This window comes from Mytilus galloprovincialis, chromosome 8, assembly GCF_965363235.1.
Source record: "Mytilus galloprovincialis chromosome 8, xbMytGall1.hap1.1, whole genome shotgun sequence".
NCBI lineage: Eukaryota > Metazoa > Mollusca > Bivalvia > Mytilida > Mytilidae > Mytilus > Mytilus galloprovincialis.
In genome coordinates this window covers 39,654,371-39,786,139 of record NC_134845.1, presented here as the reverse complement: position 1 = coordinate 39,786,139, position 131,769 = coordinate 39,654,371, and the positions used below count along the sequence as shown (strand labels likewise).

Genomic DNA, 131,769 nt, shown 5'->3' with positions numbered 1-131,769 from the left:
ATGTTTTGTTTACAAAGAAGAATGATAATGGTTTGTGGTTAGGTTTATTGTTTACGTAAACATCTTCATCAGGACGATTCACCACAGCTTGTTTGTTATATCTCTAATATGACACTGACGATGACAAATGTGGGTAGACTATCCGAATAAGGGTCACCAACGTCTATTTCTCGTCGTTTGAAATCACGTACAATGAAAAATTGATACTCAAAAATCTGAATAAGGGTGAAAAAAATCATTTATTTCTTGTCGTTTTGAAATCTCGTACGGTATGTACAATGAAAATATGATACACAAAAAAAGTCCGAATAAGGGTCACCATTATCTATATTCTCTTCGTTTTAAATCATGATATGAAAAATGTATTTTGTTTATACTAAGTGAAAGATGCATTTAATTTGGGGTCGTCGTTCGTGAAATGACAAAAATGCGAGTGATGGTCACCATCGTCTACTTCTCTTCGTTTGAAATTATTTACGGTATATATATAACATAAACGAGTCTAAATTGAAAACTACGTTCAAACCTATGATTGCGTTGGATAAAAACCGCAATTTTTATACGTGTGCATGTAAAACAAATTTCGTTGTAGAAGGGTCTAAAAACAGCACAAACAACATTTTCCAAAAGACCAAAAAAGTGAAAAAGTATATTTAAACAAAACGCATTTGACTAACAGGTCGAAAGTGCTTAGAAAATCAACCAAACGATGTTAGAGTAGATTTGATTCGTAGCTTCCTCCCCGGCGCCGGGGCTGACACAAAATGACGCTGCTCAGTCTCTAGTTGTTATTGTTGGTTTTTGTTGAGGTTTTTTGGTGTGGTTTTTGTTTTTTTTTGTTTTGTAGATTTTTGTTTCGGGTTCCTTCGCATATCTTCCTCCTTTTTCTTTACACACTACCTCCCAAGTGTCCATGCAATATATTTAATATTTAGATATAAGATCTTCTCTTCTTTAAGAAAAAAAAACGCTTTTTAAGAAAAAAAAAAATTCCATTCTATTCCAGGGATCAAATGATTGGTCGCTATATTATCGTTGATTATTAACGAGGGGTGGGCGAGATCCACGAATCCTACTTCCCTCTCCCTTACTCCCAGTCTAAGATCGGTCAAATAAACTTGTCCATCCTATCCCTATGTAGTACTCCGCCCTTCCCACGCTTCTCCTCTTCCCCTGGTTTCCGGTTATTATTCCTGCAGATTTCCTTATCCCTATTCATCATCTCATTAACAGTCATATCGCATCATCTTTTTATACTACTTTGACATAATGCCGACAACTATTTCATCATGTCGTAAATTGGTAGAAATATAATAAGTATAAAAGAGGATTTGACTACTTGACCTAGGTATTGTACTAATATACTACCATAAGGCGGTCAGAGGAAGTAGGTACTTTTCTATGTCGTCAAACTTCTGTGACGCGGGCTTTCTGTGTCAACTTGTGAGAATGGAATGCATTATTGATTGGTGTACTCGTCACCCGATTTTCTGTAAAGTACTAATGATTTAAAATTCTGATATTTATTTTCTCAAGAGCACACTGGTTTTTTTTTTTTTTTTCTTGCATAAATTGTGAATTGGTCAATGACTATACGAATATGCTAACTTTTATCAAGTTTAAAAATTTCATTATAATTTTTGCATATTTCCGTGTCTAACTAATTTGTCGACTCAAAAGTCATAAAACACAGTGGTTATAATTTATTGCTTTAAATGCCGATAAAATACGAGAGGTAACAATGCAATTTATAACTTAATGAATATTCCGTTTAAGTGGACTGTTCTACATAATGCATATAATCGTCAATAATGTAGGTTACATGTAGAATCAGTTTCGAGAATTTGTTGATATTGGGTGTAATTCGGAAGGAAAAGGAAGCACAGAATCAGTTTAGAAAATTTGACGATATTGAGTTAAGTTCGAATAATAAACCTCGTAAAAGTTTGATCACGCCAAATGACAAAACGATCAAAAGCTGCTTCTTTTAGCTATGTGCTTTAAAATTAAACACACAAATAAAATGAAACACAAATAAAAAAAAAACATTTTCGACGAAGGTCAAATCCACAATCTCCACAGCTAATGAAAGCATTTTAAGTTCAAGTATTTTACAATCACACGTGGAAACCATTATCCATTAGCATTCTATCAACCACAGTACTTCCAAGTAGATTTTATATATAAATATAAAAAAATGCAGAAAACACGATGTTGCACAATGATGAAATAGAGTATTTATTTAACAATCGGATGGAATTAATAAGATCTCATTACAGTTAATACTGAATCAATTATTGTAAATTACAAATTATGTAATCAAAAGACAAATCACTCGGTTGCTTGACTCAGACAGGGACCCAGTCATGATACTCGCTAGTTGCTGTTACTGTCTTTTTTCATTTTGTCTATTTGGTGTCATTTTCATTTTGTAAGTCATACCTCTTAGTTTTAATCACGATTTATCAAGGACATATTGGCTCTAATATAAGAACAACAATATAACTTGATTAAAAAGAAGTGTACATCGGAGTGACATTGGATGTGATGGTCTGTTGTTCCATTTCTGGAGGGTCGTTGTCTTGTAGCTTTATTATCGATGCTTCCATTATTCCGAGATTGCTTTTTTTAAATAGGTGCTGACCTGAATTTGTTCGAATTGCGCGGGTGTTACCTATACGTTCTATGACAGAACGAATCATTTCATTTAAGAAACTCTAGCTGGATCAGCAACTTGTACTTTTATAGTCAGCTCCATGCTAGTCACTTGAACTTTCTATATCTTCTTTAAAATGTGTTCAAACCATGGTATATTATGATTCATAATTTTGAAACTGTTATCAAATGATGAATGGGTTATTAAACTTACTTGTACCGTATTAAAGTTACGATTATTCTTAATTTTAGGTTCACACCGGAACTTGACATGCACTTCTTAGAGATTAAGCTATGCGCAGTAGACGTTTGGAACTTGACATGTACTCTTAGAGATTAAGTTATTTGGAGTAGACTGCTGAGTTTTACATTGAAGCATCGTTAATAGATAACACAGTCGGAGAATTCTAGTTATAGTTGGTGTCTACCTCAAGTATTTGATAACTTAAGGAGGGAACAGTTTAAGTACCAAGTTTTGTTCGTATTTTGCCGCACGTTCTGATAAGGAATCGATTTTCGAGGTTTTCTAGCCGCTTAGAGTAGAGATGTTCCGAACTGTGTATAAAAGACACAAATAAATGGTTGATTGATTGGTAAATTAGTTGTAAGTATGTCATGCACCCACTTCATAAGTTACGCTCACGACCAAATTGTTTGGAATTGCTAAAACTACTACTGCATGAAAACGAACAGGGTCTACTAATTAACAGCCGAAAAATGCCTTAGATCAAGTTTGGCTGAGGAAGGTGCAACATAAATTTATAGAATAGAAATTTTTAACTGAAAAATAAACCTCAAAATGTATTGATGAAATCATGTTGGTGATATTCTCCAAGACTGATAGTCCATTCGCATCGACATCGTTACAGTTGTAGTCTAAAACATATTATACTGACTTCTGGAATATGCATTATTGGTTACACTGCAAACGAAAAATACGTACATAAAACAATCCAACCGTCTATATACTTTTCCCGAGGAAGTAACTATCTTTTTGTTGACAATGAATTTTCTTTCCTACAAAAAAAAACTTGATCAAAACATGTTGATAAAAGTGTGACCACCTCTATTTTACATTTGATGACTTGTTAGATATGATTGAATAATTCATGAACTGAAAATTTACAAAGTTTAAAAATGTCGTTTAAATTATATTATTACGAAAGCATTTGCCACAGAGCGAATGTTACCCTTGAGGAAAATTATTTTAACTATAATTAATTGTCAATCGAAAATTATACAACAAGCTATGAACCATCAAATGAACTATTAAATTATAAAACCTTTCTTATTTAAAATGCAAATAAGACATAGTCGCATGCCTTCCAACAGTTTATATCGGATGTCCGCATTTTCAATGGTATTTACAATATACTATTTATATCTTGCTTGGATCTTCATATGAAATATACGATATAATAAATATCATTATGACAATAGTAATACAACTATCTCGAGACTTTGCTGACAAATTAAAACAAATTAATGTGAGAACATGCTATTTGCTTTACCCCTGAACAAGGCATTATAATTATATGAATTATCCGACATTTTTTTTTAATTATGCACCCATTCCGTAAATATTCTTGAACATATTTCATACGGACTCACAAGTTCTTCAATTACGTTGATAATATAATAAATCTATATTGAATTGTGTGATAACATCTTGCCAGAAACTGCAGCTGAACTACACCACTTTTTTAACTATGCCGAGATAACATTCCTTCAGAAAATAAAGATAATTGATAAGGAATGCCAAAAAACACAACTTTTCATTTACATAATCCAGTTGCCTTGGCAATCATTCGTTAAATGAAATACATGAAAATTTTTGTTCAGATTTTAAAATTTTCTCTAATTTTTATATCGTTCAGATCCAAAAAGCTTTGAAATTCACCCAAATTCTATCAGTTTGTTTATCAGATTCCATTCACAGTTTGCTATGCCTTAATGTACAATAATGCTAGAAAAATTTATGACATTTATCAATCGAGTTGGCCCTATAGTTGCCGGAAATGCATCGAATTGTTGAAGTGGCACATGACATGTACCCTTGGAAATACGTAATATTAGTTGTCTCTTTATATTAACCCTGTGATAGATCATTGCATATCTACATTTCTCTTGTATAACAAACTGTAAGGGTCGTCTCAAAGAAGTATATACTTTCTTTCTGATTTCCAAAAATGTTTATTCTATGCCACCTTTACATTCATCGTAATGCAGTTTTGATATATTTTTTTACCATGTATGATGTATTGTGATTTTTTCAAGATAGCAAGGAGAGTATTGCGACAGGAATATTCATTGTTGACATGTTGCTAGTATGGTTTATTCATATACGCTGTATAAGAGTACTCATTTGTATATCAACATACAGTACACAGTAAGAGGACTTATTTATATAACCGTAGACGTTATAAGACACCTCAATGAGGGGGAATATGACCTTTATTGGGACTCCGGGATCGGGTGTTTTTAAGCCCGGGATTTCGGGATTGACCCTTTCGGGATTTGCGTATTAATATACGTTGTAAGAGCATACTTATTTGTATAACCATACATATATATACACTGAACACGCGTTGTATTTAGTGTATTTATTAGTATAACCGTATAGGATTGTTAAGTTCACATTCTGGAGGTAGATTTTTTGCACTTGTGAACTCATTTTTTTTCTTGGTATGTTTTTAATAACCAGGCAATTTAAATTTGAGAAATAAAACCCCAAAGTAAAAATCGTTTTACCTACTGCTGTTTTTAACATTGTACTTTTTAACCCTGACATGTAAATGATATTTTATGTGTATTTTTTTTATTAACACTACAATATTAAATAATAAGAAAATTCAAATGAAATAAAATTAAATATTTATTAGATCAAATATTTGCATAATATTGAATTGCTTTTTAATATTCATTAGCAATGTAATGTTATATATATTGTTTTAAAATATTTTAAAGTACAATGTACTTTTGATGGAAGCACTGGAAGTTCCATACTATTTTCGCTAAGATCGCTCAGTCGGAAACCCGGTTGAAATAGAACAAAAGAATCGAAGCTCTTTGTTAGAGAAGGCGATAAATGTGTACTGTATTGTTTACTATAGTGACAAAAATTTTAAAAGTTAATAGAAACAAAGAAAATTGCAATTTTCTTCTCAATTACGAGGTGTTTTATTTTAAAAACACCATTTGCATAAGTTTTCAATTTATCTGGTACATAGTCAAGCAGAACAATTAGATTTCAAGTCGACGACATGGGTATCTTTCAAGTTGGATGAAGAAAATACATAACCTCCGATTTTTTTGAAAAAATTACCACGGACCTATAACATATCAATCTATTAGTTCAAAAATTTTCGTGTCTGCCCTTCCATTATGTTACTCAAGAAAAAATTCCTAAAAATGGGTAACAATTGTATCGAAAAGAGAAAATCGAGTGCACCTTTTTATGTTACGGCGTGTTTGAGTTGAATATTTTGTCTTGATATCGTACAAAGTAAGATTATTTCATACATCGTCTCGCTTCAGATTCTATTATTTTTATATATCAAAGCTACAGATTGACTTTATAACACAAAAAAATAACAGTACTAAAAGATGAAATATATGGGTCAAGTGAAATACCTATCTAATGAGTCACAAAAACAGAGAAGGTGTGTTCGAATAGCTATTTTTTAATGAAAGTACTTGACGACAGTCTTTCAAGTTGGATGATGAAAATGCATATCTTTGAAAAAATATAATTTTTTGTGTGTGAAAACTAGGGTTTATAGTCTTTATACACTAAAAAAATCTAGTCTGCCCTTCCACGAAATTTTTAATTAGAATTTTTTTTAAATGTTTATGAATTTTCGAAAATTCCACCTGACAACCGATCAGACAATAGTTTTAAGTTGAATCAATGCAGACAAGATCATTAACTGATGCTCATTAGCTAGTTGATACATTTGTCTTTTAAAATACAACTGATATATAAGGATCGTAATGGTGCAATGTGGATAAATTTATCGGTTTCCATGAGCAAAATTGGTAGCGCGTCATCCCTACAATGGCTTCCATTTCTACGATTGTAAAAAATAAACTGGCGTAATGGGGAGATAATTCTGACGAAGTAGGATCCTGACTGCGCTAACCTGACTCAATGATCGATAAAATTAAGTCTTTATTATTGATTCCTGCAACAGTGCGATCATGGGACAGAATTTGTATCAATTATTTCATACAGAGTGAGACTTTATACTTATGAAATCTTAAGAACTTTTTTTAAACATGGTCACTGAATTTTAAGCCAAAATATCAATCAATATTTTTATGGTAAAATGGTTTTGTTTCTCGGTTATTACAAAATTTAAAATAACATTATAAAAGAGCGCATGAAACATGTTTAAATTTAAAACTAATGTCAGTCTATTCCTTTTGTGTTTCTAGTACTAATTTATTTTCAATTTGCATTCCTGTCCTTGTGTAATTGATAATATTTGAATGTTTATTTGATCATTGAATTATTTAACTAGTGTGAGATTTGCCCTACCTAATATTTTGACATCTCCGGTCGCGACTTGTAGACAAAAAGTAGATGGAAGTTAGAAATGATATTGTGTTGTATAAAACTCACGAACAATACTTGTCAAACCCCTCCTACACCATGTTTTACATCACGGGTTATTATTCCGAATGTCATGGCAGTACAAAAACACCGATAATGTCTTATCTGATGACATCTGCCAACTCGGGAAGATCAGAATATGATTTGGCGGGATTTCGAAGAATTAATAAGTAGCTGTGTCATATTATATGCAAATAAATTATTAATATACATTTTTTTTTTATTTAAATGTCCCCAGCTTAACCTTTAGTACCTGATAAACTATATGTAACTCTACTTAGGATAACAAGAAACTTGAGACATCAGTAGTTTTATTATATGCATCAGGAAAAGTTTTATGTTTTGAAATTGATGTTTAGTTATGGGTTGATATGTTCTATACACTGAGGAGTGATAATATTCATTGATTGGTTGTTGGTCTTTAACGACACATTTTTCCTATTTCATGGCTGTCGGTTTTTATTGTTGAAGGAAACCAGCAAATTATTTGGTCAATTCTAATCGGAATCGAATACACCTTACCAAAAGGTTCGCATTGAACTCCCAACCTTAGTGTCGACAGCAGATTACTACTCAGACACCTCGACAAACGATCCACCATGATCATCGGTCCACATGCATGGTGATATCAGAATGATACCAATGACGATTCTGATTACTAGCGCGTCATCGATAATAGTAATAACAACAACAGTCATCGATAATAATAATACTAACAACAGTCATCGATAATAATAATAACAACAGTCATCGATAATAATAATAATAACAACAAAAGTTGTTGGCATGTATGACAAGTTTGATTGAAACATGTTTTGACATGAGGAAAGATAGTTATTTATCACTATTACTTATAATAGATACTTATGCTTTTATCTATCTGTCAATTAGATAAGTAACACATTGTCTTCTAATACATTTACTTGTCGTTAATCTTGTATATTTGTCTATTTTTACTTTTTATTTGATTGTATTATATGCCTTGAACCAAATACAGCATGTAATGTGAAAATGAAAGAGAGGAAAAAGATACCAAAAGAAGATGCAAACTTATAAGTCGAAAATAAACTGACAATGAACAGAAACAAAAAGAAAAAGACCCATAGGCGGATCTAGGGCCCCCCCCCCCTTTTCGTGGGAAAAATTTGGTTGATTATATAGGGAATCATTGAAGCATGACTGGAGCCCCCCCCTTTTAGGTCAGTCAGTCCTCCCCCCCCCCCTTTTAGGAAAAGTTCTGGGTCCGCCACTGAGACCACTGTGACAGACAGTACACACTTTGAAAACACAACATAGAAAACTAGAGACTGAGCAATACGAACCCCACCACAAATTGGGGGTAATTTCAGGTGCTCTGGAAAAGTAAGCAGATTCTGGTTCACATGTGGCACCCGTCGTGTTGACCATGTTAGAAAAAATTCGACAGGGGTAAAATGATTCAGCCAATCTTATTTATATAAAAAAACAAATATTTATTTATTTATCATATTCAATACAACTTAAAACATATCCATTGATTCACGTACTAACAAATACATACAACGTTTATCTTTTTTGTTCATCTATTATTAAAAGGTTTCTGAGAGGGAATATATTACTAACACAAGAAAACTCCAAAAGACGTCTGTCTAATCGGAGACCAATATGTTAAAATTAGATATAAAAAATCGACGCACTTCGTCAAAGAAAAGTGCACGTGTATCAGAAATTTGAGCTTTTTCTAATTACCGTTTCAACAAAAGAGAAGTATAAAATGAACGTGTCTCACTTCCACCTATATCATATATCAAAAGATAATTCCACAGGTGTGATACGGATCTCAACAGACGACAAGGTAATAAAAAAATCTCTGATGCAAATATATAGGTCAGGTTATACTCCCATGTTTGTTTACAAATAAACAATGCTTTTGCTGAAGTGATGAAGCAATTCTTTTGTGAGTGCATTTTGTGGTCTAAAATAAAAGAAGGAGGGAAAATGACGAGTGATTTTATCTAAATCGCATTCTTCAGAACTAACCGAGCAGGGAGTTCATTTTACTGTGTTGGATACAATTCACACCCTTGTGTACTTTAAATTTCTTCTAATAGTTGTTCTCTTCAATAAGTTTCTGTTATGCAATATTTTAGGTATTACATATGTTTATTTCCGATTGATTATTTTAAGTAGAAACAGTTGACTTCGATCTTTTATGTCGATATTGATATTAAACTTGCCACTTATCAAATCAATTTTAATACCTCCAATGACGCTGCAATTTTCCTGTAGGCTTAGGGATGACATCAAAAGTTCAATGTAGGATAAAAAAAACTTAATTCACATAGTTTTTACACTGACCTCCCCCCCCCCACCCCCCCCCCCCCCCTCTCTTAACTTAATTTGGGATTGATTTACCAATAGGGATATATGTAAAAATCGATTTTAGATATACAAAACTTGCAGAATTTTAACCCCCCCCCCCCATCCCCAAACTATTTGATTTAAGTTTTTTTTTTATCCTACATCGATCTTTTGATGTCGTCCCTTACTGGTATCAACTTTCGCGTTTGTTCTACTTAAATTGAACTACCTGACATTTGATCATCGACTGTATTTCGATACTATTTGGCAGAATTTAGTCAGTAGTCTTTCATACTTGTTGCATTTCAGGATAAACTGACTTCTGAATTGCTTGATTTAGTATAGCCTTATTTTAAGACGTCTTAAAGATATTAATGCCATAGACAAGTAGATATTTTTTATAAGATGGTTGTTCAGATTTATCTTTACTTAAACAATATATGGTTTGGCAATATTGGATTTTTTTAAATGAAGAGTTTTAGTAAATGCTGTAATCAAATAGCCAGGGGTTCAAATTAACATTTGGTACTGGAAGGTCCAGGACCTTTGACACTCAAAACTGAAAGGTCCACAACCTAAATTGCAGGTCCTACTTTTACTTGAAATATTTTATAACACAGTAAGATACAAAATTATTGTGCCTTTGGTGTTAGGTTATCTTGTTACATTGTCAGTGTCACTGTTGTATAATATGTTCAATAAACTAATAAATATAATTGTCTTGTATATTATGAATTCATATTATCTTTATTTTTTTTTTTATTTGTTAGGGTGTCACTGTTGGTAGGTGTGTTGTAACAAAGATTAGTAATTAATTACTAATTATATCATTACCTCAGGGCTCACACTACTTCAACTCGATTTTAAAAGTCCACTAGAGCTTGTTACTTTGTTACATTGTATCATATCTAGTTGCACTATTTTTGATAATAAAGTACGAAACTTCCAGCTATTTACAGGCCCCTAAAAATTGAGGAGAAATTACCGCTTGGAATTGCAGTAATTTGTTTACACTTTAAAAACATCTGCATGTCATATCCACATGTATTAATGATAAAAGAAAAATGCTGTCACATTGTATTGGATGTTGATATGGAAATTTGTGAACTAAAAAACTTATTAAGTAATTTTGAGTTTCAACCTAAAATATTTTCTGGTCTTTCTTTCTTTTCCATATATCTTTTGGTTTTCAATTCTAGTGATTATATTTCATAATCTTAAATGTATTTTGTCACAACTTCAAGCCTGACATTATTTTTTTTATTGTATTTGATCGGCAAACCCGGAATTACCCTTATCCGTCCCGGAAACTGATCCGGTATTGTAATTATCTTCATTTCCGGTTTATATATGGCATCCATTGTTTTTCAATGTTGATGTTGTCAGTCAGATACGACTTCACTTGGATTTACAAATTACTTGTTTGCGATTTTCGGTATAAAATTAGCGGTTGGACAAAATGAATATTGCTGTCATGAATAATAAAGATGAGAATTTATTTTGAGATCGCTTATTTGGAAATTTTGATAAAAAGGTCTGCGAAGTTATTTTTTATTTTCTTTCAAATCGAAGGTCCGTCGGGCGTAGCTAGTAACCAAAACGAAGGTCCGCTTGCAAAAGTAGAAGGTCGCGGACCTCGGACCACCGCTAATTTGAACCCCTGAATAGCACTCCGTTAAGTTCCTGTACATGCTCGTTGCAATCTATTCTTTATTCCATAATGAACACTTGACGCCTGAAGGATATTTATTTTGAGTAACTCTGTTATCTGTATTTTGGTGGAACTATATGTTCGCCTATATAATTGACACGATACATTCTTGTATCTCCTTTTTGCACATGCTTTAATCATAAAAAACAGCAAACTTTGACATACTTTCTGGTGTAATTTGTTTTCCTTCTATTACCACATTGCATCACATGGCTTCCACAACGATAACGTGACAAAACAGCAACAAACACTGTGAAAATTTATGATGTGAGAAATTATTTAAGTTTTAGTATTATATATGGAGGACGACACGCTTTTGTAATGTGTGTCAGGGATATAGGGGGTAAATAAGGTGGGGATGTGATATATATTGAGTGATACAAATGTGATCTTGGGAAGAAAACGTAAAAAGTGGGAATTAAGTGGAAAATGTGACGAAAAAAAGCTTGCAAGTAATGTGGGAATGAGCAACCCGGTGTCGACCCCCCCCCCCCCCCGACTCCTTCAAACCTTAATATATCATCGGGGTATGTGTAATAGTCTTCTTTTCCCTTTTGAACCTTCACGAGGAATGATCATCACCAAACATACATAGATGTGTTAAAATACTAAATGTATTTGTTCGAATCGACATTGATGATCTTAAATTGATGTCTACCATCCTGTTCTACCTATTTGTTTCTTATAATGATATAAATTACTACATACATATACTTTGTGATCATTTAAAATGTTTTCTTCCTACTGAAATCAAAGCCCGCATCATATTTAACTGCAAAATTATGGTTTGTCGACTTCCGTATTGAATTAATTTAGTAACTTGGAGATAATAGTGCAGCCCTTATTCGAACTGACATAGAGTTGTCATTTATCAACAAAAGATTGCAACGTTCATATGATGTGACTAGCTGCAGCCAAAATATATATGATATATATATTTAATAGAATAAACGGAAGATTTCTTTTCAAAACAATTGACCAGGACACTTTGAAAATAGAACAAATAACTATAAATAGAGGCAATATGTGTTCTCCCTCTCACTGACTTGACCTCGGATAAGACAAGAGAACCAATGTATACATCACTCATTTATTTCCTTGAACTTATTCCCAGACAGTTTTTTTGTTTTGGTTTGTTCTTTTGAAAATTTGCAAGTATTTACATTTATCTACTATTCAAAAAAATCTGGCTTCAATGCTTCGCATCGCATTAGAAAGATGATTCAGTAATCCTTGACATACAACATATGGTTTGAGTTAGGCTGAGATGGAATATTTGTGTGGGAATACTTGTCGTGCTTGTTTTTATTTGTAGAAACTATTGATCAACATACTTAGAAATATAGACTGGGATGTTATATGTGAAAATTCACCCTTTGTTTACGGTTTATGCATTTATCCTACAAGTATATTTGAATATATTATCATGTTTGAATAAACAACGTGTTGAAATATTTCCGTATATTTCCATTCATTATGCATATATCGTGAAATATGTTGCCTCGTGGTAGCAAAATAGAAATAGGGTGTAAATAAAACCATTAAGAAGTATAATTATTATATTTGATGGAATAAGATAACATATATAGTAGTTCATTCTATTAAGAATCCAGTCCTTAGCTAGGGAGAAGAGTAAAGTGGTACAGTGTGCATTATTCTTTATGTTTTAATTTGATTCAAATTTATCTGACTTTATTATATTTTATCATTATATAATGTTTGTTGTATGGCGTCCACATGTAGTGCCCGAAGTACGACAACCTTACTAGTATACATCCGATTTTTGTATATCAGTGCCACAAGCTTAACTTTATTTTCACACAAAATAAAGAAAATAATATATATATTTTTTAAATTGCATATCACTGTTCTGTGTCTAGCCGTTTAGTCTACAGACGTACTTTGGGTATATATATATATATCATCGATAAGTTTTATTAGAAAACTATCTTAAAGCCATTTAGATAGTGAAAGATCTATATAACCACGAACTATATCATTGGTTATAGAACTTGTTCAAATGTCTTAGAATCTAACTTGTAGTATTGGAAAAAAGTAAGAAGGAGTCGTCTGCATGTTAAACAACCACCAAAAAAATAGCGGGAAATGATCCGAAAAAGAAGAATGATTTAGTGTTCCAATTACGGGACCTAGATGGGCAGCATTGCACTGTATATATAAAATAGGGAGACAAATATACACCAAATGAGGAAGATGCAATCAACTTTTTTTTTTACTGTAGATCGTACTACCTTCAACAATGAGTATAACCCATACCGTATATATATATAAGTCTATAAAAAAGACCAACCAGCAAATTTACTATGTACCGGATCGTCTAGAATAGGCGATACTATGCAGATAAGGAAAAAATTATATCAGTCTAAAGATTTGCACAACGGTACTGATATATGATGTTATAATACGAAAATGTTGTTATTAAATCGTGTTGACAAATATTTCGACTCAACAAATGGCCTTCTTCAAGTGTATATATATATATATACATATATATATATAAAGTCAATCATAACAGGCCCAAAATGACAAAATGTTAAACATTTCAAACGAGAAAACCCATCAACCTGATTATGGCAAAACAATTCGCGAAAAACAAATGTTGCCTCGTGGCATGTAAAACCAAGCTAAAACCGCTGAACATTGATGTGGGACAGGTACATTAACGAATGTTGTAGGGTTAAACATTTTTGTGAGGGCTCAATCTTCTCCCTAATTTTGGGACGGACAGAGGTGTAACAACATAAGAACAAACAAAAAATCGGTCGAAAATTAATTGGCTCCAAGGGTTTACACGAAACACAAAACGACATATAACATGAAAACATGCAAAAGACACAAAATGCCTGTCTAAGGGTACTTGCAGTTACTGAAAGCTAACTAAAAGCTTATTACAACTTATAAATCGAACAAGCATATGTTTCTCCAGACTAAAGTATCAATCAGTACACATCCAACGGATTTAATGAAAGATGTTTAATGTCATTAACTATAAGTTGAAAAAAAGTCTAACGTTTAACTATTATTTTCATCCAATGGAGAACATAGATTATTCGACGTATTCTAAACGGGTCTCAATGTATTTTTTTTATTTAGCACTGTATTAATCATTTCTGGTATTCTATCTGCTGTTTTTATGTACCTGACTTTGGTGATATTTCTGCTATCAACGTCTCAGTGCTCAGCATGAAATATAGAACTGCCATTTTTCAGTAAGAACTTTAGTAGCAAACAATTTGTAAAATTAGGTTATCAGATATAACTGGGGGAAAAACTCGATCATCTATCTATATTTATTAAATTTAAATTCTGATATATAAACGAAAAGTACCAGCGGAAATTTTACATAATAATACTTAAAGATGTAAATATTTTATTCCCAGTAACATAACTCTGACCGAAGGCGGGATGGTTGTCATACAGACAAACTACTACTCGATCAACAGATATCAACTTATCAAAAACAGATAAACAAGACAAACAAATCATCGCAAGTTCCTACGTTAAACTGATAGCACCCGGACAACCCGTCTTCTAAGTCAACATTTGTCATTCTCTCGCAAGTCATTATTTCAGCACGTTTACGGACTACATGCCTAGTTTGTCTATTGTGTCCCCTGACATCCCCACAGAAACGTATGCCTTATTTGTTTGAAAAATAGATTTGTGTAAAAATGTGTGTTTCCCGTTTCCCAAACGAAGAGAATCATCCATGACATCATAAATTGACTAAAACTTACATGTATACATGGAGGAACTTGCCTAATACTAACCAGTGATTCAAGGTTTGACCACAAGGTGATTGCAATGCCTCGCAATTCAAAATCGAGGGTTTATTATCTAGAATAAATATGATTAGTCGGAGGTGTTATGTATGCATGCATCAATGAAACAGCAATCCCCAATACAACAAATAATAAATAGAAGAAATCAAAGACAATATTACACATGTCAGCCTTGAAATAGAAGTGAATAAATTCAATATATTATCACTGAGAATTAATAAGTCCATCATGAATAAAAAAATAAAAATTTCAAATTACGAATAATTGCAGATCCCTAACTTATTGTAGAAGTTGAGAAGTATACTTGAACAAATTCGTACCAAGGTCGAATATTAGACTCAAATATAGACCTGATAGTATCCTACTTTTGAATGAAAAGTTAATTCAACAATTATTCTAATCCTGGAGTCATTGCCTTTTTTCTAGGTACACTCTATAATCCTATTATAGTAAGTCCTAACTTAGCTGTTCTTTAGCCCATATATTACTCATGCAGCTCTGCTGTGTACACGAAGGTTTTTCTTTTTTCCTTTTCATCAGTAAAATTAGATTAGTCGAGTAAACAGCTAGGGTGGATCAAGGAGGGAGGATAAAGGGGCCATAAAAAAAAATCAGAAAATTAGTGAGGTTTTTCCAAGACTTCTTTAATTTTATTATGTGTAAACTCATTATTTTTCATTGAGCCTTCCGTTTTCACCTTTTTGAAAATTTTAGATCTGAAAATAGTGAATACCATAGTTGAATATTCCCTTGTTATGTTCTTGAGAGGCCTGAATCGTAACTGATGTGAAAGACCTTAAATTAGTTGTTTGTTTAGTCCCTCCCTCCTTTTACTTTACATTTCCTTTTTTATATCATGTGCGGGTATTAGAAATAAATCATGGCTCATATTGGCTGCACGTGTTCAATTCATACAGCACACCAACTATCTCGTAAATAGTAATGAACTTTTTGTGAAACGGAAACTTGATATTAAACAGCTGTTTTCACTCAAGTTTCTTTAAATTTTGGAATAACAAGAAACCTGTTTTAGATTCTTTAGTATTTAGAAAAACACTTGTACATTTTGATTTTTTTCATCTTCAACAGGTCTCTGTTTAAAGTACTGAGAGAGAATCTATATGTGTATTAGTGTTTGTGTGTGTGTGTGTTTGTATGTATTCAGCTTTTTCATCGCTATTCTGTAAATTATAATGTATTCATTTCTGTAGGGTTTGTGTGTATATGTAACATTTAGTCTATCTTTCCCCATTTCTCCTCTGCGCTGTCAATGAATGTATTCATTCATATTTAATAAGTTCAATATTTTTCTAGCTGTCATATTAGGATATTTGACCTTGTTTGATCAAATTAATAATGACAAACGTTAGACGCCTACACATTTCACCTGGTGAATTATAAAATCAATGTATGTGATCAATAATACTTTGGAGCGGCTCTAGTTATAATTACTTCTCGTCTGGAAATGTATAATTTATGTACTTTATTGCATGGAGTCTGGATTTTCTGCAGAAAAAAAGATAATTGTCATTCTTTTGATATTTGTACAAGAAGTATGCATTCAACGACATGCTACATATAGTTACACGAGTCGAATGTTTCAAAATGAACGAACCAGAAAAGCGTTGTGAGAACTGAAAAGAGCTGGTCTTATTTCATTCTTTCAATGGCGGTTCCAGAAATTTTTTATAAGTAGGGACCCACTGACTGCCTAATATGGGACCCGCGCCAGTCATCCTTAAATAATTCCCTAATACTAGTAACCAACCAAATTTTTTCCACAAAAAGGGGGCGGGCCTCTGTTTTATCAGCCCATACCAGAATGAGTAATTAAACAAAAGTAAAACAAACACAATACGACACAACACAACACAACATTACAAAGCACGACACAACACAACACAACACATCACATAACAACATGTACATGCAGCACAACTGTACACGCAGCTGCTTAACCAACTTTATTCTAGGAGAGCAACATTTATCTTTTAGTTTATTATGCATGGTCTTTGGAATTGAGTACTTTTTGCCTTTTGTCGTGTTGTTAGTTGTCTTTTGTCTTTTTGTTTTTGTGTTTCGTGTCAATTGCACGAGTCCGGTCATTTTAAATTGTTTTTTCAGTTTCTTCTTAATATTAGGAATGTTCAAGAAGTCACAACCATGTTTTAACCCAGCCACATCTATGTGTGGTTGTCCAAACTCAGGAGACTCAGTGGATATCGTTGTTTGGTGTCAGCTGTCGTGTTTGTTTATTGTTTATAGTTTTGTCATAACTCAACTCATTGGTATTTCGTCCATATTGTTTCAGATTGTGTCATGATGGAGCGTTTTATAGCTGTATACTTTACGGTATGTGTTTTGCTCATTGTTAAATGTCTTATGGTGATCTATGTATCTATAGTTGCTTTACTCCATGTCATTTAGACGGTTGTCTGTGCTAATATCAAAACATCAATCAATCCATATTTCCACTGATTCACAGAAACAATCAGTTTCATATTTAGCTGCCACCTTGTCACTCTAATGCAGGCAATACGGCATGCATGCACTAGTTTCAGTTCAGTTATTATTTTAGACCTTTTTTTGTCTTAGCTCGAAAGTTTTTCAACCTAGACAGACTAGTTTCCAGGCTTAAGACAGTTTACTCACCTTTTTAAGGTCTGCATGTCTTGCATATTATAAATATATAGACATATTTTTTTAAGGTCTGTCTTGCATATTATAAATATATAGACATATTATGATGTAGTCATTCCCGGGTCAGTAAGCCACTTTGCTTTTTAACAATTGATAGAGAAAATCATTGTAAGTTACAGCTGTGTTATACACCTTTTTGTACATATATAATTTATTTTCTTGCACGATTTTTTGCACAGATGGTGACACAGACTAAATCCATGGAAATGAAGTGATCAGGAAAAAGAACATTTCGTACGTGTACAATATCTAGGTCTGTTTTATTCTATTTTCAAGATGGAAACAATGACAAGTTTCAATATAATCTTTTGATGTATTGTATTGTTTCAGTTCATAAAGGGGGGTAATTTAAATGGCAAGATTTGCGTTTTGAAGAAGATCCAGTATTACATGCATGATTGAACGTGTTCACATCAGAAACTACAATTCTAGTTGTACCAGTTTAGTAACACTGCTACAGTTGGAATATGGAATTTCTCTTATTTTCTGGTTCGTCCATATTGGATTTTATAGAAGAAAACTATTTATTTTCTTGATTATATATGATATGTCATTATAGGTCAGCGCTTGACTTGCAAGGACCAGCAAATCAGGAATTGCTTGGAAAAACTTTTATAAGTGGAGTAATTACAAAGAGGGAAACTTGTCTCACTAGTCTGTTTAGTATTACATGTCTCAATGTTCGGTATGGTATTACGTGTATAAATGTTGTGATTGGTATTACATGTCTCACTGGTCTATTCTGGTATTACATGTCTCACTGGTCTGTTTTGGTATAACATGTCTCACTGGTCTGTTTTGGTATTACATGTCTCACTTGTCTGTTTTGATATTACATATCTCACTGGTCTGTTTTGGTATAACATGTCTCACTGGTCTGTTTTGGTATTACATGTCTCACTGGTCTGTTTTGGTATTACATGTCTCACTGGTCTGTTTTGAAATTGCATGTCTCACTGTTCTGTTTTGGTGTTACATGCCATACTGGTCAGTTTGGTATCACATGTCTCAATGTTTATTTTGGTAATGTATGTTTCAATGTTTTGTTTGGTATTACATGTCTCAATGTTTTGTTTTGTATTACATGTCTCAATGTTTTGTTTTGTATTACATGTCTCAATGTTCTGTTCGGTATTACATGTCTCAATGTTTTGTTTTGTATTACACGTCTCAATGGTCCGTTTTGTATTACATGTCTCAATGGTCCATTTTGTATTACATGTCAAAATGTTCTTTACGGTATTACATGTCAAAATGTTCTGACTGAAATAACATGTCTCCATGTTCCTTTTTGGTATTACTTGAAGATTACTTACAGTTCTCTTTGGTATTTCATGTCTCAACATGTTGTTTGGTATTTCATGTCTCAACATTTTGTTTGGTATTACATGTCACAATGTTTTGTTTGGTATTACATGTCACAATGTTTTGTTTGGTATTACATGTCACAATGTTTTGTTTGGTATTACATGTCACAATGTTTTGTTTGGTACATGTTTATACCTTCTGTTTTGTATAACATGTCTCAATGTTCTGTTTGGTATTACATGATGATTTCTCACTGGTCAGTTTGGTATTACATAATGATTTCTCACTGGTCAGTTTGGTATTACATGTCTCAATGTTCTGATTGGTATTACATGATGATGTCTCATTGGTCAGTTTGGTATTACATGTTTCAATGTTCCCTTTGGTAATATGTTTCAATGTTCTGTTTAGTATCGTCTCACTAGTCAGCTTGACAAAACATGTCTCAATGTTCCTTTATATGTTACACGTCTTACTATTTTATTTGGAATAACATGTTTCAATGATCCTTTTGGTATTCCATGTTTTGCCTTAAGTCTATTGTGTTTGGTATTTGAGTTGGTACGTACTAATATTGTGTTTGGTATTTGTGTTGGTACGTATTACTATTGTGTTTGGTATTTGAGTTGGTACGTATTACTATTGTGTTTGGTATTTGAGTTGGTACGTATTTGAGTTGGTACGTATTACTATTGTGTTTGGTATTTGTGTTGGTACGTATTTGAGTTGGTACGTATTACTATTGTGTTTGGTATTTGTGTTGGTACGTATTACTATTGTGTTTGGTATTTGTGTTGGTACGTATTACTATTGTGTTTGGTATTTGTGTTGGTACGTATTACTATTGTGTTTGGTATTTGAGTTGGTACGTATTACTATTGTGTTTGGTATTTGTGTTGGTACGTATTACTATTGTGTTTGGTATTTGTGTTGGTACGTATTACTATTGTGTTTGGTATTTGAGTTGGTATGTATTACTATTGTGTTTGGTATTTGTGTTGGTACGTATTACTATTGTGTTTGGTATTTGTGTTGGTACGTATTACTATTGTGTTTGGTATTTGTTTTGGTACGTATTACTATTCTGTTTGGTATTTGAGTTGGTACGTATTACTATTGTGTTTGGTATTTGTGTTGGTACGTATTACTATTGTGTTTGGTATTTGAGTTGGTACGTATTTGAGTTGGTACGTATTACTATTGTGTTTGGTATTTGTGTTGGTACGTATTACTATTGTGTTTGGTATTTGAGTTGGTACGTATTTGAGTTGGTACGTATTACTATTGTGTTTGGTATTTGTGTTGGTACGTATTACTATTGTGTTTGGTATTTGTGTTGGTACGTATTACTATTGTGTTTGGTATTTGTGTTGGTACGTATTACTATTGTGTTTGGTATTTGTGTTGGTACGTATTACTATTGTGTTTGGTATTTGTGTTGGTACGTATTACTATTGTGTTTGGTATTTGAGTTGGTACGTATTACTATTGTGTTTGGTATTTGTGTTGGTACGTATTACTATTGTGTTTGGTATTTGTGTTGGTACGTACTAATATTGTGTTTGGTATTTGTGTTGGTACGTATTACTATTGTGTTTGGTATTTGTGTTGGTACGTATTACTATTGTGTTTGGTATTTGTGTTGGTATGTATTACTATTGTGTTTGATATTTGTTTTGGTACGTATTACTATTGTGTTGCGTATTTGTGTTGGTACGGATTGTGTTTGGTATTTGTGTTGGTACATATTACTATTGTGTTTGGTATTTGTGTTGGTACGTATTACTATTGTGTTTGGTATTTGTGTTGGTACGTATTACTATTGTGTTTGGTATTTGAGTTGGTACGTATTACTATTGTGTTTGGTATTTGTGTTGGTACGTATTACTATTGTGTTTGGTATTTGTGTTGGTACGTATTACTATTGTGTTTGGTATTTGTGTTGGTACGTATTACTATTGTGTTTGGTATTTGTGTTGGTACGTATTACTATTGTGTTTGGTATTTGAGTTGGTACGTATTACTATTGTGTTTGGTATTTGAGTTGGTACGTATTACTATTGTGTTTGGTATTTGTGTTGGTACGTATTACTATTGTGTTTGGTATTTGAGTTGGTACGTACTACTATTGTGTTTGGTATTTGTGTTGGTACGTACTACTATTGTGTTTGGTATTTGTGTTGGTACGTACTACTATTGTGTTTGGTATTTGTGTTGGTACGTATTACTATTGTGTTTGGTATTTGTGTTGGTACGTATTACCATTGTGTTTGGTATTTGTGTTGGTACGTATTACCATTGTGTTTGGTATTTGAGTTGGTACGTATTACCATTGTGTTTGGTATTTGTGTTGGTACGTATTACCATTGTGTTTGGTATTTGTGTTGGTACGTATTACCATTGTGTTTGGTATTTGAGTTGGTACGTATTACCATTGTGTTTGGTATTTGTGTTGGTACGTATTACCATTGTGTTTGGTATTTGAGTTGGTACGTATTACCATTGTGTTTGGTATTTGTGTTGGTACGTATTACCATTGTGTTTGGTATTTGTGTTGGTACGTATTACCATTGTGTTTGGTATTTGAGTTGGTACGTATTACCATTGTGTTTGGTATTTGTGTTGGTACGTATTACTATTGTGTTTGGTATTTGAGTTGGTACGTATTACTATTGTGTTTGGTATTTGTGTTGGTATTGTGTTTGGTATTTGTGTTGGTACGTACTACTATTGTGTTTGGTATTTGTGTTGGTATGTATTACTATTGTGTTTGATATTTGTTTTGGTACGTATTACTATTGTGTTGCGTATTTGTGTTGGTACGGATTGTGTTTGGTATTTGTGTTGGTACATATTACTATTGTGTTTGGTATTTGTGTTGGTACGTATTACTATTGTGTTTGGTATTTGTGTTGGTACGTATTACTATTGTGTTTGGTATTTGTGTTGGTACGTATTACTATTGTGTTTGGTATTTGAGTTGGTACGTATTACTATTGTGTTTGGTATTTGTGTTGGTACGTATTACTATTGTGTTTGGTATTTGTGTTGGTACGTATTACTATTGTGTTTGGTATTGGTGTTGGTACGTATTACTATTGTGTTTGGTATTTGAGTTGGTACATATTTGAGTTGGTACGTATTACTATTGTGTTTGGTATTTGTGTTGGTACGTATTACTATTGTGTTTGGTATTTGTGTTGGTACGTATTACTATTGTGTTTGGTATTTGTGTTGGTACGTATTACTATTGTGTTTGGTATTTGAGTTGGTACGTATTACTATTGTGTTTGGTATTTGTGTTGGTACGTATTACTATTGTGTTTGGTATTTGTGTTGGTACGTATTACTATTGTGTTTGGTATTGGTGTTGGTACGTATTACTATTGTGTTTGGTATTTGAGTTGGTACATATTTGAGTTGGTACGTATTACTATTGTGTTTGGTATTTGTGTTGGTACGTATTACTATTGTGTTTGGTATTTGAGTTGGTACGTATTACTATTGTGTTTGGTATTTGTGTTGGTACGTATTACCATTGTGTTTGGTATTTGTGTTGGTACGTATTACCATTGTGTTTGGTATTTGAGTTGGTACGTATTACCATTGTGTTTGGTATTTGTGTTGGTACGTATTACTATTGTGTTTGGTATTTGTGTTGGTACGTATTACTATTGTGTTTGGTATTTGTGTTGGTACGTATTACTATTGTGTTTGGTATTTGAGTTGGTACGTATTACTATTGTGTTTGGTATTTGTGTTGGTACGTATTACTATTGTGTTTGGTATTTGTGTTGGTACGTACTACTATTGTGTTTGGTATTTGTGTTGGTACGTATTACTATTGTGTTTGGTATTTGTGTTGGTATGTATTACTATTGTGTTTGATATTTGTTTTGGTACGTATTACTATTGTGTTGCGTATTTGTGTTGGTACGGATTGTGTTTGGTATTTGTGTTGGTACATATTACTATTGTGTTTGGTATTTGTGTTGGTACGTATTACTATTGTGTTTGGTATTTGTGTTGGTACGTATTACTATTGTGTTTGGTATTTGTGTTGGTACGTATTACTATTGTGTTTGGTATTTGAGTTGGTACGTATTACTATTGTGTTTGGTATTTGTGTTGGTACGTATTACTATTGTGTTTGGTATTTGTGTTGGTACGTATTACTATTGTGTTTGGTATTGGTGTTGGTACGTATTACTATTGTGTTTGGTATTTGTGTTGGTACGTATTACTATGTGTTTGGTATTTGTGTTGGTACGTATTACTATTGTGTTTGGTATTTGAGTTGGTACGTATTACTATTGTGTTTGGTATTTGTGTTGGTACGTATTACTATTGTGTTTGGTATTTGAGTTGGTACGTTCTAATATTGTGTTTGGTATTTGTGTTGGTACGTATTACTATTGTGTTTGGTATTTGTGTTGGTACGTATTACTATTGTGTTTGGTATTTGAGTTGGTACGTATTACTATTGTGTTTGGTATTTGTGTTGGTACGTATTACTATTGTGTTTGGTATTTGTGTTGGTACGTATTACTATTGTGTTTGGTATTGGTGTTGGTACGTATTACTATTGTGTTTGGTATTTGTGTTGGTACGTATTACTATGTGTTTGGTATTTGTGTTGGTACGTATTACTATTGTGTTTGGTATTTGAGTTGGTACGTATTACTATTGTGTTTGGTATTTGTGTTGGTACGTATTACTATTGTGTTTGGTATTTGAGTTGGTACGTTCTAATATTGTGTTTGGTATTTGTGTTGGTACGTATTACTATTGTGTTTGGTATTTGTGTTGGTACGTATTACTATTGTGTTTGGTATTTGAGTTGGTACGTATTACTATTGTGTTTGGTATTTGAGTTGGTACGTATTACTATTGTGTTTGGTATTTGTGTTGGTACGTATTACTATTGTGTTTGGTATTTGTGTTGGTATGTATTACTATTGTGTTTGGTATTTGTATTGGTACGTATTACCATTGTGTTTGGTATTTGTGTTGGTACGTATTACTATTGTGTTTGGTATTTGAGTTGGTACGTACTAATATTGTGTTTGGTATTTGTGTTGGTACGTATTACTATTGTGTTTGGTATTTGTGTTGGTACGTATTACTATTGTGTTGCGTATTTGTGTTGGTACGGATTGTGTTTGGTATTTGTGTTGGTACATATTACTATTGTGTTTGGTATTTGTGTTGGTACGTATTACTATTGTGTTTGGTATTTGTGTTGGTACATATTACTATTGTTTGGTATTTGTGTTGGTACGGATTGTGTTTGGTATTTGTGTTGGTACATATTACTATTGTGTTTGGTACCGTATTTGTGTTGGTACGGATTGTGTTTGGTATTTGTGTTGGTACGTATTACTATTGTGTTTGGTATTTGTGTTGGTACGTATTACTATTGTGTTTGGTATTTGAGTTGGTACGTATTACTATTGTGTTTGGTATTTGTGTTGGTACGTATTACTATTGTGTTTGGTATTTGAGTTGGTACGTATTACTATTGTGTTTGGTATTTGAGTTGGTACGTATTACTATTGTGTTTGGTATTTGAGTTGGTACGTATTACTATTGTGTTTGGTATTTGTGTTGGTACGTATTACTATTGTGTTTGGTATTTGTGTTGGTACGTATTACTATTGTGTTTGGTATTTGTGTTGGTACGTATTACTATTGTGTTTGGTATTTGTGTTGGTACGTATTACTATTGTGTTTGGTATTACATTTTTGTTATTCTGTTTGGTGTTTGTATGTTTAACTGTTGTGTTTAGTCAGTTCCGTAAGTCAAAGCTGTATAGGTTTGACTTTATAATATGAAGCTTGTAATTACGGACATAAACCTTATCAAGTGTCATTCAGTTGTTATGGTTGCTGGCTGCCTTATTTGTTATTTGTTTGTTCTTTGATGCATAGATCAGGCAGTTGTTTTTTTCCCTTTTGAATTGTTTCCAGTTCTCTTATGTCTGAGTTTTGCTTTTTGTTAAATCCATTCCTTTAGAGGATATTTGTCTTATTGGCACTCATACATAGCCTTATTCATATTATATATTATGTATTATAGCATATTATCCCTCGTACACTCTTGTGCCAACCAGTATTAGCTATAGGGACCATATATTTCATGCTTGCACACAACTGTCACCATTACATTTCTTTTTTCAATGAAGCTTGAAATCGTTGCATATATTGTAAAAACTTTCACTTCATAAAGAACAATTGTTGCCTCATAGACAATCATACAACATCTAAGTTTCAATTTGATGAGCCAGAATCTGCCTTTAACTATAAAACTTTAGCTTGATATAGAACAAACAGACCTGAAAACCAAATGCACCTCTTCTAAAAGGGGCAAAAAAACCACATAAAGTATCAAGACTTGCATGTTCAGTTGTGTTCATTATAAAAAATAAAGATCAATTCAGCTTTTATGATACGATTTATATTTTCTCTTTATATACAGCCACAAGTTCATCATATGATTTGTGTCGACTGTACAACAAAGCAAACACTATAGTATGTACAGTACATGCTATAACAATATAACAATAATTTGATTCTAACAAAGAAGGAGGCATCTGTGGTTGACTGTAGGCCAATTTCATCAGAGAGACTAGCTACATGTGTAGTAAAACTGAATAAATTGTTGGCTTTGTTTAAATCTTGAGAATTGAGGTATGTTTAATTTGTACTGTCATGATAAGTTAAAAGGAGGGAGAGAGCCCAGCGTAAGTGTATACTTCAATTATAAAACATAATAAACCAGTTTCATCTGTTATCCTTTTTATCATGAATAAGGAATATTACTTCTTTTATCAATGCAATAAAAGTTCAAAGGTGAAAATTATCTCCCCTTAAATCAAAGTCAACAATGAGAATTCCTATCAGGAAAAAAATATTGTGCATTGATTGTATACACCTCCAGTTAACCACAGATCTTTATACATAACAATATAAAGCATGGCTTAACAACTTCTGAATGGGATATGACTTAAAAACATGAATTTTTATACCTAAAACTGGTCATATTTACTTTTAAATTTTTGTTCAATATTTGATGTAACAATAGATATAATAAAATACAAGTAATGTTTGTTACTTTTGAATTTTCTGATAAATTCAGGCTTAACAATTCTATGTAATAGTGCACCATATCAGCAAGATAAAAATTATAAATAGTATTTGAAATATTTTTGGTAGTTAAAAATTGGACCAACATATATAAAAATATTGAATTTGCATATCATATTTAACATGATAAATCTTCCTTATATGAGGTATATCTTTGGATTGCCATACTCAAATGTTGGCAGTTAAAACTAAGACCTAGAACTTAAGTGTCAAAATGCTCGGATCGTGACAGGGGGAATTCCTTATAACAACGGAAGACCCACTCTACTCAAAAAGGACATCTCACTATATTGGGCCAAATCATTTTACCACCATTTACTTTTCCCATTCAGCAAATTTGTTAATTTCTTATTTAAATATATCTAATTGATTCCATTGATTTGGTCCAATACTTGATACAATAATAATTTAAATACCTACTTGTAAAATGTGTTACTTTGAATGATAGTACTTAACACGGACTGAAAAATTACTGCTAATCACCTAATAAAATTTACTGCAAAATTAAATTGTAGGGCACTAGTCCTGAAATTTAAGTCCAAATGAATAACAATTAAAAACATGTTTTTATTAACTTTTCTATTCTTTTCTTGGATGAAGTTTAAGATAGTAAAAGGATATAAAGAAATTTCTCATTGCGTGAAAAAGTTTCAGTATAAAAATTCCAGCCACAATATTTTGTGTTTATGTTCAATAATATTACAAATACATTTTGGCATATATAAATTTTGCATTCAAAATGAAAAAAGATGCAATACATGAATAAATTTAACCATGACATTTTGTACAGTTTATATTTCATGATTTGTTTAGTCATAACATTTATATCTACAGCACACTCAAAAAAGAAATACAACTAAATTGTGCATTGTAAGCATGGTTAAGGAGCACACATTGCACTCCTTGGCACATCCATAGAGACAACATTACTGCATTTCTTATGTACAAACTAACAGATATATTTACAATATTCTCAAAGAAAATGTACACCATTTTTATAATTGATCACATTTGAAACAAAACAAAAATTTATAATCATTAATAAAATAATTTATAATCTGTCGTTTTCAGAAAAACATGGCAGTGATTCTACTAAAAACCACAAAGAACAACCTGAACACAAGATTGGTCTCACAGAATTAAAGCTAACATTAATAACAGAAAAACAGAATCATTAATTCATTGTTTCAGAATCTAATACATATTCTAGGTATTAATTTAGAAAAATTACACATAAAATATTGTGATTGGTTGATAATGCCTCCAAGAATGGTCATTCAACCAATGGTGTTACATTATTTTCGTAAAAGATTATTATGATTGGTTGACAATGCCTTCAAACAAAAGGTAATTAACCAATGATGTATCATTGTTTTCATAAGATGTTGTTTGATTGGTTGAATTTACCAAGAATTGAAATTATCCATACTCTTTAGATTATGAAACAGTGAATTCTGAACAGGCTCTGCTGGCCAACACATACATTTTTATGCATAAGTTATGGGTTTAATTTAGAATTACCTATTTTTATATGGACCCAGAAGTGATTTTTTAATGGAAGTTAAAAGTAATTATTTTGAGTCCTTTTCTGAAACTGACATTAGACCCATGAGAACTTAAATAAAATACATTTTTTAGTATGAAAAGAATTAAGCTCGAAAGAAATATTATCTTGCCAAAAAAAAAAAACAAGTATATAATATTATACATATTTTTGTTACTTATATAAAAATAAACAAACTAAAACACATTTTATGCAACCGAGTAACTGTACCTGAGACTAGATTATTTATTCAAATCCCTTTTCTTTCAAACAGTGCAGTAATATGCTTATCTGTACATCAAAATAGGATTTGTAACATTTGCCTTTTAACGAAAAAAATATTTTAACGAAAACAATCTACCCAAATTTCAATGTACAGAGAATCAACCCGCAAACGGCGTCATTTGTTCCCCTTTCATAAGAAAACCTCTTAATTTTGCTGACGGTAGCCTTAGGAAAGGGGAACGACATGCAAAATAAATGCACAATGGCTTTCTCAATACAAATTAACAACTATTCTGATGTTTTCTGATTCTTTAAAATAATGACTGTGCAGTTAAACAGATCTTTTCTACATTTAAATTTGTTGTAAGAAAAAAATAATGCAGATTCTACACTGAAAATGTAAACAACACTAGACAACAATTAAACAAAAAGAAAAAACAACAAATCACAGTATATGCCATTTTTGTCAAATTTTTTGGAAATAATTGGATTCAATTTCATCATCACTAAAAATAGATATTCAATAATATTTATAAACAGATAACATTTCTAAACTGTCTAAAAAATTAAAAAAATATTTTTTTGATAAATTAAAATTATCAATTTAAAAAAAAGTTTACAGTACTTCTGTATGATTTAAAAAAAAGAAAAAAGAAAAAACATATATAAATCAATTTGAATCCATTTATTTAAAAAAAAATTCAACGATAATTTTGCAGTGCATCTTGATGGTCCACGCAGAATGACCATATTTTTAGCCATTTGAATCAGAACTATCAACTAATTTGAAACACAAACTAAATCATTTTATTCTCTGATATGACACTTCAAAAATGATGCAAATTCACTGTTCTGGATGTTTTATCAAAGTTCCATTTTAAATTGTAAAATTGAAAAATAAATCTGTCACCTCAAAATGATGAGTAAAAATTGAAAAATCTGGTGTGTCACTGTGGTTTCTGAATGAATTTAAATTTGAAAGTGTATAATTTGTACATGTACAATGTATATTATTAGATTGTCTAAAAATTCTGCTTAATATTTTTTTTCAAGAGGTAAACATTTTTAGGGTGTCAAACAGATTTTTTTTTAATAAAGCCAATGAAGTTATACTATTCTATTCAAAGACACCATTTTGATTAAATTAGCCTTAAAAACAGAGAATTCCAGGATTTATTTCTCAATGAACGTCACATCACAGAAGCTATTTGAAAATGCATCATCACATCGTGTCCTTCACCTTCACCACGCAGCATTTTAGAATGCAATAGAACAAATACAACATATCACAATTATCACGCACTAGACGAGTCTGATTCAATCAATAAAAGTCTTCTAGGAGACTGTGACCCGTTTTCAATTTTTTTAGGTTTGGAGTTTTTTGCACACCGGCAACCTTTCTTCCGACACTTGTTATAACACATTGTGCAGCACTTTAGACACCCTTTCATTGGCCAGTAACAACAGAGACATGGTAGACAGAGAGCCATTAGTGCCATGCACGTCCATCTTTTAACACAATTAGGCTGACTGCAACAAGCACACGGATCAGCCAAACAGTCATAGTCTGCGTCTTGTTCGTCCTTCCCACCACAGTGATAAAACACTGCCTGTACACAACAATAACATGATGCTGTCTCTATACAACATTGTCCACTGACATGGCACGTGTTCCCACACAGCCACTTACTCGGTAACTCCTGTGGATCTGTACATGCTCCACATCGACACTTGTGGCATTTTTTGCAAATAATCGAATCATCCTCCTTTATGACCGGATCCTTTTTCAATGGAGGTGAAACATTAGTCAATGGTGGTGCACTGATAATATGAGTGTTCAAACTGCGTAGTCCTCGTGTACGGTTATTCTGATTCTCTCGTAGCGTAGATACAATACCACTTCCCCCAGAGCTGATGGTTTTCAAATTGCCCGGGGGTTTTGGTCGTGGCGGACTGTCTATATAGTCATTTTGAACCCGTGGGTGAGGTCGTATCTGATCAAGAGTTATAAATCCTCCCGCATCAGGAGGAGGTAAAGTTTGCCGAGGCTGTCGAAGCTGACTCGATCTCATAACATATTTGAGTCTATAGTCATATTTCAAGTATTTGATCACAGATTTCAGCTCATGATCTCTCTTTAAATCTGAAAATAAACAAGAAATAGGTCAGTAAAAATAGTTTAAATTGTAGTCTTTTTTTACAAATAAAATCAGATTTGGAGAATAACTATAAGACGTACAATGTACATGTATATTTGAGTGAAGCACATATTTTTTTCTATCTATAAAAATGCTTTTGACAGTGCACAGATTTCCAGGATTTCAGGAGGGAGAACCCAAGTGGAGTGAGGTGTGCAACTGCCCTGAGATCATTCAATATCTAATAGAGTATATAGGGTCAAAACATCTGGGGAAGGTTGGAATCATCTCAAGACATCAAAGTGGCAGAGAACACAGTTTAAAAGGAAACTCAACTTTAATATATTTCACCATGTATTTGAATTGATACACATTGTGAATTCTTACATCAAATAGATATTTTTTTTCAAAGTGTAATATTAACTTTATACAATGTCATTGTGAAACACATTACATAGCTATTGGTGCTTATCATGCTTATAGTTAATTCATGAATTACTTAGACTTTAAAGCATGCATTATGTATGTCCTGTGGATGAATAGATTGTTAATAGGTATACAAAAGTGTTATATAAATATAACTTAAAAGTCATTATTACTAGATAGTGGGTTTAGCTTATTTCCAACATTAGTCTGAAGACTTCTTAAGTATTCTTACAAATACATGTCAGGGCTTGAGACAACATAGTAATACATTTGCACTCCAAAATACATGTAGCCACTTTATCTGAAAAAGGTCTGGTAAAAGAACCTCTGGTATAAAATCAAGACTTATTTCATTAACTATTAATACAAATGAGAATTATCCCCTTTATAAAAAAGCAATTCTGAGTTTATGTCCCTATGCATACATGCACTTACTAAATCTTTTTAGTGTGCACATGTACAATTTACTGTTAATTAAAAAGAAAAAAATATGATGATACATTGTGTATTTGCAAAATATTCAGAAGAGATTTGATATAATTTTTTTCAAAAATCTTGAAAATAAATTTTGCATTTGGGTTCATCAATGTTCAACAATCTTTTGCAATAAACCACTGATCAAATCTTTGTGCACCTCATGGCCATTGGTTTAATCTCTTTCATGCATATGCAGTCTGATTTTCAAATTGAATGAAGAAAAAAAGTCCGATATTTGTTAACAAGTTATATTTAGGTAAATCGTGGTGCCATTCAACTGATGTGTAAATATAATCTCATTTGTATTCCAGCTGCTGTCACCAACTATTTAACATCGATTTTCTATTAAAAATTCATACATATAATATATATAAAACTTTGTGACTCAAATCATCCTGCCATCTGCTTGGTACGAGCCATGAATTGAAACAATCTATCTCTAGGGCACATGCTGGCAAAAACACTGATGGAGCATTTAACTATTGATCAATATTTATAGTATGTACTTGTGGCTGTATTGTACCAGGTAAAAAAAAAATGTTTATGACACTCAGAAATTTTTAAACTACCTTAGTCATCTAATTTAACAATATTTCAAAGTTTTAAAGTACAAAAACTTTGAAGTTTGTGTTCATTTTGTACGTGAAGGTGACTTTCACACAGTTGGTAACGCTCAATCACACCATAACAGTGTCGCAGAGAATGCATTTTATGATTTTTGTCATTTCATTCCCACAATAAATATCAATGCAACCAGTGTCAAGTTTTTAGCATGTACATTTTTTGTGTAAACTGTTTAAACAATTAAACTTTTAAAATAATGTTGGAAGTTTTTAAGTTTCAAGTGTTTAATAGAAATATCATACTGCAACATCATCACCAACATGTAGCTATGAATATACCGAGAAATTATTTTTAAACATGACTTTAATAATTCAAATGGATTCAAATTCAAATCTCCTTATATGTGGCATGCTTATATATTTTTAGACGCAAGAATGATCAAACATCAATATTCCAATCTTTGGGGTGACCCTGACGGGGTTCTGTAACAATGGTGTGGTTCATTTTATACCAATATGCTTGTGAATAAAAACTGTTATAGTGAGAGTTTTGAGTTTTGCTCCAGATACACAGATATATTGGAAGGGAGAGTCCATGTTATAAACTAGTGGTAAATTTGGCATGCTGTATAACCTGGTTCAATCTATCAGTCCCTACTCCTATTCCAAATTTGAATCACTGTAGATGAGCCGCCCAGAGGTGGATTTAGAGAGTTTTTTAGGGGGCCCGCGTCCCCCTTTTCTGGGAAAAAATTGGTTAATTATATTGGGAATCACCGAAGCATGACTGAAGCGGGCCCCCTCTTAGGCAGTCAGTGGGCCCCCACTTTTCTGGATCCGCCACTGCTGCCTAAGAAACCTTCCATTTATCTTTTTGGGGTAATTAAATTATTAAAAAAAAAAAGCTTTTCTTTATTTTTTACATTTCTACATTTCTTGAAACAATTTTCAGATTGGAAGCGAGAAAAAAATTTCCATTAAAAAATGAACAAAAATATTAATGTGACATTGGAATGAGTAAGCATGTTGTTTGATTTTAATAAACCCAAAAATACCCAACCATAAAAGATGAATTGTGGGTACCTACATGTACAAAATGTAATTGCTTTGTAAATATATTATAAAAAGTTGGCATTCAGTGATTTATTGAATGAGCTGCTTGAAGACAATACTTGTAGTAAAGTACATTTTGCCTGTAGAAATTTTGCATACAAGGAAGCTTTCAGATATGCTTGAAGTATTATACTACAATGTATATGAGAGATACATGATTATTGATTTTGTGGAAACATTGCATATGAGGCCATACATTTTGCTCCTGGATATTTTTGTTTTAAGATATTCCCCAGGACACTTTCTATTTTGACATGTACACATATACAATGTATATGTCAATGCGCTGTCATTATTTCATCTTGGTAATGAACATACTGCATCTAAGCAATGTCAATACAGTCCCTTACAAAAACCCAACTGGGCAAGGTCAACATGTTTAACACAGTTCTGAACATCAACTCAACTGAGCAAGGTCCTGACAACACAGTCTGAAACATTTACTCAAATGTGCAAGTTCGACACAGCTTTGAACATTAACTCAATTGAGTAAGGTATATATATGAAGTCCCTAACATCAACTCATCTGTGCAAAGTTAACTCAGTCCCTAACATCATCACAAGAGAGCAAGGTCAACTCAGTCCCTATTCCCTAACATCATCACAAGAGAGCAAGGTCAACTCAGTCCATTACATCAACTCATCTGTGCAAGGTCAACTCAGTCCCTAACATCATTACAAGAGAGCAAGGTCAACTCAGTCCCTAACATCATCACAAGAGAGCAAGGTCAACTCAGTCCCTAACATCATCAAAAGAGAGCAAGGTCAACTCAGTTCATTACATCAACTCATCTGGTGCAAGGTCTAAGCAGTACTTTACATCAACTCATCTGGTGCAAGGTCTAAGCAGTACTTTACATCAACTCAACTGAGCAAGGTCAACACAGTCCCTAACATCAACTCAACTGAGCAAGGTCAATACAGTCCCTAACATTAACTCAAGTGTGCAAGGTCAATACAGTCCATAACATTAACTCAACTGAGCAAGGTCAACACAGTTCATAACATCAACTCAACTGAGCAAGGTCAACACATTTCATAACATTAACTCAACTGAGCAAGGTCAATACAGTCCCTAACATTAACTCAAGTGTGCAAGGTCAACACAGTCCCTAACATCAACTCAACTGGGCAAGGTCAACACAGTCCATAACATCAACTCAACTGAGCAAGGTCAACACACTTCATAACATTAACTCAACTGAGCAAGGTCAACACAGTCCATAACATCAACTCAACTGAGCAAGGTCAACACATTTCATAACATTAACTCTACTGAGCAAGGTCAGCACAGTCCATATCATCAACTCAACTGAGCAAGGTCACATCAACTCAATTCAACAAGGTCAACACAGTCCCTAACATTAACTCAAGTGTGCAAGGTCAACACAGTCCATAACATTAACTCAACTGAGCAAGGTCAACACAGTCCATAACATCAACTCAACTGAGCAAGGTCAACACATTTCATAACATTAACTCTACTGAGCAAGGTCAGCACAGTCCATATCATCAACTCAACTGAGCAAGGTCACATCAACTCAATTCAACAAGGTCAACACAGTCCCTAACATCAACTCAAGTGAGCAAGGTCAACCAGTATCTAGCTTTAACTCAACTGAGCAAGGTCAATACCGTCAACAACATTACTGTAACTTAATCTTAAGTGAGCAAGGTCAACACAGTTCATAACATTAACTCAAGTGAGCAAGCTGAAGGTCAATACTTTTATTACAATCTCTAACATCAACTCTACCTACAAAAGTTAGCACTGTCCCTTACATCAACTCTAGTAAGCAAGATCATCACAGTCCATAATATCAACTCAGTTTCAATTAAGCAAGATCAACACAGTCCCTTCCACATTTACAAATATACATTTTTGTACATTGTTAATATCCAAAACCATTCATGTTTATCAATAAAAAAAGAGATGTGGCCATGTATGATTGCCAACGAAACAATGTTACCGTACTTGTTGACCATCCAAATTTATGCAATGCATTGAATTATTCATGTATGATCATTGTAAACAATGGTAAAGTGAGAAGTTTGAAATTAAAGTGCACAGACTTATAATATGGCATCTCTTCATTCTGTAGTGTATGTTTTGATTATTCTTTAAACAAATTTAACTCTACATTTTTACAATTAATTTGTTAGGACTCATAAAATTTTTGTGCAATAGATTTTCTTATGGTCGTCCAGAAAAGTATAAAATGTAAAACAAATGCATACAAAATCCTGTTTCCATATAAAAATCTAGACTAGCTTTTTAAATGTACATGTATATATATATATAGGCCACAAAGGGCTATATCAATTGCTGATGAACATAGTATAAAAATATTATTCATACATTGTTCATTGTACATGCAGTACAATAAGTACTGACAGAATGATTTTTTTTTCTTTTTCTGAGACATACATTTGTACATGTACATGAAGCTATCCAGAAGAAATTATCAGGAAATATAATATACATGGTTCCTCTATTCTTTTTTCTTTTAAATTCCCACCATCCCAGATTTACAATACTAATTTATGAATGTTGGTATACAAATTCAAAATAAGATACAACTGAAAAGACATTTGCAACGCATCATTCATGTATATATACACATGTACATGTGCATCTTGCCCTTGTAGACATATTTTGATAGATTCATAGCGTGTCATTGTTGAATATTAATTCATTATTGCTTAAAAACTCATCCATAAAATTTTGGGAGTCAAAGGTAGAACATGTTCCATTAAGAATTTATTATTCAAATTTTCTACTGACATATATGTACTACATCCTTTTTTTTTTTAAAACTACTACATGTACCTATAAAAGATGTTCCTGCTAAGTATTGTTTTTAAAAACACATTTTGTATAACATTATTGAAGTGATCATTATAAATCGTAAAATTATTTTCATGGTCATGTATGAGGACAGATGTTTAGTAAATGTACATGTATGTAGTATAACATCTTCATGATATTTAACACATTTGTTCATGTTGTGGAAATATGAAAAAATGTTTACAACAAGAGAAGCGTAAAGCCTTTTCAAAACAAAACATCTTTATACTACAGCACTTTAATGGGCAATTGTTTTAAAAAGATACATGTAGCTTATAAGTGTTACTGTGTACATGTTTTGCTATTTTTTCTGTTATACATTCAGTACTGAAAATGCTTGGACAAAATTTATCATTTTCAAACAAAATATCAAGATATATATAATAAACAAATTGCATTATCAAAAAGGAATATTTTGTCTTAAATAAATGGAATAAAGTTCAGTCACATACATGTGTGTGCTAAAATTTCAATGACACCTGTTTGTGTCGGATTGTGTCGGATTGTGTCCCGTCATTGCTTAAAATGTATATTCTTTTCTGTCCAAAAACTGCATGAATGTTCAGCTGTATCTATTTTGTAATGAAATCTTTGCCAATTTCTACCAAAACTTTTTTATCTTTACAAATAGATTTAATATTTCCTGTCCAGTCTAGAGGGTTAGGCTGCATGTTACCAATATTAGCTATGACCCATTTAACAAAATATGAAATGTAGAGTTTCACAAATCAATTTTCAGTGATATTTCTCCAGGTTTTCTCAATTTTATATTGAATTACTCCTTCTGATTATGTATAGCATGCATTTGCCACAGGAGTTAAAAGTGAGCAACAAACTTCAATTTTGAATCAAGCTAAATTTCAATCAGGCCTAGAAAGATACTGCTTGGATTAAAACCTGACTTATCTACTTATGTTTACAAACGCACGTGAATAGTGCCAGGGTTTTAGCTGTACTGTTATTTCTTGAAAAAATATACTACAGCCCAACAATTTCATCCACAAATTTTGATTGGGTAGTTTTTCTCATTCTTCAGTTTTGTTTGTTGTGTTTCAAAGACATGATGTTCACCATTTTTTTCGTTGTTCCTAATTTATTTGACTTTAAAGTAAGAATGTCCCTTTTGGATCTTTAACATCTCTTTTCTGATGTCAAAACATGCACCCTCCCAGGATTCCCTATTGAAATATTTTTTTTTTTAAATCTGGTCAATATATACATTTATTATGGTGAGTATTACAGAATTGTGGCTGGATTTGTTAATTTTTAAGGGATGACTCTTAGTTCAATAAAAAGCATCTTTTCAGAAACACAAGAAAATAATTTACATAGAGGGTGTCTGTTTCTTTCTGATCATTCATTTAATCAAAAGGCAAATCTAAAACTTAATCCTGCAGTTTTTTTAATCCATGCAGTTCTTCTCTTTTCACTGGATTGATGATTGGGATTCAGTGATAAAAACCTTACATGAATGATCAAGTTCATTACAGCTATATGTAAGTGCCATTCATTAAGATTTTTTTATTTACAAAACTTTAAGGATTTTTTCTAATAAAATTATGTATGATCTGACACTGAAATTTTACTACATAAGGTCAAAAACATCCAGAGCAAGAGGACTGGGGGATGTCTTATAGATATAGTAGTCTCACGACTTGAATTCTCCCTACGTTGAAAATCAATTAAAAATCATCAAAAGTTCTATTACATGCCACATATTTTTCTAAGAGCCATCCAAACTCAAAATTATATACATGTTATTCAGTCCAACTATTTTCATAATTAACAAATGCTTTCAAGTTCATAGATATCTCGGAATTCCACATAATGTATAACCTACCAACAGACATTACTTTTACAAACTTGAAACTGACGTACATGCCGAACCCAATATTCAATTAATGAATTGGATTCAATATACGGCTTAATTTAATCATTATACAACGGGAGCCACAACTTCCGATTTTTATAGTTTAATCAAGTAAAAGTATATTCAAATTATATTAATTGACAAATAAACAATAGGATAATTAGCATTAATAAACAATTACCTGTAATTAGTGATAAACATCACAATAAATCCAATTTTATTTCTCACACATCAATCTTAAATCCATTCACAAAACTTGTGTTTTAAACGTTTATAAATCCAATCTCTGAAATCATAGAAAATGAAGAAATAATTTTACAGAATCCTGTGAAATAAATACAGGTTGATCACATAAATATAATCCACATATGTTTCTAGAGATTCACCCTCTTTATTTTATTGAGCCTACTTCCAACACTTGGTTATAATCCGGTTGAAATTGTAAACCATCCTTTATCGGAAATTCTTAAAATCCGTTCGAAAGTCAATCCTGTAAATCACATTTACGTGATCAACAAACTCACATGCGAAAAAAATCCTTGTCGAAAGTATATTCCCGCTCAGTAAAACATCACTGCTTCAACTACCGATACACGATACACATAATTTTAGCCGCAGCCAGCTACAACGTAATTATGAATGAACGAGAAATGGACCGGACTTTTCTCACATAAAATCTTCTGCACGAAGAAATTATTTACATCCAACTATTATCATGCATTACAAATATGTCACTAGCAATGTTTTCAAACTGTATTTTTTGACAAAATCTTACCTTACACATGAAAAATCCCTATTTGGCTATTGAGTCGTAACCCAACACGTTGACCTCTTGGAACAGTCTACTCGTAAATTAGCGTAGGGGAGAACAGCATAAACACGTGATCTCATTTCATTTCATTCATTCATTCATACGTTGTGTGTACTAAAATCCGAACCATAAACAAGGTATTTTCGCATGAATGAATATCTATAGAAATAGTTTTCAATAGCATATTGATCTTGTCCAATCGCTTCAACTTTATGATCGCACAGCCATTTATCAATGAACGTGGATCCCAGGCATCAAAGTTGACCACAGTACATATTAAATAAAAGAAGAGCTAATATATTGCTAGTTAGATGCTTGACAGTTTATTACGGCATATCAAAAATCCATTTTTTGTAATCTTAAACATGTTTTTCTTGTTCTGTCTTTTTTATTCGATTTATACTTGGTATTTGTTTTTCCTTTAATTAGTTTTTTTTGTTATGTCACATAATATCTATCGGCTGTGTATTGCATATGTTATTGTATATAATGTCTTATATGATATTGTTATTATGTTATATACTCTGCTGGGTCCCTAATTTGGCGATTTAAGATCATTCGAGCGGATCCGCAGATATCCATACTTTTAAAATACTCTCTCAGAATCAAGTTATCATCCCCTTAACATATGTTGAATTGAAGAGCTTGTTTAACAGAGCTAGAGCTAGCCCTAGACTGTTTGTGATTGTTTTACTGCACATGCATGATTTTTTTTTAATGTGATACAGAGGGATTTCCCATGAGAAGCAAATGGTTCCATTCTCCAGATCGCCCTCCTCTGATTTTCCCGACAAGAGAGTAAACCGTCTTATTGTGAGAGTGAGTCTTTAAATAGCAATGTTAAGATGAAGGCTGTGTACTATTAGGTATGATTGCAAATGAGACAACTCTTCACAAGAGACCAAATGACACACAGGTCACCGTATGGCCTTCAACAATGAGCAAAGCCCATACCGCCTTACTTATTTATTAGGCTATTGGCTCCTCTGTGGAGCATAGGCCATTGACGAACTCCCTCCATCTATACTGTACCTCTATTAAACGCCAGTTTTTCTAGTGTTCCAGGTGAAAAGTTGCTTGTTGGTTTTAACAGTGTTTGGCCTGTCCATACCCATTTTCTATTCTTGTTTTGGATGTCAATATATATGTTCATGGTCAGCTCTTCTTTATAGGTATTCGCTTTTTAATTTGTCAAACCATCTGATGTTCACGATTCTCCTTATGCAGTAGTTGATGAAACGGTGACTAAAACCGTATGGTCAGCTACCAGTGGCGGATGCAGGAATTTTCGAAAGGGGGGGTGCTAGCCCAGGGCAAAGGGGGGGTGCGGACCCCCGGAACCCCCCCTCTGGATCCGCCACTGGCTACAAAGGGCCCCGAAATGACAAATACAAAACAATGAGAAAACTTTACGATTTAATTTAAGGAAGGATTTTTATACGGTTTATTACAAATCCTTGATTTAAGTAAATAATAATGAACGAAAAAAATATAATATAAAAAAGAAGATGTGGTATGAATGCCAATGAGACAACTATCCACAAAAGACCAAAATGACACAGACATTAACAACTATAGGTCACCGTACGGCCTTCAACAATGATCAAAGCCCATACCGCATAGTGAGCTATAAAAGGCCCCGATAAGACAATGTAAAACAATTCAAACGAGAAAACTAACGGCCTTATTTAGGTAAAAAAATGAACGAAAAACAAATATGTAACACATAAACAAACGACAACCACTGAATTACAGGCTCCTGACTTGGGACAGGCACATACATAAATTATGTGGCGGGGTTAAACATGTTAGCGGGATCCCAACCCTCCCCTAACCTGGGACAGTGGTATAACAGTACAACATAAGAACTAACTATAAAAATCAGTTGAAAAAGGCTTAACTCATCAGATGGACAAAAATACAAGTGGACGTGGCCCGGTACTTATACATCCCGACACAAAAAGACACAATGAACAGATCTGAGAGTACTCGCAGTTATCTGACAGCTAGTTCAAAGCCACTAACAACTAATAAAAAAATCATGCAACTAAGACTAAACTATCAATCCGTACACATCCAACATCCAATGGATTTAGTGTAAAGACGTCATAAACAGCCAGAGAAAAACATGACCTTATGCATAAGCACAGCAACAAATGACAGCCACTGAATTACTGGCTCTTGAATTGGGACAGGCATATGCATACAGAATGTGGCGGGGTTAAACATGTATATATATATTAGTGGTATAGCGGGCGTCCAACCCTCGCCTAACCTTGGACAGTGGTGTAACAGTACAACATAAGAACAAACTGTGATAAAAATGACTATTGAGTTAAACTTTTCGGTCTGAAGTTAGCAGTTATAAACTTTTATATTTGTACTAACTACACTGTTATTAAAAAAGTGAGTCTAAACAAACCTAAGAAAAAAAAGAGTGATGACTTTGAACAAAAGCACGAAACGCTACTTCCTTTCAAATTTTATATATAAAAGAACAAATGTGTTTGTCAGTGGCGGATCCAGAGGGGGGGTTCCGGGGGTCCGCACCCCCCCTTTATTTTGGCCGATCAATGCATTTGAATCGGGACATATGTTTGCACCCCCCCTGCACCCCCCCTTTGCCCTGGGCTAGCACCCCCCCCCTTTCGAAAATTCCTGCATCCGCCACTGTGTTTGTCACACCTGTATAATTACTACACACCTGCCCAACGGATACCCGGAACCTATAAATTATGGGTGTGACAACTTCGGTTATATAATAACAATCCGAATGAGAAGGCCCCAATTTATCTTACAATTTAAAATTATTTTATCCCACGTTCGGATCAAATTCACAGGAAGTCGTTGCAATTTTCCACATAAAAGGTTATTATTCTGAAAAGACTTCTCTTGTCAAAAATGTCAGCCGAGAAAAAAAATATTACATTATTATTTTGACCTAGCGCACCATTTTGATTAGGAGTATAGGGGTTATGATCACAAAAAGTGATATGCATTGTTGTCAAAATTGAACTCGTCACCTATGTTACGATAAATCACAAATTTTTAATCCCCAGCACGTGCTTTGAAAATTTATTGTCCTTATTAATTTCGTAAACTATGACTTAGGTGACTAAAAGCAGAGACATATTGCACGTCTCTGCTCAAGTCGACAGGATGGAAGTAGATTCAGTTTTTATTGATGAGAGCAATTTTCTCTATTTGTTTCTTTTGGACGACAGTGTCAAAATCAGCAAGACTGAAATTTTAATATTAAGGAGCGTTATAAGCATAAATGCGGTATCAACAGTTTTATAAACTTCTATATGGGTCTGTTGACAATATTGAAATTTTACTTGCAATGTTTTGCTCATGTCCGGTTGCATAATTGCAATTGAATTAAGCCGAACCGACCGCCTTCTTCCAATAGCAATTAAAAAACGGCCACCAAACAAGAAACATGATAACGGGATCTTTTTTTTTGTATGTTCTATATGTTTTAATGTTCACTAATTGTCGATGATAACTGCAGATTAATCAGACGCAAAGATCACTGTAATTCAAATCTAGAAACCATAAAAGATGGTTGTTTTCAATTATAAAGAAAAAGGATGGATGGACTAAACCCAATAACTTGAATTCGCATTTTGGTCCAGATGAGCAAAACATGCAAATTTATTGCGAAAATAGCAATGCAGAGTGAATAACAACTGTATTCAAGGTTATCTGAATTGAAATTGAGTAACTAAGAAAATCTTTTACAGCTGTAAAGCGTTATATCGAAAAAGTAGACTTTTCCCACGTTCACCTCATCGACTCTACTACAAAAGGACGCCAAAAATGTTTGTCCTAAGTCTAACTAAATACCGAAAATTGAAATTTGAATTTCTTTTATCATTAATTTCATGCGACAAATTTTGCAAATGTTCCCATGGATTCAATAGACTAACACTGCATCGGATAACATCTGTTGGTATTGATTTTTTCGTGTGACTTTTCGTTAGTTTACCTTAAAAAGAAATAACTATAATATCAGTTAATAGATGGCTGTCAAGTTATTTTACCTTTGGCAGTATTCATTGTTGACTTTTTCCATTCAATTAGTTCACGAGACAGGTGCCTAGCCGAGGAGAAGGTCGGAAAGAGTGGCGTGGGAATGGAACGTGGCAGGACTTTGGGCGAATGGTTAAGGAAGCACGCGCGCACCTGCTCCTCACAGCAGACGATTAATAAGAAAACTGTTTGTGATTTGATAGAGTGAGCATGGACGAGGGTACATGCTTAACTTTGTAACCTAGGTAATTAGTAAATCTTGAGTTAAAGTAGTATTCACATTTTCCCACGGTTTTAGTGACATGCGGCTGTGGTGAGTTATCTGACCGTGCACTTTATAAATATAACCCAAGAACAGGACTTTCACCCTTTAAACCGGTGCCTGAGGCAATTGAATCACAAGTAATGAAATAACATTTGAAGAAAAAAGAATTATAAATCACAGGTTGATGACCGGTTTGTCTATTTTAAACCGCCAAGCTTATTAGATCTTATTAAAATCTGCTGACTAGTCACTCCACGTGTCAAGCGAATAACGAAATCGTGCATAAAATATGATAAAATACTTAAAAATTATAAGATTTAAAACATAGTATACGTTCAAACATAGTTATAGTATAGGTCTATACCCATATAATCACTTAAAGGGGCACTAGCTGCCAAATTCATTGTAACCGATTTGACTCAAATTCTCATATTTGGTTTAGAACAATGTAAAACATTTATCCAAACTATCAAAAGTCTAAAATAAACAGTTTACAGAGAATGGAGTAGATAATATATAGGTTCGTTTCGTGTGTATTTTAGTCCAGACGCCATCTAATTAACTATCGATTTGACCTCAGATGACCATATAAGCGATGTAAACAAAAATAAAGATACGAATAGATTAAACCAACACGTGCAATTGCATTTTTATAGGTCTGTTTGATTTTATTTTATAGATTAAAAATAGATGTTTCTCATTGTTTTTAACCATATAAGAATGATTTTATGTGCATCGAATTAGTAATCAAATGATTTACCGTAGTTTCACTTTCATTGTTGACATTCTTTTTCTTTAAATAACCAGTACACGTACAATGCATGCGTTGTCAATCTCTAGCTAGGGGTTAACTTGAAGTTCACATGAATACCGGTTAGAATGATGATGACGTTTTCACTTGCAAGTGAATCAGTTAAAAATTATGTTTAATCGCTTATTTCAACAAAATTAAAGGAAATTGATTGCTAAAAGCAAATTATTATTTCATTATTCCAATTTGATTAATGATTGATCTAAAAAAAATCATACTTTATTTTTTTTTATATATCGTAGCTAGTGCCCCTTTAAACAAGTTTTCATAAGTAACGAGAACATCAAAATATGACCCTTATGTTTAATCTTTATGGATTAAGCAACAATGTTAACATCAAAATATTGTTTTATATATAGTTTTATATTGTTTCCAAAACCGGGAATTTTGATGGCCAGATCTTTAATTAATGCAAAATCGTCAAGACAACAAAACACTATACAGAAATTTGAATACCCAACTAAAACGCAAAGTAATCTCATTTGCTCTGGAAGGGTAAGCAGATCCTAATTCACAAGTCACACCCGTCATACGCGTTACTCGTGGTATGACATACAAATTCAATGACTAGTCTTTTGGCGATGTCAAAATCATTGTGGAAAGATAAAACAATCGGAACATAATCTTGGACTTGACAGATAAAATATACGTCAAAGTCTTATTATTTGATTGAAAACATACTGTATTGTCTGTGTGTTGACTTTATCTTGGACTAAAGAAAATATAGTACAATGTATTATGTCAGTCAACTCGGTATCTTGGTCTGACAACAGAAACTATGTGTGTCTCGGAACTCCACCTAGGACTAACTTCAGACAGCAGTATTCTTCGAGGTCAACTGGATCTTGAAACTGAACAGATAATTTTCTGTGTGTCAACTCTGTCTTGAATTTAATCTGTATGTCTACTCATTTAGGACGAGGTATAGACAACATGTAGTTTTCTCTGTGTGTCAACTCGGTCTTGGACTAGACAACACTTACAGAGAGTGTTATGTTTGTCAAACTTTTTGGAATTTTAGATCCTCAATGATCTTCAACTTTGTACTTGTTTGGCTTTATAACTATTTTGATATGAGCGTCACTGACGAGTCTTATGTAGACGAAACGCGCGTCTGGCGTACTAAATTATAATCCTGGTAGCTTTGATAACTTTATATATCTTAAAAAAAGAAATTATTATTCCCTTTGTCAATACCATTTAGGACTTATATACTTTTAAACAGTATTGTCTGTGTCATTTCTATCTTGAACAAAACAAGTAGTACACATTTTTGTTAAGGGTCAGCTGAAGCATGCCTTCGGGTGCAGGATTTTCTTGCTGTGTAGAAGACCCATCGGTGGCATTCGATTGTTTTTTACTCTTTTGTAGGGTTGTTGTCTCTTTGACAAATTCCCCATTCCCATTCTCAGTTCGAACAGATACATACTATATTCACACTCAATCTTTAGATTATGTCTAGCTATAGATAACAGGTAACATTCCCTGTGTGTCAACTTCGGTCTTGGACTAGCCAACAAACACATACTATGTTTTAACTCTAGCTTTGACTAGAAAACAGTTAGATTTCTCCATGTGTCAACTCTATCTCGAACTAGACAAGATATATATTCTCTGTGTCAACTCTAACTTGGACTACGAAACGTTTTTTTTCACTGTTTCAACTGTATCTTGGAGAAGAAAACAGATAGTATTCTCATTGTGTCAACTATATCTCGGACTACAAAACAGATATTATTCTGTATGTCATCTCTATCATGAACTACAAAACAGATTTTATTCTGTGTGTCATCATCTATCTTGGACTGTGTAAAACTGATATTATTCTGTGTCATCTTTATCTTGGACAACAAAACAGTTATTATTCTGTGTGTCATCTTTATCTTGGACTACAAAACCAATATTTATTCTGTGTGTCATCTCTATCTTGGACTAGAAAACAGACAGCATGCTCTATGTGTCAACTTGATCTCGAACTAGACAAGATATATATTCTCTGTGTCAACTCTAACTTGGACTACAAAACGTTTTTTTTCACTGTTTCAACTGTATCTTGGAGAAGAAAACAGATAATATTCTCATTGTGTCAACTATATCTCGGACTACAAAACAGATATTATTCTGTATGTCATCTCTATCATGAACTACAAAACAGATTTTATTCTGTGTGTCATCTCTATCTTGGACTGTGTAAAACAGATATTATTCTGTGTCATCTTTATCTTGGACAACAAAAAAGTTATTATTCTGTGTGTCATCTTTATCTTGGACTACAAAACCGATATTATTCTGTGTCATCTCTATCTTGGACTAGAAAACAGACAGCATGCTCTATGTGTCAACTTGATCTTGGAAAAGAAAACAGATTGTTTTTTCTTATGTTTCAACACTATCCTGCACTAGAAAAGAAAGTATTATCTTTGTGTCAACTTGATCTTTTGACTAGAAAACAGATAACATTCTCCATGTTTCAACTCTAACATGAATAGGACACATTAATAACAGAAACATCTTTCAACAAAATAAATTTATTCATATATTTTTAATGTCATTGACATAAAGAGTAGCACTTATATTTTTATTAACACTGATTTTTCACCATCAAAAAGTATACATGCAACTCCAGGATGATTTAAACAAGACCCATTGTCTTTTCATATATCTATTCTGTACACGAAGAAAAAAAGGTTTTATTTATTAAATAAGTCATGTTACAACAAGAATATGTCCCCAGTACATGGCACTATCATTTTCTATGTCCAGTGGACCGTATAAATGGGAGAAAGTCTCTAATTTGGCATTAAGATAAGAAAGATCATATTATAATGTGTACTAAGTTTCAAGTCGATTGGACTTCAACTTCATCAAAAACTAACTTGACCAAAAACTTTAACCTCAAGCGGGACAGACAGACAGATGGAGGGACGGATGAACAAACGGACGAACGAACGAACACACAGACCAGAAAACATAATGCCCATAAATGGAACATAAAAATACAGAACTTGTGTATGTAAGTAACATTCACAGATCATTTGAAATTTTTTTAAACCAGGATGATTTTAAACATTTACTCAAACTGCATTTTATGCATAAATGACCCACTTATGTTAGTAGCTGATACAAATTACCAATAAATTTCAAAATAAAATTGTATGATAACCTTTTTAGAAATAATGCATGATGAACTAAAATTCATCTGATCTTTTTTCCCTGCAATGTCGGTGACACTCATAAATAATGTATATTTAGGCCAAAAAATGTATACATGTATGTAGTTATATCACTTAAGCTGTACCATTTGTGATTACTTCCAAATGATGGACTTTTAACTAGGGATAGGCTGGCAGGTATAGCAAGTAAACTGCTACACATGGAAGGTTTAATTCTACATGCAAAGACAACAACAATAACTTCTCTCATAAACAAGTAATGTTAGATGTGGAACAAAATTCATCAATTATTTAATTATTTATTTTTAAAAGCAATGGGTGTGGTACATAATTTACCACACGCTGATTTAATTTCCCACATGCTGTACGTCCTAATTTCCTAAACACTGATTCCGTTTATAAACCAGATGCTCCGCAGGGCGCAGCTATATACGACCGCAGAGGTTGAACCCTGAACAGTTGGGGCAGGTATGGACACAACATTTAAGCTGGATTCAGCTCTAAATTTGGATTGTGATTAAATAGTTGACACAGCATAGGTTTCTGACACAGAATGAATGTGGTCTAATGAACTTAAAATATTTTTTTTGCCTTTGAGCAATTCACTGCTGTTGAATATTAATCCTCTCAAAAAAATGTTTGAAGAAATTTTCTTTTTATTTATGAAATCTGAAATCAGAAAAATTTAACCCCCCACCCCCATTTGTTTTCACATCCGCCTTTCCCTTTTTCCAAAACTGATCTCAATTCAAATTTCTAATGGAGTTTGCAACAATAACTACTCATTTAAATACATCATAAAATATTAAAATGTAAAATTTCTAATGGAGTTTGCAACAATAACTACTCATTTAAATACATCATAAAATATTAAAATGTAAAATAAAGTGCTTGTTATCACTGAATGGTAAAGATTGTTTTAATTTATCAGTTGGTAGAAAAAGTGAATATACATTGTATATTGTATAAAACAATGATTTAAGTTGATTCAACTACTATTCTGGACAAAGAAAGATAACTCCAATCAATTGAAAATTTCTTGCTATTGCACAATATTGTGCAATTAGATATTTCTTGCTATTGCGCAATACTGTGCAATTGAAAATATTTGCTATTGCACAATACTGTGCAATTGAAGATTTCTTGCTATTGCACAATACTGTGCAATTGAAAATTGCTTGCTATTGCACAATACTGTGCAATTGAAGATTTCTTGTTATTGCTGAATACTGTGCAATTGAAAATTTCTTGCTATTGCACAATACTTAATATAATAATTTTGGATCCTGATTTGAACCAACTTGAAAACTGGGCCCATAATCAAAAATCTAAGTATATGTTTAGATTCAGCATATCAAAAAAGCCCAAGAATTCAATTTTTGTTAAAATCAAACTTAGTTTAATTTTGGACCCTTTGGACTTTAATGTAGACCAATTTGAAAACGGGACCAAGAATTAAGAATCTACATACACAGTTAGATTTGGCATATCAAAGAACCCCAATTATTAAATTTTTGATGAAATCAAACAAAGTTTAATTTTGGACCCCGATTTGGACCAACTTGAAAACTGGGCCAATAATAAAAAATCTAAGTACATTTTTAGATTCAGCATATCAAAGAAGCCCAAGGATTCAATTTTTGTTAAAATCAAACTAAGTTTAATTTTGGACCCTTTGGACCTTAATGTAGACCAATTTGAAAACGGAACCAAAAATTAAGAATCTACATACATAGTTAGATTCGGCATATCAAAGAACCCCAATTATTCAATTTTTGATGAAATCAAACAAAGTTCAATTTTGGACCCTTTGGGCCCCTTATTCCTAAACTGTTGGGACCAAACCTCCAAAAATGAAACCCAACCTTCCTTTTATGGTCATAAACCTTGTGTTTAAATTTCATAGATTTCTATTTACTTATACTCAAGTTATGGTGCGAAAACCAAGAATAATGCTTATTTGGGCCCCTTTTTGGCCTCTAATTCCTAAACTGTTGGGAACAAAACTCCCAAAATCAATCCCAACCTTCCTTTTGTGTTCATAAAACTTGTGTTTAAATTTCATTGATTTCTATATACTTATACTAAAGTTATTGTACGAAAACCAAGAATAATGCTTATTTGGGCCCTTTTTTGGCCCCTAATTACTAAACTGTTGGAACCAAAACTCCCAAAATCAATCCCAACCTTCATTTTGTGGTCATAAACCTTGTGTCAAAATTTCGTAGATTTCAATTTACTTAAACTAAAGTTATAGTGCGAAAACCAAGAAAATGCTTATTTGGGCCCTTTTTGGCCCCTAATTCCTAAAATGTTGGGACCAAAACACCCAAAATCAATCCCAACCTTCCTTTTGTGGTAATAAACCTTGTGTTAAAATTTCATAGATTTCTATTCACTTTTACAAAAGTTAGAGTGCGAAAACTAAAAGTATTCGGACGACGACGACGACGCAAGACGACGCAGGACGACGACGCCAACGTGATGGCAATATACGACGAAAAATTAAAATTTTTGCGGTCGTATAAAAATCATTTATTTTGGCAGTAGAAAATGATTGGGATAGTTTTATGTCATCAAGTCAGATAAATATGATGAAAATCAAAGCTTCTGAATAATTTTAAATTCGTGATTTGTTTTTGTACAAATTTTTACAAAAATTGACATTCAAGAGATGCATATTTTGTGACACTAAGTACAATGAATACCAGTATGATTTCTTTCAGTTCTAAACGTGAAGACAGTCATTCACGAAACATGCTGACAATATACATATCTAAATACGAAGACAGCCACTCAGGAAACAAGCTAACAAATACCATCTTTTAAACAAACAGAAACTTTTTGCTACTCATCAGAAAAAAAGGACGTTTGGCAAAGGCCACAAAATAAACTTTTCAAAGTCGTGTCAAAAAATTTCTTCCAAGAAAAAATCATCATGTTGTAAACATTTAAGAATAACCACAATCGTTAATGTTAATTTTTTGGTAATAAAAGTTCCAGTACTAAAATCTTGTGGATTGGGAGCAAGACTACTGAACATGAACCAGTGAAATATATTCAATCTGAAAAATATGCAATATATCATATTTTGAGACTTACAAAACTAAATACACCTTATCACTATTTGTCCAAATTACTGGACATCATTGAGTTTCATGACATGTAAAAGTTTGAAGTGATAACAGAAAATGTCTGATGCCACAAAGGAAAAGTGATTGTTTTAGAACCTGAATATTTCAAACATGGAAGATTCTCTGGTAAAGTGTTACAGATTCCCAAATAACAATAAGGTCTATGCAAGATTATGGTTTAACAGTTCAAAAGATATAAACTTTTCCATGATTTTGATGAAAAGGACTTTTGAGACAATGTTTTGACAAACAAAAATTGAAAAAAAAGTATCTCATCTCTAGAACATGATCTGATATATACTGTTTTTGCAAAAAGCTTAAAAATTAACACAAAAAACACTCATTAAATTAGAACTGCAGGCAAACAACCCACAGAGTTCACATCAGTTCTTAACTGTCGATCTTTATGTTAAATATAGCAAATATTCAATATTTTAATATTCATTATATTCACCCAAGGGAAAATAAGACGTCATAACACTGGGTGTGGGAGGAACAAAAATTGTCTACATAATATTGATGAGTAGTAATTAGTATAATAATTCATTTCTGAAAGTCTTATGCTAAATAAATAGTGCGTTTAGGATTAGTAATGCCCATGTTGTTTCACTGATGGAAACTGTGTTGCCTGTATTTCCTTTAGTGACATTGACAAAAGATTTTAGAAAAAATGTAATGTGTTTGAAGAACTGTCTGATCTTAAATAATATATAATACACAGATAATAATTACAGGGCAGAGGCAGGATGTACGAATGTGGTGTAATATTGGTGAGGGTGTGTTGAGGCCTGGAGAGGGAAAAACATTTAGAAGACACAAAATAAGTCTGCTTGTTTAGCAAATTGTTCATTTGAATTTTAAATAGAAACACAATCAGCAATTTTGAAAGTATATTCTGTGTGTTCAGCTGTCACCTCCTAACTACAGCCTTTGCAGTCTGCACCGTCAACCACTAGTCCGATGCCCCAGACTAGTAAATATTGATTTGGACTAGTGAAAAATTTCAAAATTTTATATAGTCATATAGGGACAATTCTTGTTATTGAGTGTCTGGACTAGTAGATGAAGAAGTTTTTGGCGCAGACTGGCCTTGTATGGACAGTATCAATCGAAATGTTTGTAATGTTTGAACAAGATTTCATTTCAAAGCAAAAACAAATGCATACATGTGATTCTACTGGCGGGAGTAAAATTCTCCCTCTTTCCAGACCCTCTTAATTCTTCCCGTTAAATTTGAAAATGACCCACAGAACCCAATTGGGAAGGAACTTCTGAACTTCATGCAGTAACACTTTGTTCATTACAACTTATTTTTTTCTACTTGAAGCTTAATTCTGATGCTTTAACAGGGAAACAAACTTTTTCTATCCAGTAGCTCAACCTGCCAGAATATGACAGATTAACATAAGCACTTAGAGCATGATATTCAACATAAATTCAGAGCCCAACCAAATATTTAGTAGCCTGGGCTATCTGGGCCTGCAACTCCTTTCCCTGCTGATTCTTAAACCATAGTTTTGAGCTTCTGTAGAAATTCATTAAACAGATACATAAGATCACATGTTTATACAAAATTGATATCAATTAATCACAAAATTTGAAAGAGTTTCTTCAGTTCAACCATTAATTGCCAGTCAGACTTCTGCATGTCATCTCTAAAATGGTCCTTCACAGCATCAATGGACTGTCTTGATATCTGAAAAAGATAAGAAATAAAATTTTAACAGAAGTATTCAACCAAATCCATAGGAGTAACATTTATGTTTGTATTAGATACACCCATGAAGGCTTTAACCCAATTGGGTGTTTCTAAGTAACACCATGATTATTACATGGTATCAGTATTTTTATTGTACAGTTTTGAGTAGCAAAAGTTACAGGATCAAGAAAGAAAATTCTGCATCAGTGTTAATTTATTGAATTCGATACTTTTTAGTTATAAAGGGCTGATAAGAACATCCAATTTGTGATACCCAATGAGAACTTGATTTCGTTAAAATTAGGATGGACTCTTTTTTTTTATTCAGACGAGTTTTTAGATTTAATGCTGAAATATATATATTTATGGGCAAAAATGTGAGATTAATTATGATTTGAGATAATGCTGTTTACCAATAATACATTAAAATATTTAAGGTGAGTTTTTTTTTTTGTAACATTGCAAAAAATTCTGAATTTACAGTATATATCTGCACTAAAAATTAAAACTTCAGTATGAACATACAATGATATATACAGGTCATATAAATAACAAAGTATTCTTAAATCAAAATAAAACCACCTATATTTAGATAGGTAAAGCAGTGGGGGTTGTAAACATCAAAATGACATTAATCCTAAATGTGTAAATATTGAACTGTGTCAATATCATTGCTGAATAGTCAAATCTCTTAAGTTTATTTAAACACCCGGACTCCGTCATTCAAGCTAAGACTGGCTACATTGACTTAATCGGACTTTAATTCTCTAACAAACATGTTTTGAATACACAAGACTGAATGTGATGTCCCCCTGCAAGCTAACAAAAAAGCCTAAAGACAAAATGATGGTTTGTGGTTAGATATTGTTGTTTATCAAGGACAAAATCTCCAAACAGTGCATTTAGGCCATTGGTGAGATCATATCTGTGAACTTGGAAATATTAAGTAGTTTAACCATGATCATCAGAAAACCAGTGATTCAGATAGAAACAAATACTAAGTGACATTATTTAAATTTTATAGCACACTATTTCCTTACTGAAGGAACTCATTCAAATATCAGTTCCATCTGTAAACTGAATTTTATGAAAAAAGACTTCTTAATATAGTCGCAACATGTCTTTTAATTGTGCTATAGTAAGGGATGACATCAAAAGTTCAATGAAGGATAAAAAACTTAATTCACATAGTTTTTTCACTGACCCCACCCCTCTTAACTTAATTTGGGAAAAATTGATTGACCAATAGCCTATAGGGATATATGTAAAATCGATTTTAGATTAACAAAACTTGCAGCAATGTTGACCCCCCCCCAAAAAAAAAAAAAAAATTATTTGTTTTAAGTTTTTATCCTACATCGATCTTTTGATGTCGTCCCTAATTTTAAAGGACAAGCAATATAGGGCTATACTAAACTAACTATTGGTCTACCACAATTAATCCTAATAATAGTCCTAGTCCTAGAAAGTAGCGCTAACCTAACTTTATCCAAAATGGAACCTAAATGGTCCTTAGTTAGATTAGAATCTTTTACACACATGACTTTATATTGTTCAACCCGAAATAGTTCTCAAGATAAAAAAAAAATCAATCATTTTTTAAGGGTTAAAAAAATAGACTACTAAAATATTACATGTACATCAAGTACCGGTACATTGGATTGGAGGTGGTGCCATAAGAGTAATAAATAAGCTGTTTTGGTATTTTACATGAATTCAGGGTGATCTATAATTGTTTACATCTACATCCTTAGGTCAATGGTCAATAGTTGTCACCCTGGCAATAAAACCAAGTGTCCATATTTTTATATGGAATTCAGATAACAGAATTTCAGATAAAATTTTAATGCTAGATCTGCACGGGTGCTTTTTATTACGTAACTCTTAAATATTTCATTCGAAATCACAAGGCATATATTTCAGCGAAAGGTTATCCCAAGGATTTTGTTTGACAAGGAATTACATAATCCTATCTTTAATAGTATTTTTCAATATGAAATTACTCAAGCTGAACAGCCACAGAATTTAAACACTCAAGACCACAGGTGCACAAAAAGGACCAATCAAATAAACCCCAGATATGATCATCGATGTCACATCTATTCTTTTTAGAACACAAATTTCTTAAGTGGACTAAATTCCGGACAAGAAGTACTCTAATGACATCATTACTTGTGGGCTGAAGAAAACCACAAAGTTCCTATAAACCCTAATCCTGTTTGAATAATTTCCACAGCGAACTTTTTCTTTTCCTAAACAGATTGTATAGTACTGTGTTATTATCCAACAGATCATGAAATCTTAAATAAAATCTAATAACGCAGCTAAAAGTACCAAAGAACCCTTTAAGATGGTGTTATTTTTCTGGTAGTTTGAATTGAGGGAAATGCCCTTCATAAATTGTGTGCAACACATCACATACAGATTAAATTTATGTATAAATTCCATAATTGTGTTAAAATGAAGCATATGGAAGATAAAAAGTGGAATTATTTACTACATTAGTACTGAATTAATATTTATTGTACATTTTATCAAGTATTAAATTGGCTCCCACTCCTTGCCTAAGAAGTTCATAGTAAGTGCGTCACTTGTTCATATATTATTAATGGAACAATTAATGCAGCTCAATCCCCTTCCTTGTATCTATATGTATAACTCAAGTTTTATACACATAAATCAAGAATTTTCAAGCTTATGGATATAAATTTATAAGGGTAGAAAACTGAACAATTTTGCCAGTCATGCTAAGCAGGGACCAATTACCTTGTTCTAGGATCAAATTATCTAAGCTAGGCACACAAATGATGGAAAAAATTATTTCTCAAATACTGAACTATACGTAACTGATAAAAAAATCTATTAAAAATCAAATTTCATTTGCTCTGGTCCATTAACATCTATGAATTATAAAAATTAATTAGTACAATGCCAAATAAGAGCAACAATCCATTAATTTTTTGTATAAGGGTAGGAAACTGAACAATCTAGTTAGTCATGCTAAGATGGGACCAACCTTTGTCCTATTATCAAATTATTTAAGCCAGGCATCAAAATGATGAAAATTTATATTACTAATAATTTTTTTATTAAAAATTAAATTTTATTTGCTCAGGTCTATTACCATCTATATATTATTAAAATTAATTAGTACAATGTCAAATAAGAGCAACAACCCATTTTTTGTATATATTTACTAATCAACAGAATTTGTTCACACCTACTCACTCCCTACAAAGTACTTAGTACTTAATGCTACCAAATGATATTGGAAAATTTATACAAATGTCTCTCAATTATATCAGAAATTATTCAATTTTAAATATTTGATAACAAACTTAGACTAGATAATTGTCTGTTTTGCTCAATGAAGAATGACATTTGAATAAGATAAACACTAAATTACAAGCAGTGCAGGTAGCCTTTGGTTAATATCGGATAAAGGTTACAAAGTGCTTGGGACTAAGGTGGAGGAAGCTATAATTTATGCTTGTGCACCAATATTTCAGTTTTAGTTTATTTACACCATAGGTACACTATAGGAGGGCAATAAGGGCGGATCATTATTAATGTTTCCGTAATGTTAAGAAAGAGATGAGTGAGTTCTCACAGCGTTCTCACAGCGTGGACAAGGACATTTGATTCACAAAATATCATTTCGATGTGAACAATAAGTGGGAATAACGCAATTGCACAATTTTTGTAGACTTTCGACAGACACAAACACAGGCAATCGTCTCTGGGAAAAAATACTTATATATCTTTATATAAACAGGTATACAGGTTATAATAATTCAGAGACAAGTGACTGTGGTGGCATAATTAGAATAATGGCAGATACTGCCAAAGCACCCAGGAATGGATGTAAAAAGGAAGACTATTCTTCAATTTAGCATTGAAAATCAGTACACCTTTTTTAATTAAGGATTTTAATGGAGAAAAGCTTACTCTTGACATTTCTGTCCCTATTTTGGACTTTATAGCATCTACAAATTTCCTATCAGTGGCAGAAACAGAATTTTTGGAAGGGAAAGATATATTTTCTATTCAAAGGGGGGAGGGGCAAACATCTGCTATCCCCTTCCTGAATCTGTCACCCTCTATCATATATGGTAACTATCCAGGAACTAACAAGTGAATATATCTATACAAACATGTCTATTTGTGTATTTATATTTTCAAATTTGTATACAGTAGTAAACATCCAAATTAAAGTTAGTTGATAAATGTCACATATGTGTCTTTTATCATCCTGCACCCAATAGTTGGATAAGTACCTATGTATGCACTAATATATAGCTGTTTGACATTTTGAAGCAATTTACAAGTCAGTACACATGGCTCATATCAGTGACAAATCATAGTTCAGTACTATTATTATTATAATCAACATAATATCTCCCATAATATCTCACTTCCTATTGCTATTTCTGTGCAAAAAGCAAACCGGGACAAAATATTTAATAGCCATAACTATACATCATATACTCTTGAGACTATCATCAGATGAATTATCTGGAATCTCCAGTAATATTCTGATTAACAGTCAAGTGGAATTGGTACTATAAATTAAACCACAGCTAACAAGTTATTGTCAAGTTTTGCCTCAGCAAATTGAATGCAGAGCTGATCATTTTAATTGATATGTACCAGGATGATCAAGTCAAGTGTAAATGTTGATTTTTTTGTTATTTGATATAAAATCTTATATTTATAGTGACAACAAATATATCCATTAATAATCTGCCTATACATTTCATATTAAGAAAAAGTTAAACATCCCTATTTGAAGATCCTTTAATGAATACTCTAGCACACATATGTACCTCTACTGTGATCCCCTCCCCCTTTCCCCCTAATTAAAGGGGAAAGCTTTATATGGATGGACCTGCTAGATAGGCTTTCTGTTTACTTTTAAGTTTTTCTATTATGATTTAAGAGTTTTATTGTCTTACAAAAAAAATTAGTCTTATTCCAGTGACAAGATTTAAAATTAAACTCAATTTGTAGTCACTGTGACCTTGACCTCAATTGTTTAGAGTTATACATAAGAGGCAATCCCCATGCCCAAATATTTATATATATATGTAGGACTCTAAAGTGCGATAGTCACGCTAAAGTGCGATGGTCTACGCTAAAATACGATGGTGTCTCACGCTAAAGTGTGATGGTTGTTTGTTTGCTAAAGTACGATGGTATATCACGCTAAAGTGCGATGGAACAAAAAGTTAAGATTAGAGGGATCAAAACATCCGAGGTTTAAACATAGTTTTTTTTTTTGCAAAAGCTAGAATGCTAAGGTATAACATATGTGATTAGGCTTCATAATTTACCGATAGGCTAAAGTGATTGTTTCTAAATTAAAGTCATAAGAAACCACAAATTAAAAAAAAATTATAAATAAATGGATAGTTTTCATTTTACAACTTATGTACATATACTTTTTTCTGAGGAAAATTCTTTAATTTGTCCACATTTAGAAGCAGTTTACTTAGTTTTGATTGCTTGCTTCCAGGAAGCAATTCGCCGACATATTTTCCGTATGTATAGTGACCTGAGCATAACCCTCCTCGTAACAAGAGTGCACACACTGAAATGTCTCGCCTTCTTTACTAATCATTGATATTATGTTGAAAGTCCTAAGTATAAAGCTTTATTACAACTGTCACATAAACTTAACATTAACCAAGATAGCTAAACAAAGACCAATGAACCATGAAAATGAGGTCAAGGTCAGATGAACCATGCCAGGCAGACATGTACAGCTAACAAAGCTTCCATACAACAAATATAGTTGACCTATTACTTATAATTTAAGAAAAATAGACCAAAACACAAAAACTTAACACTGTGCATTGAACCGTGCAATTGAGGTCATGGTCAAATAAACCTGCGGGACTGACATATAGATCATAATATATTTCCATACACCAAATATAGCTGACCTTTGGCATATAATATTAGATAAAAAGACCAAAACTTAAAAACTTAACTTTGACCACTGAACCATGAAAATGAGGTCAAGGTCAGATGACATCTGCCCGCTAGACATGCACACCTTACAATCATTCCATACAACAAATATAGTAGACCTATTGCATAAAGTATGAGAAAAACAGACCAAAACACAAAAACTTAACTATAACCACTGAACCATGAAAATGAGGTCAAGGTCAGATGACACCTGCCAGTTGGACATGTACACCTTCCAGTCCTTCCGTACACCAAATATACTAGCCCTATTGCTTATAGTATCTGAGATATGGACTTGACCACCAAAACTTAACCTTGTTCACTGATCCATGAAATGAGGTCGAGGACAAGTGAAAACTGTCTGACGGGCATGAGGACCTTGCAAGGTATGCACAACCAAATATAGTTATCCTATTACTTATAATAAGAGAGAATTCAACATTACAAAAATTCTGAACTTTTTTTTCAAGTGGTCACTGAACCATGAAAATGAGGTCAAGGACATTGGACATGTGACTGACGGAAACTTCGTAACACGAGGCATCTATATACAAAGTATGAAGCATCCAGGTCTTTCACCTTCTAAAATATAAACCTTTTAAGAAGTTAGCTAACGCCGCCGCCCTAGCCGCCGCCGGATCACTATCCCTATGTCGAGCTTTCTGCAACAAAAGTTGCAGGCTCGACAAAAATCCGGTGGTCGCAATACGCATGGATCTGTCATTAAAATAAACAATTATGTGATTGTACATGTTAAACATGTGCTCAATACCCATGCTTTTTTGTTATTTGTTTACTATAAAGTGACAATCGTTAAACTTCGGCTTCAAAACACAGCATTTAATGAGCAGCCATATTTGTTAAATCATAACAGACAGAGAGAAAAAAAAAAATTGACAATTATACGATATATTTGCGTAAAAAATTATAAAATCGTGCACAGAGGACTAAGTTTATGATATATACATGCATTGATTCATGAATTGGATAAACATTATTTTTCACCACTCTCTCGTTTCATATTACTTTAAAAAGACTGACCAAAGTACGAAACAATTGCTAAAAAGGTAATTTATGTGTTGCAAAATATTATATTTTATGTAAAATGAGCGTATTGAATATTTGGATAATTGGTGTAGATTGATGTTACACTAATGGGAACACATCCTCTTACAATCATCCTTTTTACATTACAGATACAAAATTCGATTATTGTCGGAATATGTAACATTTATTTGTTTAATTTAAGTGAGAGGGAAAAGCGATGTTTGCCGAGCTTAATGTTCTCCGTTTTTTGTAGCGACTATACATCCATGTTATATTTTCCTGCAATGTACAAACTAGACATTTGGATGAAAACTTGAAGTTCTTATGAATCAAATATTTGTTAGTTGTCTTCCGGCGTGTTCATTTTTAGTTTGTATAAACGACTGTTAACGTCATAATCCATGTACGTTTCTTACGTCTTTACTTTCGCAAAACATCGGACTTTAGCGTATGGAGGAATCGCACTTTAGCGTAGACCATCGCACTTTAGCGTGACCATCATACTTTAGCGTCCCCATCGCACTTTAGAGTCCTACATATATATCTTCAAGTTTGGTTCTATTAATCACATGCAAGCTTCTCCAGAGTTTTTGAGTTTTTTTTTTTGTGTCTGTGACCTTGACCTTAGAACAAATGACCTCAAAGCTGATAGGGAACTTCTTCTTATTAAATTTTACCATATGTCCTATTAAATATAGAATAATAGGTAGTTTCGTTTTTGATACTGACTATATCATGTAGAATATCTAGACGAGTTAAGATATTCCACATGAAATAGTCAGTATCAAAAACGAAACTAACTACCTATTATTCTGTTTATCGATAATTATGACGTCACACAATGTATTGCCTGATATTTTCAGTGATACAGTACGTTGATACTTAAAAATATAAGGCAGTAAGATCAAAGGGAAAATATAATAATTACCGATAATATGGTTTATATAAGTGGGTCTACAATAGGATACATAGCCTATGTACCATAGGTATGAGTGGAATAGTAAGTTTATTGTCCCTCAGATACAACTATAGCCCTCGGCTGCGCCTCAGGACAATAGTTTCTCCTCAGGAAAAATCAACTTACTATTCCACGAATATCCAGTCGGTAAGTGTTTTATTATATCGAAAAAGACAACAGACAATAAATGGAGGTGATAAATCAACTATCGTAATATTAAAAAGAAGAACCAAACCATAACGTTTACTTCATAGTAGGTTGGTCCCCTCCGTAAAATATCCAGTATGCCTTCGGAATATACAAATATTAAGTATTGTCAAGAATTTCAATAAAGGTTGTGAAACAGACTAACTTCAAAGATATATTCAAATGCTAAGGCTACGTCTTGCACTGGCGTCAACCCTATACTAGATACAATAGGCAAAACATGACGTCGTTACTCCTGCATTATTTTCAAAATCCTCCAATCGCGCTGCATTTAAAATTCCACGAAATATAATGATGCTAGCGGTCAAATAGTTTCACCCAGGTCCAATAGTTGGAAATTTTTAACCGGTCCAGTAGTTCAAAGCTTGTAATTTGCAAAATAGTGAAAATATTGTGTACTTATTTTATATAGAAAATGATAACTGAGGTATAATAAATACATATATGTATATATGACTGGGCTTTTGGCACCTGAAAAGGAATTAAAACTCTATCCTCATTGGACTTTCCAAAAGATCCCTAGCTTAGGGGCATAGCGTGCACCAAAGAAGCCTGCTCATATCCTGACTACTGAGAGGTTAATAAAAAATAAAATATTCAATGAAATATATTTCTTCACAAATCATTTTTATATGACACTGTAAAACCTTATACAACAAGTAAGGTATTCTTCAGACTTCCGCACCGAACCCCAAAAAAATCTAATCAGGTATATAAATAGTTCTTTATTGGCGTTTTTTGTGTTTAATTTCCACATAATTAAATTCGACAGGAGCGTTCATGTGTCGAACATGTAGTAAAGAGGAGTCCATTATCCTACTATATGGTGACAGTTTTCCTGTCATTTCCTCGTATTTTACCTGTACACACAGTAAATCGCCTGGCATGCCATGTCATCAAATTTTCGTTAATAATTAATTAACCACTTGTTTGATTAAGTCTCATTCAAACCTGTCATTCCAAAGGATATGAGCCTGCCTTTAACAAACCATGTGTAATTTTAAAACCTTCAATCACTTGTCAATCTTAGCATTACATAATTTGTATATACCACATGATTTTATTAATTTACTGATTTATGCTAATCTAGACAATATGATTTGACAATATATTAGATGAGTTTCATTAGTCATTGTTTCCTTCAATAGAAATTATTAACAATACTTATATTTACTTCCACATGTAAGACCATTCACTAATTCACATTTAATACTACCTTAACATTTTTGCTTTGCTCAGAAGGAAATCTTTCATGTTTATCATAGTTATCACTTTAAGGGGTAGACCTTGGTTCAGGGAGATAACTCTTTAAATCAGTTATGCGTTTGCAAAAGTCAAGTTTCGTCAATGAATTTTAAGCATTTACCTGAAACAGATTGGAAATAATCTATGTATCCAAGAACCTTAGAACATATTTATGAAAATGGCTGACACAAACGTACTGATGATTTTAAGAGTTACTTCCCTTAACCTAGGTCTACCTCCTTAAAAGACTTATTAACCCTTTCCTCCATAATGACACTTTTTGACGCCACCCCCTTTCCTCCATAATGACGCCTTTTGACGCCTGTGTAGTACCTCATTTGAAACGCTCTGACAAAAAATGTCTGCAGCAGACTTAAAAAAAAATGTATCCAATATGAAAAGGGCATTCATAAGAATATCTGACTTGAATTTCACTGATGAAATATTCGTTTTCACAATGCATTAAGACTTAAAACCTGATGATTTTTTTATTATTGAAAAAATCCTATGCAAATCAAGCATGTGAGAAAAAAAAATCCATGGAGGAAAGGGTTAAGTTGGAAAGAAACAGAATTAGATTAAATCAATTCAAAATGAAATGGTGATGATTTTACTGCAAACTGTGTAAACAGTCAGTGTCCTCCATGAAATGTGTGTTCCACATCAAGGGTCTTTTGGTAGTATGGTGGCCTCATGTGTACTAGGCCAAGGGCTTGAACACTAGAAGGCAGAAACTAAGGACTTAATCAGTATTTGCTGCTTTTCTGCTATGATTGGGTCTTCCAAATGGAACCCTGATATAGTATTCTGTTATAGGAAGAAATGAAGTGTTGGGTACCTTGTGACAGTTGGCAGCACTATCCAGTAAATTATAATAGGAGAAACTGATCAGCAACCAATAAGAATGTGTCAATAGTACATGGTTGACCTACTCAGACTATCATTTTCTATGAACCCTGAAATTGGTGTAAAAACTCTAATTTGCCATTAAAATTAGAAAGATTATATATCAGAAGGGAACACATGTACCTAGTTTCAGTTTATTGGACTTAAAACTTTAACCTGAAGTGGGACAGACAAATGGTCAAACCGAAAAACATAATGACCCTAGGTGGGGCATAACAATGGAATTGGATTATTTCTAAATACTTATCAATCTGAATGCAAACTGTGTACTTCTTATGACAAGTCTGAAGTGTTAAGAGTAAGATTAAAGATTAGTTGGTTGGAGTTGGACAATAATGTGTCTGCATAGGAACCTTCTATACCACACCAAGGTCACAGTACATAAAACACATTAAGGAATATTTCACAAAAGAAACTCTCTACAACATCAATGTCACAGAACAGAAGATAATTTGGTTTTCAAAACAGATCCCTGTTGTACTATTCTGCTATCAGCAGGAATATAATGTTGCCTGGGTTTTGGATGACAATTGACAGCACTATCCAGTTTAGAGGGGACACATGTAGTAAACTGATGTTATCTAGGTCAGCAACCAACAAGAATGTGTCCATAGTACATGGTTGACCTACTCAGACTATCATTTTCTATGAATCCTGAAATTTGGGTAAAAACTCTAATTTGCCATTAAAATTAGAAAGATTATATCAATAGCAAACACATGTACCTAGTTTCAGTTTATTGGACTTAAAACTTTAACCTGAAGTGGGACAGATGGACGGATGAACAGACGGATGTTCAGTGTCACAGAACAGAAGATAACTCGGTTTTGAAAATACAATCCTGTTATACTATTCTGTTATCAGAGGGAATAAAATGTTTCCTGGGTACCGGATGACAATCGACAGCACTATCTAGTTTATAGGGGATACATGTAGTAAACTGATGTTATCAAGATCAGCAACCAAAAATTTATTCCATGGTAAATTTATTTTTCGTGATCAATATTTAATGATTGGTCAGTATCTGTTCTCTTAAGGGAGCCCAAATATTTATTCAAATATTTAGGACATATAGAAACAATGTTAGTGTGTAAATGATCCTGTCAATCCTCTCCCCTAACAAGAACATTACTAACAAGGTCTACTTAAATTCTTTTGTACTGTTTCTACATGTTTTACATTTACAAACATGCAATAAGAATGTAGTCTACATTCATAATAAATTCTTATACATCAGGGGTCTTTAAACATTCATTTTGATGAAATGATTTTTTTTATATTATTAATTAGTCTGATATAAAATTTAAGAGATGTGCCATGATTGCCAATGACACAATTACCTAATTGAGACCCAAGGACAATGATGTAAACAGTTATAGGTCAATGTACATTTCTGCTGATCAGCCATATAGTAAGCTGTATACTAGACCAAAACATGACAAAATAGACCATTTTTTGAGAACCTTGAATTTAATGTCTGTGTGTATTACAAGAGAACAAATAATGAGTGAGGAACAAGCTTTGCAGAAACACAGTTCATACTGGTATTACTTTTTTAAGAAATATTGAACTTCAGAAAGTTTTTACAAGTAATATTGTTATTTCTTAAAAGAGTCAAGAAGATTAAATATCCTGGTGAATTAAAAAACCTTAACTTGCAGCAGATTTAAAGTCAACATTACATAATCTTTATAGAAAAGTAAGCATATACTTTTACCAGTAGACCTACCTTACTATATAACAGATCTGTGTGGTCAAAATGTCGCCCAAACATTTTAGGCGAGTCACCAGAGACAGCTTCTATCTTTATACACACTTCCATTCCTTTTCTGGCAATATCCACAGGTTTGTTGTTATTTTCTATACTGGATATGTTACCAATAGCGAGAAACTAATAATAAATTAAAATATTTCAGTCAGGATAAAACAAAACTTAACAATAATTTCATTTTGTTTTATAACACTGTAATCTCAGCATTACAGTTAAATACAATTCACATTGAACACAACAGCTTTTGAACTATAAAACTAGAGGCTCCAAAGAGCCTGTGTGGCTCAAGTGATTAGAAAAGCTCACTTGGCCCTTTAGGTGAGCTAAAAATGAGACAACCTTCCACCAGAGTTCAAAGGACATGGATGTTAGTAACTACAGGTCCCCAAAAGGCGATTTCAGCAACAAGCAATACCCATGCTGTATATGGTAAGCTATAATAGGTCAAGACATGAACAAATGTGAAAAACTTAAACCAACAAAAACAACAGGCTGAATTATGAAAAAAACAACAAAGAAGAACAAATAAGACATACAGAAACCAACTACAACCACTGAATTATAGGGTTCTGACTTAGGATAGGCACATCAAGGCAAATTGTATACAGAAACCAACTACAACCACTGAATTATAGGGTTCTGACTTAGGATAGGCGCATCAAGGATGTCATTGGTCCCATTCCTCAATACAGTATCTGTGGTCATTGTCTGTTCAATTTATTGTTAGTTGTCCCATAATATACGCATGTCAGCAACATTTAAATATACTACTAACAATATTCATATGCAGCTGATATAATCCTAAAACATTAAATTCTTTACACCTTGACTAATTTTGTGGCCTGAGATAAATGTCTTGCAGTGTTTCATGCAACTAATGATGACTATTTTATTCTACAAGCCCAATTATCTGAAAGAAAACAAAATTGTTCCTTCTTTTTTATACCCTTCCAAATCCAACCTTTCCTTATCAAAGTAGAACAGACTAAAAACGTTTGTGGTTTGGAGATTAAGAAACAAGGTTTATAGTATCTTTTATAATAAGCATTACATTTACAGACAAATCCCTGATAATTTCCCTCCAAACTGTACTCAAATGACCACCTACTCAGAATAGCACCATCATCATCATCATCACATCGTAAAAACATTGTATGATCTATGGATTATGTCTTAGACTAAGTACAATCAGAGTAATGATGTCATTTCAGTAATTAGTCAAGGGCAATTAGTACATAAGATTTCATGCATTGGTATACCACAGCTATGCCTTTATCAGTAGAAGTTTGGCCGCAGGAATGAAAGATTTGATGGTAAATCTATCAAGACATTTTCAAATAATAAATATAAAGGTTTGTTGTACACTGACAAATGGTGCTGAACATGTCTCAAAAATAGGGGTTCCCCAAATTACTGTGGTTAGCAATATACTTGGAAAACCTTGACAGTCAGAACTCAGACTTATCTATTAGTCTATCCCTGTCTTGACTTTCGAAAGTATGTTAATTGTGAAACAATGAATTTAGCAAATTTTTCATCATAAAAGCAAAAGAATGTAAATTTCAAAAACACTGCCTTTTCAGTGGCAATATCTTTAAATATGCCCAACTTTTCAACATATTACAGGGCAGACATGTCTTAATCATCAACATTTTAAGACCTCAAGAGTTAAAAAACACTCCTTTAATCCTGTTGATCAATTTTATTTATATCAAATTTTGCTTTTCTGCTTCAGTTTCTGAGATTTAAGCCAAAAACAAGTTATACCAATAACGTTCTGTTTTACCTATGGTGGCTATGTTTTCATACAAAATGAATAAAATGAGGATCATTTGTAGAGGACATGCCATAGCTTTTTACTGCCAAAGCATATGACTTTACTTTTTAATCTAATAAGTTAGGTTTATTAAAGCCTATAACTAATTTCAAGTGATGGCATAAGCATACATGGTCTATAAGGGTAAGGTGAGCTAAAAATGCAACATACAGAGACATGAAACCTGACTTGGTGCATGTACATAAATGCCCATCACAGTTAGGAAGATGGGTACTAGGTTAACCCTGCTTTTATTATCTAGATCAGTTGAAGGAACTATCAAGTACACATAGCTCAGATCATGACAAACTTTCTATTGTTGTGAAAGGAATCAAACACACCCCATACTTCATAATACATATAGACAATTTATAATGACACTAACTGAATGAAATTCCTTTTAACTTAGAAAATCAGGACATGCCTTGCTTCTTTCTTATATCATTTACATATTATTGTGACAATAATTCAACATGTGCAGACAGTGCATCTGCAATATTTGCCATGGAATGATGGAAGAAGTCTTTACTATTCCAACACAATTATGATGCTCACTACTCTAAAGCACATTTTTTCAAAGTTGAAGAAACTTGAAAGGTACACATAGCTAGCTGATCATGACAAACTTTCTCCTAATGTGAAAGGAATTAAACACACCCCATCCTTCACAATACATATAGACAATTTATCAGACACTAACTGAATAAAACTCCTTTTAACCTGGAATTTGGCTGGAAAATCAAGACATGCCTTACTTCTTACTAAGATAACTTGCATATTGTTTTGACACAGTGCGTCTGCCATATTTACCATGGAAGAAGTCTTTATTATTCCAATTAGTATTACTATGTAAATTTTATTTAATGGATTGTAACATAAATATGATGCTGAATTGTACTTATATTCAAAGATACCAGTTTTCAAGTACAACTTTAAGACCCAACACAATGACAATGTATTTTCATTTACCTTGTATTTGTCAGTAACAACAAATTCAATCAAATTATTTGTCCATAAACCATCATGCCCTGCTTTCACTATGACATTTCAAACAGTTCACTTCATAATGAACATGTGTACTAAGTTACTAACCTACCTTAAATCAAGTTTAACTGAAAAGGGAAGGCAAACTAACAGAAAGATACAAAGACCTAAAAACCTAAGTCCCTCTTTTATTGTAGGAAGACTCTTTGAGGGGTCCGTAGGTGGCCTGTTGCAAGGCAAAATTTCTGTCCCTATCCAATAAACCCTCATTTTCCAGTGGCAGTCCAAATTTCCCCGACCATCATCCCAGATGGCCTCAGAGTATTGTGACAAGACCTACCTATTGTATTTATTGTGAACTTGTTCTCGTCCTGAATATGCATGAAATATTTGCCACTGGATGTTACGCAACCAACAATCAATCAATATTGTAGGAAGGTCATTAAAACATATCAAACAGATTTATCCATGCGAGACAAAAGATATAGTTTTCAGACTTATGTCAGTCTCTCAATAACATTAGTCAAACAAGACAACCACATTTTGTTTTAAGTAAGGAATACCAGACTATCTGACTGGAGTTACTTGACCTTTACTTATTTGCTTGGTTCAATAATTGCCAAGATCATGGACTTACATTAGTTTCTCATCTTCATTTTTATCTTTTCACATGTTCTTTAGCTAATATTTCATTATAAATCTTCTGACATACATAGGACGGCAATAATGCATGTACTAATTGGACTGCTTAATTTTTTTGTGCAAGTACTTATTTTTTGGTAAAGTTTACACACAAAATTATTGAAAAATTTAATTGAATACAAAAATTTGTCTTTTGTCACTAAAATTAGTATCCAACCAATCCTGAATCCTCAGTATCCAGTGCTTTAAAACTTCTCTTCAATAAATAAACCTTATTATTACAATGTAACTGACAAAGTCATGAAAGTTGTGACTTGTCAATGGTACCTAATTGAGAACCTTACTCAAGGACTTGTATTGAAGTGCTTGTATGACACGAGGTTTTTGTAACTTGATCGAGAGACATTTCCTATCAATTATACTATTGGACACTAGGTCTGTAGAACAGGAAGTTTTATTGTGATGTAATATCAAGTAACACAGAATTTTGTCATCGACAGTTCCGTAACTGCAGATGTAAGAAATTCCCACAGTAATTAGTAGGATGTACTTTTGCGAATGAAGAATATTTACATAGAAGATACTGTAGTTTTCTTGAAACTTGTACTTGTATGTACTTTTGTAAAATCTTAAATCTGTGGTCAGTGTATTATTTCTTTTGCACAAAAGTACCGTGGGTAAGTCCCTCTAATCTCAAGGTAAACAAAAATACAACTCTGTACTTTTAATCAAATTAGCTATGCACATCTGTATATTTTGCACTGTGTATCATAGGTCTTTGATAATTTATGCTAAATCTATTAACATCTTTTATATATATATATATACTTTGAAAGCCCAGGTGGTCGTGTGGTCTAGCGGGACGGCTACAGTGCAGGCGATTTGGTGTCACAATATCTCAGTAGCACGGGTTTGAATCCAGGCGAGGGAAGAACAAAAAATTTGCGAAAGCAAATTTACAGATCTAACATTGTTGGGTTGATGTTTAGATGAGTTGTATATACTTTGAAATATATATGGTTGAAGACCTTATGTTGCCTTTTGCATGTACTCTGGTTATTCTTAAGGTTGGGTTGCTGTTTCATGGATCTTTATCCTTCATTTCCATTTATTCATTTCAACATTATATATATATTTATTTTGAGATTGAGCATTGAATTGTCTATTTATGTTCTTGTCCTGTTCCAATGGGATTTGATTTCAAATTTTTTTACAGCCACACCTTTCTTGTAACATTTCAGTATAAACTGAAGCAGACATTTAAGTAAATGCCAATGAGACAGCAACCCAACTACATAGAAAACCTTAAAATATTTAGAGGTCAACTTAGGTAGTTTAGAGGTTGCGGCCTTACACGAAATACCAAAACTACAACACTGTAAATGACAATGAGACAATAATCCAAAGACAATACAAAACCTTCAAGAATTTAGAGGTCAACATACCTAGTTTAGTGGTCTTAAACTTCCAAATTACCAATACTAAAATAATGTCATTCATGAGTGTATATAGTTTATGAGGGTAATAAGGGTATTGATGGTGCAATATTACATAATAAGAAACTTCTTTTAGATAGAGACACATTCATAACAGCTTTTGACCTTCACATTTTGATTAGTGTCTGATGTTTTTTTGTTTGGATACATAATACACAATGCATCAAAACACAATGAATGCTATAAATCTGTCAATCAAATGGTATATAGAATCACTTGCAGGAATAAAAGACATTTGTATTGAGATTGGCACTTCCACAACAGAAGGGTAAGGGGTACTTTACCATCATACAAGTAGGTAATAACTTGTGGTATTGTACAGAATACATTTGTCAGTAGAATGCTTCAGTCATTTTACATAATACTGCGGTACTCGTAAGTCTTAATGAAGTGATATACTATTATTATAGTAACCAATTTCTATCTGTAATAAGTACTTTTCACTCTAAGTTCTTTGTTACTTGGACGCCATGTACTTTAATTATCATGTGGCTGTCCTATTCAGTAACTCTTCTATTGTAAAACCCCTCCCCTACTCTTTAAAAGTAAAGTACTCCTTAAATTACCATAAAATATCTTTCATGTGTCAATGTCATAACATGAATGCAATAATTATTACCATATCTTACTATAGTAACCACTTGTATAATAAAATTGTCATTGCATCATGCATTTCATTCAATTAAAAACGAAAATAAAAATAATCCCCTTTCCCCAACAAACTGCACGTAGGCAAAGCAACTATTTAGGAATATGCAACATAACTCAAAAAATGTTTTCTTATTTCTGCATGTTGATGAAACAAATAGTTTCTCTCTGTTTAAGTGGGAAATTTATTTTATACAACGGGGAGGGGGAAAACATGTCTCCCCCACAAAAGATGAATAATCATTGCCACTTTTTTCTGGTTTCTTTTCAAACAAAAAATACAGCAGACTTTTGTTCTTGACATAAATTTTCCAGAGCCAAAATAATAGAATGAAGACTATAAGTTGTTATATCTTACTATGGCTGGCATGTGGAGTATGTGAACTAAAATGCATGACATATGTCTATCCTATAATTAATGACTGAAACTGTTTCCAAATCTTCCAAGGACAGAAAAAGAGAGAAGAAATTCTCATATTTTCAGCAATTTATTAGATAAAGAAATGCATGGAAATCTTGATACAATGCCTAAGTCTGATTTCTTGTTTTAATTGAGCCTATCAATACCTTATATCAGTGCCAAACACACTATTAACCAGTCATAGTAGGAAGTCGGTGTTTACCTCTTAGGATGCATCTGTTTATTATTTTTACACAAGATAATGCTGCAAGTGCAGAAATATCCTCATTTATCAAAGAACACTGACTATCTCCTCCTAAAACTCGGGCAATAGGGAAATACATGCTGGTTCATTTGTTTTACATAATATATGATCAGTGTAAAATGTGTTTCTACTGGCATACAATGACTACTGTATCAGACATGTGTAAAATATTTTTGAAGGTTTATACAAGAGAGCGATTATTCATAAAGTACCAGCGATGTTCAATAATTTAATTTTTGAAGAATACACCAACTAGAACAAAATGGCAGTTCCAATTACTAGAAACATCAGAATTTAATAACAGCCAAAAACATACATTTGGTCAAGTGATAAATGTTAACCTAAAATACAGTTGAAAAAAGGGCAATATTTTTTTTGGTTCCTATTTTATATGATCTTATATACATACATGACATAAATTGAATATGTTTTCTATGCATTGAAAAATATGAATCTAATTTTCTGGATTGTTTAACTTAAATGGATATGCTTTCTATAAAAAAATAAATTTCAACCATACATCATCAAATCATATCAGCACACGATTTTTTTTCTGGGTACCATCTTGGAGTAAAAACTTGTCAATAAAATGTAAAAGTAAAAGATCTGTACTGAGAAACTGAATCATTGATGAAATTTTCAGGATATCAAGTTTAGTTTACTGCTAAATTGGTACATGTGTACTTAAGTTTGTGATTTTTCTCCACATAGATCTTGCCTCTTTCAAAGTAATTATAAATTTGAAGTAGGAAATTAAATATGAATTAACTGATCTAAACTTAGCCTTCAAGTTATTTACAAATTAGTTTCAAATACCTCAAAATTCAAATTCTAAAAAAAAACCAAAACAGTACATAGATGTCAAATACAAAGTCTTCAAAGCAGAGAAATGTGAATTCTGTGATCAGTGAAAATTGACATGTGAGAATGTAATCAAGGCAATTGATCATTAATTCTAAGATAACACCGTGTTCCAAATACACATTACATATCATTACATTAACCTGACAAATATTAATGTCCTAAAAACTGGGAAAACAAATTTTTGATAAAAAAGATGAATTAAAAATTTTGAGGAATTATTAATTCGGATCATAATCTAATCATTTATTACTTTCTGATGATAAAAAAAATACTGATATGTGAATACAAAAAAAACTTTGATGGATGAGTTTAATTATTTCCAGCTACTGTATTTTTTCAAAGAACGAAGATTTTCTCCCCTTAGTTTGTAAGATGGAATGTGCCAATTGTACTGATGCAGTTTGGCACAGAACTCAGCTGTTTGACGTCAGAACCTATGAAGTGTAACAGCTGCTGATTGAAGCCATTACACAAGTATTTTAGGCAGGGCTACTTGGGTTCATTTTGGTACTGACGCTCAACAATCATTCATAAAAAAGAAAACAAGAAACAAGTAAATTACGAAAATGAATTTGAAGTAAAACCTAACATTTCAAACATTGTGGTAGACACATCCAATTATTCCTGTAAGAATAATCTTGATACTCATATTAGCAATAGTGTTGATACTTTTCCTATATGCTTGTACGGGTTTCTCTGCAGTCCATCTATACCAGTGAATGTATGTCTATAAATCTCATAAAAAATGTAATTTTTAGTTGCAAACATGTATTTTAATAGAAGAGTATTAATTTGAATAGTTCCTTTCTACATAAAGATAAATTCAAACAGGTTTCACTGGAGTAAACAAAAACAATCTTTAATATTATTTTGAAATTAGGACAAAAGCAAAGTAAACATATACTTCTTTAGAGAGCAGACTTTGAACACAGAAGTCCAAGGTTCAATTCCCAGAGGTTATAATGTCAAAATGTCATTTTTTAATTTTAGTAAGAATCATGTTCTGTTATATTTGGTGCCTAACATGGGGCTTTAAACTACAAAAATCCATGGTTGGGAGTAGGATGATTGTTAGATTTAAGATAGTTACACCTTATAAAAGCATGATCAGGTTTTGAAATGATAACCCAAGAATGCACACACTGAAATATCATGCATGCTTTACTTATCATGATTGATTTTATGTTGTAAGTCTTGAAGAAAAAGGTTTTACTTAAATAACATTATCAATGAACCATGTCAATGAGGTCAAGGCTAGATGAGAGACTTGTTCACTTTACAATCATTCCATATACATATATATTCCGTTGACCTGTTGCTTATAGTATCTGATCTGCAAGTTCTAACTGACCTTATCACATTACCTTAACCTTACTCACTGATTCATAAGATTGAGGTTAGGTGAACCTAGACGGATGGACAAATAGACCTTGCAGGGACCCCATATACTCAATATTTTTATCCTTTTACTTATGAAAATCCCATTATGAATACTAATAAAAAATGAAATAAATGGAATTTACCATTAGGTTAACTTTACTGTAGGATATCTGTTAAAATTTCAATGGTTTAATGAGTTGTACAGGGCAGAATAAGATATCAATTTGAGGATATGCAAACACCTTGTGTCCTTCAAACCCTGTACATTATATACCTTAACTTTATCACTAGCTAGTGTATGAATACATGGTGTACATGTTTATATTTTGCAGTATCAGAATAACCCAATTCATTCAAAAAACCTAAAGCATGCACAGACAACCAATTGTTCACACAGACAAGTTTTCATCCTCTATCTCAAGCAGATAAGAGAATATACATGCAAATGTGCCAAGTTTTAATATACCAATATTTCCATGTACAAGATTTGCTTGATAAGACAGCAATTAAAAATATGGGTTTAATTATACAAAAGAACCCTCCCCATTCTAATGAATCAGAAACGAATTCATTCACCAATCAAAGGCTGTTGATCCTGTCATTAATGTACATATATCTATACAAAAAACTATCGCTTCATCATAAGAGGATGTGCCAATCCTATCTTGGCTGTTTTCCTCATCAATAAATGCAATTAATTACCCAAAATGCCTCACTTTAGATGCACCGGAGGTCAACCATCAGCGCTACTGATTGAGCGATAGACAATTTTGCAGAATGAAGATTTAATGTGGATTATATTTTGTGTGAAAACATCAAAGAACTTCCGTTGGAATGGTTTTTCCACCTGTGACAAATTATCTTGTCTGCAATAAACTAAAATGGCTGCCACCTGTGTTCATCTTCATCTGATGATAAATCATTACCAACATCATCACAATTTATGAAAGTGTTTTCACATTTTTGTTTTTTCATGTCAGTACTTATAACTTTACTTATAAATAAGGAAGCTGATATCTTATATAACTTGTCCCTTTCTTAAAATCTTGAAAAATAATTATTTTGGTACAACCAAAAAATAATTGTGCATTAGATCTGAAGATACCCACCATGCAAACCTCCATTTAAAAAAAAGGTTAATCAATATCATGGCATAAACAATTGATAATATTGCATTAGATCTGAACTAACTCCCACCAATTATTACATTCTCAACCGAATAATTATTCCAAACAAAATTGGAAGTTTTTTAGTTATTTTTTTATAACTTTATTGTTGTTTAAAATTTTTGAAAAACTTCAGAAATTTTCCTGAAATCTTTTGGAAGAAATAAACGATATCAAGGCTATCATTGCAAATAATATAGCATGTCTTCATTTTAAAAGATGTTGGGTAGAGATTTTTTTTCTGAAATCTTCCTTCAACAACAAAAGAAACAACTATATAAACCAGAAAAAACTTTTAGAAGGCAACATATGGTCTTCAACAACAAGAGACAAATGTCCATACTATTATATCATATAGTTTCTCGCTAAAATGAAGACCCATTGGCGGCCTTCGGCTGTTGTCTGCTCTATGGTTGGGTTGTTGTCGCTTTGACACATTCCCCATTTCCTTTCTCAATTTTACATACCTATAAAAAGTTTGCAAAATAAAATCTGGCATAGAAGGTGCTTAGAGTTATACAAATCTTTGTCTGTTTTGTTTTTTTCATTAACTTACTATGGAAACTCATTCAGATTTTTACGACTTTTTCCATATTAAAACATGTAGGACATATTCTGATTTTCTTATATTCTCAATATCATGAATAAACAACATTTTGCTGAATTTGTACTTTTTCAACTTGTAAAATTTGAAAATGGCACAATAACAATGATAGATTCATCTATCTTATCCTTTACATATGTAAAACATGTCAAAGTGCATTCAGAATCTATTATACATTTTTTGCAAATTTCTTTGACCTTCTGCCGATTTCTATTATTTTCTTTTGCTAAATCCGACTGACATCACTATTTTGTTAGAAACTCTATATTGTTTTGTTTGCTTCATTTCCATCTGTTATTTTCTATTTTTAGTAACAAAAATTGCAAACTTTTTTTGACAGCCATCCTTGACCAAGTTCAATGACTGACATTAAACGAGTTATTGTAGATTCAGCATAAACCACCTATACCATTTTGCCAGAAGTACAGGAAATCTTCAAAACTTAAAAAGTTGATAATTATGCAAACACCCTTGACCAAATTTCTAATAATAATCATTTGTATATACATTATTGTTTATCTATCTCTGTTATAATGATCACCTGTTTGACTAGATGGATCCAAGTATAGATCAGTAAGATAACTTGTTTACAAAACATCCCCCATTATTTGTAAAATGTAAACATAATCATTCTGATTCCATCGACTGTCAAAAAGACAATTCTAGGATTGGATTGAGTAGAAACCTATTTGAAAGAACTACTCTTCAAAGAAAGGCTTGATTTGCAGACTACATTTGACTTTTTCATACTCTTATCTTGAAATTCAAAAAACAAACGCTATTGTAGTATTGTATTATTTTACTATTCATGGACCCAGGAATCTTTTAAAAGCTATGGTGTAAAGGTTCTTCTAAATCAATATGGTTTAGCTTTTAATGTTATGTTTTATGAACTATTGATGGCTTTTGTGTCGTTTTCAGTTATTTTGCTGAAATCATAGTCAGTTTTTTTTCTAATATCCCTTTATTATCTTACGCCTCTCTTTTCATATTACATATGAACAATTTACAGTGAATTATCCTTTTTAAAACTCATGACAGATCTTTATTGTCCAAATATGACATATATGTACACCTTTCAAATAATTTACACAGCTCATACTAAATTGGTCACTTTTACTATATATGGTTCATATCCAGTTAATTAAGTGATAATTGCATGTGCTAATTCAGCTATGATTAAACAGCTGTAAAAATGTCACAACTCATATCTTTTTGTACTGAAAATCATATCATGCATTTAAGCAAAAGTCATTTAAATGTTTCCCATCAGTAACATTTGTGAAAAGTATAATAATTATAATAAACTTTTTTCCATCTATTTTAATGGTCTAAACTCATATTTTCTTTTTTTCAAACATCCAGCAATCTATAGGTTATTAACATTACAACAACTCACCTGTTGTGATGGTACACAGATCGGTGTTCCTACTTTAACGAATCCACTTTCCACACTAACACCACACACAATGGGGTCACGAGAATTAAATATACAGTTGGGTAACACACGTAACTTGCAGGGGAATACTGCTATGTGTTTGAATTCTTCTTGTCTTTTCTTTTTAAGTTCATCACGATAGGCAATGAATTTGTCAAATAAATGATATATTATGTCCGCAGTGAAAATTGTCACATTTAAACTGTCTGCTAAATCTTGTGCTTCACGCTCCACTTTCACATCAAAGGCCAGAATTACAGCATATCTACAAAAGGAATGCTCATATATGTATATATAAATTTCAACATTATCCCTGAACATATAGGAGACACTTTGCACTTTTTGGAGAGTAAGTTAGTTTCTAGATATTTTCATATTTAAGTATATATTTGGGTAAATATAAAGAATTCTATACATGGAATCAACAATTGATTATAGGTATACTGAATTGCTCAAGGCTTGCTACTACAATTTTTTGTCATAGAATGTTTTGTAAGATGAAGGCCTGTTTCTTATAACCATTTTTTATATGAAATTCATACTTACTGACTGTCATGTTCTAACATTACAGATGCTTTCATTATATCCTTTTTATGTACAGGTCCTATATTAATTCCAGCATACTGAAACATTTCAATATCATGTATCATTAAAATAACATTATATTTCTTGGTTTTTTTTTTTACTGACAAACAATGATACAATTGAATACTGTGGATTCATTTAATTTCGTGGGTATCAATTTTCGTGGATTGCTAAAAACTTGCATATTCGTGGATAATTGATTTCGTGGTTTTGCCATTCTATATATACAAAACCTACTGAAAATACGATATTCGTTAAACATTTGAATTCGTGGTTCACCTGTACCCACGAAACCAACGAATAATAATGAATCCACAGTATACAAAAGTTTCAAGTAACATTCTATTCTAGTTATATATACTTTCCATAAAATAGTTATATAACTTAACCCTTTTGATGCCATAATTAATAGATCTATCAGTGTTAATAAAGCTAAATAAGGCAATGCATTTGGGCCAATTTCAACAATACTTTCAGATTTTTTTCTCTCTTGCTGTTTTCTATTATCAATAAATTGAGTAGACAAGTATTAAGTCATCTTTTACAAGAAATAAATTCACACATATTCAGTGTGAAAATACTTTTAAAAAAAAAAAAAAATTTTGAATCTCAACTTTAGCCCTATTCTAATTGTCAAGATTTTAAAATATTTCAAATTATGTTAGGCCAATTAAAATCAATTGATAGATTTTCTTCCCCGCCCGCCCCGATTTTTTATTTTGATTTCCGGATTTTGTTCATTTCCGTTACCGAAAACCGTCAATAATTTCGTTTCATTTGAACTTCCTGTTTCAAATTTCGGTTTTCATATCTCTTGTCATTTTGTGTTTCAAGTACTTTAAAACGACAAATTCTGCTGCTCAATGATGACAATATCATCTACTGAGATTCAGAATAGAGATAAATTACCAGAAGGGCATAAAATATTCGGGTTACAAGTAATACACTGTGTCCAAGAAAGCAAATTGCGGTATGTCACAAATTGGAAATTTCTGTCAGTAGAAAACCATGGATTTTTTTAATAATACATTGACTTAGTGTCAGCAAATTTGGGCTGTGAATGATTTCCAAAGCGCAAGAATCGTGGAACAACATGGTAGAAAAAATATTACTGGATTATAGAAATTGACAAAAGCACGAACTTGTTAAATCTATGATCGTATATTGCTGGAGTTCAAAAAGTCGGCAAACATACACATTGTGTTATAGAAAGCCCTTAGATTTACCCATGGCTATTGTTTTTGTTTAAAAACACAAAATACTCTTAAAAGAGTCATTAAACAACTTCATGTATTACAATGTAGTAATCATATATATGCTTCAGTCTTGCATAACTTGAGAATCTTAAAAGCGCCAACCCTACTATTCCCAAGACTGTTTGAGATCTCATTTCTCGTGTTGCATACCTTTGAATTTGCATAATTTTTGGGGACTCAAACCATCGCTAAGAAAGCAAAATAAATTTAGAGTTGGTAGTCTAACTGAACATAGAATTTCTCCATGATTTTACTGTTTACTGAAAATAAGTTTCTAAAGTAGCAATTGCATGAAGAACAGTCGTTGCCAATCAGAGATATTTATTTAAGAATTGGAAAAACTATGTACGATTCTTTATACATGTTTACATATGTACATAATATAAGCTAATTATAACACTTGCATATATATGAAGTTCACATCACAAGAAGGTTTCATATTAAATAAAATTTTAAAAATAATATCCTCCCACCCGCCCCATTTTTTTCAAAACTTTGGATGAAAATCTACTAATTAATTTTAGTTGGCCTAAAGTGGTCCTACACAATTCAGATATTTCCAACAGACTGTCTATAAACTTGACAAAACAAAGCATACTTCAAGACACATGATAACAAGTACAAGCAGGTGCTTTAAAATATATGGGACACATTTCTTCTCATGTGTGAAATTTATTGTACCCAAATCTGTTAATATTTTATTTATATACTCTATAAATGTCAGTTCTTATTTAAATGACTTACAGGAATTTTAGAAGTTCTAAGGAACTCCAGTAAAGCTTCCATAGACCCTAGAGTTGAAGCCTGGACAAATACCCCTCGTTCTGCCAGTCTAATTGATCCTAAAACTTCTTTCAGAGCAACTGATAATTCTTCCTGTAAAAAAAAATGAAGATAAAGATGAATCAAATAAAGGTCGCTTTATGACAAGTAGAAAATATTACACTCAAATTCCAGTCAAGAATATGATAATAAGATATGAATATATTCTGCTTTGTACCCAATTGTCATATTAAGTCACATTTTCAACATTGAGCCAAAATTGACCGACAAACTTTTGCTACAAAATTCCAGATAATTTTTTCTTATGTTTTCAGTTATGATACAAAACTTATAATTAGGGGAAGAACAACACCACTAATTACACTGTTCTTTCTATTTATTTAAGGTTCAGGCTAGAGGAAGGGTTCCCATCATTTTCTTTCTTTTTTCTCTATTCTTTTGTGCATTATTCTCTATTCTTTATATTTTAGCGCCCCATTTTCACTTTTCTTTTTAGGGAACAATTATTCTTTTTTCTGTAAACCCAATCCAGACTCATAAAGGAAACCAATTTGTATCATTTAATTCAAGGACATCACTTCTATATTTACGCTTAACTACATGTTGAATTCTTCTTACATTTATGCTATGCTTTTTATACCTAATTTACGTCCTTAGTATTTTTTATAATATTGTAAACGTGCTTTCCCCGATAACTAGTCCTCTCTCTATCCAAACCGTTCCAAGACACTACTATACCTTATAATATTCTATTTCATCGTCTCTATTAGATGAATAGACCGGTAATCCAGCCAAGGCATGGTCTAAGTCCTTGGCGATGATTTTAACACCCTGGGCAGCCTTCACTTCTTTGTGGTGTTCCCATTGAGACTACAACAATAAAACATCACTATAACTAGGAATACTAAATCAAGACAATTTCTTTTTTCATTACAGCTTTCTTAAGTAATTCTTTTGTTTGAAAGTAAAGAATACTGTGGATTCATATTTTTGTGTTTATCAATTTTTATTGGATTCAGGAATAATCTTTGGGGTTTTTTTTGTTTGTTTTTTTTTTTTGTTGTTTTTAACTGTGGATAATTTAATTTGTTGTTTTGCCAAGTGAAACACTGCATACAAGCCTATAGAAAACTTTATTGGACATTTAATTATGTGGTTCATCTTTAGCCATGAAATCCACAAAAACTGGTATTTTTCAATCTGCTCTTATTCTAATGCTGCTGATTTTACAGTATAATGTGAAGGTCAATTAACACATATTTACCTTAACTCGTAACTCTTTCATAGGTTGTGGCATGAGAAGTCCCCTGATTTGAGTAACGATAGGACCCTCAGTGCCAGGTACAATAACTGTATCACCTTCTTTCAGTTTACCATTCACCAATATCACATCTACAGTAGTTCCTAAACCAGGCAAGGCTTTTACCTGAAATATTGAAAAACAATCTTTTGTAATACTGGGTACATGAAGGCCATTTATACCATAAGCCAGGAACATTTACTCTAATGCCAGGTCTTTTTCATGTTTTGTGTGGACCATTAATGTATGGTATGCCAATTTTATATCATAATGACCTAATGGTTGCTGTCTTTTGTTGATGTGGTTCATAAGTGTTTTTCTTGTTTTTCATATAGACCATTGGTTTCCAGTTTAAGTGGTTTAACACTGGTAATGTTTGAAGCCCTTTACAGTTTGCTGTTCTGTGTGAGCCAAGGCTCTGTGTTGAAGGCTGTACTTTGACCTATATTTCTTTTACAAATTGTGACTTGGATGGAGAGTTGTCTCATTGGCACTCATACCACATCTTACATCTTAAAGAGCTACAATTCTGCAGCTAGATATACCTATGAAATATTTCAATTTGCCATTAGAATTTAAATCACAATCTATATATGTATAGCATTAGAGAAATTGACATACTAATCTTGATCAATGAACTATATTGAATGATGTCAGATATGTACATCTCAAAATGCTTATATAGAAACAAAAAAGTTGACCTATTTATTACTCATGTTAAGACAGATGCGTACAACATACATTGATTTGTAAGACTAAGTATATATGTCCTTTGACTTATAGTATCCTAGAAGCTGACCTATGTCTTAATAAGTAAATGAACCATCAAAATGAGGTCAAGTACGACTGGAAATAAATGTTAGATAGAAAGTTCAGCATACGAAGTGGTTTAAATGCAAGAAATTGATTATCTAGCTTCCTCTACTTAACTTAATACAAATAATAGATGTTCCTGTCATATCAAGACTAATACATTTGTATCAAACAGGTGTTTTAACCCAAGTCATTTTCGCCAATACTTTTTTTCACGTTAAACCCTTACCAGCCCATTTCACGACAATTTAATTTTGTAACTTTTAAATTTGCTTTAGATAGCTTAATTATAAAAGATTCAAGTATTACACATTCGCAACAATCTATTTTGGCGTTATTAGAAATTTTTCTAATAGCGAAAGTCGTGAAAACAGGTCACTGGTGAAAATAAATTGGGTTTACAGTGGTGATCATTAATGTGCCATTGTCTGTGGAATGAAAATTGGCAGTTTATAGGAAACTTAGCAGCATTTTACCTGTTCAGTATTTCTAGTAAAGTTTGGATACATGGAGAGCTAGAGCTTGTATGTTGAACTACATATCCAGAACCAGAATATTTGATGTGGTAAAAAAAATTCCAGCTTAGCCTTAGAACAACACAGAGTCTTTCTTTCAATATGATAGTTTAAGTATATTCATTTCACACAATCATAATATCCCGACTAAAATCAGTCATTGCTCTTAAACATAAGCATATATGTAGTTAATTCCAAGTCTTTTGTTTCACAGCCAAGGATAAAACCTTTGACCTTCAACATTCCAGATTAGTAGACTAACACAAAACAACAGTGGTGGCTGGCATAAAAAGTACTAAGTTTGTAATTTATTAGCATTAAAATGCAACAGTCACCTAACTTCAGTACATTAAAAACATTTTATTACATTTTTTCATAAAACTAACTGTGGATTAAATTGTAAAGTTTTCTTGATGCCAAGGACAAGTCAGAAATAGAGCAAATAAGAATACATGTACGTACATGACCTGATCTGTAACAAATTGTATAAAAGCATACCATAGTAAATATCAATAAAATTATTTTCACTTCTTTGAAATCGCATCAATTCATCAAACAAAATTCCATAACATTAGGGAAATGAAAGATGCTCATTAATTGTGTACTCAACAACATAGAAATTCTTTGTAACATCTTGTCAGTTAGAATCAAATATCATTAAAAATGACATAAATATATCACAAAAAAAATCTTTTCAAGGCTCATCATTGAAATTATGCAAGGTTCAAGCTGTGAATAAAAAACATCTGGTTATATCTGAGGATATTTTTTATGTATATCATTTTAAAAATTCTGAAATTTTATATCAGAATTTTTTTTTTTATGTTTCAAACAAATTAACCTTTTAAAATATTTGAAGAATTTTCTTTTGACAGAAGAAAAAAAGTGACCTGGAAAACAACTGAGGTCGTTGGTGTAAATCAGAATTCAACAAATAAAAAAAAAATAATTATGCAATTACTTCAACTTCAAATCCACAGAAAATCTTTGTTTTGTGAATTTTTCCTACAAATTCCGCACATTCTTTGATTTTTTAAAAATAATATCCATTATGTAATTTTCTGCAGTAATAGTTGAAGTGGAAAATGATTAATTATTTTTTTTAACTGTACATTGTACAAATCAGGAAAAGGTTGCACAGGAAATGTGAAGTTGCTTACATATTACAACTCATTATTATGGAGCTCCAGACCAAACATAAGATTTCAATATTATAGAAACCAAATAAAGCTTGAAGTAAATTTTCCTTGCACATTGAGTGTTGTAAAATTTCAAACTATCAGCAAACAGGAAGTGGCAACACAGCTGATATAAAGAAATTGCTTACTTACTACAACTCAACATAACCAAGCTACAGACCAACTATAAAATTGTTCCCTTCTATAGAATTTAAAAATCTTGACAAAACCTGCTACCCCAGGTCTTAGGGACTGGCAGACAGGCAGATGGATGGACAGAGTGAAGTATTTTAATACTGGACCTGCTTCACTGTTGGTGTCACAGGTAAACACAAAAGAGGGTCTAGATGACAGAATAACACAATTGAAAATTTATTTCCTTCCAATTTTATTAGCTTTTTAGGTATCATTCCTTTGTATTTTAAACCTTGTTGCAACCACTTAAATAATTTTCAGGTTATCGATTTCTTTTCACAATTTTAACTTCATAAGAAACCCTGATCCTCCATTAAAAAAACATTGAAAATATCTCAACTTCAATCTCCCCTCCTTGATAATGACTGAAGATTTTCAGCCTTGAATTTAATAAAATTTACAAAAGATATAACTACGCAGATCGAAATAGATGAGCAGTTCTTAATATGTGATAACCAATGAATTTCTTTCAAATGGCCTTACTCTGAAAATTTCCACTCTAGTCACATGACTTTTATGTCAATACTCTAGACTCCAGAGGGAATATCCCTATTCTGTGGTTTACAGAATATTTGTTATAAATGTTATCATAACCATTTATATAATAGTGGTTTGCTATGTAAATTGATTCAATGAAAAACTCCTACAGAGATCTAAATCTAGATCAGATTGAGTTCATCAGGTCGGATGCTACTAACCTTAATTATTGGATTTCATTTCCGGTGGAGGTTTATATAACAGTAAAGTCTGTATTGTATAAAGACTACCTGTACTTTGGAACAACTGATTATAAAAGATCATTTATAAAACCTATGTGCAGAAATAAGATAATTAACATAATTAAAGACAACTTCTGTCTCCAGGACAGATTTAACTCATAATCCCTGGATGTTAAGCAACCAACAATCAATCACTAAAAAAACTACTTCAATTTTTACAATTTTTGCTTACGATAACTTTTTAAAAATTAGCATCTTTTGATTGTTACTTATCTGACATGCTAAAGAACCTTCACTAAACAATAGATTCAGTACTAGTGCTAATATGATTTAATATGTACTTTCTTAAATTTTCTATTGAAAAATTAAGAAATCAATAAGTATCCACCTCCATCAGACATTGTTGACCTTCTATGATTTTGGGTATTCTGTTTCTGGTTTTCCTGTCATCGTATGGCTTCATAATTTATACATTCATGACTTTTATTTTTTGGGTTTTGAGAGTTTCTTGTGAAGATATATATATATTTATATATCCAGAAAATTATTTCAGGTCTAACAAATTTTTAAAGTATAAGTTCCAATGGTTGATAAATCTGGATGTGCATCTCAAGCTCGAACTCAGGATTTGCAGTTTCATAAATGCCTTTCAACTTTCAATGCAATTTTGTTTGCCAATTCAACCAGGAGAAATTCCATTATATAATATTTAATTTATTAACTTATTTTATAAAGGATATGATAATTTATACTCTTAGTAAGTGCATAAATTTTCGCAAAGTGCAGAACAATTTTCTGTCAATTTTTGAACGGAATGTCATCAAACCTTCTACATAAATAGAAAGATTGGGTAAGGCCATAAATAAAACTTAGAAGAGAATGTGAAGTATTTAATTGAATGTTGGACCATTCAAATATAAGTGGATCATCCACCAGTTGACCTACTTAGGATGTTTAATTTACCAAATTTTAAATCCCCCTTCAATGACACTTCAAGGCAGACTTCCTAAACTTATTATCCGCGGACTTGGTTATTGATTTAATATTCGGAAACATATGGAGGGAAAGAGCAAACATAACAAATGTTATACAACAAAATACCACATTATCACAATGTAAGATTATTTCCTTCCCTAAAGGGAAATCTCAAAACTATTCGCCAATGACCGATTTCTTCACTCTTTCTTTGATAGAATGCAAATAATTGTGTAATTGATGATAAAATATCCGTCCAATGATCTATGTACTTTACTTTCCCTGTCAACATCTGGTTTTATCTTATAAATCTTCCACCCACTGAATTCTCTTTAATGTCTTGATTTAGAAAATTATGGCAAAATCGATTCCTGACTTTACCATATATCTTCTATTTTTTGTCATGTTTTATTCTCCAATTTTTTTTATATTTGTTTTTACCAAACCTAAATTTTCAAAGAATGTATAAATGTGGTAATATGTATCCATCTTTTTTATATAGAAATAAGTCCTTAAAGTGCAACCAGATTACACATATGATATAAATTATTCTTCTCATAAATTATTTGTTAGAAAATGGTCTGCTACATTTAGAAATTTAAGCTATAAATCCTTTATTTTAAAATTTATGACTTATCACCAGACTATCAAAAGTACAAATTAAACAAAATCTAGATAAATATGCAATATGTACTTCTAGACAAATTTCCTCTGAGGAAATGATACCACCATCCCCTCTGAATACATCTCAAGATACATGATCTGTTACAACCATTTTGTTGTATTAGGACTTGACTGTCCTTGAAGTATATATTTTTAGGGAAAACACCTTTTTTATGACTTTGGACTTTGGAGTATTAAAAGAAGTGAAATTGATAGAAACCAATTAGACCTAAATAAAACTACATATATATAAAATTACAGAGGAATTACTTTTTCTCTAATAGATGTCATGAACTAGTTACAATTTTTTCAATAATTAACATTTTATACTTTCACATCAATTGAAATCCTCTATTGTACCCCTGCAGACACTCCTAACTGAATTAACTACTAGATTTTGATCCTACCAGCATCTCCTGGACTGTTTTTCTAATATTCAATATTTCATAAGTTACATTAATGATTGGAGCCTAGTTTTCATTCATTAAATACCGCACCTTACAGACATAAAAATCAATTCTTCTCATTGAAGCTGTACATTCCCTACATTTCTATTTGCTAATACATTATTAACTATGGTGTAAAATTCTCAATGGATCACATTGTAAATACAATTATTGATTTGATAAAAGTTAGGAATCTAAAAAAAAAAACTATAAAAACTAGGACAAGTAGCCCTTCCCACTTCCTGTTTGTGTACAAGGTGGTTCACTCATTCAAACAGAAAAATTCATTTAAAACACCCAGGTATCCTTGGAAAAGTGATAAACACCTCAGTTCTTATTGATTATCACCTGTCAGAGGGGTCAAAAGGTTATGTATTTTCATTTTTCATCTGTCAAAATCACTTGAATAATCAATCTCCCTTTCAACCATTATATAAATTCTAATTGTGTAAGGCAATGATAATTTCTTCATTCCTTTCACACATTCGTGCAACCATTTTGTAAATATTGTTAAAAAAACACCTTTGATGTCCCCCCTTTAGTTATTACATAATACTAACACTCAAATAATATTGTTGAAGATACTTAAAATGAGATTAAAGCCTTTTTACCAATAAATTTTCCCTCTCCACTTCCTGGAGGGGTCCCTATAAGTGAGAGAAAATTTGGCTGATTAGCTGACTTTTAATGTCAACCTTTTCATAGTCGTGCTAATTTAATTAGGAAACACTCTTTGTTGGAGTAGAGAGACTTATGTAAAATCAGGCCAATTATAACTATCAATTTAAGGTACAGGAAGTACACATTTGATGTACGTAGCACAAAATCCTCTTTAAGTGCTGAATTGTGAAATTCAAATATCACCTTGAGACTCTTAAAACTCTTTAAACCTTAATATTATGCAGTTTATGCTTTAATATGGGGAATCTGGGAATAATTAATCCAGAATTTTTAAGAACTTCATAAATATTTTAACTTTTATGAACAATTTTATCAGACACTGAATGTTAACAAGTACAGTTGAAAATCCTAGACATAAACAGGATGAACAGAAATTTGGAACTAAATCTTGGTCAAATGACGAATCAATTCAAACAATCATCTTCAATTTGTAAATGATATAAAAAGGATTTTCTCTGGTGCACATTAAATTTGACAAATCAAAATATATGGAATGTAGATGCAAGACATGTACATTTACTCTGCCTTTTTGATAACCTATTATTCACATTTTTTCTGTGAATTTGTGAAAATAGGTCATATTGACCAGAAATATACATAACTTTGCTCGAATATATGTAAATTCTGAAGTGTTGAAACATCATAAGTATCCAGTTGTATCTCTTAACAAATACCTTTGAGCACCAAATGAATTTGGGCATAGTTATTTTTTTTCTTTCTGGAGACAACCAATTGTTTTAAAATAAACATGCTCCCTCCATAATTAATTAAGATATTTTTTCAGTACCCTATAGCCATTTTTACACCAAAATGACATTATTTGATTTTAATTCATGATCAGACTGAAGAAAACTTTTAGTATTTCTACATCCATAAAATTTCTCTTTAAAATTTGTAATGGTAATATCAAATTAATCAATGATACATTCTACTTTTTAGTATTTACTGAGTTTTGTTTATCTGAATGCCCAAAAAATTCTTATAAATTAAATTCAGGCAATCTTCTAGCAGAAAAAATATATTTAGAAAAGAGGGACGAAAGATACCAGAAAGGGACAGTCAAACTCATAAATCTAAAACAAACTGACAACGCCATGGCTAAAAATGAAAAAGACAAACAAACAACAGCACACACGACACAACATAGAAAACTAAAGAATAAACAACACGAACCCCACCAAAAAACTAGGGGTGATCTCAGGTGCTCCGGAAGGGTAAGCAGATCCTGCTCCACATGCGGCACCCGTCGTGTTGCTTATGTGATAACAAATCCGGTAAATAGTCTAATTCGGTAGGTCACATTCAAAAAAGGGGGGAGGGGATTGTAGTTACGACGTAAGGAACATATCCAATATCATATGTGAAACGGTTATTCCATAACGGTCAACCAACTCGTGATGGCGTCCGTAAAATTTACGAAGGGATGATTTCAACTTCACCATTTGGAACTCTTGGTTTAATAGCTTCCTTGTGAGCAGCAACCCTTTATCAAGAAAATCATGATAAGAAATGCAAGCACGGGAATATCGTATCAATTGGGAGATATAAACCCTGTATGCAGGTGCTGTTGGAATGTTGCTACTTAGAAATGGAAAGTTCACAATTGGAAATCTGAAATCATCTCTTTTGTCGTAAAGTTTAGTTTATAACCGACCCTCATTGTCAATTTCTAGATGTAAGTCAAGATATGAGGCCGACTTAACTGTATCTGTAGTATCCTTTATCTCTAGCTCGATTGGATAGATGCGTTCCACATAGTCACCAAATTTTGAATTATTTAGTGAAAGAACATCATCTATATAGCGAAAAGTAGAGTTAAAGGATATTGCTAACTTCTTATCTTTCTTCCTAAGAAGTTCCTGCATGAAGTCAGCCTCATAATAATAAAGAAACAAGTCGGCAAGTAGAGGGGCACAGTTTGTTCCCATTGGAATGCCGACAGTCTGTTGAAAAACACGTCCTCCGAACGTAACAAATATGTTGTCAATCAAGAAATCAAGCATCTTGATAATATCAGTTTCAGAGAATTTTTTGTTCGAATCAGAGTGATCCTTTACACAGTAGGACTTATCCCTCCCTAAGACAAGATACTTGTATCTACGTTGGCCATTCTTTTTTACGAAGCAAAGCAATACCAACTCTTTCAATTTGTCTTTTAGTTTGGAATGTGGAATACTAGTGTACAAAGTAGAAAAGTCAAATGTTTTAATGCTGTTACAAGATGAAAGAGAGTTAGATTGTATGTACTCTAAAAGATCTTTGGAATTTTTAAGTATCCACATCTGATTCACGCCCCCTCTAGAATAGGCAGTTTCACAATAACTTTGAAGCCCGTCTTTGATTGCTGATAAAATAGATGTTAATAATTTAGAAAGAGGTTTCGTGGAGCACTTGGAAGACCCAGCAATATACCGTTGTTTGTAAGGACACTTATGTAGAAACTGTTCAATGTTCAATGTTAAATAACATGTTACAAGGGAGGCAACTCTAATTCAATTTCATACTTTTAAATATCTTTGTTGGGAGATAGACAGATATCTTATAACCAAATATAATAAATGAAAACCATGGCTTCATTTATTTGCCTCAAATCCTGGAAAAAAAACTGTATTTTCATGGTTAATTGATTACTTGGTTTTGCCACATTGCTTCATTCAATATTTAAAGTTTTACCTCATTATTTTTTTTAGATTTGTGATTTGTCTTTACACATGAAAAATTGGTATTCCACCAAGAATAGTTATTTTCAAAATGCAATTTTGCTTAAAGATGACATAGTTCCATAACTGCATCAATTTTAAATTCAGAAGCTGTGAAGCACTATGTTCACATTATTTATAATCTTGGATGATATGAATGAAATGATAGTTACTAGGATTCTGTAATTGCGCAATCTTGAATTTCTAATTTAATAGAAAAACAAAGGTTAAGGGGTATCCATCCATGACACAAAATCGGTACATACACAGCAAATAAACACACAAAAATCAAAGTAACAGTGTTTTTATTGCTGTTCTTCATCTTTAAGTCATGGCAAGGCCTTCAACACAGAGCAAACAGACTCTCACTTTACTTCAAGATAAGACAGCCCCTAGCACAGACTTAAGTACATTATTGTAAGACTAAAGAAGCATTTCTTCCTTTGTGACTAGTTTACCAATAGGAACCAGGTGCTCCGCAGGGCGCAGCTTTATACGACCGCAGAGGTCGAACCCTGAACAGTTGGGGCAAGTATGGACAAAACATTCTAGCGTGATACAGCTCTGAATTTGGATTGTGATCAAATTTTTGACATTACATGATTTTTTTTTACACAAAACAAATGTCAAGATTTTACAAATTTTACAATTAAAGATTTCTTCTTCAAACTTTTTAAATCTAAAATTAAATAGTTGACACAGCATAGGTTTCTGACACAGAATGAATGTGGTCTAATGAACTTAAAAGTTTGTTTTTGCCTTTTAGCAATTCACTATGCTGTTGAATATTAATCCTCTCAAAAAAATATTTGAAGAAATTTTCTTTTTATTTATGAAATCTGAAATGAGAAAAATTTAACCCCCCCCCCCCTTTTTTCACATCCCCGTTTCCCTTTTTCCAAAACTGATATCAATTCAAATTTCTAATGGAGTTTGCAACAATAACTACTCTTTTAAATACATCATAAAATATTAAAATGTAAAATAAAGTGCTTGTTATCACTGAATGGTAAAGATTGGTTGGTAGTAAAAGTGAATATACATTGTTTATTGTATAAAACAATAAAAAAAACTTCATCAGCAACATTTTATATTGGCAAATTTCCAATGAAGTTATTTACATAAAGTTATTGGCAAATAAAAATAGAAAATGACATCATAGTCATGTCTGGCAAATGTCCAACATACATTATCTAAAAACATTTTAGATAAGATAAGGAAATAAGATGTAAAAAAACTGGTTGTTATCACTGAATGGTAAAGATTATTTTAATTTATCAGTTGGTAGTAAAAAGTGAATATACATTGTATATTGTATAAAACAAAGATTTAAGTTGATTCTGGACAAAGAAAGATAACTCCAATTAAAAAAAAATCTTGCTATTGCACAATATTTTGCAATTAGATATTTCTTGCTTACTATTCTGGACAAAGAAAGATTACTCTAATTAAAAAAAAATTTGCTATTTCACAATATTGTGCAATTAGATATTTCTTGCCATTGCGCAATACTGTGCAATTGAAATGACTTGCTATTGAACAATACTTAATATAATAATTTTAGATCCTGATTTGGACCAACTTGAAAACTGGGCCCATAATAAAAAATCTAAGTACATTTTTGGATTCAGCATATCAAAGAACCCCAAGATTTCAATTTTTGTTAAAATCAGACTAAGTTTAATTTTGGACCCTTTGGACTTTAGTGTAGACCAATTTGAAAACAGGACCAAAAATGAAGAATCTACATACACAGTTAGATTTGGTATATCAAAGAACCCCATTTATTCAATTTTTGATGAAATCAAACAAAGTTTAATTTTGGACCCCGATTTGGACCAACTTGAAAACTGGGCCAATAATGAAGAATCTAAGTACATTTTTAGATTCAGCATATCAAAGAACCTAACTGATTCATTTTTTGTCAAAATCAAACGAAGTTTAATTTTGGACCCTTTGGACCTTAATGTAGACCAATTTGAAAACGGGACCAAAAGTTAAGAATCTACATACACAGTCATGACAGTTAGATTCGGCATATGAAAGAACCCCAATTATTCAATTTTGATGAAATCAAACAAAGTTTAATTTTGGACCCTTTGGGCCCCTTATTCTGTTGGGACCAAAACTCCCAAAATCAATACCAACCTTCCTTTTATGGTCATAAACCTTGTGTTTAAATTTCATAGATTTCTATTTACTTATACTAACGTTATGGTGCGAAAACCAAGAAAAATGCTTATTTGGGTCCCTTTTTGGCCCCTAATTCCTAAACTGTTGGGACCTAAACTCCCAAAATCAATACCAACCTTCCTTTTGTAGTCATTAACATTGTGTTTAAATTTCATTGATTTCTATTTACTTAAACTAAAGTTATTGTGCGAAAACCAAGAATAATGCTTATTTGGGCCCTTTTTTGGCCCCTAATTCCTAAACTGTTGAAACCAAAACTCCCAAAATCAATCCCAACCGTTCTTTTGTGGTCATAAACCTTGTGTCAAAATTTCATAGATTTCTATTAACTTAAACTAAAGTTATAGTGCGAAAACCAAGAAAATGCTTATTTGGGCCCTTTTTGGCCCCTAATTCCTAAAATGTTGGGACCAAAACTCCCAAAATCAATACCAACCTTCCTTTTGTGGTCATAAACCTTGTGTTAAAATTTCATAGATTTCCATTCACTTTTACTAAAGTTAGAGTGCGAAAACTAAAAGTATTCGGACGACGACGACGACGACGACGACGCCAACGTGATAGCAATATACGACGAAAAATTTTTCAAATTTTGCGGTCGTATAAAAAGAAATGACATAGAAACAGTTACCAGTTAGATTTAAACCAAAATAAAAATATCAGAATATACAAAAATCTAAAATGCTTCACTAAGCACAGCCTGATACAACCACAGAGTTCAAAATCCTGAACAGTTGGGACATCATATATACCGGTAATCAAGCTTGACACTGTCTGAATTTGAATTGTGATCAAACTTTTAACATAACATAGGTTTCTGACACAAAATAAACGTGGTCAATAGATCTTAAAAATCTATTGCACAATACTGTGCGTTTGATGATTTCTTCTTGGTTTGAAAAAAAAATGTGAAATACAGTCATGTCCATATTATATATAACTTCAAGAGAAAATGGTCTTCCAACTATCTATGGTAAACTTGGTAAAAAATGTAAATAGAAATTTCCACTAGCACCAGGGGTGTGGAAATATTTGTTGTGAGCACTTGTCCCTGGGCAAGTAAAACTAAACATTTTACTTGTCCGGAAATATTTTTACTTGCCCTGATGATCCCAATAAATATTGAAGTATTTCTTGTTAGCTTATATATGATTCTTACTTAGCACTGTTGTGCATCACAAACAAATGAAATTCATTTGTTTAAATATGTGTAAAAAATTAGGAAAGTAGGAAATGGGTGAACACCAATGGGACAGAAACCTAAATGCAAACCAACCAATGAAATGACATGTAAAGGACAATTTTGCAGCAGTTTTTGAATAAAAATTGTAGCCAGTAGACCTGTACATATACTAAATTTGAGGACAGTGATTGAAGAAATGTAAACTAAATAATAGATAAACTCAGGTTCGCATACTTATTTTTATTTATTTTGGTAATCGATCTATTTCCGGTATCATGTTGGTCCTGTAATATTTATCGTCATGAACATTGATGTTTTTACTTGCTGAACATTGGTTTCTTTTACATAAATTAAACATCTTTATACGTTTTGAAATTAATTTTATGTTTTTGTTGGATTTGAACTTTGTCTTACATATTTTTTTACTTGTCCACAGGCAACCAAAAAAATTAAGGAAAATGTTTATCATCAAATTTATTTTAACAAATTAGTTATTAAGCTATTAAATTTGTGTTCATTAGAATTTGTCATATTTTTTCATTCTCAACCACATTTTTATAACAGTTTGAGTGTGTTTACAAAAGATTAGTTACAAAAATGCAGCAGGGTTTAACATGTTTTTTGAGATCTCAACCCTCTCCTATACCTCTAGCCAATGTAGGAAAAAAACCACAGCAATATGTACAGTAAAACTCAGTTTAAAAGAATTTGAGTCAGAGAAGTTAACAAAAAGAAACTAAGCAAAATGACAATGATACATAAAATAACAAAGGAGAAATAACAGTTACTGACATGCCAGCTCCAGACCTCAATTAAAGTGATTAAAAGAGTCAGTCTTCATCATATGAAAATCAAGCTTAATCTCCCTTTAGGGGTATAGTATCATTCCATCATAAAATATTTGAAAAGAACATAATCAGTAGGTCCGAGACCACCATTGTCGCACCTTGATTTTCGTTGTTCACAAATATAGTCCCTAGTGTTGACAGTGGGTTACTTGCCATTAATTTTTATACCCCTTCCAAATTTATTTCTCCATGTTTAATGCCTCAAATTGCAGGTAGGGGGGTTAAATTACACTGTAAAAAAATTTGGGTCCAGAATTTTAAAGGAAAGTAGTGATTTGGTCCAGCTGAAAAAGGTTTAAAATTAGCACTTCGGAAGCTGTCAAAAGATTTCAAGACGCCCTAAACATAAAATTGTCCATATTTTGAGTTAGAGAATATGCAGTTTTCTATAATTTTGATATAATTTGTCCCAAAAGTAGTATAACACACTGTAAAAGTTTCAGGTGGGATTTTTTTTATTTTCATTTATGTTCTACAAGAAATGCACTACGAAATAATTGTGGTCTCGGACCTAAGAAACTCTTTTACATTATTTTTTCAGTTAACACATTTAACTTGAGAGGTTGTATAAACTTCACAGTAGAACATTGTTTTAAAATTATAAATATGACTTACCTCCATAGCAGTAGCATGTAATTCCTCTGAGTAAGCTAAACGTTTGGCCAGCAGAGTTTGGCACAGGGTACAGATCAATGCTATAAGATTTCCCATACCATCTCCTGAGTGGGCTGATGTAGGGATCAGAGAAATAAATTCTTTGGGATTTTTGTTTTCATAAAATAAAGCTGTATTCAATCCCTGGAAAAGAAAATATATTCTTAAACTTAGATTAATGAATATATATATATATCTTGTGATCAATTTTATTTGGCAATCACCAATGGCAGTCAGCAGGGTTAAAGAACATCAGTTGTTTGACCTGTTAGTCAAATGTGTTTTGTTTAAATATACTTTTTCACTTTTTTGGTCTTTTAGAAAATGTTGTTTGTGCTGTTTTTAGACCCTTCTACAACGAAATTTGTTTTACATGCACACATATAAAAATTGTGGTTTTTATCCAATGCAATCATAGGTTTGAACGTAGTTTTCAATTTAGACTCGTTTATATATATATATATATATATATAAACGCCTAAAAAGTGTACATAACAACACCAATGATATAAAAAGGAACTATAAAATTAATGTAATTATTTATAAATATTTCGGATAACAGATATCCTTCGTCAGTCAGATTCTGATGTTAAATGAATCATCTTTAAGTCTTCTTAGATTAAATCCCCAAGGATGACTGGGGTATAGAAATATGGTCACTTGGTCTTCTCCCGACCGGCAGTAAAACGCTTGCTGAAGTGGGGCGTCCGTTTGGCTGTGCGGGATGTATCAAGTTCGCAGTCACGTCCGTCAAAAGGGGACGTTAAATCCGATGCCTCGTGTAAAGAGAGTGCCACGCTCTTTGCACGTTAAGAACCCTTGTAACAACTCTTTGAGGGGTCCGTAGGTGGCCTGTTGCAAGGCAAAATTTCTGTCCCTATCCAATATACCCTCATTTTCCAGTGGCAGTCCAAATTTCCCCGACCATCATCCTAGATGGCCTCTATTACAACAACCTACCTATTGTATTTATTGTGAACTTGTTCTCGTCCTGAATATGCATGAAATATTTGCCACTGGACGTTAAGCAACCAACAATCAATCAATCAATCTTAAATTAAACTTTTACTAAATCTTGAAATTTATACAATAAAAAAGGCAAACCGAACATCAGTTAAGATGCTTGCACCATTCTAAAAATTTGTTGAATATGACATAGGTTATATGACTAATTACATCAGAGAGTTCAAATATATGCTTTAAATAAAAATAAAAATAATAATGTGCGATGTGAACTAGCACAATTTTAAAGCTTTAACGGTGTCGATATTATGATGTTACAAGAAAGATTGCGTCAATATATATATAAACAGCTGTAGTGCAGGCGATTTGGTGTCACGATATCACAGTAGCTATGGGTTCGAATCCCGGCGAGGGAAGAACCAAAAATTTGCGAAAGCAAATTTACAGATCTAACATTGTTGGGTTGATGTTTAGACGAGTTGTATATATATATATATATAAAGTGCCTAGAAAATCATAGCTTTCGTTTCGGGAGGTGTTACCTGCTTGTAGGAATTAAACAAGGATCTCTGATACAATACACGAAGTATATATATTTAGACCATTCATTTGGTGAAAAATTTCAGTCAGCTGACTGATTCTATATTGAATCCCTTTCTTAATCTTAGACCAGATTAATATATTATTGAAAACAGAAAATTTAATTCAGAGATGCAATCTGCTTGTTAGATTTTTCGTTCAAAGGAAAAAATTTATACAATTCTTTATTATGGTAACAAGTTTATTTGCCAAAACAATTTTTTTTGTGATCGGTTCCAAAAAAAAAAATCAAACTCTGATTAATAAGGGGAGATAACTCAGGTAATTTTGTGTAAAATGCACAGTAAATGGACTTTGTTATGCAGCAAGAAAACATTTATGACATTCAATAAGACCTATCTTTGGAGAAAGGATTTCTTTTTAGAATACTATTATTAATTTTATTTCTATAATGGTGCTTTTTCAATTTATAATCCATGCATTAAACAACTTAGAGGAAGGAGAATTCTATTTAAATGGATGTGGGAGAAGAGTAAGATTTTTTTTTTACAAGACATAAGCAGTTTGGAATTTTAGAAATTCCTTCCTACCCTTCTACCTCCATGTTAAAGGAGTAGATCAGTCCTTTAGATCTTAGTGTATTAATTAAATAAAAGAAAAATGTGTCCATGGGTCACCGATTCCCCTGCTAGCAAATCGATGGCATATTCATCAATTTCTATTTATAAAGGGAAGTAAGTGGAGAATGGTAACCTGTGTTTGGTTGCAATAAGCATTGTGTACAAGTTTTATAATATTAGTTAGAGGCAAACTACATGAAGGCTGAGCAAGCAACAATTTGCCATTCTTTTCATTTACAAAGGGACATAACTCTAGAACAATGAAACGACGCTACCCATATCTTTAAATTGTTTGGTGGTAATAACCATTGTGTACACAGTTCATAAAATATGGTTGATGCAAACTAAAATTAGAGTGCGGACACAGAAAATTCATTAATAAAGGGACATAACTGAAGAACGATAAAAGTGACACCACCTAATCGAACTTGATCTATATTTTGGTGGTAATAAGCAATGTGTATAAGTTTTATAAGATTTTGCTGAGGCTATTCAAGTTGGAGAACGGAAACTAACAGCGGATTTAAAATATATATTATTAACTTTATTTTAACAATTTAAAGAAAAGATTTGATCCTTTTAGTTTTCTCTCTCATAATTCCTGAAATAAACACAAATTGTGGAATCTATATAGTTGTTTATACCTGTTCAGCCATTTGTGTCACGACCATTCTTGCTCTTTCATCAAATTCTGATTTACACTGGTTAGTTTGTTTCTTTATGACGTTAGAGACATCAGTCTGGGGCATAGGTTTCCACTGGTAAAGTCTGTCAATCTGTAAATATAAACATTGATAATGTTCATTAAGAAATAACTTCTGGTTGTTTTGGGGTGGGTTAAGAAGGCAGTGTTTGCTTCATTTTACCAGGAATAAACTTTATTTGTTTCATGTAAGTCTTACAATAAATTCTGTGAAAAACATCTACCGGTATACCTCAATTTTTTCTAAAATTTGAAATATTATTCAATAATAAGTGTAGAATTTACATCTTTTTTCAATGGTAGATTTATGATGAGTTTGCAGAAATTAGAAAATCCCAGCTAACAGTGGCATCAGTCATGAGATTATGAAGCACAGAAAGTCAATTAGGACTGAAACATAATGAAAAAAAATCCCTTTCGAATCTCTAGAGCTGAAAACACTCAACTCTTTTTTTTTAAAGTAAATATTTTATTTAACATTTTTTTCCCTTTTTTTATCTGTTTATAGACTGATTATACAATAACCCACTATGATGTTATTTTAAATTCTCAATCTGGACTGAATTGCAAAAACATCAATTAAAGTAAAAATAATTTGAAAATTTGAAAAGTTAATTAAGTTTGTTACACATTCCAATTTTAAAAGTTAAATGACATTCAAATTTTAAATGTCAATTAAATCATAAACAAATTCAACACATTTAATTCACTCTTTGTCACTACCCTGATAACCAATTACAATTTAGAATACTGTAAATTCAGAAATTTTAACATCTGTTTTATAAATTAAATGAGAAAATGGAACAGTGTCAGATTTGCAATAATAAAAACTCATATTCAAAATTTTATTAGTGCTTTCCTTTAAAAATATTTTGCAATTGCATTAAATTTTCAATATAGCCAGTGATCAAGGATTCAGAATAATATAGAAGCAATTATGAATTCGCAATAGTCAAATAATATATTAGACTTATCAATACATTACCTTGTTTAGAGCTATCACAAATGGTGTTTTTCTTTGTTTAAGTAGGTTTATAGACTCAATAGTCTGAGGTTCTAACCCATGCATTATATCCACCACTAAAATAGCCATATCACATAGAGAGGATCCTCTAGATCGTAAGTTACTGAAAAATACAACATAAACTAAATTCACAAAATCTAGTATTAAAATGACAAGATAAATAAATTAAATACATGTGGGATGATAGAAATTGAATTTTGATACATGGAAGTAGGTTTTGGATTGCTTTTGTTTGTATGTCATTTTATGTATGCAAGATGTCTAAAGAAAGTATGTTGGTTGTTGGGAGTATATTTTATTTTCCTTCCTACACTCCCACAACCTTTCAAATGGAATAACCCTATAGATTAATAATAGAAACTGACAATGACTACAATGTCGACTAAGAAGTCTGTGAAAGATCACCTATCTACTTAAACTTGAAAAAATATAGACATCTGTTTAAAATATAGACTTAAGTAATGATTTGACATCTATTTAAAATATAGACTTTAGTAATGATTTGACATCTATTTAAAATATAGACTTTAGTACTGATTTGACATCTGTTTAAAATATAGACTTAAGTAATGATTTGACATCTATTTAAAATATAGACTTTAGTAATGATTTGACATCTATTTAATTTGACATCTATTTTAAATATAGACTTTAGTAATGATTTGACATCTATTTTAAAATATAGACTTTAGTAATGATTTGACATCTATTTTAAAATATAGACTTTAGTAATGATTTGACATCTATTTAAAATATAGACTTTAGTAATGATTTGACATCTATTTAAAATATAGACTTTAGTAATGATTTGACATCTATTTAAAATATAGACTTTAGTAATGATTTGACATCTATTTAAAATATAGACTTTAGTAATGATTTGACATCTATTTTAAATATAGACTTTAGTAATGATTTGACATCTATTTTAAAATATAGACTTTAGTAATGATTTGACATCTATTTAAAATATAGACTTTAGTAATGATTTGACATCTATTTAAAATATAGACTTTAGTAATGATTTGACATCTATTTAAAATATAGACTTTAGTAATGATTTGACATCTATTTAAAATATAGACTTTAGTAATGATTTGACATCTATTTAAAATATAGACTTTAGTAATGATTTGACATCTGTTTAAAATATAGACTTTAGTAATGATTTGACATCTTTTTAAAATATAGACTTTAGTAATGATTTGACATCTATTTAAAATATAGCCTTAGTAATGATCTGACATCTGTTTTAAATATAGACTTTAGTAATGATTTGACATCTATTTAAAATATAGAATTTAGTAATGATTTGACATCTATTTTAAATATAGACTTTAGTAATGATTTGACATCTGTTTTAAATATAGACTTTAGTAATGATTTGACATCTATTTAAAATATAGACTTTAGTAATGATTTGACATCTGTTTTAAATATAGACTTTAGTAATGATTTGACATCTATTTAAAATATAGACTTTAGTAATGATTTGACATCTGTTTAAAATATAGACTTTAGTACTGATTTGACATCTGTTTAAAATATAGACTTTAGTAATGATTTGACATCTATTTAAAATATAGAATTTAGTAATGATTTGACATCTATTTTAAATATAGACTTTAGTAATGATTTGACATCTATTTAAAATATAGACTTTAGTAATGATTTGACATCTGTTTTAAATATAGACTTTAGTAATGATTTGACATCTGTTTAAAATATAGACATGATTTGACATCTATTTAAAATATAGACTTTAGTAATGATTTGACATCTATTTAAAATATAGACTTTAGTAATGATTTGACATCTATTTAAAATATAGACTTTAGTAATGATTTGACATCTATTTAAAATATAGACTTTAGTAATGATTTGACATCTGTTTTAAATATAGACTTTAGTAATGATTTGACATCTGTTTAAAATATAGACATGATTTGACATCTATTTAAAATATAGACTTTAGTAATGATTTGACATCTATTTAAAATATAGACTTTAGTAATGATTTGACATCTATTTAAAATATAGACTTTAGTAATGATTTGACATCTGTTTTAAATATAGACTTTAGTAATGATTTGACATCTGTTTAAAATATAGACTTTAGTAATGATTTGACATCTATTTAAAATATAGACTTTAGTAATGATTTGACATCTATTTAAATATAGACTTTAGTAATGATTTGACATCTATTTAAAATATAGACTTTAGTAATGATTTGACATCTATTTAAAATATAGACTTTAGTAATGATTTGACATCTATTTAAAATATAGACTTTAGTAATGATTTGACATCTTTTTAAAATATAGACTTTAGTAATGATTTGACATCTATTTAAAATATAGCCTTAGTAATGATCTGACATCTGTTTTAAATATAGACTTTAGTAATGATTTGACATCTATTTAAAATATAGAATTTAGTAATGATTTGACATCTATTTTAAATATAGCCTTTAGTAATGATTTGACATCTGTTTTAAATATAGACTTTAGTAATGATTTGACATCTATTTAAAATATAGACTTTAGTAATGATTTGACATCTGTTTTAAATATAGACTTTAGTAATGATTTGACATCTATTTAAAATATAGACTTTAGTAATGATTTGACATCTGTTTAAAATATAGACTTTAGTACTGATTTGACATCTGTTTAAAATATAGACTTTAGTAATGATTTGACATCTATTTAAAATATAGAATTTAGTAATGATTTGACATCTATTTTAAATATAGACTTTAGTAATGATTTGACATCTATTTAAAATATAGACTTTAGTAATGATTTGACATCTGTTTTAAATATAGACTTTAGTAATGATTTGACATCTGTTTAAAATATAGACATGATTTGACATCTATTTAAAATATAGACTTTAGTAATGATTTGACATCTATTTAAAATATAGACTTTAGTAATGATTTGACATCTATTTAAAATATAGACTTTAGTAATGATTTGACATCTATTTAAAATATAGACTTTAGTAATGATTTGACATCTATTTAAAATATAGACTTTAGTAATGATTTGACATCTGTTTTAAATATAGACTTTAGTAATGATTTGACATCTGTTTAAAATATAGACATGATTTGACATCTATTTAAAATATAGACTTTAGTAATGATTTGACATCTATTTAAAATATAGACTTTAGTAATGATTTGACATCTATTTAAAATATAGACTTTAGTAATGATTTGACATCTGTTTTAAATATAGACTTTAGTAATGATTTGACATCTGTTTAAAATATAGACTTTAGTAATGATTTGACATCTATTTAAAATATAGACTTTAGTAATGATTTGACATCTATTTAAAATATAGACTTTAGTAATGATTTGACATCTATTTAAAATATAGACTTTAGTAATGATTTGACATCTATTTAAAATATAGATTTTAGTAATGATTTGACATCTGTTTAAAATATAGACTTTAGTAATGATTTGACATCTATTTAAAATATAGACTTTAGTAATGATTTGACATCTATTTAAAATATAGCCTTAGTAATGATCTGACATCTGTTTTAAATATAGACTTTAGTAATGATTTGACATCTGTTTAAAATATAGACTTTAGTAATGATTTGACATCTATTTAAAATATAGCCTTAGTAATGATCTGACATCTGTTTTAAATATAGACTTTAGTAATGATTTGACATCTGTTTAAAATATAGACTTTAGTAATGATTTGACATCTATTTAAAATATAGACTTTAGTAATGATTTGACATCTGTTTAAAATATAGACTTTAGTAATGATTTGACATCTATTTAAAATATAGACTTTAGTAATGATTTGACATCTATTTAAAATATAGCCTTAGTAATGATTTGACATCTATTTAAAATATAGCCTTAGTAATGATTTAACATCTATTTTAAATATAGACTTTAGTAATGATTTGACATCTATTTTAAATATAGACTTTAGTAATGATTTGACATCTATTTAAAATATAGACTTTAGTAATGATTTAACATCTATTTTAAATATAGACTTTAGTAATGATTTGACATCTTTTTAAAATATAGACTTTAGTAATGATTTGACATCTTTTTAAAATATAGACTTTAGTAATGATTTGACATCTATTTTAAATATAGACTTTAGTAATGATTTGACATCTTTTTCATCTAAAAGGTTCTGTTTGTCTTCCTATGCTTTCTTGTATGATGATTGCATCACTTAAAGGCACTGAATTTCAAAGCTAATCCATTATAGTTTATAATTATAATCATTATGCATTATGGTTAAGTAAACCACCTCCACCTCACTGTGTTCAAGACCCATTGGTGGCCATAGGCTTTTTCTGCTCTTTTGACAGGTTGTTGTCTCTTTGACACATTCCCCATATTCATTCTCAAATTTAAATATGGTCCTACAATGCAAGACTCTCAGGGGTAGTCAAGGTCATTTGACATCCCTATTGTCAACTAAATATATCTAAATGGAAGCCAGTTAACTTACCTGAAAGACTCGTGGCCAGGTGTATCAATAATCAACATTCCAGGTAATTTTAATTCAGCTTTCTGAAACTAAAAAAAAGTCGAAGTCTCAAATAAAGTTTCTAACATTATGAAATCTGAACAATACATGTAATATCAATTTAAGAAGGAAAGTTTCACTTAAATGTAAAATTTTAGAAAATTCAAAGCTGTAAGGTTACGATGTTTAAATACATCTTCATTAATAATTCTTAACAAATTTAGCACAACTTTTTGGTATATTTTGGTAAGACAGCTTCATGTAGTTTTATGTGGAGAAAACACCAAATTGGAATACAAAAATATCAACCTGTTATCCTTGATGACTTTCAAGTCAAAAACAGCTCTAAGTTTAAAATTATAACTCATTGCATTATGCAACATGAATTTTGATATTGAGCTAGTAATAAATGTTTTAATATTTGCAAAACATGTAGCAGTCTGTTTTAAAAATGTCTAGTGTATCTATGATCTTTGTAATGGCATAGTAATTATAAAATTTGATGTTTACCTCTTTACACATTTTTGTACTATCTTTAATAGCACTAAAGGGAACATTTGTAGCACCAATCTGTTGGGTTATTCCCCCTGCTTCACCATCTTGAACATTTGTTCTTCGTAACTGAAAAATTAAACAAGAGTGCACATGCTGAAATGTGTCACCTATTTTACTAATCATTGATATTATATTGATAGTCATAAATATAAAGATTTATTACACCTGTCACATAAACTTAACATTAACTAAGAAAACTAAACCTTGACCAATGAACCATGAAAATGAGATCAATGTTAGATGAACCATGCCAGGCAGACATGTACAGCTAAGAATTCTTCCATACAACAAATATAGTTGACCTATTGCTTATAGTTTAAGAAACACAGACCAAAACACAAAAACTTAACACTGAGCTATGAACCAGGGAAATGAGGTCAAGGTCAAATAAAACCTGTAAAACTGACATATAGATCATAAAATATTTCCATACACCAAATATAGTATTACAATAAAAGACTAAAACTCAAAAACTTAACTTTGACCACTAAACCATGAAAATGAGGTCAAGGTCAGAGGACACCTGCCAGGTAGACATGTACACCTTACAATCATTCCATATAAAAAATATGGTAGACCTATTGCATATAGTATAAGAAAAATAGACCAAAACACAAAAACTTAACTATAACCACTGAACCATGAAAATGAGGTCAAGGTCAGATGACACCTACCAGTTGGACATGTACACCTTACAGTCCTTCCACACATCGAATATACTAGACCTATTGCTTATATTATTTGAGATATGGACTTGACCACCAAAACTTAACCTTGTTAACTGATCCATGAAATGAGGTCAAGGTCAAGTGAAAATTGTCTGATGGGCATGAGGACCTTGCAAGGTACGTACATACTAAATATAGTTATCCTTTTACTTATAATAAGAGAGAATTTAACATTACAAAAAATCTGAACTTTTTTTTTCAAGTAGTCAGTGAACCATGAAAATAACGTCAAGGACATTGGACATGTGACTGACCGAAACTTCGTAACATGAGGAATCCAGGTCTTCCACCTTCTAAAATATAAAGCTTTTAAGAAATTAGCTTACACCGCCGCCGGATCACTATCACTGTCGAGCTTTTCGACAAAAATAGTATAAACAATAAAATTCTTTAATTATGCTTTAATGTTTATTAAATTTAGATTTTAATTGATATCCTGGAACATTATTGGGAATTGTGAATTGCAAATTTCCAAGAAAATTATTGGAACTTTTATGACCTGTTATTCAGAAATTAATGTGCATTTATTTTGCCAATTTTACCTTATCCAAGATTTTCGTTTTGCCTGTATCTACATGACCCAATACACAGATAACAGGTGCCCTGAGATCGTCCACTGATCTGTTTTTCTCTGCTTCTTCTTTTCTTTTCTGAAAGATACATTGATTGAATATTAAATATTTAAATGCAATTCAAGGCATCATGATATTCTTACTGCAGATTTCACCACAAAATATGGTGCTAGCATTGGTTTATAACAATACTCAATACTTTAGAATTTGTGCTTGTGTCTTCTTTAATAATGCATTTTTTCATCAACACCCAACATCTTAGGCTATAACAGATAATTACTTGTACAGTAGACTCTACGAAATCAGTTGTTAGCTAATAACATGGCATTTTTTCATATCACATGTACTATCAGCCCTAGGTTCAATATCAGCCCAAGAGCCGCATGGCTGGAGGGCTGATAACACATGCGATATGAAAAAATGACATGTTATGATCTTTTTATCATATGATTCAACAAGAAAAATAACAGATTAACATATTGATCTTTTTACATGGTTCCCAAATAGAAGTTCAATGAGTGAAAAATTCACGGATGTCGGACCCCAAATTTAGTACATTCTATTTCAAATCTTTCTATCATATGCCTCAACAGAGAAGCAAAAGCAGTTGTATGATATATTTTGATATGAATGAATCGATTAAAAAAAAATAATTCAACAATATACATAATGAACATTGTTTGGAAAAGTCAACTTTTTTTTAAAGTAACTTTCTAAATTATATTTGATACTTTTAAAGTATGCATTTATTTTATCATTTGTTTGTTGTTGTTTTTTTGTTGTTTTTTTGTTTATTTTTACACAATATACTTTCAAGTATCCAAATAATTGTTTTGTACCTTACTTTGTGATGTTTTTCACTGAAAACGTAACATTGAGGTGTATTTTCTGGAATTTAACGAGTATCACCGGAATGCCATGCGATAACGTTACGGAAAGGCATGTGATAACAGTCAAAGCATGTGCGGCTCTTGGGCTGATATTGAACCTAGGGCTGATAATACATGAGATATGAAAAATGACATGTTATGATCTTTTTATCATATGCTTCAAAAATGGAGAAAAATAACAAATTCATATACTGATCCTTTTACATGGTTCCAAAATAGAAGTTCAAAGATTGAAAAGTTCACGACGTACGTCGGACCCCAGATTTAGTAAATTCGATATGAAATCTTTCTCATCATATGCCTAAACAGAGAAGAATAATTTATGGACAAATCCACAAAAAAATAATTCAACAATATACCTATAGCTAATGAACACTGTTTGGAAAAGTCAACTTTTTTAAAGTAACTTTCTAAATTTTTATACGGTAAAAAATGCATTTATTTAATATTTTTTTTTCGTTTACTGTTTTTTATTATTTTACACAATATACTTTTCAGTATCCAAATAATTGTTTTGTACACTACTTTGTAATGTTTTTCACTGAAAGCGTAGCATTGAGGTGTATTATCCTGAATTTGACGAGTATCACCGGAATGCCATGTGATAACATTACAGAAAGGCATGTGATAACAATCGAAGCATGTGATAAACTTTTCATATCAGCCTTCTAAGCACCAATTCGAAAATATGGAGTTTATGTTAATTTAATGTTATTATCATACAGTAAAAATCATATGTTATTTAGAATAAGTATATGATAAAAAGAGATTAATACATGGCCTTTTCCATATCGGCCCGGTAATCATCCTGAGACCCCCATATCAGCCCGAGACGAAGTCAAGGACCTCCATATATATATTTATGGTAACAAAGATCCTGTAGATCCTAAAAATTCATGATAAACTATCATCATTTTGAAAATCTATATCATTGGATTTAGCCATGTTAACATCTGTTTTTTTCGACAACAGATTTACCACTGGATCCAATATACCAATTATCGCTATTTGTCTGCCACAAATGGACTTCACAAAAGTTCCTGTAAAACGTTGACGTCATAATAAAACCAGATGCTCCGCAGGGCACAGCTTTATACGACCGCAGAGGTTGAACCCTGAACGGTTGGGGCAAGTATGGACACAACATTCAAGCTGGATTCAGCTCTAAATTTGGATTGTGATTAAATAGTTGACACAGCATAGGTTTCTGACACAGAATGAATGTGGTCTAATGAACTTAAAAAAAATATGTTTGCCTTTGAACAATTCACTATGCTGTTGAATATTAATCCTCTCAAAAAAATGTTTGAAGAAATTTTCTTTTTATTTATGAAATCTGAAATGAAAAAAATTGACCCCCCAATTTTTTTTTCACATCCCCCTTTCCCTTATTTCAAAACTGATCTCAATTCAAATTTCTAATGAAGTTTGCAACAATAACTACTCATTTAAATCCATCATAAAATATTAAAATGTAAAAAAAGTGCTGGTTATTACTGAATGGTAAAGATTGTTTTAATCTATCAGTTGGTAGTAATAGTGAATATACATTGTATATTGTATAAAACAATGATTTAAGTTGATTCAACTACTATTCTGGACAAAGAAAGATAACTCCAATTGAAATCCAATTGGAATTTCTTGCTATTGCACAATATTGTGCAATTAGATATTTCTTGCTATTGTGCAATACTGTGCAATTGAAAATATTTGCTATTGCACAATACTGTGCAATTGAAGATTTCTTGCTATTGCACAATACTGTGCAATTGAAGATTTCTTGCTATTGCTGAATACTGTGCAATTGAAAATTTCTTGCTATTGCACAATACTTAATATAATAATTTTGGACCCCGATTTGGACCAACTTGAAAACTGGGCCAATAATAAGAAATCTAAGTACATTTTTAGATTCAGCATATCAAAGAACCCCAAGGATTCAATTTTTGTTAAAATCAAACTAAGTTTAATTTTGGACCCTTTGGACCTTAATGTAGACCAATTTGAAAACGGGACCAAAAATTAAGAATCTACATACACAGTTAGATTCGGCATATCAAAGAACCCCAATTATTCAATTTTTGATGAAATCAAACAAAGTTTAATTTTGGACCCTTTGGGCCCCTTATTCCTAAACTGTTGGGACCAAAACTCCCAAAATCAATACCAACCTTCCTTTTGTGGTCATAAACATTGTGTTTAAATTTCATTGATTTCTATTTACTTAAACTAAAGTTATTGTGCAAAAACCAAGAATAATGCTTATTTGGGCCCTTTTTTGGCCCCTAATTCCTAAACTGTTGGAACCAAAACTCCCAAAATCAATCCCAACCTTTCTTTTGAGGTCATAAACCTTGTGTCAAAATTTCATAGATTTCTATTAACTTCAACTAAAGTTATAGTGCGAAAACCAAGAAAATGCTTATTTGGGCCCTTTTTGGCCCCTAATTCCTAAAATGTTGGGACCAAAACTCCCAAAATCAATCCCAACCTTCCTTTTGTGGTCATAAACCTTGTGTTAAAATTTCATAGATTTCTATTCACTTTTACTAAAGTTAGAGTGCGAAAACTAAAAGTATTCGGACAACGACGACGACGACGCAGACGACGACGCCAACGTGATAGCAATATACGACGAAAAATTTTTCAAATTTTGCGGTCGTATAAAAACCATTCTGACACCACAATGGAATAGTAAACAGACGATTCAAGAAATACAAGTAATTTACACATTACACGAGAGGCACTATTATGGGTTTTGTGCACAAGATACCTTTGATATGGGTTATCAGCCCTGGTGGGAAATTATGGCTTGTGTACTTCCATTAATTACACATATGTAAAAGCTCTTATATCAATGCTAAGTATATGATAAATTAATATATCAGCTATTGCATTCTTATTTTAAAGCCACAAGCCCTTTCCTATGTGCCACATGTGAATTGTTTTGTTTATTTGAATATATCAGCAAATCCAATAGGAATTCAATCAATATAAATAATTCTTAAGGCTTTACTTTTAGAATATTATAATGCACTGCTGAAACTCTTGAAAACCATAATAGAAAAATACATCTCTACGTAATATATAAGAGTTATTGCCCTTTGAATAACAGATCTTGACCAATTTTTATGTTTTCTGTCCAATATCTCAAAACAAAAATAGACAGAAACTATAATAATCATTAATGATAAGCTCAGGATTACAAATATAAGTACCATAATTCTATCTCTAGCTTTCTCTACAGGGGTAAGATCATCATCAGAAGATTCCTCTTCACTTTCAGATTCACTTTCTTCTGATTCATCTTCACTACCCTCCTCCTCTTCTTCGTCATCTTCTTCATCTTCATCTTCTTCTTCTGATTCTTCCTCTGCCTTCACTGATACTGTAACTGGGGCTGCTTTGGGTTTCTCTGAGAGTACAAAGGATAAGATTATTAATATCTAGCTAATTTATTCAATAGACCAATCCCAAGTTTACTTTCATGAATGAGCTACATTTGTCAACCTTATGTCAATAGAAATAAATGACATAATTTTGTATTCCATATCTTTCAAACAGTCCTTAATGCAACAAAATAAATTAAGCAATGTGACACACGAAAGCACATATTTTAATGTTGTATATTTATCATGAAATTGTAACTCGACAGGTCTTTATGGTGACTTGAGTAACACTGGTATCACTCAGATTACAATTCTACCTTGACAGGTAAGTTTGTATTTAGCCTATAAAATACTTATTTAGCCTTGAGAATTGAAAGGTCAGTTTATCCCATTCATACAATAGAAGTTTACCTATGAGGGTCTGAATGGGGTTTACAGAATAGAGAATACATGTAATAGCAACAAAAAATAGAGAATAGAGAAATGAACAACAAAATAAAGAATAGAAATAATGTGGTGCAAAAGTATAAAGAATAACTGTGTGCAAAATAACTGAAAAGGTAACTGTATAATGCAATACTGATAATATAACGGTCAATGTACAGAATTGATAAATAATCTTGTAACAGAAAGACTAAATAGTAAAATCATTTTCATGAGAATTTTACACAATGAGAGTTATTTTTAAGGCTATTAAAAGAAAAATGCCCTAAAAATTTAAAGAATACAGATATAAAAAAACCCCAATCCAGGTCCTCATGTCATTTACATTGTCAAAATATAGGACACACTATTGTTATTCCAAGACTATACTAGACATCTAGTCAAACTGGTTTGGTATAACGGACTATTTCTTGCCCTAGATGTCTATTCCACAGTAACCTTATGTGTTTGTGCTAAGAGTACATTGTACTGTCATATTTATTGATTTTCTGTTGGGACATGACCTACATTGTAAACATGCAAAACAGTGGCTTAAGATTTCAAGTTTATAGGAATCAATATAATCTTTAAAAGTTTATTCTATATGAACTGATATTAGTATAATAAATTAATATTTTGAATTATATATCCTGGTTGATGATGGTTTTTTTTTGGACCAAGATTTTTTCTTCATTCTTGTTCACATTATGATTATATTAACCTTCAATGCACATTAAAAAATAGAAAAAAAAATCAGCTCTCATTTAAAATATTTTGCAACTAAATAATAATCTGTCAGATTTGGTGCAAACAAAAAACAAAACAGTGTAATAGATAACCTGCAAGCATGGTCTATTTCTATAAAGTCAAGCAGATATTTTTTTTATATCTGAAAAAAAAAAAACCTACCATGTAAAGAAATATGCAATTAAAGGCCAAGGATGACCCCAAAAATTCAACATTAACAGATTTTGAACAATCAAATGTTTAAGTATTGGTCAGAATATAGGGTTTTGTTGTACTTTAACAATATCACAATAACAATAAAGTGACCTTAATTTTGGACAAGGTAAATGGCATGAAGCCAAATGTATCAACTTCTATTGTATGAATGGGATAAACTGACCTTTCAATTCTCAAGGCTAAATAAGTATTTTATAGGCTAAATACAAACTTACCTGTCAAGGTAGAATTGTAATCTAAGTGATACCGGTGTTACTCAAGTCACCATAACAAATAAAACATTCTAAGGTTTAACTGCGGATAGTTGCAAGAGATGTAAAAACATTTATAGATGTATAAATATTTAGAGGTAAAAAGATACATAAATGTATTTATGATTTTGTTGTGAATTCATTGAGTAGGTTTAAACAGTAGTAAGTAACCAGAGGACATTGAATGAAATGGCTTGTATGTGTGAATCAGATAGTGAGAAACAGAACTGCTGACCACCAAACTTTACCAAAGACATAAGAGGAAAACGTAAATGATCATTTTGATTTATTCTTCAATTATCTCGTCCAGACTTAGTTTTGTATCAGTAAACTCAACAAACTTGAGTTTTTATGAAGAGAACATCAATGGGATAGAAACGTCAATATTTTGCCCTGGTAGGCTAGACAAAAGTTGTGTAGTGTAATTGATAGTAACTAGCTGTGAAATAGGGTGATTGATGATGACTGTAGAAGAAAACATTCTGAATTACCACTGAATTATTAAACTTAATGAGATACAGATAGATATTGTGATTGGAATACTAATCATCACCAGCACTATACATCCCTAAGAGATGTTCTCAACCATCATGTGACCATTACCTATTTCTGTCTTTACTGACTTTTCCTCTTCATCTTCACTGTCAGCAGCCCAATCATCTTTTATATCGTCTCCTTCTTCTTCCTTCTCTTCCTCCTGTGTACTGGTATCGGCTACTGGTTCCACCTCCTCTACAGTGGGTGTAGTTGCTTCATCCTTTGATTCCACTGCTGTCTCTTCTGATGGAGATGGTGTTCTTTCTTCTTGTGTTTCTATTAGAAATTATAAATAAAGGTGAATGGAAACATTTTGGGTCGTATTTTCATTATATTATATATAAGCTTTTTAATCATTTCTACAATTTCCAATATTACCATTCCCATCTATAGATTTTTCAAATATCTTTTTAAATGATATTGGTGTCATGAGTTATGAGGGCACAAAATACTAGTTTTGGTGACAAAATCTTGGCTATTACACACAAGCAGAGAATAGTATATAGCTAAACCATAGCATTAAAATGCATTGCACACAAGGTTTTTTTTCAAAAGGTGTAAACAGAAAAGTATTTTTTTTTCAAAGATAACATGAAACGTTCAATGTCCAATGAATTCCAAAGGTTAATGGCTAATAACTTTACTGCAAATTAATCACATTTAATTTACATTTTTCAATGTGTGGTCTGCTCTGAAACAAACAACAATGTTTTAGAACAAAAAGGCCAAGTTCACTTGAAACTCTTGAGATAACTTTACTTACTCAGGTTTCAACAATACGATTTTACTTGAACCACTCGACTCGAGTTAACCCCTCGTACCCTGGTTCCAACCCTCACCGAGCAAGGGTTAAACTCGAGATACTCTTGAATGACGTCAAACCAATGAGAATATTTTATTTTTTATGCTTGGTCAGGGCCTTACCCTAGAGTTAAAAGAGTTGTTCCGAATATCAACTCTGGAGCGTTCACGTGATAATCTATTAACTCTGAAGTCGATTGTAGAGTTTCAAGTGAACTCGGCCAAAGTGATCATGGCTTGAATGAAGTAAGGGAGATAAACTCTAAAGATTTCAATATATTTACCTGCTACTTTTTGTTGTTGTTGTTTTTTCTTCTTTTTGTTGTCATAAACAGGTCTTTTCTTAGGCGCATCATCTTTAGATGGAATTTCAAATCCTGTATAAATAAATAATAGACACTATGAAATATTTACACAACTTCTATCAAAATATGGTTTGAAGCTCATGTGATAACTTATCAAAAGGATCATAAATCATGCCAAAGTTTAGTAGTTCTCTTTGGATAGTCGTGGTTACACCACCAAGAAAAACCAGATGCTCCGCAGGGCGCAGCTTTATACGACCGCAGAGGTTGAACCCTGAACGGTTGGGGCAAGTATGGACACAACATTCAAGCTGGATTCAACTCTAAATTTGGATTGTGATTAAATAGTTGACACAGCATAGGTTTCTGACACAGAATGAATGTGTTCTAATGAACTCAAAATTTTTGTTTTGCCTTTGAGCAATTCACTATGCTGTTGAATATATTTTTCACATCCCCCTTTCCCTTATTCCAAAACTGATCTCAATTCAAATTTCTAATGGAGTTTGCAACAATAACTACTCATTTAAATACATCATAAAATATTAAAATGTAAAAAAAGTGCTTGTTATCACTGAATGGTAAAGATTGTTTTAATTTATCAGTTGGTAGTAAAAGTGAATATACATTGTATATTGTATAAAACAATGATTTAAGTTGATTCAACTACTATTCTGGACAAAGAAAGATAACTCCAATTAAAAAATTTCTTGCTATTGCACAATATTGTGAAATTAGATATTTCTTGCTATTGCGCAATACTGTGCAATTGAAAATACTTGCTATTGCACAATACTGTGCAATTGAAGATTTCTTGCTATTGCGCAATACTGTGCAATGGAAAATTTCTTGCTATTGCACAATACTGTGCAATTGAAGATTTCTTGCTATTGCTGAATACTGTGCAATTGAAAATTTCTTGCTATTGCACAATACTTAATATAATAATTTTGGACCCCGATTTGGACCAACTTGAAAACTGGGCCAATAATTAAAAATCTAAGTACATTTTTAGATTCAGCATATCAAAGAACCCCAAGGATTCAATTTTTGTTAAAATCAAACTAAGTTTCATTTTGGACCCTTTGGACCTTAATGTAGACCACTTTGAAAACGGGACCAAAAATTAAGAATCTACATACACATTTAGATTCAGCATATCAAAGAACCCCAATTATTCAATTTTTGATTAAATCAAACAAAGTTTAATGTTGAACCCTTTGGGCCCCTTATTCCTAAACTGTTGGGACCAAAACTCCCAAAATCAATCCCAACCTTCCTTTTATGGTTATAAACCTTGTGTTTAAATTTCATAGATTTCTATTTACTTATACTAAAGTTATGGTGCGAAAACCAAGAAAAATGCTTATTTGGGCCACTTTTTGGCCCCTTATTCCTAAACTGTTTGGACCTCAACTCCCAAAATCAATCCCAATCTTCCTTTTGTGGTCATAGACCTTGTGTTTAAATTTCATTGATTTCTATTTACTTATACTAAAGTTATTGTGCGAAAACCAAGAATAATGCTTATTTTGGCCCTTTTTTGGCCCCTAATTCTTAAACTGTTGGAACCAAAACTCCCAAAATCAATCCCAACCTTTCTTTTGTGGTCATAAACCTTGTGTCAAAATTTCATAGATTTCTATTTACTTAAACTAAAGTTATAGTGCGAAAACCAAGAAAATGCTTATTTGGGCCCTTTTTGGCCCCTAATTCCTAAACTGTTGGGACCAAAACTCCCAAAATCAATCCCAACCTTGCTTTTGTGGTCATAAACCTTATGTTAAAATTTCATAGATTTCTATTCTCTTTTACTAAAGTTAGAGTGCGAAAACTAAAAGTATTCGGACGACAACGACGACGACGACGACGACGCAGACGACACCGCCAACGTGATAGCAATATACGACGAAAAATTTTTCAAATTTTGCGGTCGTATAAAAACAAGGCCACCTTGATATTGTAATGCTTTCTGAAAGTGACTTTTAGCTAACCAACTAAACAAAATGCATTCTTAATTGATTGTCCATTTGTATAAGAATTACTATAAATATTTGATCATCACTGAAGATTTCATCACAACTTGAGACTGGGAGATTAAGAGCTTGTTACAGGCTGCTTGTGTCTACTTAATGTAAAATGTTGTATAATGGCCATTTGATCCTTATTTTAAAAATCATTTAGGGTTACTGTCTAATTAAAATTCAATCTCTAACTCCTTTTATTTTAACTGTCAAATGATGCATCATTTTTGTATACAAACCTTGTGCCTTCATTGCTTCCAACATTTCTTGAGCTCTTCTTTTATCCTGCTTTTGTTTATCTGTTAATAATTTTCCTTCAGCTCTTAATCTTTCTTTTCTCTCTTTTTCCTTCAATTTTTTCTTTTCTCTCTTCTCTTGTTCTTTCTTTTTCTATGTAATTGAACAATAATGATGAAAAGTTAAACTCTATATATGTTTATAGTTATAATGATGGCTTCTACATGTCCCACATTTCATTTTTTATCTTTATATTTTTAGGGCTATTTCAGATTTAATCATGTATGGGGGAGGGGATGGAAGGCACCCTAATTAATTAATTGTGGGTGGTTAGATTTTCTTCCTAATTCTTAAGAATTATAAGTAAAATGAAAATTTTATATTATGGGTGTTCAAAAAATTAAAAAAAATAAAAATAAGTGCTTCCCACCCCCCATGTGTTTAAATCTGGAACTGCCCTTATATTTTATCTATTGAGTCAATAATAGATGAAAGAAAAGAGAATCAATTTGTTTAATATTAAAAGTAATCAATGATAATTTGCCTTCAACAATATTTTTTTTAAAAACAAATACAAATCAGATGTAAATACATTTTCTGTCAAGGTATTTTAATGAACTACTGTTGTTTCATTCATTTTCTTTGGTACCAAATTTTGTAGAAAATAGTGTTTTATTTTGTGTGTTTACTAGTGTACATACATGCGTATAGAACATTTGTTGTTTGCTGAACATTTAAATTTGTGTTTCACCTGTACCTATGCAATACACAAATATAGGTATCTTATAAACAGTAATGAATCAACAGTATTCAGAAAAGAAATATTTACTACTTGATTTTAATGTCATCACATCTAATATCATTTGTCGACCATATGGGAGAATCACTGCTCAATAAATCATGACTTTTGTGTTGTTCAAACACCAAAAAAATATGTATTCTTTCTATGTAACGTCATCAGGCATGGTCCCTTTTTTTCGTGACGTCACAATTGGAATTTCGGAGGAAAGCAAGAAAATTTGACCTTATAATCAAATTTTGACCAATGAGGAACAGGGATCAAACGACACCACCTGTTGATTAAATAAAAATAATTAACAGTCAGGAAAGGGATAAATAGAGTAAGAATTAGAGAAATCTTAATAAAATACCTCTTCCTCCATTTGTGCTATTTGTTCTTCTTCCAGCCTTATTCTCTCTTCCTCTTCTTTTTGGAGTCTTTCTTGTTCTTCCTTCAGTGCTTGTAATTGTGCTTTAATGATAGCAACCTACAAAATAACAGAGTATGTTAATAATTACTTAATCTGATTTCATTATCATGATGTCATTGAAACACATCCATTTAATGTTAATGAATTTTCATTTCTCTGAAAGTTTGAAAATGCCTCGATATAAAACATACTTTGAGATTTATTTTCAATCATAATTTAATAATTGAACAGAAAATTGTCATTAGTCTCAATTCAAACTTTCCTAAAACTTTTTTCTCTCACTCAAAACAAGTGTCTTACTGGTGCTTTTTTCTTTTTCTTGTCCTTTTCCTCTTCTCCTTTCTTTTTCTTCTTTTTCCCTGCTTTCGGTTCTTCTTCCTCCTCTGTTGGTTTTTCATCTTCACCTTTTTCTCCTGTAATATATAATTTTAAAAATTTATAGTTGAGCTCTCCACATAATATACAATAGGGACTTCAATTGAACAAAATGCACATTTAATAAATCAATTCACACTTTTTTGTTGCATATTATTATTTGTATATAAGGGCTGTCTTAATGTTAATGGACAACACTTGTTTAATAAATATGCCTAAAGTTACACATCAAAAGTATCTAATATAAATGCTTGGATTAGATTTATTTTTAATATAGTCTCATAATTTGAATGTTATGTGAAACACTGTTCATGTTCAAGGATCTTCAACTGTATAGCTTCATACACATGCTTCTAGCATTAAAGAAAATACATACAAATGTATTCAAATTCAAAATAGTTTTTTCCCTTAGTTACAAAACATGTGATGTTGTCTGGATGTTGTTCTATCAAAATCATGATGTCAGACAAACAAATGACATTTAAAGATTCATTGATATCGAGTCTGTGATTAAGGCAGCACTATTGATTGGGCCATGGACAAATAATTGATGGTTTCCCCTAACCCGACCGGTCGTATAAAAATTATATAAAATCTACAAGAAATCCGTAAAAGCAGTTCGAAATAATTGAGGTTTGATTTGCAACCATTCCAAGTTGAAGGAGGGATGTGTGTCGGAGATGTTAACTTTGGGAACAACTTCATTGAATTCCAATGCATAGATAATCATGCATGGTTAAAAAAAAAAAAAAAGCCTGCCTGCCGGGTCTTTAAAATTTTCCCATGTTAGGGGAAACCAACAATTAATTTTCCATGGCCTAATGCAGATGCCTAGCCCCTTATGCAGATATGACAAGTATGTATTTTCTTTTGAAAATCCTATACGAATCATTCAATTTTAAGACTTTTGCAATGAGAACCCTATATCTTTTTACAGTCAATATTGTTTTTGAAATGTAGGCACATTTGTTCTAAAAAGAAAGTCATCTATGCCTTTCGTCATTAAATTCAACTAGTAAATGTCTCTCTATTATGAGCTCATAAAATTCAACTATAGTGACTTAAACCTGTATGTAAAGCTCTACCTATGGAAAATAGGCAATTTATCTTTGAGAAAGGTGAACTTCGATTTAAGGTTCAAAATTCATAGGTATTACTACAGGATGACGTTACTAGACAAGTAAACACATAAAAGGGGTGACCTTTATAGCAGCTCTCACTGTACTTGTACAAAATCTGACTAACCTTCTAGCTTAGCATCATCTGTAGCAGTCTCCCCTCCAGTCTCTGGTTCTTTTTTACCTTTGGATTTTTTCTTATCCTTTAAAAGATATCAAAGTATCCATTATGAACATGATTTTATTATCAAAGAGAGAATAAAAAGTTGTAGGAAGTGTTCACATTTTGTTTTGTTGATTACATTCATTGAAAAAATCTAATTTTCTTTAAAACATAATCATTATTCATCAGAGTTAAAACAATGTAAAAGAACTTTGTACAAAATTAGCTTAAACAGTAACTTTATTAAAATAGATATCAACCAACTTTTAAAAATTGCGTCCTATTTAAAAATGTTCACTGTAATTCCCTGTGGAAATACTAAACACCTACTAAAATTAAACTTACTAATAATTTTTTCTGCTTTTCTCTATCTCTTTTTTCTTTCCTTTTTTGGGCTGCAGTTTTTACTGTTGACTCATCATCATCTTCATCTCCTTCTTCCTTTGTTCCTTCTTCTCCTTCCTGTTCTTCATTTTTCTCTCCATCATTTTCTTCAGTTTTTCCTTTCTTCTTTTTTCTCTTTTTCTTTTTATCGTCTTCATCATCGTCATATAAGTCATCTATAGTGACCACTTTAACAGCAGCCATCTTTGACTCAATTTCAGCAGCCAATTTTTCTTCTTCATTTATTTCATTGCCTTCCTCATTTTCTTCACCTGTTAAATCTGAAAGCAAATGATTTTTGTGGAAAGTCAGATAAGTTGAGGTAATTGAAATTGAGGTTGCACTACAATGTCCTATATATTTTTTGGTTGCTAAGGTCAACTTAACAGATATCTTATTAAGATTAACAAATGTTTATTATTTTCTGTAATTTGCTGATCAATATCATTATTACGTCGATTTTTTTTAATGGACAGATGTAACCCAATTGAAACATTGCAATGATTTAATGAAACCCATGCAATGGGCCATTTTCTTTTCTATACATTGACGATCTTAAGACATTTGTTATATTTCAATCAGCCAAAATTGTATGGAAAATTTTCCTTGAATTTGTCACACAGCCGATTTGCTGTTTCTTGAACTTAATAAGGATACCATTAGGTGAAAAGAAAAAAAGATATTCAAAAACAGAAATGGGTTGCAAAGCTAGAACAGCCGCATATATGTATTTAAAAAAACATTGAAATATTGTTCTCATTCATGCATACTCTTTCCTACCTTTATTTTTCTTCTTTTTCTTTTTTGACTCTTTAGGTTTGTCAATGTCTGCTAAGAGCGCATCAATATCTTCCTCAGCCTGATCTTTCTTCTTCTTTTTATCCTTTTTCTTTTTACTATCTTTCTCTTTTACAACAACTTCCTCTTTCTTTGTTTCTATGACAGGTGTCTCCTCTTCTTCATCCTGAAAATAACTTTTATAATTTAGCACAAACAATTCAAGGGTTAGTGTACATTACAATATAACACAACATATCGTTGTGGGCTTCTAAAATGTTGTAAATTACAAATTTTTCAAGAAAAAAATATCTCACAAACAGGCTTTGAAAATTTTGGCAAAATGCATGCTTCCAAAATGTTGTATGTGAACTTGAACATTTTTGTAAATAGCAGTGAAATAAAAACTTTGACATTTGTGGATTATCCAAGAACTTAAATTATTTGCACAGAAATAAAGAAATGTACAATCAATTTTTTCCCAAAGCCATTCCACAACGATTTTCAAGTTTTCATACAACATTTAGGAAGCAAACTTTACAAACAACTGACATTGGCAATTTTGTAATATGTCTTATTTCACACATTTTGATTGGTCTAACTGTAGGCTATTTTGTAATACCAAAGATTTCCTCCCGCCCAGACCATTGGTGTCAAAAAGTAATTTAGCCAAAAAAGTCATATACAACATTTTAGAAGCCCAGTGAGGATATGAAGGTGAACATATAAAACAAAATTTATTTTCATATCCTTTGTTTATAAAGTACTATTTTACTAGTTTATACTAAACAAAAAATGGAAATTGAAGTTTCCTATCATATATAGAACAATTATTACAATCACATGACATGAAATCTAAGTTTGGTTGATGGTCAGTAGAGGTCATCTTAATATTTAAATATACAAAGTCACATGGTACAAATAAACACACATCAAAAGCACATGTATGTTGTTTTTGTTTTGGTTTGAAGGCCATTACACTTTTTATTTCTTATATCAACACTTCAAAAAATAAAACAAGAGGCTGTCACAACGACAGCAAACCTGATTTATTAACATTTATTTGTGTCCTGGCAATATCACAAGAACCATTACTGATGAATGGTGAAAGTGAAAATCGTCAATATCAAATTTGACCTCCATTTTGTCATCAGTATCAACATATTAAAATTTGAAAAGCTTAGATTGAATGGTTCATGAGTAAATGCAACAACGTGAATGGAAACGCCATTTTACCATCTTTCAAGAACCATAACTCCTGAACGGTAAAAGTCAAAATCGTCATTATTGAACTTGACCTTTATTTTGTCATCAGTATAAACATATTAAAATTTCAAAAGCTTTGGTTGAATGGTTCATGAGAAAATGCACGGACACGACGGGAAACACCATTTTTCAATCTTTCAAGAACCATAACTCCTGAACGGTAAAAGTCAAATTCATCATTATTGAACTTGATCTCCACTCTGTCATTAGTAACAACATATTAAAATTTGGGAAGCTTTGGTAGAACAGTTCATGCGTAAATGCACGGACACAACTGGAAACTCATTTTTCAATCTTTCAAGAACCATAACTCCTGAACGGTAAAAGTCAAAATGACCCTTATTGAACTTGACCTTCGTATAGTTGTCAGTAATAATATCTTAAAATTTTAAAAGCTTTGGTTGAACGGTTCATGAGTTAATGCACGGACAACATTTGATTGCCGCCCGCCCGCCCGCCGTACATCCCCAAATCAATAACCGACATTTTTGTCACAAAAATCCGGTTAATTAACATAGAGACCTAATGGGAAACTTTTTTAATTATTGACTAAAAATTATGAAATTAATAGTCAGAGTTCGTATACATCATATATTAAAATACATCAAGGAAAAAAATATTAATTTATAAAAATGAATTTTTAAGAAATTTTTTCTGCAAATATATAGAGGTCAAATGGACAATACCTTATTCAATGAAAAACACGAAGTTTTATACCCACAAAAATAACCCGCTATACGATAAAGGAAACACTACATGTTTGAAATGAGTCCTTTTTCATCACATCTTTACAATAGTGAGCCTGTTTGTTGATGGATCAAATTCCAAGCTACATCCCATAAGAAACATCCAGGTCAAGTTTAATTACATTCGGCCTATCAATGTCATGGGAGATGATTTTTAAAAATGTTTACAACAACACTTCACTTTTATAGATACTTTTTTTTTTTTTATCTATTTAGAACTTTTTAAAAACATTCAGTCAATTTTTGTTTATGTTTACTTCCTTTGCTGATGTATCAATGAAAGTGAAGATCAAAGTTTGATATATTCTCAATGATTATAATTCATGTACTTTAATATAGGGTGCGAGTTCATTTCCATTGAGAGATAGAAATTTGTCAACAAAAAATCTAATTCTAGCATTATTGGGTTAAATTTTCAGACTTATATGTATCCATTAGGACAATATGTTGGCCTTACATCTGAAGGTAACTCATTGTCACTATCATCATCCATCATTAACATATCAAATGTAGCCATTGGTTTTGTTTTCTTCTTTCCTTTTGTCTCTTGTTTCTTTTCTTCTTCCATTTCTTCAACTTCTTCTTCAGAGTCACTCTTGTGTTTATTTTTCTTCTTTTTTGACTAAAAAAAAATAAAATCAATTAAATGTGCTAATCAAGTTTCACCCTCATAACAATATATTTATTTCAAATCACCTAAAGTTAAATTTTTGTTGTATTACTTCTATAAATCTGTTTTAATACATTTAGTGTCTTATTTCTTGTTACTTTTTATTCTGTGGTTTTTATTCCAAACATTGACCTTCAAAAGTTCTTTTATGAAAATTAAGCTTTTTTTTTTATAATTGATACATGTACATGTAATTTTCTGTTTTGTTTTTACATTTTGTATTTTACTATTTGATATTTTTCCTTAGCAGTGTAGATTTAATGTCAGAAGTTTCAATTCCATATAAACCCAATACACTATATATGCTCTCTAAAATATGTGGGGAGAAACTACAACTAATCTTTACTTTTATCTTTTGTGGAGGTGGATCGTCCTCATTAACTGTATCAGAGTTAACTCCCTTCTTTGATTCAATCGATAATGTCTCAATTTCTGCTGCAACATCGTCTTCCCTAAAATAAATAAAGTTCATGTGAAAATGCAAATAAAAAAGTTTAAACTTGGATTTAACAGGAATCATCATAAGAAATGACTTTCAGTTTGCCAATTGACATGAAAAATCTCAGGTCCTCTAAAAATGTACAAGGTACAGGTAAAGATGAAACAAGGAAAGAACGGTCACACCAAAATTTAAAGCAATAGTAAAGAAAAAAAATCGGAACAAGAATTTTTTCGATTTAAAGTTTGGTAAATGAAGTATGGGTTGCAACTTATCCATTGTTTCTATCAAAACATGTTTCTACTAAATAATGAATTTTTCAAATATATGTATATAAAAGTAAACAGAGAATAATTGGTCTTTTCAAGATGGAGTGTTATGTCCCGAAAACTCGTTACATGGGGGGACAAATGCCCCAAAAATTTAAGCGATCAAAGAAAATTGTGGTAAACCAAAAATTTGAATTTAAAGAGAGAAAGAGAAGAAAGGACTTTAAATAAAAGGAACAAGTGCTGGCCATCAACTTGGAGTCTTGCTTTATTAAAACATCTTTTAATGTATAAATTTACCAATCGTCTTTCTTCTTCTTCTTTTTATGTTTTCCAGCAGGTTTCTGTGATGTGGTTGGCTCATCTAATTCTTGATTAGCTAAAGGATCTAAATCAACCTCGTTGTCACTGTTGCTACAAAACAGGAAAATATATAGTTTAAAACTTCCATTTTATCAATAAATACAAATACAATCTTATATATGTTTTTAATCTGTAAACAATCAGAAATATATCTGAAATATCCTAAATAGACATGACCAGATGCTCCGCAGGGCACAGCTTTTTCCAAACGCAGAGGTTGAACACTGAACAGTTTGGGCAAGTATGGACACAACATTTAAGCTTGATACAGCTCTGAATTTGGATTGTGATTAAATTGTTGACACAACATAGGTTTCTGACACAGAATGAATATGGTCTAAGAACTTAAACTTAAAAACTTAAAAATTTTAAATTGGACATTTACCTATTATGGTCCAATATGCAAAATCTAAATACATGGTAAGATTCAGCATATCATAGAACCCCAAGAATTCAATTTTTGATGAAATCAAATAATGTTCAATTTTAGACCCTTTAGACCTCAATTTGGAACAATTTGATAACCAGGCCCTAATATTAAAAATCTAAATACATGGTTAGATTCAGCATATTGAAGAACCCCATATATTCATGTTTTTTTTTTGGAAATCAAACAAAGTTTAATTTTTGACCCTTTGGACCTTAATGTAGAGAATTTGAAAACGGGACAATACTGTGCAATTGAATATTTCTTGCTATTGCGCAAAACTGTGCAATTGAAAATTTCTTGCTATTGCGCAATATTGTGCAATTGGATATTTTTTACATGTATTTGCCTCCATCAACATTATTTGATACATGCATGTGCCATCTTTGTTACAATAAAGCTCATAGATACAAAATGCACTGTAATTAGTAATAGCTTTTGTAGTTGTTCTTTCACCAGTATCAGTTGCCATGATATACAAATAGATAGGCAACTTATTCATTGGTTATTTAAAGCTGTCACTGTTTCATATATATCGGGCAACTCAGCTACATTTAATTCTGCCGAGATATTTGTTATTTCAAAATGAAACTTATTTTAAAATGTATATCTTTACTGATCTTTAGAGTTAATATAGTTACATGTACTGTATCTTTTTAAATAAAAGATTTTTTTTTAATCATTTTTTTATTACTTTTTCATATGGATCAGATCTTTGTCCACATTTATATCAAAATGTCAAAAGATAAGTCACTTATTGCTACACAAAAACCTTGCAACCCAAAAATATGGTTGTCACACACTGAAATCAACAATGGAATTTTGTTGAAAAATAAAAATAAAGATTATAACACACACATTTCCCTCCTAGAAGTAATTTTGAACAGCAACTGATTTTAAACTTGTTATTTTATTATAAATTAATCTAAATAGATGTTATTACCTTACAAGTATTTGTGGTTTGTTGTTAAGTCTTATGAAGTATGAAGTGTATGTTGAAATAGTTGTGCAATACTTAAATTTATACCTTTCACAAATCTATAATTAGACTTTATGTAAAAAGAACCCAATCATATTATATTGGTTAATCAAAACTTTATTCATCTATATTTAGGTGTACAATAGATGTATATGAGGTTAATGGTTCAGAACTCAAAGTTTTAGTACAACTACAATATTTAAGATTTCCCAATGTGAAATTACAATGAATTAGTTTATGGTTTATAATTCAAACATTACGACTGAGCATTACGATTATGCTGCTAACTAACAAACAAATCGAGGATTTAAACAGGCATTCTAATGTATACAACATCAATTAATGTCATTAATGGTAAGTAAAAATATGTTGACTAACAAAAAGGGTCAGACACTAATAAAGTGACAGAATTGGTAGACATTCAAATGATCATGACCACCTCATCTTGCGATTATCGTTCACTGGTTACAATGTACATTCTAAACACCTCTACAAATAAATATTCCTTCAGTCCATCACCTGGGGCATTACAGATCATTACAAGGAAACTTCATATTTTTTTTATTATTTTTTTTTAGTAATTTAAAAACAGAAAGCCATCTTTTTCTTAAGATCTTATACTCAATTTTGACTTACAAGTCGTCATTTTGACCTTTTCGATTTTTATTTTTTGGTTTGCCCATTTCGTATTTTTCGGTTTCACAAAGAAATTCTTTGTACAGGCTTCAGACTCGAACATGTGTCAATATTTCGCCGAAAATTTCTCAATCTGTGTCGCATGTACAGCTGTCTTCCGGTAAACTACGCTTGATGGGAATAATAAAAAATATGAGCAAATACCTTCTGCGAAAGTAAATACAATATTGGACAATAACGTTCTAAAATAGGGAAAAATTCAAAACTAACCATTCGAGTCGAGCATGCCGATGAGAGCGGACGTGAACATTTTTGCAGAGATAATCCTTCAAAATAAATATTTTTATCCTTACATCGTATATTTTATGATTTGGATTATATTTTTTTTGTTGAGGAAGGTTTCTGCAGATATTTTCAGGTTTGTTTGCGACATGTAGTCAGATGGGATCCAAGATTTTTGAACTGAATGTGGGCGAAGTAAATTGAATTTAGCCGAGCGGTTACATGGCGTTATTGTTACATGAAAAACAGCAATCATTAAACTTAAATCTTGTATAGTTACAACTTTTGTTGCCTTAATCTTGCATATGTACGAAATAATACTTGTAATAACGATAAATAATAAATATCATCGTTAACAAATGGTGTTTAAATTGTTTTTTCTAACGTATAAATGGTTTTGGTGTTTTAAAGCTACTACTTTTTAAATTGTTATTTGGATGGAGAGTTGTCTCATTGGCACTCACACCACATCTTCCTATATTTAACTACTTTAGATAAGTAGTGCCAAAGGCGAAAATATAGACCAATGGTTTGTTGTTGAGAACTCGGGCTGAGAAAAGTGTTCACTTTAAGTATTTAACTGCACACCTACTCGTATTACTGTCATTATACAATGCACAATGGATAAAGAGATTCTTGTGACCAATTTTGTTGTGGGTGAAAAATTTAATACTTAATATTCGTTTGAAACAAAACTGAAACAATATCAAGACACAAATTTCATTCAGCTATACAAACTTCTTGTCAAAGTACCTAATAACTGACTCAAGATTAGTGTCTTTAAGTTCACGATAAAATTCTGAGTAGCCGTCTTCGGTCCTAGCATATGCCATCTTTTGAAGCAATTCAAGAGCCAAAATACGTTCGTCTTTTGAAATTCCAAGCTTCTCAGTAGTCACTTATGATGAAATCATAATCTTTCAGTCAGTTTAATTGAAGTCTGGAGCTGGCATGTCAGTTCACTGCTAGTAGTCTGTTGTTATTTATGTATTATTGTCATTTTGTTTATTTTCTTTGGTTACATCTTCTGACATCAGACTCGGACTTCTCTTGAACTGAATTTTAATGTTCGTATTGTTATGCGTTTACTTTTCTACATTGGTTAGAGGTATAGGGGGAGGGTTGAGATCTCACAAACATGTTTAACCCCGCCGCATTTTTGCGCCTGTCCCAAGTCAGGAGCCTCTGGCCTTTGTTAGTCTTGTATTATTTTAATTTTAGTTTCTTGTGTACAATTTGGAAATTAGTATGGCGTTCATTATCACTGAACTAGTATATATTTGTTTAGGGGCCAGCTGAAGGACGCCTCCGGGTGCGGGAATTTCTCGCTACATTGAAGACCTGTTGGTGACCTTCTGCTGTTGTTTTTTATTTGGTCGGGTTGTTGTCTCTTTGACACATTCCCCATTTCCATTCTCAATTTTACTTCTCTCTTGAAAGTTCTTAGTACATGGAAAAGACATATTAGTAAGGGTACATTTGGTATTTCTTCCCTAATGACGTCTCTCTCGATCATGTCTTTGTCACTCATTACACATCGAATTTTGGACCAGTTTTCTTTGTACTTTTTGAAGAGTTGCGTTATTTCTTTTATAGTTTCTCGAGATTCGTCAGAAACTATCCAGAATGCTATAACCTCGCTCTCGCCGTTTCCATCAACAGACATAAGTACAAAAAGAGGAAGAGTATCTTTAAAACACCAAAACCATTTATACGTTAGAAAAAAACAATTTAAACACCATTTGTTAACGATAATATTTATTATTTATCATTATTTCAAGTATTATTTCGTACATATGCAAAATTAAGGCAACAAAAGTTGTAACTATACAAGATTTAAGTTTAATGATTGCTGTTTTTCATGTAACAATAACGCCATGTAACCGTAGCCTCAGTAATTATTGTTACATTCGTAATTAATCGGTTTCTTACCCGACTTTGCATTCCGGCATTTAGTCTCCTATGTAACAATAATATTTTTATTATTGTTACATTTCCATGTAACCGTAGCCAGTGCCATTTTTTTTTGGACCTTTTTAGGCTAAAAAACATAAAATAAGTGTACAATGAACTTTTTACACAGTTCCTGAAGTTGGGCATGCATATTTTATAGTTGCTGTAAAGTGTAACGGGGTCGGACATTTTTGATGCCGTATTCTCGCAATATAAAATGATTGGATAGATCGAAAGTTATGTACTAATATAATTGATGTGGGAGTTGGCAGTAAAAAATGGACATGCACATTTCTCGTTGGTTTATTTAGTAAAACCTCTCAATTTATTTGTTGTAAACAAGATAGACGCCGGGCTATCGATGAAATATACAATAGACCGACACGAGATAAGAAACAAACAAAACAATTTTTGTCCAAATGTTTGGTTGAAATGTTTCATCAAACAAGGGAAGTGAGGGTTCCTAATTAACTAAAGTCTACGAATGATTGAGTCTGAAAGGAGAACGAATTTATAAATGAAGGTCGACAAATCGGGAGACATAATGGCCACACCCAGCAGACAGGTTGCAGTCTGGTCTTGCAAAAAAGTATTCAATATATCAATTCGGCGAAACAAATATTCCGGTCAGGTCAGATATGGGATTTACATGCAAACCCCGGCAACAAAAAATAACACCCGTTTATTAGGGAGCTACCATTTGATTTTTATGGGGGGGGGGGGGGGGGGGCTAGGATGAAAAATCTGGTACTGCATTTTTTTTTCGTTGTAATCTCTGTCCTGCTTTTTATTTTTCACTCTATTCGGTCCTGCCTTTTTTTTTATTAGTTTATCCTGACTCTTTTTTTACCTAAATTGTCATCCTGCCTTTTTTTTTGCAAAGTGTCTCATCCTGCCTTTTTTTTTACTCAAAACTCCTGTCCTGCCTATTTTTTCAAATTTCATCCTAGCCCCCCATAAAAATCAAATGGTAGCTCCCTTATTCATCATGTTCATTTTATGCTAAAGAATTATATTTGAAATTTTTGTTTCTAAAAGCAAATAAGTGGACAAACTTTTTGTTTTCAATCCAGATATATACGACCAGAATTTTTGATTAAGACAAAAAACCGGGTAAGATTTTTTCCCTCAAACTTCTCAGATCATTGCCCCCTCAAATCAAAAAGTCCATACCTTTAAAAGACATAAAATCTATCTAGAGCTTACTGACTGGGGATCATTATTAAGCTATGTTATTTATAGGCTGGGGATTAAACATGTTTTCGTAGATACATAATATTGTTATGGAACTTTCACGAGAGTGTAATAGAGTAATACTTTTTGTTTGGTGGAATTGTGAAATAGAAGTCAGTACGTTCTTGCTCAATCCTTTGTTGCTTTGAAGGTGTCGTGCTTGTCACCTTCATCATAAGCAAGTGTTACTGTAATCTGAATTTCAAAATGACTGAATGACGGGTTTTTTTTTTTCGACGCACTGGTTAACACCTCCGTAGCGAATCACATGACGTTGACATAACCAATCATATGTTACAGTAAATACCAGCAAAAATTATCGTTATTTTAAAAATATAAAACTCACTAAAATACGAAACAAATACGTGTTTTCACCGACTTCATTTTACTTTTAAAGGTGTGTAATTTCTGTCTGATCCTATGTCTAATTTTCCGCAACTTCTGACATCCTTTCTGAATTCACTTTTCTCAACAACAACACGTTTCTCATCTGTTCTTCACTTTTACTCATTTCTGTCGCATACATACACTTACAACACTTTAAAATGATTTCCCTCTTGTTATCCTACTACTCACTTTGTTCTTATTTGATCAGTATTTTTACTGAAATGATGATAACCGCAGGCTAGCACATGCTATGATGCCATGCACAAAATAAGTTGGACATGATGACGAAATTGAACGGATATATGAAATGGGCGCGCATAAAAATGTGCTGCTAATTTGTGAACAAAATGCATGTCTGATCCAACTATTGAAAAAAAACAACAGGAACGTTGACACATTGTCATGGAGTAGATTCATATTGACGTGAAAAGTAGCGGTAAAATCACACCGAACTCCAGGAAAAATTCTGAGAACGGAAATTCACTAAGAAAGAGGCAAAATCAAAAGATGAAATACACCAAATACATGGATTACAACTGTCATTTTCTTGTCATACACTTGCATTGGTACGGGTACTTGGTGAAGGATGAAAATACGATTTAATATTAGGATGGAGTTGTCTCTCTTTGTCCAAATCCAACTTTGCCCGATATCCCATAAGAACCGCCTAATATGATGATGATATATGTCTATTTTATAATGAAGTTGAAACTTTTTAAACAATAAGTATTCTTTTTAACTATTTTTTTCTTGTTAGTTTAAAATTATTAAGTTTTGCTCATTAAGAGCAGTCGGAAACCAGGTTGAAATAGAATAAAAGAATCGAAGCTCTTTGTTAGAGAAGGCGATAAATGTTTACTGTATTGTTTACTATAGTGACAAAATTTTTAAAAGTTAATAGAAACAAACAAAATTGCAATTTTCTTCTCAATTACGAGGTGTTTTATTTTAAAAACACCATTTGCATAAGTTTTCAATTTATCTAGTACATAGTTAAGCAGAACAATTAGATATCAAGTCGACGACATGGGTATCTTTAAAGTTGGATGAAGAAAATGCATAACCTCCGATTTTTATGAAAAAATTACCACGGACGGAAAACATGTCAATCTATTAGTTCAGTAATTTTCGTGTCTGCCCTTCCATTATGTGACTGAAGAAAAAAATCCAAAAAATGGGTAACAATTGTATCGAAAAGAGAAAATCGAGTGCACCTTTTTATGTAAGGGCGTGTTTGAGTTGAGTATTTTGTCTTGATATCGTACAAAGTAAGAATATTTCATACATCGTCTCGCTTCAGATTCTATCATATTTATATATTAAAGCTACAGGTTGACTTTATAACACAAAAAATCACAGTACTAAAAGATGAAATATATGGGTCAAGTGAAATACCTATCTAATGAGTCACAAAAACAGAGAAGGTGTGTTCGAATAGCTATTTTTTTACTGAAAGTACTTGACGACAGTCTTTCAAGTTGGATGATGAAAATGCATATCTTCGAAAAATTATAATTTTTTTGTGTGTGATAACTAGGGTTTATAGTCTTCAACCACTAAAAAAATCTAGTCTGCCCTTCCACGAAATATTTAATTAGAATTTTTTTTAAATGTTTATGAATTTTCGAAAATTCCACCTGACAACCGATCAGACAATAGTTTTAATTTGAATCAATGCAGACAAGATTATTAACTGATGCTCATTAGCTAGTTGATACATTTGTCTTTTAAAATACAACTGATATATAAGGATCGTAATGGTGCAATGTGGATAAATTTATCGGTTTCCAAGAGCAATATTGGTAGCGCGTCATCCCTACAATGGCTTCCATTTCTACGATTGTGAAAATAAACTGGCGTAATGGGGAGATAATTTTGACGAAGTAGACTCCTGGCTGGAGTAATGATTCACTCTATATGTCATTGATCTACACTTAGGCTTCGAAGGACACCTTGATTGGTTAATACAATTATCTATTTACCAGATGAGATATTATCATTTTTACAAAACACTACAATTATACAAAATTATTTTTTAGTTTTATAACCGATATCATAGCAAATTTTGGCTAAAAAATAACGCACTTTCATCAGTGACAGTGGCGTAGCCAGGGTTGAAATGATGTGGATGTCTCGGCGCCGAGCGGAGCGAGACGAAAAAATTTTTGGACCTTTTTATGCAGAAAATTACTTTTTATTTAAGCACATGTACTCCCACAGAATCCGACACTAGTAAGATTTTTGTTTAAATTCAAAATTCCCACCAATACATATATTTATATTTTTAACCAAATGTTATTGTTTCCTCGAAACTACCATCATTCAATTCATAAATATTTGATGTAAAGTTTCCCACCCCAGTGGCGGATCCAGAAATTTTCATAAGTATGGGCCCGCTCCGGTCATGCTTCAGTGATTCCCTATATAAGCAACCAAATTTTTCGCAGAAAAGGGGAGACCCGGGCCGCCTTGCCCCCCCCCCTTAATTCCGCCTCTGTTCCTAATCTTAAAGTTATATTTGACATATAGGAACTGAAGTGACTTCTCTTTCCAGGAATTTGAATCTACAATCTTGAATTTTTGATTTTTTTATTACTGAGCTAAACGCGTTGCAGGAGACTTAGAAATACCGGGCGTCCGATCTTCCGGTCTTGTTAGCACTCTTATGTGTACAATTCTTGTCAGATTAAGTGAAACTCATATCATAAGCAATGTCTTTGACAATTTGGAAAATAAGTCGTGATTAAATATTTTTAACCAGTTATGACCATTTGAAATATAAATTGTAATGGAAATCCCATTTCATTTGCTGTGAAGCTTATTGAACAGAAAAAAAGAAAGAAATAAAAAGTGTTTTTTATTAGTTATTCCCTAGCTTGTTCCTTGTCCTTTAATAGATAAAATATGAAATGTGCTTGGCGGGGAAAATTGGATCTTTGTTCTTTACTGATTGAATTAAAATTAGTATTTGAACCTAGATAGAAACGGGAATTCATTAGCCTAGGACTTATCACGATCTATTACAAATTGATTTTTTCATCACGTCGTTTACCATGTCGCAAGAAACGTTACAGGATATGGTGTTTTAGTTGTTAGTTGCTATAGTCAAATGAGAAGTCATCACTCCACTAGGTTCAATTTCAGATGAAACATGTCCACGGGTCTGCGTATCAGTCCTCTCCGCTTGCCTAAGCCGATGACGTAGACTTTTTTTTACGACCAAAAGTTAACTTGAAACACTATTCTGCGATTCAACTATCTTGTTTACATAAACGAAATTATCCTTAATGAAAGACCAGGCATAGTGCTTCGAAAATGACTGCTCATATCATCAGCCTTGTTATATTTGGATACTTCCGAGTTAAACTGTTGCTATTTTTTTCTTTTGTCAAAATGATGTGGATGCTTGAGCATCTGAGCATACATGCAAGCTACGCCACTGAGTGAATTATAACGAATTTATGGTCATCGGACAAGTTCACAAAATTACAACTTAAATACCCAGCATAGCTAAATAAAATGATAGCACACGCATCTGTGTATACTAGACAGTTCAATAAGTCATCTCCAATACTATTATTTTCAATGCATTGTAATGAAAAAAATATATTTTCAACCAAAATTACTTTCATAACAATCGGTTTCTATTATCACAGGTGCAACACCACTCCGAAATTCTGCAAATGCACTTTATTACTAACCAGGAATATTCATACATAAATTATTTTTCTCTATAAAAATTAAATTCTTGTTTTATTTACCAAAATGTTTGTTGTTTACTAAGTTCATTGCTCCACTTAGGGTTAGTCAAAACTTATCTCTACATCTCACGGGATACGTCATTAGAACAAATGTTAACATTCCAAACGAGACTTCAAACACATTACCTTATACTTACAAGTCATCCTTCCTTTTATGATAAGTTTTAAGCCACTTCCACCTTTTGAACAAAGAAAGTGATCATGATATAGATTAGTACTGTTTGACACAACTATACAACCAAATCGAATAAAGCCAAACACGAAAAAAAGAATTTCTTGTGATAAAAAGATAACATTAAAGCAAAAATAAGTTCTCTTAAGGCCTTTGATGCAAACATTTTGTCAATCTTATGACCAGACAGCGGAGGCAAAGTGTAATGCATTTAAAACAATATTGGAAAAACTAATCGAAAAGCACGTACCAACAAAACTTACAATAAACAGGCACACATATTCAAGGATAAACACCCTAAAAAGAATAGCAATGAGAAGAAAACAAAGAGCCCACTCTAGTGAAACGTATCAATAACCCTAGCGACTTGGAAAATCAGAAAAGACTGAAAGCCAACACACAAAAAGAGACACGAAAAGCTCATAGAAAGTACACTCAAGAAGTTGCCAGCAACAATGGTTTAAACAAAAAACATAAGCGATTCTACACATGTGTAAAAAAAAAAAAGACACACGAGTTATGAAGTGTTTCTGCTCTTACCAACAAAGATGGAGTTTTAAATTGTGAAAGCTCTGTTCTTGTCGATTTTTTAAAATCTTTATTCAATTGAGTCATACTTTATACAAGAGCTTCTTAGGAATTAAGAAAAAAAATGCTAGAATTATCTCTACAGGTACTTGTCTCTGAACAAAAAAATACCTTTACTTTTTAATACATTTTGGTAGGGTTCGTGTTGCTCAGTCTGTAGTTTTCTCTAATGTATTTTGTAATTGTTTGTCTTTGGTCGTCTTTCTTTTGCGATGTTATGAGTTTGAATATTGCTCCGGTATCGCCTCCTAACTTTAACAGCCAATGGAACACGAACCATTCTTAATCATTTTTTTTTCTAAATGTCGATTATCTGCTGGTTATCATCTTCATCAGGCAACGAGATTGAAAGTTACATTTTAGATAAATTGCATCCCCTTTAAAGCATATACATCATCTTAACTTTTGTTCGTGTGACTTTTTTTTCTCTAAAACCGTAAACCTCAGAGAATATGCTGGATTCGGTCTTTTGATTCTCATAACAAAGAAAGGAACTTATTAAGACAAACCATTGTAACACATATACTCGCTAGAGAGTTTTGTTTACATTGTTTAAACAATAACATAAAATTACAGTGTCAGGCAGAAATACTCAACTGGTTTGATATGCAAAT

General features: G+C 31.9%; 2 protein-coding genes and 1 long non-coding RNA gene across 5 annotated transcripts; all 3 read right to left on the bottom strand.

The window, feature by feature from the left end:
• Positions 1 to 3,443: 3,443 nt before the first annotated feature.
• Positions 3,444 to 7,332, bottom strand: LOC143041913 (uncharacterized). The gene is made up of 3 exons (XR_012967834.1): positions 7,280 to 7,332; positions 4,267 to 4,381; positions 3,444 to 3,672 (listed from the first exon to the last, which is right to left on the bottom strand). It is a non-coding gene; the product is annotated as an uncharacterized LOC143041913 (long non-coding RNA).
• An 18,235-nt stretch (positions 7,333 to 25,567) lies between these two features.
• Positions 25,568 to 38,345, bottom strand: LOC143041911 (protein sprouty homolog 2-like). 3 transcript variants are annotated; one of them, XM_076214050.1, is made up of 3 exons: positions 38,257 to 38,345; positions 37,663 to 37,767; positions 25,568 to 30,189 (listed from the first exon to the last, which is right to left on the bottom strand). In XM_076214050.1, exon 3 carries the CDS (start codon positions 30,116 to 30,118, stop codon positions 29,342 to 29,344), a length of 777 nt encoding a protein of 258 aa, XP_076070165.1. In that variant the 5' UTR covers positions 30,119 to 30,189; positions 37,663 to 37,767; positions 38,257 to 38,345; the 3' UTR covers positions 25,568 to 29,341. The 3 variants fall into 3 exon arrangements, with proteins under 3 accessions (XP_076070165.1, XP_076070166.1, XP_076070164.1); XM_076214051.1 differs by lacking the exon at positions 37,663 to 37,767 and having other exon boundaries at positions 38,257 to 38,279; XM_076214049.1 differs by lacking the exon at positions 38,257 to 38,345 and having other exon boundaries at positions 37,663 to 38,250.
• A 12,916-nt stretch (positions 38,346 to 51,261) lies between these two features.
• LOC143041910 (eukaryotic translation initiation factor 5B-like) lies at positions 51,262 to 122,958 on the bottom strand. The gene is made up of 26 exons (XM_076214048.1): positions 122,780 to 122,958; positions 120,675 to 120,788; positions 120,013 to 120,118; positions 119,454 to 119,618; positions 116,988 to 117,171; positions 116,169 to 116,488; positions 115,788 to 115,863; positions 114,468 to 114,580; positions 114,108 to 114,224; positions 112,959 to 113,109; positions 110,675 to 110,767; positions 109,656 to 109,865; positions 107,245 to 107,441; positions 103,107 to 103,214; positions 101,792 to 101,902; positions 101,264 to 101,331; positions 96,717 to 96,858; positions 95,673 to 95,804; positions 92,867 to 93,049; positions 79,108 to 79,269; positions 78,582 to 78,713; positions 77,805 to 77,936; positions 75,766 to 75,842; positions 75,181 to 75,484; positions 63,475 to 63,636; positions 51,262 to 51,406 (listed from the first exon to the last, which is right to left on the bottom strand). Exons 1-26 carry the CDS (start codon positions 122,824 to 122,826, stop codon positions 51,299 to 51,301), a joined length of 3,714 nt encoding a protein of 1,237 aa, XP_076070163.1. The 5' UTR covers positions 122,827 to 122,958; the 3' UTR covers positions 51,262 to 51,298.
• Positions 122,959 to 131,769: the final 8,811 nt, after the last annotated feature.

Excerpts from the sequence above, each read along its gene's own strand:
- LOC143041911 (XM_076214050.1), bottom strand. The coding sequence starts at position 30,118 with ATGAGATCGAGTCAGCTTCGACAGCCTCGGCAAACTTTACCTCCTCCT.
- LOC143041910 (XM_076214048.1), bottom strand. The coding sequence starts at position 122,826 with ATGGGCAAACCAAAAAATAAAAATCGAAAAGGTCAAAATGACGACTT. Across the intron at positions 110,768-112,958 it reads GGAAGCAATGAAGGCACAAG|GATTTGAAATTCCATCTAAA; the intron begins GTTTGTATACAA and ends TTATTTATACAG. Across the intron at positions 75,843-77,804 it reads TTAGAACTTCTAAAATTCCT|TATGCTGGAATTAATATAGG; the intron begins GTAAGTCATTTA and ends GAAATGTTTCAG.